The sequence below is a fragment of the Myotis nattereri genome, assembly GCF_964212035.1.
Source record: "Myotis nattereri genome assembly, chromosome: 7".
Taxonomy (NCBI): Eukaryota; Metazoa; Chordata; class Mammalia; order Chiroptera; family Vespertilionidae; genus Myotis; species Myotis nattereri.
This window is the reverse complement of record NC_138082.1, coordinates 57,099,962-57,244,140: the sequence shown is the minus strand read 5'-3', so window position 1 is coordinate 57,244,140 and position 144,179 is coordinate 57,099,962. Positions and strand designations below refer to the sequence as shown.

Genomic DNA, 144,179 nt, shown 5'->3' with positions numbered 1-144,179 from the left:
CAGCTCCACATAGGGAGAAACTGTGTCATAATCAACCTTGTTTTCCAGAGCCTCGCACACTTGGCATATAGTAGAAACTCAATATATATTTTATTGCTGAAGGAAGGAAAATATTTTAAGAGGTGCTTGGAAACTTTGTGCTATTTCATATATTAGAGGCCCAGTGCACAAACTTGTGCACCAGTGGAGTCCCTCGGCCTGGCCTGCAGGATCAGATTAAAATTGGCTCTCCAACATCCCCCGGATTATGAGAGGGCGCAGGCCAAGCCAAGGAACCCTACCAGTGCACGATCGGGGCCTGGGAGGGACATGGGAGGTTGGCCAGCTGGGGAAGGACCAAGGGAGGGCTCCAGGGTGTGTCCAGCCCATCTCACTCAGTCCAGATTGGCTGGACCCCAGCAGCAAGCTAAACTACCAGGAGCATCTGCGCCCTGGTGGTCAGTGCATGTCATAGCAAGCGGTTGAGCAGCCTTAGCATATACCTTTTGATTGGTTGACTGGATGACTGGACGACCAGACACTTAGCATATTAGGCTTTTATTATATAGAATAAAGTAGAATCCTTGAGTTGATTAAGTGGCAACTCAACTGAAACTGACAAATATATAAAAATTTGTGCACTCTGGGGGGGGGGGGGCATCCCTCAGCCTGGCCTGTGCCCTCTCCCAGTCTGGGACCCCTCGGGGGATGACCACCTGCTGGCTTAGGCCTGCTCCCAGGGGGATTGGGCCTAAGCTGGCAGTCAGACATCCCTCTGGCAGCCCTGCAGCCCTCAGGGGATGTCCACTTGCCAGTGGGGAGCAGGCCTAAACTGCAGTCGGACATCCTTAGCACTGCTGAGGAGGCAGGAGAGGCTCCCACCACCACCGCTGTACTGGCAGCCATCAGCCTGGCTTGTGGCTGAGCAGAGCTCCCCATGTGAGAGTGCACTGACCACCAGAGGGCAGCTCCTGCATTGAGCGTCTGCCCCCTGGTGGTCAGTGTGTGTCATAGTGACCAGTCATTCCCAGTCTTTCTGCTGTTAGGGTCAGCTTGCATATTATCCTTTTACTATATAGGATAGAGGCCTGGTGCATGGGTGGGGGCTGGCTAGTTTTCCCTGAAGGGTGTCCCGGATCAGGGTGGGGGTCCCGCTTGGGTACCTGGCCAGCCTGGATGAGGGGCTGATGGCTGTTTGCATCTGGTCACACCCCCTTCAGGGTGGGGGTTCCCACTGGGGTGTCTGGCCAGTCTGGGTGAGGGGCTGAGGGCCGTTTTCAGGCTGGTGGGTGACTGAAGCTCCCAACCTCTCCTTTTTTTTCTTTTTTTATTCTGGGATTTATTTACCTTCTATGGCTGTCACTGGAGCTGAGAGCCGGCTCCAGCTCTCAGGCCCGGCTCCAGCTTGAGGCCTCAGCTGCTGAAAGCAGGTATCTGGGGTTTGTTTGGCTTCTATGATTGAAACACTGTTGTAGCTCCAGCTCTGAGACCTCGGCTGGCTGAAAGCAGGTATCTGGGGTTTATTTAGCTTCTATAATTGAAACATAGTTGCTTTCGGAGCTGTTGCTTTCAGGCTCAGAGCCCGAACGCGACAGGCGGGGAACCTTGGCTTCCTCCGTCACTGGAGCAAGCAAGCCTCCTGTTCACTTCAACTGCGTGGTTGTCGGCCGTCATCTTGGTTGGCAGTTAATTTGCATATCACCCTGATTAGCCAATGGGAAGTGTATCAGAGGTACGGTTAATTACCCTATTTGTCTTTTATTAGATAGGATTAGGCAATGACTGATTGTTAAAGAACAATCTGCTTTAATAGTCCTTGTATTTGTTTGGTTACCAAGCACAAATTCTCTCCAAAAAACTCACAAGTGATTTTTGAACTTACTGACATAATCCTTTTAATGTATTTCTTCATGGCTTCCCCCAAGTCCCACCTCAACCAAAATATTTGAGGAATCTACTAATGTGCTTCTCATTTTATTTCCTACAGTACTTGACAGATTAGAGCATTTTATAATTCTGGTTTCCTGTTCCATGAAGCAATCGAAATATTTTTGTTTAGCTTTGAGTTCTGAATATTTCCTTAGACCATTCTATCAAACGCCCTTCGGGGAATCATTGGGCTGTACATCTGCTATGATGCTCAAGCTCCTGGATGATCTTCTGAGCTAATTACAGCATCCTTCTCCGAGACTTCTGAAACCTTCTCAACACATGTCTCACTACTAAATAGCCAGGGGAAGCCTAAGTAGTATTTCTAATGCTGGAGATTTACATCCATCTACCTACCAAGTCATGTTTTCCCAATCACTACTTCTCTCTCTCATTGTTTTACATATGCCTGAGCCACAAAAAACAAACAAACAAAAAACCTGAATCTTGTTATCAAGGTTTTACTTGTTCTGGGATCTTCACCTTTTCCCTGCCCTTTCATCTCTTGCAAGTTTCAATGCCTTGGGTTTTTTGTCTGGACTTTGAAACATTTGCATTCCTCTATCCATGAATATGCTTTTCCTCCTGACATGGGATTCAGAATATTTGATTCTTCAACTCAGGCTACCAAGGTCAGTATCATCATGAGTCCCGACTTGTTAATGGTCATGATTGGAGCTGGGTCCCCAAGGTGTAATATATTAAGAGACAATACAAATTCTATTATGCAACAAACACATTGAGGAAACCTAAATTTTCCAAGACACAAAGAATAATAGAATTACCCCTAGACTCAATTTGGTCAGCACCTCTATTTATTAGAGTTGGGGGAAGAACAGACTTTCAAGTGTACATTTATCTTCCTTGAGAAAGATATTTGGAAAAGAATACCACAAAGAGAACAGCAGAAAAGATTGCAATCAAAATGTTCCAGAAGCTTGAAAAAGATGGACGACATAGTAGGACCAAGAAGTAAAATCCTAAATTTTCAGTGAGGAGAGATGAGAAGGGATTCATTTCACTCTGCAGAACCCCCAATGACTCGGGAATTATTGGGGCTGTACATCTGCTATGATGGTGCTAGGTATTTCCAGAGATGGTGTGAAGGTGGGGTTAAAATCAGGATGGCTGGATCCAACTCTGTTTAAGAAACAGTCTCCAAGTTCCCCTCTTCAGATCGGGAGAAGACCAAATAACATTATATAACAAACTCATTTCAGAAATGCATAACATTTTAAATATCAATTGATACAGATCATTATTTTAACAGAATAAGAGAAAAAACATATGATCATATTAATGGATGTAAAAGCAAACATTTGACAAATTTTAATATTTATTCACAATAAAAATTCAGCAATAGAAAGGTACTTTTTCAGCCAAATAAAAGGCATTTCCAAACAACATACAGCTAACTTAACAGTAAGATACTAAATGCTTTTTCTCTAAGATTGGGAATAAGATAGTAGCACCATACCAGTTTTCTTTAATTGTTGTACTAGAGGTCATAGTCACTGCAATAGGCAAGAAAAACAAATAAAAGCATACATATTAGAAAATGAAAAGTAAAATTGCCTTTGTTTATAGATGAATCATTGTGTATGTACACATACTGAAAATTCCACATAAAAAAAATCTCCTGGGAGCAATAAATGAATTTAGCACGGTCTCAGGAAACAATAGTAATACACACAAAAACAATTGTATTTAAACATTCTAGCAATCAGCAATTAGGAGGCGAAATTCTAACAAAAATTAAACCATTTAAAGTAACATATAAAACATTTAGGAACAAATCTTTCATGAGTTTATGTCACTTATATATCTACACTAAAAACTGAATTATATCACTAAGGAAATTAATAAGGTCTAAATAAATGAAGAGATATGTCATGCTTGGATAGGAAAACACAATATTTTTAAGATGCCAATTTTTCCTAAATAGATTCAATGTAATCCCAATGAAAATCACAGCAGGCATTTTTGTAGAAATTGGCAAGCAGATTCTAAAATTTATATAGAAATACAATGGACTTAAGGTAGCCAAAAGATTATATTGGACGAAGAAAAAAGTCTGAGGTCTTACACACACCTGATTTTAAGAATTATTATACAGTCACAATAATTAAAAGAGTACGTTATTGGCATAACATACAGATAATGGAACAGACATAGAGCACATATATATGGTCATGCAATTTTTGACAAAGGTGCCAAAGTAATTCAATGGGGGAAAGAAAGACTTTCTAACAGATGGTACTAGAATTGGGTATCTATATGGGGGAAAATGAGACTTGTACCTTACATCATGTGAAAGAATTAACTTGACATGGACTACAATCCTAAATGTGAAACAAAATATATGAGAAAATCTTTGCAACCTTGGAGTTGCAAACGCATCGTAAATAATAATAACAATAATCATAATAGATTTGCCTTCATCAAAATTTAAAACTTCTCTTTGAAAAAATCATCTAAAGAAAACGTATGGCAAGACACAAATTGGGAGAAAATATTCATAATTCATATATCTAAGAAAAAAGCTTACATCCAAAATACACATGAAACTTTTAAAATTCAGTAACAGGAAAACAAGCAATGCAATTAAAAATGGCCAAAATAATGTTACACCTCTGCGTGATCTCTACTAATGAAACTTTGAATTGTTTTAGCTAAGTAATTTTAGACATAACATTTATTATCACTGCGGATCCAGTTGTCGGGTATTGAGTTATCAGTCTTTGAAGAAATCCATTTTGAGGAGGTGTGGGAGGAAGGAATACATTTTGTAAAATCTTACAATGAAGCTCACAGCTAACCTTTGAATAGCAGGAGTTTGGGGTATGATATTAAAAATCTGTAATGGACTGTTAAGGGAATTACCAGACAAAGAAACATGTGAGCTTGCCAAGCAAGGTTCTCAATGTAGATTTTGACTTTATTCAATGATCTTAAAGGAACAAGTTACAATCAAAGATCAAGTGGAAGATCCTGGCATTGTTGTTCCAAGATTGGTTGTTGCTGTTTAGATTGCTTTGTTGAGCTTTATCTTCATAAGCTTTTTAGCAGGTACATGTCATACACTTCTCTTTTATGGTCAAGACCATGGAAACTGACAACTGATTCGCCTGTTTTATTCTGTCTTTTTTCATGACCATGTCTACTGTCTCATCTTGATTTATAAGCAAAACCTAAAAAATGTACAAAAATGTGTTTTGTGGTTGTTTAGGAATAATACAGAAAATAGTGCTGTTATTTTTGGTGAAGAAAGTTAATTTTATATAGTTTATTTCAACATAAATAAAATGTAAATTTTGTTTTTAAAAATGGGCAAAATATTTTAAGAATTCTACAAAAAAAAATGCAAAAGGCCATTAAAGCATAAAACAATGCTTAACAAGTTAGTCATTGGGGAAATGAAAATTAAATCACAATGAGACTTTTTCTTCACACCTTCTAGGATAGCTAAAACAAAATACTGGCAATGCCCAGTGTTGCAGAAAATGTGGGACAACTGAAACTTGGTTTATTTAGGTGGAATACAACATGATATTGGCGTTATCTTATAAACCTAAATATACATTTAACATCTGACTCAGCGGTTCTTCTTCTAAATAAATGAAGGCATGTATCCATACACAGACTTGTACATAAATGTTCATAGCAGACTTATCACAATAGCTGACATTTAGAAACAACCAATGTCCGACACCTGGTAACTAGAGAAACAAATTGTAATACATTCATACATAGAATACTGCATAGCAATAAAAGTACTGCACACAACATAGATATCTCAGAAATATTACATTGAGAGAGAAAAAGCCAGATCCAGAAGAGTACATACTATAGGATTACATTCATATGAAATTCTAGAAAAAAACACACAATCCAATCTATGGTGATACGGAAAGCAGACCAATGGCTACCTATGCTAGGAGCACAGGGTGAGGATTCACTGGGAAGAAATACAAGGGCAAGGCTATCTTTTATGGTGATGAAAATGTCCTATATCTTGATTGTAGTGGTGGATCCACATGTGTATACATTTTTCAGAACCCATCTCCTGCACAGTTAAAGTGCATCCACTTAATTACGTATAAGTTATACTTTAACAACTTTGATTAAAGGACTAAATTAAAATTAAAAGGAGGTGACAAATGGAGAGACAGAAAAGGAAGAGGGAAAGGAACATGTGAAATGAAAGAAAAGACCATTAAACCCAACTTAGGAAGATGAAGAAGAAAAAGAAATGAAAGGAAACAAAAAGGTAACATAGAGAGAACCTCAAATGACCTCTTACAAGGATCATTGCTATGGGGTTTTAGCATTTTACTATTTCCCTTACTCCTCACAACAACCTCGCTCGTTAAAGATAATTGCCCTTTTTTTATTGTTATGGAAACTGAGACCCCTAGAGAGATCAAATGCTTTTCCAAGTGTTTATATTTGTCAATGGCTCCCAAACTCTTTCTACTACATGTTACTAACTTCCTTTGGAAGTCAGTTTTCATAGGGTGGGTTCTCTAGATGCTGAGGTGGAGTTTACCTGCGGAGTACTTATCATAGATCAACCTCTGCAGGAGGGAGAAGGAAGAAGCAGGAATAGGCAGAGGCAGAAGTCAAACTAAAGTTCAAGCCCAACAAAGTTTCTGCCAATACCAGAGGGGTCACGAAAGAGTGTATGACCCTCAGAGTGTTCCATGTGGCATCAGCTGCCATGCAGGTCCATGTGGGGGAAATGCTCTCCAGAGGTGACCCACCTTTCACTGAAATCATTCTGAAAGGAAAGGAGAAGGAATCCTATCGATAACTACAGTAACAAAAACAGTCACTGATATGTCTTATGTGCCAGGAATGGTCCAAAGCACAGTACATGTTTTAATTCATTTAAAACTCATAACAACCCTCTGAGGTAGACATTATTTATTATCTCCACTTGACATCATAGAAACCATGGCAGAGAGATATTTAGCTTCTAAACCAAGGCCACATAGCTGGAAACTAGAGATACTCGGACAGGATTCCATAGTCTGGCTCTAGACTATGCTTTCCCAGCATCAAAAAACACCTGGTCCTTTTATTGACATCCTCTAGATATGCCCGATCCAGTGCCACGTGGGCTCCCATAGCTCCTTCTCAAAGAAAAGCCACCCACCAAAGTCCTCAGGTTGTTCCTCCATTTGAAATAAGAACCTTCTAGTTAAACGTATCTTCCTCCTCAGGCAGTTGGTTCTGACACACTTGGCCTTGAAGACAACAGTAATGGTTTTGCACATAGTAGCCTCCTGCAGTAGTGAGGGAGAAGCTCTAGCTAAAGCAAAGAGCCACCTTGAGGGAAACTAGAGTGAATTTACTTTGAATTTGAAATGAAGGATTTGGGGTGCTGATGCCTTGCTTTCACCAAGCCCAGATTGGTCTGGAACGCAATCTGACTCTTGAAAACTTAAAAATAGAGATAATTGAACACCCCACGCTGTGATGTGGGGCCTTGAAATTCAGTGCTAAATTCAGTGGTGGGAGTGCTGATTTGCATTAATGTAGTCATGCCTACCTCATCAACTTAGGTAACTGATGAACATCCTAGGTACCTAAGTGTTCCTAGTAACACACTAGACTAGGACTCAAGTCAGGATCTTATTACTAGTTCTGCATTTAACTAGATTTATAACCATAGACAATTTACCCAGTTTCTCTGGGCTTCAGTTCTTCATCCATGGTCTTTGTGGCTTGGATTGAGTAACATCTCTTACAGTGATCCTGGAATTCTGAGAAATAAGTTAAGAAACTTAAAGAAGACTTGAATAGAAGCTAAGAGGCTTCCATTGGCAAACTGTTCTTCCCTAAAATGTTTTTCTGGGGCTTGATTTATAACTACAGGGACACAATTCACTCTTCCACTTCATAATAAGCTTCTTAAAGCAAACAGTATCCTCAACATTCCTATGTGGAGACAAATGACAAGCCCCAAAGAGTCAACATGTGGTAGAGAGGCAGCATGAATTTTAGGAAGAATCAGGGTTGGAAAAGAGCTCTAACATAATCCTGCCATAACTCAACTTAGTTCCCTCATTATTAAACAGGCTTGAAGGTAACTGTGTCCTCCAAGTAGAACGGATCACAGAACAAAAAGAAAGAAGAGATGAAGAACTCTTAGAAAATACATTTTGACTATGAAATGATTTGAGTTCCAGAACAAGCTTAGGGAAGTCCAATAAAGTCCAGAGAGAACCCTCCCTGCTCTGCCTTAATGGAGCAATTAAGAGAATGCCTTCAAAAACATACCTCCTGGAGGAGGAAGAAGGAGGGAAAGGAGTGCTAGGTACTTATTTCATTACTTAGAGCACAAACAGCAGGAAGGAACTCCAAAAATTGGCAATAGGGCTGAAAACAAACCCAAGATGATAGAAACCATCTCTTCAATGTTCAATAATAGAGATGTGGCAGAAGAAAAAAAAAAAGATATGAAGATGAAGAAGCAGGCAGCTTTGTTGGTGGTAACCCTTTCTTCAGGACTGGGTAATCCTGGAAAAGAGAAGATGTGTCAGGTGAGTAACCAGCCCCCAAAGGTCCACAGGCCCCTAAGCTAGGGCAGAACCAATGTCATACACCAACCAGCAAGGGCACTGGAAGAGGAAATGCCCCAATGGCCTCCAAAGATAGAAGATGGGAGGTGACACCGGTCTCCAAATGTGCCCTGAAGATGAAAATTGATGGGGCCAAGGGATACCAGAAAGGCTCTGGGGAACAAGATCATTGTCTTCCCTGAGGAGCCTCCAGTTACTTTAGAAATTGAGAGAATTGGTAGAATTTCTGCTGGACATTGGAGTCAGTTATTCTGTATTGACCACTAAAATAGGCACCCTGTCTGGCAGGTGTTGTGATCAGGAAAAGGAAGGGCAAAATGATTTCTGGAACCTTTTACTTGTGAAATAGGTTCCCAATCACTCACCCAGTCTCTCCTATAGGTCCCAGAATGTCCTGTCGCTTTACTAGGAAGATACTTATTAACTAAGTTAGGAGCATCAGTCAGTCTATTTGGACATATGGTTAAATATGGAAGTCCCTAGAAACAAGGGAGTAGATCTCCTGATGCTCCTTCAGACCCAAAAGCTACAGAAAAGTCAGCAGCTTGGGCAAGCCAACAGCCAGGAGGGGAGGCTCTGGTCCGGCCCGTCTCTGTTACTTCTACCTAATAGCACTGGCATTAAGAAACAGCCCCTCAGCCCCCCACCCTACCCGCTATGGGCAACAGATCTACAGTTTCTCTTGACATTTTCCTTTTTTTCAAACAACTTCTAAGGCTGGTGGAATCCTGTCTGTCACAATCTCATTTCCAAGAAAACTTTGAGAAAGTATGGGTCAGCAGGAGGTTGGTGCCAGCACAGGCCTCCATCCGACCTCTGGAAGTTGACTTTGGAGGAACACTACACCTTGTCTCCGCTCCACTGGGAAGTACCCAACAGCGCTTGACCCAGCCAGATGTGATGCCCTTCCTCTTTGACCTTTAACTCCAAGAAGTAAGAGTCAGCCCTTATTAAATTTACCTTCACGAACACAACAAAACAAAACACCCTCATAACTGATCGATTACTATTGTAGAGCAAATGCTACCATACCTGAGTATCCTATTAGGAATGAATGTGTTCCAATATGTCTTCAGTGCACCATATCTGGCTTGCCTTCCCTTTATCTAAACCTTTCCTGGCCTCATAGCAGCTCTGTGACCCTACCAGTGATGGCGAACCTTTTGAGCTCGGCGTGTCAGCATTTTGAAAAACCCTAACTTAACTCTGGTGCCATGTCACATATAGAAATTTTTTTATATTGGCAACCATAGTAAAACAAAGATTTTATACTTTTGATATTTATGTATATATTTAAATGCCATTTAGCAAAGAAAAATCTACCAAAAAATGAGTTCGTGTGTCACCTCTGACATGCATGTCATAGGTTCGCCATCACTGCGCCTAGGCCCTAGGGGAAGTCTTTTAAACATTATGAACCCCACTTCCTTCATCAGTAAATATGAAGATACTGCTACCATCTCCACTTGTAAATATGATAAGGAAGAATCCAATTAAATAATTTACATGAAATCACTTTGTGAACTGCCTAGTGCCAGAATAATTATTTAATAATTAGTACACAAATGTTAAGGCTTAACCAACTAATATTGGGCAAATTTTTCAAACTATCACCTTTGTTTTCTTTTCTTCTACCCCTCCACCCAATTAATCCCTATTCATAATCCCTCCTACACAGACACACAGACACACACACCCCCCCACACACACACACTGAAGCACCACATGTATAGCATAATTTTCTTATCTGCTTGGCCCTCTTTTCCCACTCACACCCACCAGGCTTGATCTTTGCATGCTCCCTCTCAGCTGTCCCTCTTCAGATTAGACCACTAATGACAGAATAAATATCATGACTGGCCCAACCTTCTTTCTTGAAGGAGTGATGTGTTGATAAATGGCTTGTTCAAAGATGTCCTTGGAGCATCTCACAGTCTAAAAATTCAAGTGAAGTATGTGATTCTTTGTAGGGTACGTTAAATTATTTCCGAGAAACTCATAGCCCAAAATAACAACTCAGATCTAGGAAACCAAGAGAAGTTTGTGTTCAGAGGATGCCATGTGAAGCTACTTGTACACACAGAGTTGCATTTACACAGTGGGAGCCATTGACAGTGTGCAAAGGCTGAGTCTGGGCCCAGAATACCACCTGTCAGTTGCTGAAGTGAACAAATTAAAAGAAACAGTGGGTTTGTGGCTGGCAAACTGGCTCCCTAGAGGAAAGCAAGAAAGCAAGCCAGCCCTGTTTGTAGCATTTAACAATCTCCACAGTATAAATACTCCAACCACAGATGATATCAAGCGCTTAATGATTTAATAACCAGCTCACAAAATTGGTGATAACTTTCTAATCACTTGTTCCTGCTAGGTTTGATACATCACTGGCTCCTTGGCAATGTGGATAAATTTACCTCTCATAGTCCCTAGAAGAATAAAGCCCCCCAATTTTCCAACGAAGACCAGAGAAGTTCACGGGCAGTCTTTCTTCCATTTCTGGATCCTTGGTTCCAAGAAAATACACAAATATTAAGCTCTTTCTTCTTCTGAATGAACTAGTTAATAAACTATTTCATCTACACACACACACACACACACACACACACACCTTACTACATTCTTCATGAGCTAATGACTTGATTCTCCCCTAAGTTACACACTTCATCTGTTCTTTTGTGCATGCCAGGAGGATTTTTGACAAAAATCTTGGTCATTGCTATTCAATGGGTAACCCTCAGCTAAGCACCACATCACCAGAGAGCAGATTAGAAATCAGAATTTCAGATTGTACCCATGATCTAATAAATCAGAATCTTTATTTTAACCAGATTTTGCATGCATATTAAAGTTTGCAAAGTGCTGCTCTACACTCTATCAATTTACACTTAGGAGAAAGACAAAAGCCCAGAAGAGATTTGCTATTTCCCATGCCACAAAAACAAATAACTATCTTGTCCCTTTGCAGTGATAATTTGAAAAATTCTACATAGATTTTTTTCACTTAAGACATAAAAATATTCCAGAATTAGTCTGACATAAAACATGAAAACAAACGGACCTTTGCAGAGTTGTGACAGTGTACTTACTCTTGGGTAACTACTGAAAATAAGGCAAGGTAGAGAGATGCTCTCATCTTGGTTCCAACCTTCCTCTTCAATCTTATGATCGTCATTTAATTACATGCTGTGATAGAAAGAATAATGACACTTCTCCATGACCACGTCCTAATTCCCCAAACCTGTGAATATGTAGCCTTATACAGAAAAAAAGAACTTTACAGATTAAGTTAATTAAGGATTTTGAGAGAGAGAGAGTACTCAGGTGTGCCCAGTAGAATCACAAGTTTCTTGAAAGAGAAAAAGGAAGGCAGGAGAGTCAGAGATGTGAACATGGGAGCAGGGGACAGAGCAATGCAGGAGCACAAACTTAGGAATGTGGCCTCTAAACACTGAAAGATGGAAAAACAGCAATTCTTCCTTACGATCCTGCCAGCACCTTGATTTTGGCCCAGTGAAACCTGTTTCAGACTTCTGACCTCCAGATCTGTAAGTTAACAGATTTGTGTTGTTTTAAACCCTAAACTTGTGGTCATTTGTTAGACAAACACACATACATGGCTTTCTCCTCAATTAGACTGTGAGCCTGTCAAGGGCGTGACTCTTTCCTCTATATTGTGGTTGACTGCAGTGCCTGGCCATTAGGTTCTTCATAAAGATTTGGAGAAGAAATAAGTGCATGAGGTAGCTAAACCTGATCTTGTTTTTCAGTATCTGAAACCTTTCAATAATGGAAGGCTATGACTTCCAGGACCATGTTGAATCGGAGTTGTCTTGTTTCTAGTCTTGGAAGAAAAGCTTTTAACCTTTCACCATTAAGCGGGGTGCTGACAGTGAGATTGTCATATATGACCATTATCAGGTTGAGATATGTTTCTTCTATACCTAATTTAGGAACTTTTATCATGAATAGATTTGAAATTTTGTCAAATGATATTTCTGCATCTCTTGAGATGATCAAGATGTTTTCTTTATTCTCTTAAGGTAATGTATTGTGTTAGTTTTTTGCATGTTGCACCATCCTTGCATCCCAAGGATAAGTCTCACTTCATTGTGGTAAATGATCCTATTAATGTACTGCTGCATTCTGTTTGCTAGTATTTTATTGATAATTTTTGCTTCTATAGTCATCAGAAATATTGCTTTGTAGTTTTCTTGCCTTGTGGTGTCCTTTTCTGGCTTCGGTATTGCAGGATTGTTGACCTTGTGAAATAAATATTGGAGTGTTTCCCCCTTTTATATTTTATTTGGAGAATTTGCAAAGGACTGGTGCTATTCTTTAAATGTTTGGTAAAATTTGCCAATGAAAACATCTAGTCCTGGGTTTTTTTTTTAATTGGAAAAGTTTTGATTGCTATTTCAGTTTTATTACTGGTAATTAGTCTGTACAGATTTTTTTATTTATTCCCGGTTGAATCTTGGTAGGTTGTATGTTTTAAGAATTTACCCATTTCTCAAAGGTTGCCCAGTTTGTTGGCATAGAGTTGTTCATAGCAGCCTCTTATATTTCTTTGCATATCTGTGGCATTGGCTGTAATGTCTCCTTTCACATTTACTAGTAAAATCTGGTGATTTGGGACCTCTCTCTTTTTTCCTTGATTAGTCTAGCTAAAGATTTGTCAATTTTAAAAAATATTTTCAAAGAACCAACTCAGGTTTATTGATTTTTTTTCAGTTTTCCTGTTCTCTGCTTCATTTATTTCTGTACTAATCTTTGTTTTCTCCCTTTTGCTAACATTACAGGGTATACTCTGTTTTTGTTCTTTATCTAGTTTCTTGAGGTGTACAGTTGAGATATTTTTGTTTTTAAAGTAGGCATTTATTCTTATAAACTTCCCTCTTAGAACCATAAGTTTTATGTTATGTGTCCATGCTCATTTGTTTTAAGATAATAGTACATTTTTATTTACCCTTTATTTTTTTCTTTGATCCATTGGTTGTTCATGAGGGTATTGTTTAATTTTCATGTGTTTGTGAATTTTCCAGTTTTCTTTCTGTTATTGACGTCTATTTTCATATCACTGTGGTCAGAGAAGATACTTGGAACAATTTCACTTTTTGAAATTGCTAAGACTTGTTCTGTGGTCTAATATATGGTCTATCCTAGAAAAAGTTCCATGTGCGCTTGAGAAAATGTATTCTGCTGTTGTGGGATAGGATGTTCTGCACATGTCTGTTAGGCCCATTTCATCTATAGTGTTGTTTAAATCATCTGCTTCTTATTGATTCTGTCTATCCATTGTTGAGAATAGAGTATTAAATTCCCCAGCTATTATTGTATTGTTGTTTAATTCTCCTTTTAACTCTGTTGGTTTTTGCTTTATATATTTATTTGCTTTAATATTGTGCATAAATATTTACAGTATATATATACTGAGTGGCCAGATTATTATGACCACCTGACGTTTGTAGGCAAATTAGCTATAATTTCGCGCTGAAGTTGCTAGAGGGCAGACCATTACAAGTAGGGAAGCAGGTTGTTTACCACGTCAGTAGAAGTGATTTTTTTCTGAAGATATGGGTAAACAATGGGATTTAACAGCCTTTGAACGTGGGATGATTGTTGGCACTCGGAGCCATGGAGCGAGTATCAGCAAAACAGCCGAAGGCCTGTTCAAATACCTTTGCTGTCTGCAGTTACCAAGATAAAAAGACTCCAATTCGCACAGGAACACAAGGATTGGACAGTTGAACACTGGAAAAAAGTCATGTGGTCCAATGAATCACGTTTCCAGTTGCATCATGCAGGTGGCAGAATGAGAATTTGGCGGAAACAGCATGAAAGCATGCACCCCACATGCATGAGTACAACCCTTCAAGCTGGTGGGGGCAGTGTTATGGTTTGGGGCATATTTTCCTGGCATGATTTGGGCCCTTTAATTCGTGTGGAACCACGTCTGAATAGCACAACATACCTAAGTATCGTTGCTGATCAGGTTCATTCTATCATGTTGATGGCATATCCCAATGGAGATGGCTTCTTCCAACAAGACAATGTGCCATGCCACTGTGTTTGTATTGTGTAGGAGTGTTTTCAAGAACATGAGGGAGACTTTACCTTGCTTACGTGGCCCCCCACAATCACCAGATCTCAATCCAATTGAGCATTTGTGGGATGAAATTAAAAGAGCCATCAGGCAGCTGGTTCCACAACCATCAAATCTCACAGAACTGGACAGTGCTATTCATCAGGCATGGTGTCAGATTCCCTGCATCACCTTTCAACATCTCGTGGAGTCAATGCCAAGAAGAATCGCCACAGTATTGAAGGCAAAATGTGGCCCAATGAAGTACTGATGGGGTGGTCATAATAATCTGGCCACTCAGTATATATATATATCCCACGTTCAAAGTCTGTTAAATCGTGTTGTTTACCCATATCTGCAGAAAAAAATCACTTCTACTGTCGTAGTAAACAACCTGCTTCCCTATTTATAATGGTCTGGCCCTCTAGCAACTTCAGCGTGAAATTATAGCTAATTTGCCTACAAACATCAGGTGGTCATAATAATCTGGCCACTCAGTGTGTGTGTGTGTGTGTGTGTGTGTGTGTGTGTGTGTGTGTATGCCTGCATATGCAAATTAACCGCCATCTTTGTTGGATTAATTTGCATAGTCACTCTGATTGGCTGGTGGGTGTAGCAGAGTGACACCAATTTGCATCTTTCTCTTTTTATTAGTGTAGAAGATATATATTTAATTTTCTTGAAATAATGTTTCTATCCCTTTGCTCCTGGTCTATGTGTGCTATTAAGGCTAATGTGAATATCTTGTAGGTATCATAATGTTGAATCTTGTTCTTTCATTACTCAGCCACTTATGTCTTTTGACTGGAGAATTTAGTCTATTTACATTTAAAATAATTATTTCTAGGTAAGGAATTACTATTGCCATTTTGTTAGTTGTTTCTGGCTGGTTTGTAGTTCTATTGTTTCTTGTTCCTTATCTACCTCTCTTTGTTGTGTTTTGATGTATTTTGCTATCAGGATGCTTTGACATCTCTATCATGCTCTTTTGTGTAATAAATACACGTTATCCCCTTTGCTTATCATGAGACTTACATAAAATATCTAAATTAAAACACACCATTTTAAACTGATAACACCTTAACTTTATTAGCATTCCTAAGTTTTACACTTTTACTTCTCCCCATCACACTTTAGGTTATTGATGTTACATATTTTTATATTGTATAAGTAATAACAGTTTATTGTTGTCATTGTTATTTTTACCACATTTTAAACTAAAGTGGTAAATGAATTATGCATCATTACCATACTACAAACTCAAACTTTGACTATATACTTATCATTACCAGTGAGCTTTATTCAACCTTCTTATTCTTTTATGATGTTTATAATTGTTCTTTTACTTCTACTCAAGGAATACCCTTTAGCATTCCTTGTAAGACATATCTAGTGATAATGAACTCCCTCGATTTTTGTTTGTTTGGGAAACTCTTTAGCTCTCCTTCATATCCAAAGGATAGCTTTGTCACATACAGAATTGTTGTTTGATGGTATATATATATATATATATATATATATATATATATATATATCCTATTGTTGTTTGGTGGGGTTTTTTTTAATATATATAATTATCCCATTCTCTCCTGGCCTGAAACATTTCTGTTGATAAATCCTCTGATATGTTTTTATTTAAATATATGATTTCAGAGAGGAAGGGAGAAATCGAAACATCAATGATGAGAGAGAATCATTGATCAACTGTTTCCTGCACACCCCCTACTGGAGATTGATCCCACAACCCTGGCATGTTCCCTGACCAGGAATCAAACCATGACCTCCTGGTTCTTAGGTCAGTGCTCAACCACTGAGCCACACTGGCTGGACTCCTCTGTTATTCTTTTTTTTTTTTTTTAAATTGCTTAAAGTATTACAAAGGGTATTACATATGTGTCTTTTTTTTCCCCCACCCTTGTCTCTGTTATTCTTATGTGAGTTCCCATCTGTGGAATTTCTCTCTCTTGCTGCTTTCAAAATTTGTCTTTGACTTTGGACAACTTAATTACAATGCATCTCAGTGTAGTCCTACTCAGGTTCAACCTATTTGGGTCTTTGGGTTTCATGGTTTGGGGTGTCCATTTTTCTCCCCAGGTTGGGAAGTTTTCAGTTATTATTGCTTTGATTATACCTTCTGTCCCTTTCTCTTTCTATTCTCTTTCTGGATTTCTCCATTGTGGATATTGTTTCTTTTGATTATCACTCATAACATTTTTATGTTTTCTTCATGGTTTTTCTTTTTTCCTTTCTATTTCTCTGACTGGGTAACTTCAAATGTCCTGTTTTCTGGGTCACTGATTCTTACTAATGCATGGTCAAGTTTTCTTTTGAAGCTCTCTATTGAGTTATTCAATTCAGTCATTGTATTTTTTAGCTCCAGAATTTGTTTCTTTTTCTTTGACTTTTTCATTTTGTTCATTCATTTTTTAGTATTTTTGTTTAGTTGTTTGTGTGTTCTTGTCATTCACTAAACTTCAAGATGATTATTCTAAATTCTTAGACATTTTATAGGCCATTTATTGGAGCTTTATTAGTTTTCTTTGCTGTCATGTTTACCAGATTTTTTTATGATCTTTGATTCCTTATGTTGTTTATCTGTGAATCTGAGTAATCAGTTACTCTTCTAAACTTTAAAGGTTCAATCTAGCAGAGACAATTCTGAACCAGCATGCTCAGTTTGATTCTGGACATGTCCACTAACAACATCCTTGGGAGCATATGGGGCTTTATCGGGGTCTGCTATTGGATAAAGCCACTGCCTGAGCTCTCAGGTTGGGTCAGGTGCTGCTGGGAAGTGTTGGATACAACTACTTTCTTGATTCTGTGCTCAAACCAGGCTGTAGAATGGAAACCTGGCTGCTTGGATTTTCTGGTTATAACCAGGTAATATGCTCAGTAGTAGGTGCGGCTATGAATTAGCTTCCTTGCCCTGGCATATGCCCCAGGGCCTGCATGATTTGTTGCTGAGGAACCACATCAGGCAAGAATATACACCGAACTCATTGGACAGATGGGGCCACTGGTTTTGCTCTGTTGATGGGGAAAGCAACAGGCTTTGCTATCTTTTCAAGTGCCACTGTGTAGGGCCATTTGATAGGCTAAACAGCTTTCTGTGTGCTGTGCTCAGGTCCCCTGTTTGGCGGTGGAAGGCTGTATTCCACAATGGATGTCTAAAAATTAGTTTGCCTATCCAGGCAGAGCAGGATAACCAACTCTAAGCCTGGAATGGCATTTTTTTAATGGGCTTGATTCAAGCTGACCCGTGCCCCAATGTCCCTGGCTAAACAAGTCCACTGGCTTTGCTCTGTGCATGATCAGCTGTTCCTGCCAGACTCTGTTCAAGTGCTGCCAGGCTTTGCAACTTTTAGATGTTCTGGCCAGTCTTTCTGGTCAGGACGGGCTAAGAGTAATACTCAGCGGTGGACCAGGCTACCACTCAGCTTTCCAGAGACATAGAAGCATCGAACAGACTGTACAACCTCAGAGGGAAAGGGGGGGAGGGGTAAGAGAGCAACCAAAGGATTTGTATGCATGCATGTAAGCATAACCCATGGACACAGACAGTAGAAGCGTGAGGGCATGTGCTGGGGGGTCGGAGGAGGGGGTGGGGTCGGGGGATAGCCAGGGAGAGGTGAATGAGGTAAAAAGGAGACATATGTAATACTTTAAACAATAAAGAATTTTTTAAAAAGAAAGCAGATTAAACCTAAAATAAATTAATTAATTAAAAGGGAAAGAAATCTGACTTTGTTTTGAAATATTGCAAGAGTATATAAAGTAAATAATAAGCCTTGGTGTGTGAGGAGAAATTGGCAGAGAGGCTCTCAAAAGTCAGAATATTTGTTTTCTTCTGATTCTCTCCCCTCCTTCTTCTCATTTTGCAACTCCCTTGAATGTACTCCCCTGTGGCTGGCTCCATTTTCTTTCCAAGCCAATTGTACTTTTCTGAAAAGATAGGCATCACAGCTTGTATTCCTTGTTATCCATTAGTTCTCAGCAAAAATTGCTTTACAACTACACCTGCTGCATAACAGACATTGAAGACACCTTCATAAAATCAGAAAATGCTTCTGACCCTACTAAAGATGGGGTCATCTTCCATGAAATACTTAACACATTCCATATGAACCTATGGTATTTTTTAAATCATGTGGGTTTTGTGTGAGAAAAATTATGTTCCCAGGCCTTGTGTTGTTATGGGGCTTGCTGATAACCTAAATTAATAATGATTATGGATATGACTGCAGGCAAAAGGAGTTTCTAGAAAACTCTTCCACAAAGCAACAGGTTCTCAAACAAGCAATGCAGCAAAGACATTCCCCAGAAATCCGAAACAGATTTAGTCACCACCCGGTCTCATCGATACCACAATGGCAAAGTATCACAGCGTTTTAGCTCTATCCTATGAACTGCAACTTTATTGAGAACAGATTTGCTAAAAACCCTATTGGGACCAGTGATTAGATTTTCTACATTTTGCCTTTATCCCAAAGCTGTTCCCATTGGTTTTCATTATTCCCCACCTTTCTTGTCCCTCCTTTTGCAATCTTTACCTTTACGTACTAGCTTCATGACTGCTTCACCTGGGTTGGTTCTATTTCTGGACATGTTCATAAACTACCATTTTCTGAGTGTTCATATGAGTGTCTGTGTCTTTGTATGCTAAGCAAGTCATTTGAAAAGCAATTATTTAGCTTCTTACAAAAGAAAAACATGTGGAACTCATGTAGACAATTTGGACCTCTGAGAGATTTTCTTGATTTGGCAGATTTTTTAAAAATTATCAAATCTTTATATAGCAATTCAGTATTCCGACTTAAATAACTGGAAAATGTCGCTACACAAGTCATCATTCTTGTGTGGCAGCAATTAGCTGGCAGTGAGTAATAGTCGCCTCCATTGATTGGACCCATGCTTCCTCATATGTCTCAGTCCCCCATTACTCTCTCTTGTGTTACCCTCAACCTACCTAATACATTTAAGTAAGAGCCCTGTACTATACAAAGCTGCCAAGCAAGGCAGGCACTATGCAAAGACCGAGCATCACTTATAGCACATCTACTGTAAAAGAAGGAGAAAAAATAACATTTATTACGTATCAAGTGTGTTCTAAGTGATCCCTGTCATCAAATAGCGCACATTTGAGAAGAGAGGAGACAAAGCGTTTGAGGCCCAGGAAACAAAGACCCCAAGTCCAACAAGATACACGCAGTCTTAGTAAAAATTGGCTTCTTGTTTGCAGTGAGCATTCCCATCGGCACGCAGTGACAGTGATTGCGGCAGCAAGTCTAAACGCAGACACCAGAATCTGTATTCAGGACTGAATTCCAGAAACAAGAGGAAACTGTCACTACAAGGCAGGGATGGAAACGACCTCATTTCCCCGCACCTCAATTTCCTCATCTTTAAATGGGGCTGCTAATAGCCTCCTAGATGGCTCAGCTGATATATTAGATGAGTAAATGTTAAGCCCTCAGAGAGTGTTGGTACATATTAAATGGCTTACAATACTAGTGATTATTGTGACTCTTGTAACTTTTATAACTTTTAAGACAAGGCTCTGAAGTAGGAACCGGATAATGGTGGTGATGGTGAGGTGAAGGACTGTGGGGACAGGAGACCAAGAAAGGTTTAATGACAGGAAACATACACAGGGCTCAGTGACTTCACCCAGACTGAAGAAATTATACAGACCTCGCAGCAATGAAAACCCCTGGCGCAGGACTCCTGATACACTGAGCGTGCCCACCGCACGTTTGCATGGCTGTCTTCATTGAACGCAGAATGGCACCTGTTGTTTGATGCTGCCTAGACTGGTTCCAGGTTGCCTCCTGGTAGATCATCAGTAAAAAATTACCAAAAGAAGTACATATTTTAAAAGTATATGAATAATTCAGGACACCTTGAACTGGACTGATCCCAGAACTTTGGGACTGGCAGGGCTGAGCCTAGAGGTAAGGAGAAAGCGGCCCAGCTGGAGGTCTGAATCGGTCTAGGGGCAAAGAAAATGTGGTACCAATCGAAAACAATTCCTTACTACTCACAATTTGGGGGCAATTGTGTCAACTGTGTATATTGTTCAGCCCTTAGCAATATCCACATCTTTTTCCTTAATAGATACGATCGCTTTTTCACACAACCCAAGGTGCTGCTCAGGCTAATGAACAATCTTTCCTCCTAAAATTATATCTGTGTAAGATCCTGAACATCTAAATACGAATGCACTTATTCTATGGCAAAGAAGAGACAAGCCACTTACAGAAACAAAGACAACAGCAAGTTTTGTCTCCTCTTCTTTGTCCTTGTCCCATTTTTGACGGGCAGAGAGGAGAGGCAGGGCCATCATGTGGCTGAGAGAGAGAGTGAGAGGCCAGCGCGAGTCTTCAGGACAAGCAACTGTGCCGGTCTGGGAACCTAGCCCACTGCTGTCAAAAGGCCATTTTTCTCCATATAAACGCTTTTGCTCAACATTGCTGCAACTCTTCTCCAATACACGCTGTCCTATGACATGAACTCCTCTCCCCTTTTTTGAGGCTGCCAACTTCCCCTCTGGAGCCTATTTACCAGACATGGCATCAGAGACCAAGAAATCCCAAAAGCTGGTGGTGGCATGGTCTCTGTGCACAGTCCCTTAGCACATTTCCCTTAAAAACTTTATGTACAATAGGATTACTTACTGCCAGAGCCCAATCTCTGCCAGTGCCCAACCCGCTCATCTTCCAAACTCCCTCTGCTATGAGGAAAGAGGGAATATGGAACAAATTTTCTTCAAGAACATTTCTAAGAGGAAATGTCAGATACAGGTATTGGCATAAAACCAGACACATAGAAGCACTGGGGCAAAATAGCCCAGATATAACCCTTGTATATATAGTCAATTAACTTATAACAAAAGAACCAAGAATATACAATGGGGAAAGGACAGTCTCTTTAATAAATGGTGTGGGGAAAAGTGGACAGGCACATACAAAAATATTACATACATAAAAATTAACTCAAAATGTGTTAAAGACTTGAATGTAAGACTTGAAACCATCAAAGAACTCATAGAGGGTAAACTCCTTGTTATTGGTCTTGGGTATGCTTTTTTGGATTCAACATCAAAAACAAAAGCAAAAATAAATGAGTGGGACTATATCAAACTAAAAAGCTTCTATATGGCAAAAGAAACCACCAACAAAATGAAAAGGCAACATTCTAAATGGGAGAAAATATTTGTATATTATATATCTGATAAGGGTTGAATATATAAAATACACAAAGTAGCAAAAAACAGTCCATTAAAAAATACGCAGAGGATCTGAATAGACATTTTTCCAAAGAAGACATATGGGTGACCAATAGGTACATGAAAAGGTGCTCAACATCACTATCTGGGGAATGCAAATCAATACCATTATGAGATATCACCTCCCACCTGTTAGAATGGCTATTTTCAAAAAGATAAGAAATGTGTCGGTGAGGATGTAGAGAAATAGAACCCTTGTGTACTGTTGATTAGGATATAAATTGGTACAGCCACTATGGGAAAGTGTGAAAGCACTTCAAAAATTTAAAGATTAAATTACCATATGTTCCCAAAATTTTATTCTGGGTATTTATCTAAAGAAAATGAAAACACTATCTTGAAATGTACCTCCATTTTCATTTTAGCACTATTCACAATAGTCAAGATATGGAAACAACCTAAGGAACATCCCATCCTATCCATGAATAAATGAATAAAGGAATTGTGAGATTATATATATCCTGCTGAGGATTTTTGCGTCTGTTTGCTAATTTTTTGTTGAGGATTTTTATAGTGTATATATCTAATTTAGCCATAAAAAAGAAGGAATTCCTATCATTTCAACAATATGAATGAACCTTGACTGATCATGCTAAGTGAAATAAGTCAGAGAAAGAGAAATATATGATCTCAATTATACGTAGAATCTGAAAAATCATAAAACAAAAACCATACAACTGAGCTAACAGATACTGAAAAGAGATTGTTGGTTGCCAGAGGTGGGGGATGAAGGGTGGGTGAAATGGATGAAGGAGTCAAAAGGTACAAATTTCCAATTATAAAGTAAATCATGGGGATATATTGTATAGCATGGTGGTATTGCATATTTGAAAATTACTGAGAGTAGACTATGTTGAATACAAACATATTTTTACCATTGAGTATGTTAGTTATGGGTTTGTCATATATGGTTTTTATTATGTTGAGGTATGTTCCCTCTATTCCCACTTCGCTGAGAGTTTTTATCATAAATGGGTGCTGGAGTTTGTCAAATGCTGTTTCCACATCTATTGATATGATCATATGATTTTTATCCTTCATTTTGTTTATGTGATGTATCATGGTAATTGATTTGTCTATATTGTACCAACTTTGCATCCCAGAAATAACTCTTACTTATTCACAGTGTATGATCTTTTTAATGTATTGCTAATTTTTTGTTGAGGATTTTTGCATCTGTGTTCATCAGGAGTATTGGCCTATAATTTTCTTCCTTCCTTCCTTCCTTCCTTCCTTCCTTCCTTCCTTCCTTCCTTCCTCCCTCCCTCCCTCCTTCCTTCCTTCCTTCCTTCCTTCCTTCCTTCCTTCCTTCCTTCCTTCCTTCCTTTCTCTCTCTCTCTCTCTCTCTCTCTCTCTCTCTCTCTCTCTCTCTCTCTCCTCTCTCTCTTTCTTTTTCTTTCTTTCTTTCTCTTTCTTTCTTTATTTCTTTCTTTCTTTCTTTCTTTCTTTCTTTCTTTCTTTCTTTCTTTCTCTTTCTTTCTTTCTTTCTTTCTTTCTTTCTTTCTTTCTTTCTTTCTTTCTTTCTTCTTTCATGTTTTTGTCTGATTTTGGTATCAGAGTAATGCTGGCCTCATCAAATGAGTTTGGGAGTCTTTTCTCCTCATCAGTTTTTTGGAAAGGTTTGAGAATAGGTATTAATTCTTCTTTGAATGTTTGGTAAAATTCACCTGTAAAGCCATCTGGTCCAGGACTTTTGTTTATTTATTTTGTATTACTGATTTAATTTTGTTAGTAGTCATCAGTCTGTTCAGATTGTGTTTCTTCTTGAGTTAGTCTTGGAAGATTGTATGTTTCTAGAAATTCATCCATTTCTTACAAATTATATTATTTCTCATAGCATTTTCTTATATTTCTGTTGTGTCTATTGTCATTTCCCCTTTTTCATTTCTGATTTTTTTATTTGAGCACTCCCTCTTTTTTCAATGAGTTGTCTGGTGATTTATCAGTTTTGTTTATATTTTCAAAGAAACAGCTTTGATATTTTTTTTAGACTCTTTCACTTATTTCTGCTCTGATCTTTATTATTTAATTTCTTTTACTCACTTTGGGCTTTAATTGTTCTTTTTCTAGTTTTTGTTTGTTTGCTTGTTTGTTTAGGTATAAGTATAGTTTGTTTGCAATTTTTGTTGTTTCCTAAGGCAGGCCTGCATTGCTATGAATTTCTCTCCTAGAAATGGTTTGGCCATGTCCCATAGATTTTATTTAAATGTGCTTTTATTTTCATTTGACTGAAGGCATCTTTTGATTTCTTCCTTGAGCTTGTTGTTCACCCATTTATTGTTTCTTAGCACACTATTTAGCCTCCAAGTGTTTGTTTTGTCATGTTCCTTACTGTAATTGACTTTAGTTTCATGCCATCGTGATTGGAGTAGATGCTTGATAGGATTTCAATCTTAAATTGAAAACTGTTTTTGTGGCCAAACATGTGATCTACCCTGGAAAATTTTTTAAATGCACTTGAAAAGAATGTATATTCTGCTGCTTTGGGGTAAAATGGTCTAAAAATATCTAAGACCATAGCTCTATGTGTCATTTAAGGCAATGTTTCCTTGTTGATTTTCAGTCTGGATGATCTATCCATTGATGTCAATATGGTATTTACGTCCTCTAATATGACTGTATTACAGTCTATCTCTCCCTTTATGTTCATCAGTATTTGCTTTGTATATTTAGGTGCTCCTTCATTGGGTGTGCAACTGTTTGTAAGAGTTACGTACTTTTGCCCTAACTGGTTTGGCTCAGTGGATAGAGCGTCAGCCTGCGGACTGAAAGGTCCCAGGTTCGATTCCAGTCAAGGGCATGTACCTTGGTTGCAGGCACATCCCCAGTTGGAGGTGTGCAGGAGGCAGCTGATCGATGTTTCTCTCTCATCGATGTTTCTAACTCTCTATCCCTCTCTCTTCCTCTCTGTAAAAATTCAATAAAATATTTTTTTTTTTTAAAAAAAAGTTATGTACTTTTGTTGGGTTGATTCCTTTAACATTATAAAATGCCCTTGTCTCCTGTTACAGCCTTTGTTCTTAAGTCTATTTTGTCTGATATAAGTTTTACTACCTCACCTTTTCCTTCATTTCCATTTGCATAAAATATATTTTCCATCCCTTTACTTTTAGTCTAGGTGTGTAATTACCTGAAGTGGGTCTCTTCTAAGCAGCATATGTAAAGCTTTTTTAAAAAAAACCATTCAGTCACTCTATGTGTTTTGATTGGAGCATTTAGTCCACCTATATTTACAATTATTTCTCTGTAAGTAGTTATTGCCATTTTACTGTTTTCTGATTGTGTAGTTTTTTGTTCCTTTCTTATTCTTTTGCTCTTTCCTCTTCTATGTTGATTACTTTCCATAGCGCTGTGTTACCATGTGCTTCATATATATACCAAGCTATGTTTATAAGTCTATTTAAGTTGATGGTCACTTAAGTTTGAGATATTCTAAAATCCCTACTATTTTTACTCACTCTCTCCATGCTTGCTTTTGACATTATTTTTTACTTCTTTTATGTGTGTTTGTGTGCATTCCTTATTGTTTTGATGGTACACATAATCATCCTACTTCTGCCTTTTAACTTTAGCACCAGCTTTACTGGTATAGTTGGTTGATCCACTATAAAGGGGAATTTTCAGTCATTATTTATCAAGGAGATTTTACTGTTTGTCTTTGTCAGTGAGATTTTTTTTCTTTCCTATATTTTCTTGTTCATATTTCTGATCTTTTCTACTTAAAGAAAACCTTTAACATTTCTTGTAACACTAGTTTAGTATTTATGAATTACTTAGCTTTTTCTTGTCTGGCAAATGTTTTCTTTCTCTCTCTTTCGATCCTAAATGATAGCCTTGCTGGGTAATCTTGGTTCTAGCTCTTTTTGTCACTTTGAATATTTTGTGCCAATCTCCTCTGGCCTGCAATGTTTCTGTTGAAGAATCAGCTGATAGTTTTATGGGAGCTCCCTTGTAACTACCGTTTTTCTCTTGCTAATTTTTGTCTTTAACTTTTGGCATTTTAATTATGATGTACCTTGGTGTGGGCCTCTTTGGGTTCACCTTGTTTGGGACTCTCTGCAATTCCAGGACTTGTATGTCTATTTCCTTCACCAAATTAGGGGAGTTTTCAGTCATTATTTCTTAAATAGGTTTTCAGTTCCTTTCTTTCTTCTCCTTCTAGTACCCCTATGATGCTAATGTTACACCTGGTGTTATCCCAGAGGTCCCTTAAACTACCATTATTATTATTATTATTATTATTATTATTTTCTTTTTTTGGCTTTCTGATAGTGTATTTTCCACTACTTTGTCTTTCACATTGCTAATTTGATCCTCTGCTTCATTTAATATGCTATTCATTCCCTCTAATGTATTCTTCATTCCAATTGTTCTTCATTTCTGAATAGTTTTTTTTTAAAATATATTTTATTGATTTTTTACAGAGAGGAAGGGAGAGGGATAGAGAGTTAGAAACATCGGTGAGAGAGAAACATCGATCAGCTGCCTCCTGCACGCTCCCTACTGGGGATGTGCCCTCAACCAAGGTACATGCCCTTGACCAGAATCGAACCTGGGACCCTTCAGTCCACAGGCCAACGCTCTATCCACTGAGCCAAACCGGTTAGGGCTGAATAGTTTTTTTTGTGTGTGTGTGTTTTTTAATGTTTTGTCTTTGTTGAAGTTCTCAGTGAGTTCCTCTCTTCTCCTAAGTTCATGTGTATCCTTAAAACCAAGGTTTTGAACTCTGTATCTGGTTGATTGCTTCTCTGCATTTCACTTACTTCTTTTCCTGGAGCTTTGTCATGTTATTTCATTTGGAACATGTTTATCTCCTCATTTTGGCTGAATCCCTGTGTGTGTTGTTTCTATGTACTAGGCAAATCTACTATATCTCCCAGTCTTATCTTTGTGATCTTAGGTAGTAGGTGTCCTGTGGGGCCTGGTGGTACAGTCTCCCATGTCACCTGAGCCAGGTGCTCCGGAGGTGTCCTTTGTGTGGGGGTAAGTGGACTGGCCCTCAGGCTGACTGGCTGTGAGGACTTGCTGTGACTATAGCAGAAGAGCTCTCTGGTGCCAACCTAGTCTGCCCTCAAGTGTGTCATTTGTGGTTTGTTGGGTGGTGCTCTTATTGTATAGGCTACCCACTAGGTGTGTTGGTTCTGGAGCCTCTTTGGAGGGGCTCCAGAGCAAGTCAAGATCAGACACAGCTTTTTACTAGTTTGGGGTTACCTGGCAGTAGATACAAGGTGATATGTAATTTATTGCTGCTTATGCTGGGCTTGAAGGCACTAAGGAGAGGCTATGCTGCAAACCAAGGCTGCTGCTACTAGTGCTAGGCTTGGGACCATTTGGTAGGCACCACAATGTGAGCTGAGGCCGGCTGCGACTTGTGCCAGGCTTTGGCCAATTATTTGAAGCTACGTTCCAAGTCAAGACTGGCTGCTGTTTATGCCAGCCTTGTGGCCAACTGATGGGAGTTACAATGTAAGTTAAGACAGGTCACCACTTGTGCCAGGGTTGGGGCCACTTAGAGAGAGGTACAGGGGATGCTGAGGCCAGCCACTATTTGTTGGGGGTTTGTGGCCTTTGAGACATTTTGAGACAGTCCACAGTATGAAGCAAGGCAAGCAGCTTTCGTGGAGCTGCTATCAGCAGAGGTTTGGGCCAGGTGCACAAGTTAGGTGGGACAGGATCTCAGAGAATCACCAAGTAAGAAAGCATTAGCCAGGTGAATGAGGAGCTCAGATTTGGCACCAGCTGAGCCTTCGGGGTGAGTGGAAGGAGCATTCAACAAGGGAACAATGGCGTCTGCCAGCACTTCCATCCCAGAGAGCTGCCTTGACCCCTGTCCCGCCAGCCCTTGTCTTGTAGCCCTTGTCAGTCCCCATATGTCCCTGGTACCTTCTGAGCTGTTGCTCTTGTGCTGGAGCCCAGAAGAAGTGAGTTCATGTGCAAGTCCATGAGTGGGCCCTCAAGAGAATCCCTAGGTCTCCAACAGCCCTCTGTCTCCCAGACGCAATGACCACTGGTTTTCACACCCAAGTTATGAGGACTCCTCTTCCTGGCACTGGTGTCCCAGCCTGGAGTGGGGACCCCTCAGTCCTCAGGGGAGACCTCTGTAGCCAAGATATCACTCCAGATTCTTAATTGCCACACAATGGGTGTGAGACCCGCCCATTCTGCATCTGCTCCCCTACCAATCTGGATGTGGCTTCTTTATATCCTTAGTTACAGGACTTCTGTTCAGCTAGTCTTCATGTGGTTCTCAGTGGTAGCTGTTCTATAATTTAGCTGTAATTTCGATGTGGTTGTGGGAAGAGGTGAGCACAATGTTTACCTACCCTGCCACCTAGACCGAAAGTCATGCTTTGATATTTTTCATAGTGTCATGTACTTCTGCTTTCACATTTCAAGTAGCATGCATTTTCCTTAGTGAAGGATTTGTTTACTTTGGCTGTTACAGCTCAACAGGTTGGTAATTAAAAACCGCTTTTTGTATTCCAGAAGGTGGTGCTATAACTCAAGGTTTTGGTTTCTCTTACCTAAGCAGGCTCTCCGGGCCGCCCTCCTCTGACAGGGCACAAAGACAGCTGGCAGCAGCATGTTGGGAGGTGTAGACTTTATTTCTGAGGCTTTGGGGGTACCCATGGCCCAACAGAACAACCCATGAGTTGGGTAGTCCCAGAGGTCTGTGGGTAGACCTCCTACTGAAGTCCCAAATTTCCTTCCACCCCCTCAACTCCCTCTCAGAGAGCCCTCCTCAGTAATTCTGGTATTGCTAGAGAGAAACAGGTCCCTCCAGCTGCAACCCATGCAGCCAAGCAGTCTGTCACTTGCTACTTTCACTCTCCACCTCCTATGGCAGAGAGGTGGATGCTGTGCTTTGCAATGTCTCCTTGGGGACGGGGGCACCTCAGTGAGCTCCCCCACCTCCAAGCTAATTTCCATCTCTCTCCTATGGCATGCCAGACTCTCCTGCCAGGTTGGTGGATCTCTACAAAATTTCTATCGTCCAAGAGTGTCTGCCCAGTTTGGCATTCTCCCTTTCCCAATCATGGCATGTGGGTGTTGGGTAGGCTCACTAAATCCTTTGTATCCACAGCAAATCTCCCTCCTCCGAGGTCTGATCCACCCACATTCAGGTGCATGGGTGGGTCAAAGTTGCCAGGAGTCCTGGGGTAATGTGCAGAGGCACTTCTGTTCTGTAATGGATGTCCAATTACTTATAAACCAAAAAGAAATGACTCATGCTGCCATGAGGCTGACACTCTAGAGAAGCCAATGTTCTGCTGCTTGATCTGGTGCAACCGATATATAAAATTGATAAAAATGCATCAAGCTGTACACTTCTATATATGTATAGTCTTACATATGTAATACTTCAATGAAAGTTAAATGCGACTTCGTCCTACTTTTGGGTATACAGCCAAAAGAATTGACAGCAAGAACTCAAAGAAATATTTATACACCCAATGTTCATGGCAGCATTTTCAGAATAGCTAAAAAAGTGGAAGAAACCCAACTGCCCATCAACAGATGAATGGATAAACAAAATGTTGTATATACATACAAATGGGATATTATCAGCCATAAAAAGAAGTAAATTTTAATATATGCTACAATAAGAATGAACCTTGAAGACATTATGCTAAATGAAAAAGCCAGTCTCCCATGAAAGGAAAAATACTGTGATTCCACTCATATGAAGTATTTAGAGTAAACTCATAGAGACAGAAAATAGGTTGAGAATTGCCAGAGACTAAGGAACAGGGACCTATTGTTTAATCAGTACAGTTTTAGTTTTGCAAGAAGAAGAGTTCTGGGGATGGATAGTGAGACGGCAGCACAACCCTTAAGCTGTGCATTTAAATGATTAAGATGATAAATTTTATATCTGTATTTTACCACAATTTTTTAAATACAAGAGAGGCCCGGTGCATGACATTCATGCATTCTTGCAGACCAGGACCTCTCGCTCCTTACCGCCTGTCTGCCTGCCACGGCAGGAGAGGTTCCTGCCAGCCGTGAGCCCAGCTTCTGGCTGAGCGGCGCTCCCCCTGTGGGAGCACACTGACCACCAAGGGGCAGCTCCTGCATTGAGCGTCTGCCCCCTGGTGGTCAGTGCAAGTCATAGCGACTGGTTGTTCCACCTTTGGGTCAATTTGCATATTAGGGTTTTATTATATAGGATAATAATACAGGTAAATGTATTGGTAACTTACCTCTGGTGAACTTTTCAGAATCTTCACACTTCTTCCCCTTTGGGGATACTCTAAACCCAATCTTTTCAATCTTGTTGAACAGAGTTAAGTGAAAAAAGCCAACAATGGACTCCCCTCAAACATATGGTGAGATGGGTAAGACTGCTTTCCACTCGCATATGGCCACATACTAAACAAAATGCTTTCACATACTCCCTCCCATTTCTACTCACAACCATCTTGTTAGGAAGGCGGGTCAGTTATTTTTTCAGCAATAAAAAAAGTCACAGCCAAAAAAAGAAACAAACAATGTTCAAATTATCTTGATACCAAATTCAAGCTGGAAACATCCTCATAGAAGAATCCCTCAAGTTCATTACTGGACTTGAAAAGCAAATTCGATTTATGATGTTTTTCTATTGTTCCCATAAGAAAATGCTCTACATTATTTAGATCTTTTTTATACACTCAATATAATTCACTTCTTGACTTGAAAACATTTTATTTAATTTATACAAATAACTACTAAATACAAAAAGTAGATTAAAACAAAATAGTTATTTTTTTTTCTGGCAGAGTTTAAATGCACATAATGGATAATTCCGAAGAAAATGCATTTTCCCCACAGCGTTCAGGACTAAAATTCTACTGAAATCTTTGCTTCTAAATCAGTAATATATTCAGTGGTGTCACATGGGTAATGGCTAAATACGTTCTGCATATGAACTGAAAAAAAGTTACAGTCTACACACATACAAATGTGAAGCACTTAAAATGTGAATTTAACTGAGGATAAAAGAAAATGTCCATTTCAGAGTATAGTGTTAAAAACATTTCGGTAATAAAATCATAAGACCACATAAAAATAAGCTTTAACATATGCACAGAACAGTTTTGTAAAAACTGCTCTGTGTACAAGTAATAAATAATTTGCAAAGTTGTGTATAAACAATTCCTAATGTTCAGCATCATTGTAAACATCAGCACATGTGTAAAATGCAGCAAAGTCTGACATTACATTTTGTTTTGCCAAATTGAATTCCTATTATCCAAAGACAGACCAATGGAGTATGCAGCCAATGTTTTGGCAAGTTGGATCTTTAAAATTAAGAGTAACAGTGCAAGTAAGGAATGCAAAGAATTCCTAGTGCAATACAGAAGAGAAGCACAGGCAATATTGCTGATTAAAAATTCACCACCTCCTTGAATTTCCCGTGGGGAGTGTCTAGGAGACTTGTGAAAGATAGGCAGAGCCACTGTCTTAATGCCCAGATCTCTCTTAGGATTTCTCTGTGTTCCTCCAGTTCCCTACCTTTGCAACAGTGTCCGTCCAACATCAGTCTCTGCGGTGTGAACAGTTGTGAAATGCCCAGTTCACAGTCATTGAGCGAGGTTAGGGTGGTTTTGGTGTCTCCCCAACACGTGGCTGGGTGAGATGTCTGCCTTGTCGAAGCAGCCACCTGGGGAGGGAGACAGATGGATTCGGTCTGACAACCAGTCAGGCCAGCATTAGGTCCCAGCTGGACAATGACGACAACGTCAAATCTTCCTTCTTGACACCATGAAAACGTCAACAGTCAGTTTTCAATTTGTCTAGGGAATTATCAATTTTGGTCAAAGTCTTTTTGATACGCAGAGCTGTGAGTCTTGCGGACGGATTTTGATACCAGCATTCTTTCATCAGCTTGGCCAGAGAAGTTAATGTCTGCGGAGAGAAGGAGCAAACAACACAATGAAAAAGTGGTCTTTCGGGGACCGAGAAGCTGGGCAGATGTATTAGTTATGTTGCAGAGCTCTAGGTCTTGTGAAGTGACAGTGGTGTCATTGCCATCTTTTTAAAACCAATAGTCGAGGCCTTGACCACTAATAAAAAAGCCACTCTTGAGTTTCATGGCATCTGTCCTTTGGATGGCCTAGAATGCCCAATGACTCTGTCAAGTCAATTACACAGGTCAGGCTAAATCCCTTGATGGTTTTATGGGTGCTACAAATGGCAATACCAACCCAGAGTTAAAACTGAAATGTGCAGAAAGGGTGACTTCTCAATGTCTTAGATTTGCTACTACAGAGTGGACATAAGGACTTCCAGCATTGAATAACTTATGTTTGCAATTTCAGATATGCAGAGATGGAAAAAACAAAAGTTAAAAGCATCACTCAGTGTCTTGGTTTACACATGAAACTACAGTCCTAGGGCCAGTGGTATAGTAATGAGACTCCCAATTTCTGAAGCTCATCAGTAATATAAATTTTTGTGAATACTGTCAGTCGTTAGCAAGATCTATCAGCTATGGCTCTTTAAAGAAAGAGACAATTTTCTGTACCTACTTAACTAGATCTAAGGCCTTCTGCATAAAATTGGGAGAGAAAGCAATAGGTAGTTGAGGCAGATCACTTAAGAACCATACCAGATGAAACACAAGAGCAAGCAAACAGCTGAGGACAGCTGTAAAACGAAGAAAGTGGTTCTTACCGGGTCTGAGAACCATCTGTTGGGTATGTTTGGCCTCTGTTGATCCACACAGACCACCTTCCTCATATCTTCAAAACTTGGGTCATTGGGAACCACATCATAGAATGGTGGCTTGTAATCTTCCACAATACCTGCACACATGGACAAGAATTATTGGCTTAGCAAGAGAGTAGAGGTTCCCTCAGGGTTTTTATTGATGGTATCACATTATAATGTGACAGGAAAAGTACTGCTCACCCTCCTCATCACCCTTCTCGCACTTCAAGGAGATTCTGAAACCTACAGGTAGGTCTTAAAATAAATGGAGAACAAGGCAATAAATAGATGCCCTGCAGAGAAACTGGAGGAAAAATAATTGTTACAAGAAATTGTGACTACTTCTCATGTAATTACAATTAACAGAATGCTCCGAGAGTGTATATAAACAGCTCTGTAAGATCCAAGACAAAAATTCCTTTGGTGATCAAAAAAAGACACGACATTTTTTGACATGAATCTAGTAGTTTCAGACCATAATAGAAATAAAAAGTTACCCACAAACTAGAGCTACAGGCAAATAATCCAAGAACATTGTCAAAACACATCTTTTTATTATGATTAGGAAAAAAGTCCTTGCTATAAAATAATTCCTCCTATTGAGAGGATGCAGATAATTAATACAAATTATAAATTTCCTTATTCATTCATTGTACGTGGACTGAGTACATGCTAATTGCCAGATATAGCTCACTGATGGCTCAATTATTTACTCTCATATTGGAGCACAAAATGTAGAGAAGGGTAGTCATTTGAGAAAAACAAGAATGATTGAGAAGGATAAACTCTTCCCTTTTTCCCAAGCAAATATGAAAGAGGTTAATTTCAGCAAAATTACACCAACTGCTTATTTTTCAGAAGAAAGAGTAATTCCACAAATAGAAATTTTTTTTTACTTTATCATGTGGGGATGGGGGATCCAAGACAGTAGCATAGGAAGACCCCAAATTCACCTCATCCGAGGGACATACCAAACATACACCTACATATAGAGCAATTCCTCCTGAAGAACAACCGAGGGCTGATTAAACAGCTCTACACAACAAACGAGAGAGGAACCACAAAAGGAAGAGGAGAGATGGAGACATGGTCCCCGTGGGAACCCTACCAGAGAGGGTGCTCTGCAGTAGGAAGAGATATCACTGAGGGGCCAACATGGGAGATTCACCTGGTCTGGGCACAGCAATAAAGCAGCGATTAAAAAGGTACCTTACCATTTGCAACAACATGGATGGACCTACCGGGTATTATGCTAAATAAATAAGCAGACAGAGAAAGACAAATACCATATGATTTCAATTATATGTGGACTCCAGAAGACAAAACTGAGAGACTCAAAGATACAGAGAACAATCTGATGGTTGCCAGAGAAAAGGTGGGTGGGTGGATGGGTGAAGGGGAGTAAGAGGTACAAACTTCCAGTTATAAAATAAAGGAGTCACATGGTTATAGCAATGTGCAGCACAGGGAATACAGTCAGTAACATCATCACTTTGTACGGTGACAGATGGTTACTAGGCAGATCGTGGTGGGCACGTTGTAAGGTATATAAATGTATCACTAAGTTCTTCACCTGATACTAATACAACATTGTATGTTAACTATTTGTTTAATTTTAAAAACTTCATTTGGAATTAGGAAATTGGCTCTTCCCCTTATACAAATAAAAGGAAAAAAATCCTTCTATCATCAAAGGTTTCAACCATGAGGACAGTGGATTGCTTGATTTTCTGCCCTTTTCCCTTCCTTTAAGTAGCTTTCTTCTATTCCTACATACTGAACAGGTTGTTGGGGGAGACAGGAGGAGGCTGTGAAGAAAGTTATGATTAAGTTTTGCTAGTTCCTACAAGCCACCTGAATAGCTTCAATTCCCTTTTCATTTATCAAAGAAATTAAACTACTTAAGAAAGAGTATCCATTCTTATAAATCCCATATGAATACAAATTGTTTACACAAAAGATTAGCTATGACAAAGAGCCTCTGTTAAAGAAATACTAGATTTTTTCCTTAAACTTCACAAATCCAACAGTTTATTTTTTTAAAAAAAATAGAATGTATTCTAGTTATGTAAAAATAAATTTCTAGTTGATACTATTTTCTAATTAACTTTTCCACACTACATAACCGCACTGTGATATTTCAGTCCACGGATTAAAAACCTTTCCTGGTAAATCATAAAGAGCTCATATTAGGCATAAACCCCTGCTCAGAGAAGACACCTGGAGCCAGCTCACCTCCAAGGCCCTACCTACTTCTCTTGTAAGGATCCCTAGAAGCATTCAAACAAAAATGGTTTAATTCTTTTCATTACTAACAGACACCCCTTAAAATACCCCTGGAGATGGGCCTGCAAGATAATTTATAACTGTTCAAGGACCACATTAATTTATAGGAAACATAAGAGATATACCCTTCCCCATCTCTCAATTTTTCTGAAAGAGAATATATTTAATAACCTGGTTTAATTCTTTTTAAAAATCTAGCATAACAGCTAGCTATTTGTGGTAATTTGCCTGGCTAGTTTGGAAAGGGTTATGTGATTGTGAACAATAACACCAGTTGTTGTTATTTTCCTACTATTTAAATGCAAAAGAAAAAAGCATGGCAGGATATTTAAAAGTGATACCCAACAATGAATTTCACCTTATAAAGCTGAGGTTTCCCCTTATGTTTATATGTACCATATTTTAACTTTATTAAATGCCCCCATGTTTTAACAAAAGGAATCAAGTTTAAAAACAAAGACCATCTAATTGATTATGCCTGGGACTTAGTCGCGCCTCTTTCTTCAAATATCGGTCAACTGTTGATTGTTTCCATCTGACACTGGCCATGCTTCTCCAGAATAAAATACACCTGGGATTAAACTCTGGCACCATGTGAAATTCCCTCTGGTGAAGGAAAGCAATTATTTCAAGCAATACAAAGTACATTCTGTACCTACTAAGTGTGGAACACCACGTTAAATAGTGAGGGTAATAAAAGTGTAAGACATGCTCTTGGTTTTCAGGGAACTCAATGTCTAGTGAGGAGGAGGAGGAGGACTCGCCCTGTTCTTTGTGGTGTTGTTTTTTAAAGTCTGAATTTTTTTCCCCTTCACTACTTACTTTATATCTTAAGAGGCAAAGATCGATTAGAAACCATCATTATATTTTTACCTGTTGGTTCCTAACTTTACTCATACCATTCTGATCCATTAAACTGTGTGTACCAGAGGTTTTGTATGGCCCTAGGGATACAAAAATGAAAAAGATGCAATGTGGGTGATGAGGAGCAGGAAGAGAGAAAAGGGAGATGAGAAAGTAAATAAATCAAACTAGCGTTAGAGGTAGGGGCAGGGAGAGGGGGCAGGGACATGGTACTCAGAGAAGAAAACACCTGTGTGGTTTATTAAGAACCTGATAATTGGATGCTACTGAAGCATAAGTAACCTTTCCAGAAGCTAGGGCTTGGGAAGACATAATAATGAGTTTTCAAGGCAGAGAAAAGGATGAGGAAGAGAAAACACCAAGGAAAGGGGGCATTCCAGGTGCGGGGGTCAGGGGGAGTGGGCAAAGATAAGGAGTTACAAAGGACACATCCTCATAGCTGGAGAGATGGAAGGAAGTCTCTGTGGCTGAAATCGGGTGCACATGGGTAGTGAAGAGAACAGGCCAAGCTCCACCGGTGTGATTCAGTGGTTGAGCATCCACCCACGAACCAGGAGGTCATGGTTCAATTCCTGGTGAGGGAACATGCCCAGGTTGCTGGCTGGATCCCTAGCATGCAGAAGGCAGCTGATCAATGATTCTCATCACTGATGTTTCTATCGCTCTCTACCTCTCCCTTCCTCTCTCTGAAATCAATAAAAACATTTTTTTTTAAATCTTTCTTATAAAATAAAAAGAGAATGAGAGAGAACAGGTCAAGGCCAGACTGTGAAATGATTTTGTTGTTAAGATAGGAAGTCAGGTACAACTGTTCCTTGCTTCTGCCAGAAAGTGACAAACAATCTGGTAGCCAGGCAAAGAAAAAAGTGAACTTGATGTCCTTTAAAGACAACACCCAATGAACAAACTGCCAAATCGTGAGCCAGCATGAATTCTGGAAAAGTGACTAAAAATACAAAGCACTTCAAGTGCCAAATGTGTGGTACAAACAACAAAAGGCACAAAAATGCAGGGAAGAGGAGCTCTTGCGTGGGGGTCAAGGAAAGGGGAGCTGAGCCAAGCCCTGCTTTCCCATGTCAAGTTGTTGGTGTGACTCTAAGGGCCACACGAAAGAAATCAGAGGCATTATTCATTACCCACTCCCCCACAACCTTTGGCTTGTGTATCTCAATTATACAATCATTTGTTCCTGGGCGTATGTCTAATGGAAAGTTTTCTCTTTTCTGGGACAAATATATCTTTACCAACCAATATCCCTACCATTAATTTGCTGCTTGGCTCTGGCTAAACCCCTTACTGCCATGACTCAGTTCCAACACTTCTAAAGTACAAATCTCGAAGCTGATGTTCAGATAAACAAGGAAGTCCACAGTACTTCAAAAAGCATGACATGCCACTGAGAGGTCTTCCCAGAATGCTCGTCTCCAGAAACAAGGCTTTCCTGGTGACGCTCCCCAAGGCCTGAGACCCTCCCCAGGGCCCCCATCTCCTACCTCCTTGAAAGTTGCATCTGGGACCTACAGGTCTCTCTGCTTCAGGTCCTCACCTCCACCATATGCCTCTGCCCCCAGCAATATATCTTTAGGAGAAAACTAAGGGAAAAGCTCATTGGGTCCCTCCTCTACGTGTAAGCCATCAGCGTTGCCCATGGGATGGTTGGTGCTCATTGCCCAGTAACAACCATTCCACACCACTGCCTTCCTTCATGTACCTGGGCATCAGCCTCAGGAATTACTTGCAGTTGCATCAATAGGACACCTTTACGACTCCCCACAGCTCTTCCTTTTGCCAGGGATACCAATCGTCATCATTGTCTGATGTTATTTCTCATTTCCACCTGCACATGCTCCCAAGCTGGTCCACCTGAGTAGGTCCTACTATCTCATTTATGACTCAGTTCATGCTTCTGTCTTCAGAGACCCTCCCACCTTGCTGCCAATACTCCAGGCCTTTGGCCAAGTTCACTGTCCACCCTGCACTCAGTCATCACCTTGTGTACTTACCCATAGTGGCTTATACTATTAATTTATAATAATGTGTTCGACCAAAATGTGCGTACCTTTAAATTGGATATTTCTGTTTTTTTGCTCAACTGTTTCCCAGAGTGTAACACACTACCAAGCGTATTATAGACACTAAATACATATTAGTTAAATGAATATTGATTATATGTCCACAATCCTCTATCCAAACCCTTGAGGTTAGATATGCTTTCAGAAATTGGAGCTTTTTACATTTTACAATGGTAGTAAGAGGCACACGCTATCTTTATGTGCTACCCTAGCAGAGTCAGAAGAATACCCCACTGCCAAACACATTCCTGCAGTGAAATATATGAACAGTCACATTACATAAAATAAAGGCTACAGACGGACACATGGCAATTCAGGTCAAGCCTAACTCCTAAATGAGTTCAGCCAAGTAAGTTATAAAAAAGTTTTGGGGTTTCAAAGTTTTGAGGATTTCTAAATTGCCAAACATAAGCTTATTAGTAAGTATTTTCTAGTCCCCACCCCATACAGTTTAGCCACGCAACATTTTTTTCTATGAGACACAAATATTTTTTGACTCATTTTAACACTGTATTCTGTCACAAAATAAAGCCAGTAACAGTGAAACAAGAGTGGGTCTACACAGCCCTGCTGTGGGCACTGAGAGAAACAAATGGAGTATCAGAAGGATTAGCTCAAGGAAAGGTGGGGAAAGGGCAACCGAGCTCTGCCAGCACACGTGTGCCCTCCGCCACTCACCCGTTCCCAGTGGAACAGTAATGATGCCAGTGGAGCACTTACTATATGCCAGACACACACCGGGTGCTTTACACATGTTATCTCATTTAACCATGAGAACTATCTCATTTAATCATGAGAACTCATTAAAGTGGATACTATTGTTATCAATATTTTTTGGATGATGAAACTTATGTTATCAAGTCAGAGAGTATAATTTCAGAGCCAGTTAATGACTGTATTTCTCTCCCTCTGGTGGGCCTGGGAGAATCTGCACAACTGTACAGAGGGTGCCACCTCAGAGGTGTCCATGTGCCAAGCTTTGGCCCTGAGGGGAAACACAGCAAGGAGAGACAGAAACACACCACAGTGTGTGTGGCAAACAAACACAATAAAGGAAAGGATAGGTCCTATTTTTAAAAGTGTGTGCCTGTACCATCTAGGGACACTGCCTTTTCAAAAATTCCACTGTACATTCTGATGGGAACCCTAGCACCGGATTTCCTCTGGGTCCTTTGAAGAATCACTGCGTTATTGATAACAGTGAGGTGCATCGGTCACAGAAATGACAAATTTATATGGCATGTAAATCACAATGAAACTTTGTGTTAAAACACACAGGAGACTGTGTGCTAAGGAGATGCTGTAGGGAAATATGTGCTGGACAGTAAAGATTATTGTGTTTAGATTTTAAATCCATGAGCAGACAACCACAGTATCAGAGCAACAGAAGTATGGAGTTTCTGTACACAAAGGCCCACCTAAGGCCGACGCTCCAGAGGAAGGACTTCTAAACTCAAGAGGGCACATGCTGAGGGGTGCCTGGAAGACCTTCTGATCACCACAGCTAAAAGGCACTAATCCCGTTACAACGTCCCCATGTATCTACTGAATCCCTACATAAGGTCCTCTCCTCACACTGCACTGAACTCGGGTAACCAGAAACAAATGTATCTGCAGGACTATAAACAGAGGAAAAGAAGAATACCGGCAGAGATATGCAAAAATCTAGAAAGAAAAGCTAAGACTCTTAAGGGAGAAATAAACCCCTTAGATAGAAGCTTGAAAGGAAACGCAAGTTTCACCTAAAGCAGTGGTTGGCAAACCGCGGCTCACGAGCCACATGCGGCTCTTTGGCCCCTTAAGTGTGGCTCTTCCACAAAATACCATGTGCGGGCGCGCACGTACAGTGCGATTGAAACTTCATGGCCCATGCGCAGAAGTCGGTTTTTGGCCTGGGCGAGTCTATTTTGAAGAAGTGGCGTTAGAAGAAGTGGGGGGTGTCGGTCGGGCGACTGGAGACGTGGCACAGGCGGGGCCGGGGAAACAGCTCGGGGAGGCGCGCGCGATTCAACACAAGTTGAGTGAGCCAGTCAGTCAGCAGACTCATTGTGCAATGGTTAGTGCTAGTTGCGTCCGCAAATCGAGCATGGGTGACAAAAGTACCTACTCGAAGCATAAAGTTACCTGTATTTTTCCAACCAGCTGCAAACCCTACAGGTATTTTTGTCATCAATTTAAGAATTGTAATTATTTTGTGTTGGTGGCTTTGTTATTATAAAATGAGGACGTTTATTAGCAAAGGCCAGCTTAGGAGTACCCTAATTAAGTTAATAACAATGTACCTACCTATATAGTTTAAGTTTAAAAAATTTGGCTCTCAAAAGAAATTTCAATCGTTGTACTGTTGATATTTGGGTCTGTTACTAATGAGTTTGCTGACCACTGACCTAAAGTATCAGGACAAGGCACGGACATCTGCTCGGACAGGATCCAACGGCATCCTGGGGCAACTGATCTACTGCATTCCATTTTAACACGAGATCTCAAGAGTACAGTCCCTAATCCAGCAGCATCGGCATACCCAGGGCCCTGTTAGAAAGGGAAATTCTCCATCCAAGCCTAGACCGACTAAGTCAGGAACTCTGGGGTGGGCCAGTCCTCTATGCTTCTAGGTGATTCTGATGTTCACTCCAGCTTAAGAACCACTGATCCGAGCAAACCCTGCCTTAAATTCATATAAAACATTCACACGGTCAAGGTGAGAAGACTGTTTTTTCCTGCCTACCAATTCCAAATTCAGTGTCAAACTAAACACAGAAAGTAAAATCCAAACAATACCACTGAGCAATTTGCAGATGTGAGATGGACTGAACTCTCATTTCCTGTACAGAAACAGCATGAGGCTTATTAGGTGTAGCAAATACATGTAAAATCCCAGTAAAATTACTAAATGCAATGCAGTTTTATATTCATGGTCCACTTGAGGGTCCCAGGGCTCCAGGAGCGCTATCTGGCCATCAGTTTTTACAACGGACTCAGGAGCTCAAAGGACACATAATTATAATGACCTTCTGAAGATAAGATATTCATATATTTAAATGAGGTATATTTTATAGGCTGTAATTTCAAAAATATATACTTTTAATGACAGTTCCTAAAGCTGGTAAGAAAGTGAAATACGTACATCACACCCTGGGGTGAGTGGGATATTGTGAATTAGTACAACTCTTATGGAAAGCAATTTGGCAATATATAAAAACATCCATAGTCTGACCTATTAAGGCTACTTCTTTCAGAATAAGAATTAATTCCCCAAATGAAAAGTTATATGAACAGAGAGTCTACTACAGGCCCCAAAGGGAGGAGACAGGATGTGTAACAATATGGAAATGGCTAAAAAAGAATCATGTGACCATTTAAAATAAAAACAGGCTATTTAACAACATTAAAACACACATATAAATGAAAGAGAAGATACAGTAAAAAAAATCATGTGACCATTTAAAATAAAAACAGGCTATTTAACAACATTAAAACACACATATAAATGAAAGAGAAGATACAGCATTGCATCTAGACTATGATTACAAAAATATATACATAAAGAAGTGAAAAGAAACATGAATTTTATAATACAAGGGCAATTTTTTTTCTTTTTTTGTTTATTATTTTCTACTCAGTTCTTTCTATTTTGGTAGTAATAACTAGATGTTAATATTAACAAAACAGGTTTGCAAGCAGCATGGAAGACTATCAAGTTTCAGTTTAAGCATTTCTCTGTATGTGCATGTATGTGTGGTGTGCATGTGAGCACATGAATATTTATGGAGAAGAGGGACTAGGGCAAAAGGAAGGAAAATATCAAATTAGTCATGGTCAAAGGACAGTAGCTAATTTCCAATGAGACACGACATACCCTTACCCGCCCCCTCCCCCCCTACTAAAAATCAAACCATACAACAGAACAGAAGCTTAAGCCCCAACATTTTAGGAACCAGAAAAAACACCTAAATAATGACATAAAGGGGAGATAAAAAAGCAACCAAAATATTCTCTTCTGTTCTTCATCTTTTTTCCCCAGAAGTAATGTTAAACATGGGACAGATCAAGCAAACCACTATTTGTTGAGATACACTTTAAACTGATGATGTTAATTTCACACCAAACATTAATCACAGCTGATCTTTAAAAGCCATTTGGGCCTATGCCTGTGACACAGGGACCTGGTTTGCAACATAAGTTCTGACATAGCCCTAATCCCACGTTTCTGCCGCACTAGGCTTCCAGCTCACAGGCTGGCCTGGCACCGCTCCAGCACCCCTCCCGCCCCCCAGCTGGACTGCCCCCATCCTGGCCCTGGAATATTAGCTCTCTCTTAGTCGGGGCAAGTTCCCCATCACCTGGTTTATTATGACACCGATCCTTCTCTAAAATGTCTGTTAAGAGAAACTAATTAGAATTCGATTTTCAGTTCGAAGGAGCTCAAGAGGGGGAGGGGTAAATAAAGTCGATGTGCAATTTCAGGCAAAGTTCAGAACATTATAAATCAGCAAAACAGTCTCTCTGTTGCAAACAATTCTCAAGGCGCTCGAATGGCACAAAATGCAAGTCAGAGCTCCCAAGGATTGAGAAATAATTACCAAAAAAATGTTCAAGATCCTATTTTCTTTAAAGCACTTTAAAAGAACTGTCAGGTTATAATGCATGTGTGTTTATGTTTGATCTGAAACATTAGCTTTGATATCCTTAGAGAGTTTGTTAAAAGCAAATACTCTGCTGCTGGGGCGGGGGACGGGGGGGAGGCAGGGAAGCTATCATGAAGACATGCCTATGTTAATTACTGCACACTAAAACTACATTAAGTTACCCAGATCCACTTCCCTCTCAGAACCTCCCATTCTCTGGCTGTGGGTTCATGAAAATTATGATTGCCACAGGAATCTCGATCCTTGCAAGAAAATATCAGTGGAAGGTGGGATGGAGCACAGATGTTACAGACTTCGTGTATTATTTCTTTCATACTTCAAATCCAAGATTCCAACAGGTCACAGGAGGGTGAAGTATCTTTTGGAAAGAAATATTAATCTAAATACATGGCACTGTCTTCTGTTTTCCTGGAACAATTTCAGACACATCCTCAGTGAAATAAGATTTCCAGTTGTGAAGGTATTTCAAGTTGTGAAGCGGTTGATTTAGTCGACATAAAAGATTCTGCTATAATAACCACTTTGTGGGTAGATGGGGCATGTGCAATTTGAAAGAGTATACTTAGGGCTTTCAGAATAAAATGTAGTTGAAGTTAAGTTCAACGCTATATTTGTGGTTGATCTGGATACATGAAAGACAAGAGTAAGAGTTTATTGTAGGGGACGCAGGTAAAAGTGATTGGCATATGCTTCCCTAACTGCCAAGGCGACACCATTTCATAAAACTTAACTTACAAGAGTACCAGCATAACCACCTACTCAGGGCTTCCTGAAGATGAGCTTCACTTATACAGCCTGCTTCTTACAAAGGAGTGGATTCCAAATGCATCACCTGAGCCTTTTCTCAATAATCTAAAACTTAAGTAAAAATACCTAAAATAGCAGAATTCATTTACCCTTAGATTTACTTGTGCATTCTCCTCACATTAAACTTCACTTGTGACGAGAGCAAAGAAGAAGGGAAAGTGGAAAGAAAGTCAGAATAGGAAGAAGGAAGGAAGGAAGGAAGGAAGGAAGGAAGGAAGGAAGGAAGGAAGGAAGGACTAATCAAAAGAAAAAAAACAAGGAATGACTAGTCTCTTCCAGAAAGCCATGATTTCCTCTTTAAAATACAATGCAGTTAAAATACAATGCCATTGCGTGCCACCTACCAGTTAAATATAAATGCCAGCCGCATGACAAGGAACCATGTGGACTTAAATATCCCTTTTGTCCTTTTAAGGGCAGCAGAATCAACAGGGCTTGAGAATGGACATTACATTAGATCAGATACCTACCGTTGCTCACCATCCGCCTGGCCACTTCCCACAAGACAAGTCCGAAAGCCCAAATATCGACTCTCTTGTAAGAATCAAAGCAGTCCACCTGGATGGTTTCATCCAGGACTTCAGGGGCCATGTAGCGCTTGGTGCCTACGCGTGGGTTGTTCCCCACGTCCAGCTGATTGGTGCTCTGGGAATGCATGACTGCCAGGCCTGAAAGGAAGAAGACAACAGTGTCCATCAGCTCACGTCCTTTCTCAGAGAGAGCTGCTGGCCAAGTTTCAACCCGTCCCAATCCTAGCAGAGAAAATGGTAAATTGGTTCAGGGATTTTCTTCCCTCATGCTTGATTGATAATTTTGCTGTGGTTATACAAGAACAACTTTAGAAACCATTTTTAAGACAAACTCACTTCATATGCTATGTATGTGTACCTATTTTGTGTAAAGAGCTGTGAAATCAGAATGGCCTCTGAGGGTGGGCTGGGGCAGGGTCTGACTGAACAAGCATGAAGTGATGGTCTGGGATAATGGGAAAGTCTGTCTCTCAATAGGGATTTGGGTTTTACAACATTTGTCAAAACCCTTGGATTGTATACTTAAGATTTGTGTATTTCCCATGAAATTTAAATTTTACCTATTAAGAAAATAAATAATGAACTCTAGTGAGTGATACACTGGTGTCCTTGGACAGAAGAGCTCTTCTGTCCGCAATTTACATTGAAATGTGTCAACGATTAAGAAGGACTGGTGAATAGGGGACAGACAGATATGTGATAAAGCTTCAGAATAGTAAAATATGAATGGGAGAATCTAGTGGTTGTGATACAGTTGTTTACTATCTTCAATTTGTCTGCATGCTTGAAACTTTTCACAACAAAAAGTAAAAAAAGTAATTTAAAAATATTTCTAAAAATTTACCCAAATCTGCTATGCAACACTGTCCATTCTTCTTCACCAGGATGTTTTTGCTTTTCAAATCTCGATGAGCAATGGCTGGTTTCCCTTGGGTCCCAAATATCTCTATGTGCAAATGTGCGAGACCACTCGCAATGGACAGCACTATTCGCAGGCAGCTAACTGTATCCAGAGTAGTAAGCTGGAGATAGTCATACAGTGACCCCATTTCATGGTAATGTGTGATCAACCACAGCTGGGTACTGGAGTGTCTTGATGTCATGTCTGAAGCAATGAAACCTGGAGCGAGCAAGAACAAAATTAACAGACATGTGAGAATTCCACGCTGTAATTTTTAGTATCCAGAAATAGTGACCCATGCAGTAGACATTGTCTGTAACAAGATATAATTAATCTAACCAACTTCCATGGAAGAAGGTTTTCAGAAGCATCAACAAAGAAACATCATAGTATTGATCGCTTAAAGGGTACTGTCAATGAATAGAAAAATTTCATATTAATTTCTATGGTAAAATAACCCTTTAAAAATATTTTACACTGCATGAGCATTTAAATAGAAATATTTTTTGTGCTTACACATAATAACAGTGCCAAACTCTTTATCACACTGATATTCCAAGCACAGATTATTCATCAACTACCCAAAAAGAACAGAAAACTGGAACCTAGACATCTGTGTTCTAGTCCTGACTCTGCCTGTGATTTGCTGTGTAATATTGACAACTCATTTAGGCTCTTTGGAGTCTCTCTGCTCAGTTATAAAATAAAAGGATCAGTTTATGTTAAATGACTGACAGATTCATCAAATAAAAAAAGGAGCCAATGAAATATAACAAGCAAATGATGCTCTCTGTCAGTCACACAGGAAAACCAAGATTATAATGTTTGTTAGCTACAAAAGAAGACAGATATGAAAAGGAAAAAATTACAACATAATGTGAAAAGTATTATAATATTATCTCCAAAGGGCACCAGGAGCCCAGAGTAGGGAATCATAATTCAGACCAGATGTTCCAATAGGCTTCCATCAAAGGTAACCACTGGTCTTGAAGAGAAATGAAATACTGACAGATGTAGATAAAGAGGTAGGAAGAAGTTTTTCTAGATATACTGTGGGGACTTTTTGGGCATAATGAAGGAACTATAGAAGTCTGAGGCACTTCCTAACCTAGGGAATAAATTGTGATATGTATGCTTGTTATTTTGCTAAAGAAGTGCTTTTCTAGCATTGCTTTTCGCTATATATTATATTATCTATCTATATCTATCTATCTATCTCTCTCTCTCTCTCTCTCTCTCTCTCTCTCTCTCTCTATATATATATATATATATATATATATATATATAAACTGTTAAGTGACCGATCGTCCGTCTGTCCTACCAACTGACCAGCAGGTACACATGACATGCACTGGCAATTTAAAAATAAATGTTGACTCGCGCATGCGCGATACATTTAAAGCTCTCACTGGCACCAATCGCATGCGTGTGCACGAATCCACGCATCAGGCCATCTACACATATAAAAGGCTAAATGACCGACCGTTTGTCCGTCCAACGACCGGTACATATGATGCACTGGCAATTTAAAAATAAATGTTGACTCGCTCATGCGTGATATTTGTCCCCGTCTGACACTGGCCTCCCATTTAAATTAATTTGAAGACAGTTTCACGTGATGCCAGCATTTGTGATGACTATTAACCAATCACAAGGACAAAGTCTAGACAGAGTAGGAATATTCCTACCTGAACCCGTTTTCAGACATGGTCAGTTATACGTTGCTATCTCTCGAATTTGACAAGCGTGTGACATTAAAGTTAAAGTTGTAAATATTTCATCACAAGGGAAAATAGTCAAGCACTCTGAAAGAGTTTTTACTCTTAATGTGGTATACAGGGAGATATTAGAATAAATTTAATCCATTTATCAGTCATTGTTTTTATCAATGTTGTTTTATATCATGTTTGTTTTTATATCATGTTTTTGTTTTTATATCATGCCTTTGTTATATCATGTTGTTATTTATTAATCAATTTATATATTATTTTCATATACATTTTACTAATTTTCTTTCATCTCTGACACTTCTATTATAGAGAAAGGGTGAATAGCAATATTAAAATATTTCTTCTAATTAACTTCCTTTTAATGTGCATGAATCCGTGTACTGGGCCACTAGTATAATAATATTCTTCTATATATTATATAAAGAAGAATGCTAGAAAAGCACTTCTGGGCTTTTAATATATATTTATATGTAACATATAATGTACATTACGTATCTGTATACTATAATATACAGGGTTGATTTACAGTTGCTCATATGCAAAAACTACAATAATTAATAATAATAATAATAATACAAGAATACACTGTGTCGCGTACTCACAACTGTAAGCCTACTTTTGCCCTGCCCTGTGTATTATAATATATTTTATAATATACTGGAGGTCCAGTGCATGAATTTGTGCATGGGTGTGGTCCCTCAGCCTGGTCAGCAATCAGGTGGATAGGGGCTGGCAGGCCCAGGAGAGGGACCATGGGAGGTTGGCTGGCCACAGGAGGTTGGCTGTGGGAGCATACTGACCACCAGGGGACAGCTCCTGCATTAAGTGTCTGCCCCCTGGTGGTCAGTGTGTGTCATAGCTACCGGCTGATCATCTGTCATCCCGTTACAATGGTCACTTAGGCTTTTATATAGAGAGTTGTATTTATTAGAATATATGTTACATATATCATATTAATGAACTTTATGGATAGTAAAGTTTGGGACATATAAATAGAAGATAAAAATTTTTTTAAAGACAGATATGGCTTGAGGAAGAATTAAATATCTTGCAAAAGTATAAAGTAAGAGAAATTGCATAAAACGCCTTACCATCACATAGTACATTGTGTAAAATTTACTCACTTTCACATATATTTTTTTCATGGGATTTTCCTCAATAGAACAGTGAGATAGATATATATCATTATACTCACTTTAGAAATAATGAAGTTGCTGCTGGGAGATGCCAAGAATCACAAAGCTATTAAATTGAAGCCAACCCCAGGTTTGGAGCTGGCTGCCCTGGTACACCCTACCTCGCATAGGAAGCTCTAGGAACAAAGAAAGGTCTTCTATTTGACCAGCAGCATCAACAATAGAAGCAGCTATTAATTATTGAGTGCTAACAACGCACCAAGCACTTGACACACAGTCCTCCAACAACCGCATGAAGTAGGCAGATTACATCCCTGACATGAGGTGTGCTGCAAAAATTTTTAAAACATTCAATTCCTGACTATTGAGTCAGAGGCACTGACCTCTTTCCCCTTAAATTGTCACATTTTTTTAAAAAAGTGACAATAGGCAACAGTATGCTGTGAATACCCTGTCTTGAACCATAAATACATAGGCCATATAATAGTGTTACATCTTATTGGTCACATCGCATAATAAGGTTGTGTTTGATTGGTTAATTTCTGGTACCAAAAATCCTTATATACAAGTGTATGAATCTGATTTTTTTTAGTTATTTTGGAGCAAAAAGGGTCGGTAATTACTATTATTGTTGTTATTATTTTGTAAATCAATAAAAATCCTACCTATTTTTTTGTCAGATTGGCAAAAAAATACATTTTTTGGTATGCCACAGAATTTTAGTAATTAGTTTTTGTGTGCCATGAGATGAAAAAGGTTGAAAATCGCTGCTCTAGACCTTCAGGAAAAGTAACTTTTAAATAAGCAAGATTTTAAAAAGCTGTATTTCAGGTGTGAATTACATACTCCACTTTCTTCAAAAGGCTAGAGAATTTTTATAAGATAACTAGAGGCCCGGTGCACGAATGCTTGCACTGGTGGGGTCCAGCCGGCCCACCCCAATGGGGGCCATCAGGGGTGGGCCGGCTGGGGCTAGGGGCCACAGGCGGTTTGCCAGCTGGCCCCACCCCCACTCGGGGTCCAGCTGCCTGCTCAAGGGGCGGGGCTGGCCAGGGCAAGTGGCCAGGTATATTCCGGTGGTTCTGCTGTTCAGTCAATTTGCATATTACCCTTTTATTATATAGGACTGCATTTTGAGTCAAAGTTCTTCTGTTTGTGGAGAATGAACAGGTGCCTGTAGGTTGGAACTCTGGCACAGCCCTGGATGTGTTCATAACAGGGACAGAAGGTAACCAGGGCAAAAGCCTCTTAAACAACGAAAGGCATCCTCCAGGTTTCTTGAGAGCTAAAATAAAACCCCAAATCTTGAGGGAAGTAATCAGTGCTCCTTGGGAGCCGCTCCCTGGTGATCTCCCAGGAACCAGGCATGGGCGGCTCTGACGGCTGCGGAGGGAGACAACCACACAGTAGAGTGAGGTGCTGAGTGTTGGGCCCCAGAAATGAACTCCTGGGTTCCCATACTGGTTCCATCATTCCCAAGCTGCGTGATCTAGCACAGCTCACATAAAATCTCTTCCTTCTAAGACATCGGTAACATCATCATCTACCTTAAAGGGCTACTGTGAGAATAAGAGTTATTAGAAACAAAATACTTCAAATGATGCCTAACATATAGTAAGTGTTCAAGAACAGTTGTTTATTATTATATGTTAAAATAGCCCAGGATTCAATGACAACCACAATGATTTTGTAATGTAGTATCTTTTGTGGACAGTTTCCTTTACTTCCCATTGATCTCCAGAAATGATGACTGATGAAAATCTTAGGCAGTACCTTTTAAGAGTATGAGAAGGTTCTGGAGATGGAGGATGGTGACTGTCACATGATGTGCACGTGCTCTGTTACACTGAGCTGTACACAATGGTAAATTTCGTGTTACGTATATTTAAAACAATTTTTTTTAAAAAAAACAGTGTAAGGTAATTCTCAACCTCTTTGGTTTTAGCAGTGAAGAAAAGAATGTGCAGAAATATAGAACTTTGGCCCCAACTCACAAAGTGGGCCTCCAATGGTGCTGAGAGTAGAAACCGGTTTTCCAAATTTCCACTACACACCAGGGCTTCCCATTACTCACTCAGCTGTTGACTTCTACACCAGCCACAGCAAAAGGAAGAGTTGAAGTCCAAACTAGTCCATTTGAAAGATACTGTTTTACAAGTTTAATTGGGAGGATAAACAATGAGGGCCCAGAGTTTTACATGTATGCATGTGTATACTGTATATATGTATGTATTTGTGTGTGTAATTTAATTATGTATTTGGGGAGCTAGAGTTCGTAATACTCAAGGATGGGAGGAAATCATGGTCTCATATTCAAAACACAATATGCTCTTTTAATGGAGGAGAAAATGATCACAAAAAGCCTTAAATCTCTACATCCAGAAAACTTGTAAAGCAGGAAAAGAAGTTTAACAAAAAAGTTTGTGCATTTCTACAAGCTTTCTCAATGAAAAGGCTACACAGTAAGATCAATCCATTGGCTGTAATTACGATGAGGGTGGCAAGAGCTCATGAATTCAGAATTTCCGTGAATCGTTGGTAATAATAAATGGACAATGTTTTTCCCTCTGTGATCACACTACGGAAACTTAAGTTCTCTCACAGGAAATCATATTGCAAATGTGACCTTCAAATTTTCCTTGTGATTAAACCCAACCTAATAAATATTTACTGAGCACCTTCCATGGGTAGTGTTGAATGTGAAAGCCAAAACAATGGAAATAATTCTTGTCCTCATTGCAATGAAATGGTATCATAGGTCGTTTAACTTAAGTGCATGGATAAAGTGAGTATTTGCATAGCACAGTGATATCCAGAGCACTCTGCTCAATGAGGCTGCGGGCCCCAGAGAATGAGAGGGGATGCCCAAATATGTCCTTCCTTCAATAAGTCTCAGACCAGCATGCTTCTTAGCAATGTGCATCTGCCCAGTAAGAGTAATTCTAGTGTTTAAAGCTAAGTACTTCTTGTACCTCACAGCTTCTAACACAACCAATGCTTTATCTGTTGCACAACTGCAATCTGTTCCAGTTTCAGAGGAAAAATTGGTACACTAGAGGGTAATTTTGACGGTTGATGAATTTTCACTTCATACCCTGACTAAGAAACAACTCTATTAGTCTATGACCATCTAGCCAACTACAGTGTAGAGTACACAACTGTGGTTAAGTGTTAGAGCTCCCAGTGTGATTTTCAGTTCTACTATTTCATCGTCTGCTGGGTGATGTTAATCTCTGTGCACCTCAGTCATCTCATCAGTTAAAAGTGAGAAACAAGAGTACCTAGCCTCTTATGGTTGTAATGAAGCTTAAATGAGAAAACACACATAACTGCTAGTAACTAGTCATCATTATTGCTATTGCCACCATTACTGTTGTTACACACATGCATCCAACCACAACACAAGACAATGTGTGATAAGGCTTACAGCAGAGGTTCAATGTGAGGAGTGCAGAAAAGCACAATTAAATCTACTGGGAGGTACTGGAAGGGCACTGAGATGTTCTGATGGAGGAAGGGGTGGTTGGAGGGTGGGACAGGGAGAGTGGGTGATCAAAAACAATGTGAACAAAAGCAGAGAGACTTGACTGTTCATGGCAATCCCAGGAAGGGCAAACATCAGAAGTGGCTGCATGTGGGTATATTTGTACGGGATGCTTCAGAGAATCCTTGGAGCCCAAAATAGGGAGTCTGTCATGCCAGGCCCAGAAGTCACGATTGCTGCACACAATGTGAGAGTCAGCAGACACATAGAGCAGAAGTATCTCAGCTCCCCAGGGGAAGATATCTCATTATAGAGAGAAGCATTGGAAAGGGAAGACCAAGAACCACAATACAAGGGAGGAGGATTAGGTGATGACGAGGGTCCCGGGGGGAAAGGGAAGGGCAAAAGTCAACAGCAGAAACTGAGATAATTCTGAGATGGAACATACCACTGTACTGATGAAGCAAAGCTTTGGACAACTGTCAAACCATTATTTGCAGACACCCTGGCTCAGGTTTAATACTAAATTGGCAGTACAGTCAAACACTGCTTAACGATGGGGATACATTCTGATAAATGTGTTGGGAGGCAATTCTGTCACTGTGAGAACATCATACCGTGTACTTAGACGGTATAGACTACCACACACCCAGGCTATAAACCTGTACAGCATGCCACTGTATTGAGTACTGTCGGCAATTATAACACAATAGTATCTGTGTGTCTAAACAGAGAACAGGTACAGTAAAAAATGTGTTGTCAAAGATAAAATATGGTCCACCTGTATAGGGTACTTACCATGAATGCAGTTTGCAGGAGAGGAAGCTGCTCTGGGTGAGTCAGTGAGTAAGTACATGATGAGTGAATGTGAAGGCCTAGGGCATGACTGCACACCACTGTAGACTTTATAAACACTACACACTTAAGCGACACTAAATTTATAAAATGAGATTAAATCAAGCGCAAGAAAAAAATGATGCAATCAAGAGACATGGTAAACACGGAAACTATGAGGCTGTTGCTTGCATACACGGCATACTGCTTTACAGTAAACTTTCTTTTTATAAGTAGAAAGAGTATACTCTAAAATAATGACAAAGTATAGCATAGTAAAACATAAACCAGTAACACAGCCATTCATTATCAAGTATTATGTACTGTGCATTACCGTTTGTGCTATACTTTTATACGACTGGCAGCACAGATTTGATTACACCAGCATCACCACAAAAATGTGAGTAATGTGTTGTACTACAACATTTCCATAGCTACAATGTCCTGGGCGACAGGAATTTTCCAGCCATTATCATCTTATGGGACCACTGTTGTGTAGGTTGTCCGTCACTGACTGAAATTTATACTGCGTATGACTGTACTGGAATAGAAATAAATTCTGCAAATAGCTTTGTGTATGCCAAACCTAATCCAATAGTCACAACGTGTCTAACACTACCTTCTACAGGTCAAATTCTATATGAACTTTATATCCATCAGTTAAAAAGCACACCATGCAGCATTCGTCAAGAATGTATTAGTATAAACACATTTACAGAAATTTTTCAAAAAACATATACGCCAGTGGACGCAAGGAATAGTCTCACCCTTTAGAATTCCATAGCAGTGTTTTCAATGAGCTCTCCACATATTTCACAAATGTTTTAAGCTTTAGTTTCCAAATTAAAATGTATGCTAAATCCCTCTATAAATCTGGGCTTCAAAAAACGACGCCTAGTTTGAGGGAATGTGCATTTAATTACGATGTCCCTGGGAGCTGTGAATCTCTAGGAAATCATCCAAAGAGCCTTCTTAGTTTGATTCATGTAATAAATATTCAACAAGGGTGTGGGATAAGTAGAACCACCGAGGAAGCCTTGAAGTGAACAATACGGGGCAAATTTCTGTTGTTTAAATGACAACCTGCAGAATGAGAGGGAGCAATAACTATTTCCTTTTCATCATTGAGAGAACCTTCCAATTTCACTTCTCTGCAGATATAAACAAGAAATTAGTTTTAAAAAATTAAATAGTATATAAATGCGCAAGATCCCTATATCGCTTTTCAGGAGAGACTGGAAAATTCACAGGCACCCCATCAGAGAGGGCAAAGGCAAGCAAATGATTTCTTTCTAGACAGAAATCATAAGGGGAATTACCCTGGTACTTACCTAAAATATTTTCTTGCCTCAGCATCACAGTGTTGTACAATTCTGTTTCCCTGAACCACGACTTCTCATCCCGGGAGGAGAAGATCTTCACAGCAACATTCTCCCCTTGCCAGCTGCCCCTCCACACCTCACCGTACCTGCCTTTCCCTGTGGAAAGCAGCACAGAGGTGACATTAGACAGGACAGAAGAGGTTGCCAATAAAGTGCATACCTGCAACTCTTAACCATGCCCACTGTTCACTGGGAAAACAATTTAGGGGATATAAATACCAGGACCTTTTGCCTGTAAAGGCAGAACCTGCCCCTCCCAGCCACTCCACTGTGATAACAAGTTAAACACTCTCAGTATCTGCACGGTACAATTAGCTGCACACGATAAAGTTTTACATTTGAATTCCTCTATTAAAGGGTCTGAAACACATAGTTTTTAAAAGCACATGAAAGTTAGCGAAACTTAGAAAATGGTACCGATCATTAGATTTCAGTGTGGTGTGGAAGGACAAAAACATGTACACGGCTTTACATAGACATTTATATGTTTCAAAAAGGAGACTGTTGAGTTTGAGATGTGTTGTTCTGAAGGGTTAAAAGGCAATCACACACAAGCACACAAAAAACAATGCTGAGAAGGGGATTCACAAGCAGTCACTGCCATCCCTAAAGGATTTCTTGGCGGAGGATATAGTTCAAAAGAGGATTTGCAAAGTCTTAAACACGTAATCCCAGAACAGTCCTGATTTCTGACATTGGTCATGGGTATTTGCTTGTGAGACAGCCCCTGCAATGCCGCCCTGGGCCACACGGAAAAGGCCAAATGGAGAAGACGTTTTGCAGAATGTGGTGACTAGCTGTGATGATTCTGCTGGGTGCCTGCCCTCTCCGGCAGCAGCAACACAACTATCGGCTTGTCAACTCCATGCGCCCTCTGCCACCCTTCTCCTTAATTATAGGAAGGGGTGAGCAGGGAGGTTGGGAGGAGGAGGTAATTACCACAAGACTCTGGGGATCAACACGGGGTATAATCAAGGGGTACGTGTGCGGCACCTAGATAATCATGCAGCAGGAGATACAAGTTGCAGCGCAGTGGGGCTTTCTACCCAGGCAAGTGCTGCTGGGAGTCGCAGCTGGTAATAAGCAGCTGTGGCACCACCTGCACAGACAGGAAGACAGCTCTCTGCTGAACAACTAAGCCGCCAAAAACCCAAACAAGGAGAGAGAAAGCATGTCTGTCCGGGTGACTCACCTGAAACATGATCAAAACCACCCAATTTAGATTTCCTTAGAACAAACAATGTCCCTACTAAACAGCAATTACTAATCCGAAAGGATGTTAAATGTGGTCAGTAAGTGGTCACTGGGAACCCTGTCAGGTCACACAAAATAGCACACGATTAATTTTAATAAAATCAGATAATAAAGTCAACTGCCCAGCATTTGTAGCTCAAGATGAAGGCTGGGGGGAAGATATCACAAATCAGCTGCTAGGAAATGATAGGCTAATCTTTTCCTGCCTTAGTTCCCTTCCTTATCTTTAGTTGCCCTTTGTCCTCAGAGTCTCATCAGGAAGGAGAGAAAATTTTCCCAGAGAATTGCGGCCATTACTAAAAAGTTCCCTTAAAGTCTTTTTTTTTTTTTTAAAGAAAACAGAGATGAATGTCAGGATAAGTAGAGAGAATTAAAATAGAAACCTATTTCAATGGTTCTCAAACTCTTTTATGTTGTCAAATGCTTTCTACAAATGCATCCTTATGAATATATCCCTGAAAACAGAAGCAGAGCTGCCTGCAAAGGGGATCCCTAAGGCCTCTGAAATTTAGGGGTTCACTGGTCATCGCCTGGAAAAGAACTGATCTAGTTCAGCTTCTTTGCTTTTGAACCAATCATGATAACATACTATCATTATTAATTAATTACATACATTTTTATTTAAACTATAGCATATGAAGACGATAAGCTACTAAAAAAGGTATTGCTTTTACTCAAGTCTTCAGCACTAAACCAACAAAATGCTATATCTGAATTTACATTATTTCAAAAATGGCTGAAGAATATCTCTATAACCAGAAACAGTATATATGTTTAAAGGTGCAACATTATTTTGCCCTTTGACCTCTGGGGTCGATCTCTGAGGACTGACCTTGAGACCTGCTGCCCTGTGAATGGTGAGGATGGGGGTGAGACAGGCACATGTCTCCCTTCACTGCCTTCTCACCACTAGCCAGAATCCCTGGCTCATAATCCAGTAAGATGTTAACTGGTCCAAAAGGACAATGCTGGCTGGATGCAATGAGCACATTTGGGACATGTTTATTTCCTCCACTGCGGAGAAGCAGAGTGAGGTGGTGTTCGGAAACAGTTGAGTAGCTGCAGACTTAGAGAAAAGGCAGCAGGCTCCAGCTGACCGCCTGTGTGCCTGAGTTGGGACTTGCTGCTCTTACTATCCCTGTCCGTCCCCCCTTCTACTACTGGGTTTGAGGGTGTCCTGGTTTCCCGGAAAACAGCGAGAAAAGCTAGAGCACAGCAGCCAAGTGGTGGAGGGAGCCACCTCCCCCAAAGCTGCCGAGTCCAGCCCAGAGGAACCAGGAGAATCAAGAGGAGAGGACAGAGATATTGCCAACCCACTAGCACTACTGTGGTCATCCCTGCATGGCGTCTAAAGGAGAAATTAATGAAAACTATCATGTGGCTGGCAAATATCCACCACAACTAATAAAAAATGAAACTTTGAAATAAAAACATTAGGGCCTTAGCCAATGTGGCTCAGTTCATTGGACATCATCCCCTGCACTGAAAGGTTGCCAGTTTAATTCCTGGTCAGGGCACATGCTCAATCCCCAGTAGGGGCAGGGGGGAGGTGTGTGCAAAGGCAGCTGATCAATGTTCTGCTCTCATATCGATGTTTCTCTCTCTCTCCCTCTCCCTTCCTCTCTCTCTAAAAATCAACTTAAAAATCTTTTAAATTTTAAAAAAAATAAATAAAAGCATTTGGTACCATCTTTATAGGGGGAAATCCAGTAATATATAAAACAAGCAATAAAAAAGTCATAAATTTTGACCCAGAAATCCTAATTCCTAGGAATTTATTCTGAGGACTCAAAAGAGTGAAGCAGTGTGTGCAAAATCTTTCTCAAGTAGTACTGTTACAGAAAAATGAACATTCAATAGATGATTATTACCCAGTCTTTAAAAATATTTACGATGTGTACAAAAAGGGGAAATGTGTGAGCTTAAAACTAAAAAAAAGGGACACAAATTGTACACACACTATGATTACATCTATGTGTAAATATGTTTCTATATGGAAAAACTGTGAGTGGCCATAGAGAAATACATATATCTTGTTTAAACAGATTACTTCACTATTTTTAAAGGCAGGGGAAGAGTGAGAGGGGTTAGAAACTTGCCATAAGCAAGTTTATGGTCCTAAAGCCTACTTACCTCGGATCATCCAATACCTACAATGAGGAGCAGCCCTATTCATTCCTGTTGCAAGCATTTCCGTCATCCCAAAGGGTGGACTTGCAACCGAAAGCTTCTGACTAAGCATGGTCTCTACTAACTAGTGACGGGCTCCTTGGACAAGGACCTGTGCATGTCTAGGTGCTCCCACACAAGTCACACAGAGAACAGAGACAAAGCCACACCACATAGCTACCCCCCATCTCCCGATGTTAGGAAACAAGAAAGAGATTTTTCCAAGTGCCATCCTACTTCCAGAACCACAACTAACACTGCACATAACCCGCAAAGGAAGAGAAAATGCATTACCAACACACTCCAACAGTGTGATCTGACGAGCCACTGTTCTCTGAACCAGGAAAGGAAGGCCAGAGCCGCTTCCCGACGTACACGAGTGATCCAGTAAATCCTGTGGTTCGAGACAAGGAGAAAAGACACTGATGAGAAAGAGCCCTCGAATTAGAGCACGAGCATGCATCGCGTTATCACTCACACAGTAGCAGCACCCTGGCCGCCATGAGTGTGCGTGAACAGCCGCCATCAGAAGCACTGGTTTTGTTAGAAAAAACAGAAGCCCATCCTCTCCCTAATACAGGACAGGTTTTCCTGAGGATTACGTGGTCCTTTCATGCACCCACAGTTTTAGAATTAAATATATAAAGAAGCTGAGTGGACAAAATCGAAGACGGGAAGTAGCAAGTCCAGGCTGAGCACAGGGAAAGTAGCAGAACAAACACCAAATGGAGCAAAGAGAAGAGAAAAGAGCTTCAAGTCCCAGGCTGGGCCCAACTGACCATATTCTACTCTGCTTGTCATTCATTATCTAGCAGAGGATCCCCTCTAGCTGACATGCCAACTAAGGGGCTCTCAAGAGAAACGTACGAATTAGGAATAAGGAACAGATGGCGCTCATGTAGTAGAAAGACACACCAGTGGCCACCTGGGTCATCCAACTGGCACACTCCAGCAGAGAGGATGGAGGTGTTACCCTTTTTACCTGGATGGAGGTGTTACCCTTTTTAAGTGAGCGAGGAGCAAAGGGGTAAAAAAATTAACACCTATGTGTCATCTCTTGATGGGAGTTAGCCACGACTCAGAAAAGCTAAAGCTTTCATTGGAAACATAAAACCATGCCCCAAAATCTACTTCTAACAAATAACATATTATGAAAAAGATTCCCCATGAGTTCATTCATAAATTTTTCCTTCTTAGGAAAAGAAGAAAGCAGTCAAGAAGCAGAGGTCTTTCTGTATGGATTGTCTGCAATATACATTATTGTGCCCCCGTGTGATGGTGGTAAGGGTGCAGTCACAGTGAGCTGACATTCCTCATCCTTTCCCAAACATTTTAGCTGGCCTGTTAATAAGATACACTGATTTGTTTGAATTTCACCTTTTTTTTTTCTTATTCTGAGTTCCACTGTGAAGTACTGTTGATCAGCAAAATGACCAAAAGCTGAATATCCAAAAGAAAAAAATTTAGAATCCTTAAAACCACAAAATGGATAATCAACAGGAATTAAGTAAGATGAAGGGAACTTCCACATCCCCCTAACCATCTATTTGATGTTCTTTTTTTCTCTTTATTTATTCAATATTTTGAGAGAATAATCCAGAAAATTAAACTAATATGTTATTTTTGCCATAATATATAACCCTGGTCCCCAGGATGGGGTGGGGAGGAAATCAACCAAAGATATCCAAACATCTACTTCAACTCTGGGACCCCAAGGCTGCTTTTCAACGTGGGGGAGCTGTTTAGTAAGATGTGCTTTGTTGAATCATACATGAGCATATTGCTTAAATGAACAAGTATGAAGACCAATAAGGACAAACTTTTTTAAAATAGTGTTGTTATATCGCACTATACTGTCATCTAACATGGTTGAGTTGAGAAGTATTTTAGCATATACTCCCATCCCTCTTTCAAAATTATAAAAACTATTTAAACAGTAATTTGCACAAGATATTCCTATTATTGTCCATGGTGATTAGTTATGTTAGCTGTTCTGAGGAATGAAGTTCTGACAAATCTATTTCTGAATCTTGCTTTGTTGAATCTTTGTCAGGATTTATCCTTCTATCTTCTTTTTTTAAAAAGATGTTTTATTGATTTTAACAGAGGGGGGAAGAGAAGGAGAGGGAGAGAGAAACTTCAATGTGAGAGCATAACATGGGTCAGTTTCCACACACTCCCTACTAGAGATCAAGCCAGTAACCCAGGCATGTGCCCTGACTGGGAATCGAACCAGCAACCTTTTGGTACACGGGACAATGCCCAATCAACCAAGCCACACCAGCCTGGGCAGCCTTGTATGTTCTTGCTGCTAATTCAATAAACTTATTTAATGTTCCTCAAAATGTGAAATTAACCTGTAAGTACTTTTTAACAAAAAACTGCAATCCTCTACTTTTTGAAATAAAATGTCCTCTCTTTTTTCCCAGTTTTGCTGTACTACAATTTAAATAGGTAGGTAACAGGAAGCTCAACAAGGGTTTTCCCCCTTTTTCATACCAAAAAGTACATCTGACGGGTGGCCCCGTACTGGGGAAGGCAGCAGGACGGAGTATTTTCCAGCCTGGCTCTGCTCGTACCCAATGTTTGAACAGCTCACCAAAAACGGTCCAGGTGCAGGACCTGCGCTGCAAAGATTGTCAAGGGCACGTCTTCTCCAGTAAAAAGGAAGTGGCAGGTCAGGCTTAACTACAGAAATGTCAGACACTTTTAAGCATATTGTCTAGAAGATTTAACACAGAGGATCTTAAGTGACACATGATCATGGCATTAAATAACATCGACTCCCATTACAAAATGATTACCTTGATTGTCTTTCAATTCATCAGATTATGAAAAGGAATCTTGATTTGGCACGAGTAGGTTTTTAACACCTCTCTAACACTCACCAGTGTGATGCCTTTTTCAGAGTAGGCACCAGTCTCACTCAGCATAGGATCCTTTTAGAACATTCATGCTTTTCTTTTTTGCACTTTACGATAACCCTTTTATAGCAAATAATTCCCGTTTCCACTTTTTAAAGTCTCTTTAAAATTAACACTTGAGCCCAGCTGGCATGGCTCAGTGGTTGAGCATCGACCCATAGGAGGTCATGGTTCGATTCCCCATCAGGGCATATGCCCAGGTTGTGGGCTCGATCCCCAGTGAGGGGTGTGGGTCAATAATTCTCTCTCATCATTGATGTTTCTATCTCTCTTTCCCTCTCCCTTCCTCTCTGAAATCAATAAAAATATATATTTTTAAAAACAATAACACTTGAAAAACAAATTTAAATTGTAAAAAAAAAAAAAAAGGAAGACAGTCACTTTTTACTGTGATTTCCTCATTTAAAAATTCACAAGAGTACTTTTAATGCATATAAATACAATAGTTTCAACCCTGTGCCATTCATTAGGGTAGCTGCTAGTCACATGCTGACACTGAGCAAGTGAACTGTGCTAGTCTGAACTATTGTAGGCTGTATGTGTAAAATACATACCAGATTTTGAAATCTTAGTTTAAAAAAGGAGTAAAATATCTTATTAGTAATTCTTTATGATTATATGTTGAAATTATAACTATATATATTAGGTTAAATATATTGTTGAAATTAATATCATCTGGGGTGTTGTTTTGTTTTTACTTTTTTTTAAGGTAGCTACTAGAAAATTTAAAATTACATACACAGTATGATGCACATATTTCTCCTGGACATCACTGGGTTTAGCCACATGACTGCACTCCACAAGGGGGCAGCACAGGAGCGTGAAAAATTTAATAGCTTCTTTTTTGAATGTCAAATTTTAAAGTCTTAAATTACAGGGTGTTAAAATAATCTAGAAGGAAGAGTGATTTTTAATACTAAGCAAAAGGTGCTTGTTATAAAAGCACTTTTATTGCTAAAAGAAAAAAGTAACTGAGTACCCTAAATTCCAAGGCTCTCCTCTCACCCCCACCGCCTACAGGGCACTTTTCCCTTACTCCCCCAAAATCTGCTAAAGTAAACCCCATCTCTCATTTACTATAAACACTGTCTAAAATGAATGTTCTCCAATAGGGGAGACCAGACAGGTGCCAGCACATGCTTGCTTAGGATGTGCATGGCCAGTGTATGTGTGCACACTGTCCAGTCACCAGTCACTATTAGCTCAAAACAAGAAGGCATCCTCAGCCATCTTCCTTATGCTTGGGATGGTAGGGTGACAACTCACTGCTAAAGTGCTGTCTCCAACATTGGTGGTGATAAGCCCTTCGATGGTGCCGTACTCCACATCTCTGGGATTGAGGCGTTCTTGGTTGCGCCTTTTAAATTTTCGGAGAGCGACTCCCAGTAGGCAAGCTAGAAGGCATACTGCGAACACTACAGACAGAATGATGAGGCCGACCTCCAAGTGAAAATTCTGTGTTCCAGAAAAGGATTTCCCTGGAAATGGGGGTGAAAATGGTTGTAAGGATCAATGTTTACTTATTATTTAAAATTGATGACCAATACCCTAACAGGTAGCTCCAGATCCTGACCACAAAGTCTCACAAGTCACAAAGTGTTAAAACTAGCATACTTCCTAACACCTGGCCAATAGCCCAGTCATTTCAGCTAGTATTCATTTAGACACAACTGGAAAAATTCCATTGAGAACCAACTGTATTAATGCACATATATGAGAGTGCTTTTAAAATATAGAGTACTATACAAATCTCTGGTGCTACTCTTATTAACTTGGATTTGATTTGTAAGGATATTTTATCATCAGCCCTTTGCAGACAGACATTATGCTTTACTATCCCTAGGAGATAGTGCTGAGTTAAGACCAAATTGCCCAATCTCTCCAATGTATCCTAGATGTTGGTTGCTGAATTCTCATTGATCTTTTTATATCATGTTTTCACCTAGGAACCTATTCCTTCATCTGTTCTTTTACTCAATGTCTTCAACATCCATTCACTCATTCAAAACATCCATTCACTGACTCTTCAGGCGTTCTTACACTATCCATCCAAATGTTCATGACTCAACACTTACACACCACTAAAGCAAACATTCTCAAAGACTTTCTACCTGCCTAGTGAGTTCAATCAAATTTTCTTACTTGGATAGTGAAGGTCCATAATTAAAATATCACAAAACAATAATTCTCTCTGAATTTCAGATGCCTTCATGACATTGTCACCAAGCCCCATTCTTCCCAACATATGACTTACTGTTTTCCACGTCCCTGGCCCCTTTGGTGATCCAATCTCAAGCCTAGTTTCCTTTATACATTTCTTTTAACTTTCCGAATCCAACTAATTTAATCAACCAGTTGGCAATATACCCCATGGCACGTATCACTTGTACTATAAAGTGTAAAACCAATTATATACAACATTAAATTATAAATATTACACCTCTCTAATTAAATTAGAAATTCCTTAAGTAAAGAAAATAACTTTCCTATTACAACTCAGAGGCTAGGAACTTTTCAAACTAGAGATATAATTTTTGTGTGAATGCAGACATTTCTTCATGTCTCCCCACTCTATTAATAGCATGTAAACTCACAAAGTTTAAGAGTACAATTGTATTCCATCAGGTAAGCGTTTTAGCTGTAACCATTTAAGTACCTAATCTCTCTTTTAAAAACTGTCTTTTATTATTCAAACCTATTTGCTTATCAGAATTTAACCTTTTCTGTATGCCTGAAGGTCATCACCATGTTTTCAACAATTACTGTAACGTGAGCATGCATCAGTCTTTTTCATTTTTTGAGTCTCCTCCCTTGCTGGCTGACATTTCCAGCAGTGGATGCTCCCACTAGCTTCTCCTACTCCATTTTTTGGGTTGATTCTCCTTTTGTGAGAGCAAAATTAAATAACCATGCCTATTAAAAATGTACGATATTATTAAAAGTAAATTTGCCTTAGAGTGAATCTACACAGACGAAGATACTTTAATATTTGTAGGAACTCTGAGCTAGCAAGTTCAGGCTCATTCAATGGGGAAACAATTTCAGAGGAGGACTGACTTTCATTGGCTTCGGAATCCACATTGAATATGACACAGAGAAGATTCCACATCAACTCCAAGGTTCATGGGAAGTCTCACACAGCTTCATGATTCAGTGGTCATAGGACATGAGCTTTTAGTGAGCCTTTCTTTGTCTCCTTCCTTATAAAGAAGAGGTTTTCCACTCAGGCACCTACGTCTTAGGTTCCATTTTCCTCCCTACACACTCAACTCTTTACTAAGCAGAATGTTTTCTGAAATGTCGAATGGCATCCTGGCTCATTAACTGAAAAGGCATCAGGAACTGTTGTCCACCTGCGTGTGACTGCTGAGAGAGACCTGGCCAGCCAAGATGTCCCTGAGGTGGACATCGCCTTGTTGACTTTCCCCCGACATGTCCATCCTTCCATCCTCCTCCTTTTAGATTCTACAGGTTGTGCCTTTCTCTTCTTCACCCAGAACCACCTTCCCTGTCACCCACTGCCTCTGGTTCAAAGAGTTGGAGGAAAGCCTTGGAGCCACTCCCATCTTTAACCCACAGAGAATCAGCCCGACACTAACAAAAACCCTTGATCTAAAAGCAGACAAGTGCGTGAGAACCTTTAGTGGGCAGCTGGGCCGTGATGTTCCTGTTGCACCAGTCCCCCTGGCAGCACTCCACGGCCTGGCCAGGCGATGGCGGGGTCTTACAGGTCATCTTCCCCTGCTCGTAGACCTGGAAGCAGCCTTTCTGGTAGACGTGGAAACCATCGTTTATGCTCAGTGAGGAGAAGCACTGCTGGCCTTCACAGTGGTCCTCGTTCCCACAGGAGCGGCCTTCACACACACACATGTACAGTTTGGGGTTCACCTTGGGCTTCTCATCTGTAGAAGGATAGAGAGGAAGAGAGGGAGTCACTGAATGGATTATACACCCATGGGGGGAATAAGACAGTTTCTCCAAGACCGTTTTCCACATTCTGTGGTCTTGTATCTCTCACTTGACCAAGTACCAAATGATAATCACTACTCAGTATATAAACTCATTTATATAAGCTGTGTACTCTTTTAGATTCTACTATGCCAAAGAGTGGTTATCATTTGTCCACAGGCTCCAGAAAATGAGTTTCTCCCACTGTGGTTTACGTGTTATCTTCAGCCCAATGGGCTCGCATCTCCTAATTCCTTCATCAAAATAAAATGTTTTACCAGAATATAATGCTCATCTCTTTTATTTTGTGTAAGAAAAAGGATGGTTCCTAAATATCGTGTGTGCCAAAAAATGAATACACACTTTGAATAATTATAAAGGCAGTGTTTATTAAATTACATCTCATTTTGAACCTGGAGAATATTATGCTAGGCAAGGTAAGCCAGTCAGAGAAAGACAAGTATCCCATGATCTCTCTCATACATGGAATCTAGTGAACAAAATAACCTGATGAACAAAACAGATCCAGAGACATGGAAGCATGGAACAAACTTCTGAACCTCAGAGGGAAGGCAGGAGGGGAGGGTGGGTGGGAAGAGATCAGCCAATAAACTTGTATGCATATATGCATAACCCATGGACACAGACAATAGGATGGTGAAAGTCTGGGGTGGGGGGTCAGGGGTGGGCTAGGAGAGATCAAGGGGGGAAAAGGGGGCATTTGTAATACTTTCAATAATAAAGCTTTAAAAAAGTACATTTCGTTTTCAAAATTGAGCTATTAGCTGTTAAAGTGTGTATACGTTTTTTGGGGACAACCTATTTATGGCAGCTGTTAATGCCCATTCCTGCTAGCTCCATACAAATCTTCATCAACCAGTAATACAAGAAATGGTCACAGTCCTGCTGTTACCGGTCTGCTTCAGCAATATACCACATGGTAAGAGTTTACAAGTCTAAAATTACAAACCCATATTATCAATACTTTAAGCTAGATGCCTAGACTAATTTTTTAACAGTAATAATACTGAATTTTTACATTAATTACAACGGAAATTCATAGCTGCTTACATATTTTCAAGTGGCAGAAAAAAAGTTTGGCAGCACTTATTGAGGAAGAGGGCACAAGAAGACAAAGGGAGCAGAACAATGTTTGAACAATAAGGTCACAGATGGGATCCAAGGCACAGCCCGCACCTGGTGGGTCTACGACGCAATGGAAAGAGGCAGAAATGTATCATCAGGGAAGCAGACCTCAGCAGACTCCTGTCTCTTTCTGAAATCCTCATTTGCAGTTTCATTTTTCATATGCTCTTTCGCCCCTGGGCCCTCTTGTTTGAACGATTAGTTCAGACTTGCTGGTCACAACAGTTTCCACTAGTTACTAGCGGGGAAGGAAAGTGAAGATATAATATAAACAGCCACGTCCTAGAAGCCACTGATTAGTTAGCTGTGGCCACATTCACCCTAGCTCTGTTCATATAAGGACATTCCGAGCTCCCTGGGATGGTCGAAGGCACAGACCGTCTGCCTTCTCATCCTGAACCCTCTGCCACAGGTCTGCGAGATAACTGCTTCTTTCTTAAAATAACCAGTCGGGTGGCTGTGCTTTTAAGAGACCTTAAGGTAAGGTCTTTGAAAATGTCAAGTTCATTTACACAGATTTGTGTGGGTGCGCGCAGAGATGTGGGTTATCTCAAAAAGAGGGAAAAATGGCATTCTTAATCTTTCTTCTTCCCTCTTCAAAGTGAAAATAGTTCACTGCCCACTGAAATGTGGGTGCCTCGTCCCACAGAGTAAGTGCATGCAGACACAGACACAAGGCCTTCTATTTATAATTGACTTGCTAGTTCTTTTGAAAACCACAAGGGGCTTATCCAAGAGCAAAGACATGCCTGGAAGCAGAAAATCCAAAATAGCCGCTGACAGTATATGTATGTCACCAACTCACCCCCGAGACTCAAAAGCCCTCAGACATTTTTAATGAGCAAAAACTGTAATGAGCCAAGAGATGGTCTTTATTTTCCCTGCCTAGAGAAATCCAAGAGAAATTCCAACACCAATTTATTTCGATGAGGATGAGAAACATATATATATATCTGTTGACATAATCCAGCAAAAAGTTTACACTTGCCAAAAGCGAGTTGAAAGATAATATTTCTAGGGAGTCTAGACATGCTTGCCACTCTCGAACGGCACAAAGCTGGCTGAGGGCTGCCAACAATGTTGCCCGACAGGTGATGATTCTTTGGAGGGAAACGGATGGGCAGAGGGAGGAGGGTGCTAGTAGGTCGTATTGACTTGTTTGTCATCTACAGCAGGGAATTAGAAAGGCTATATTTAAAAACGGTGCAATAACGCAATTTCTGTAAATTCAAACATAAGCATCTATTTTAAAACCCTAAGTATTTTTTAAAGACTACATATATCCAAGAATACATACCTAACACATTGAAGAGGTTGTGTCTGTTGACAGTAAGTTGGGGTTGAGGGGTTAGAGTTGGGATGAAGAGGTAAAATAAAATAGGAGAGTGATTAGCTGTTCATAGACGGATAATGGATTAAAGAGTACAAATTACTTAACTCGCTGTACCTACGGTGCACTAGGAACGGCTATAAACAAGCACCGCTGGCCCTCCATACCGCGGGTTCCACATGTACAGATTCAATTAACCTCAGAGAGAGATATTTGGAAAAAAAATGTTATGTTGTTGCTGATGTGTCTATACCAGTGATGGCGAACCTATGACACGCGTGTAGAGGTGACACGCAAACTCATTTTTTTGGTTGATTTTTCTTTCTTAAATGGCATTTAAATATATAAAATAAATATCAAAAATATAAATCTTTGTTTTACTATGGCTGCAAATATCAAAACGTGTTAGGTCAGGATTTTTCAAAATGCTGACATGCCGAGCTCAAAGGGTTCACCATCACTGGTCTATGCTATGTAGTTAAGCATACAATGATTGTACAGACTTTTTTCTTGTCATTATTCCCTAAACCCGTGGTCGGCAAACTGTGGCTCATGAGCCACATGCGGCTTTTTGGCCCCTTGAGTGTGGCTCTTCCACAAAATACCACGTGCGGGCGCACGTACAGTGCGATCGAAACTTCGTGGCCCACGCGCAGAAGTCGGTTTTCGGCCTGAGCGAGTCTATTTTGAAGAAGTACTGTTGATATTTGGCTCTGTTGACTAATGAGTTTGCCGACCACTGCCCTAAACAATACAACTATTTACATAGCATTTACATTGTATTACGTATTGTAATCGAGAGAAGACTTAAAGTGTATAGTGGGATGCACATAGGTTGATAGGTTGTATGCAAATACTTTGCCATTTTATATAACAGACCTGGGCATACACAGACTTGGGGGGTGGTCCTGGAACCAATCTCCAGAGGGTACCGAGGGGCAGCTGTAACTCTAGACAACAGAGGGCTCGCTGATCATTGATCCTATGGAAACGGATGGTCCAGAGGACCAAGGAATTAATGACACTTTGTGGTTCTAGTAAAAACTGTCAAATTTTTAAACACACAATAATAATAATTCTTCTAATGTGCTCTCAGAGCGAAGTCTACTTTTAAAGTTCCAGCCCAGACTGAACTCTGCATCCACAGATGCAAGACCTTTCCAAGGTCGGTGGTTTCTAACAGGACGAGGGGACTATCAGAGGTTTGGACTGTAACCTAAAGAATTTTGCCAGAATTGAACAGCCTCGAGTAAATACGGTCTTTAGTGAAATTCAACCCACTGTACTCACTATGGGGCCATAAACTAAGTCAAAGGGGTTCATTCATTTCTCAAACAGTCTCCGTGGGTCTTTATATTCCTGTGGTGGCTGAGTAAAGATGATCAGGGTTAACTACTTCTAAGTTAGTGATTCTTTTCAGTAAGATGTCAAAAAAACAGAGTTTTCATATCCTCCCCTCCACAATCAAGGGAAAAAAAGGGAAGAAAGACAGCTATTAATGATATGTAATAATGAATTCAAACTCGGATATAGAGGAGCCATGAGCTCAGTCCAGCAGTTAGCTCATGGGAAAATATAAAACTTGCACCAACTTTGTCCTATTTTGTTTCTCATCCACATTTCACCCTCTGAATTTGTACATTCCCACATAACTAATGAGCAGAGTCCTTCATGTATCTCTTTTTCATATACAGACAAATATAAAGACCCTAGATTCTTAGGAACAGAAAAATGACCACATGCGCACGCCTGCGCACACGCATACACGTTGGTTAAATGCCACTTTGGCAACTTGATCCGGCAAAGTGGATTAGTCAAAGAGATGCCAAAAGGATTTTCCGAGCTAGGATTACTAATTCAACAAAGTTAAAAGCAAGGTAGCAGCACTTTCAGATCTTAATATTCACAGTTCTAAGGAACACAGCTGGCCCTAGAATGCCCATGACTCACTGTTTTATAAAGTCCTGTCAAATTTTGGGAATAACCATAACATGTGTGGGCCTGTGATATTTCACTTGGGGCAGGATTGTGGTGGGAGGGGAGTAAGGGTCCGAGAATGATCACAAAACCCCTCTTAGGGCCAAAGGCAAGTGTCTGCAGACCTCTCACCTCCCAGATTGTGATATCAATACCGTGCACAGCAAAGATAATCGCCTTCTCTGACTGATCTCCCACCGTACTGACAGGAGGCGCCACATCTGATAGGAAGTATTTCACACTTGCCTATTAAATAACCAGGAAGTGTCCTGGCAGAAGGCAAGCCTACTCCACCTAACCGACAATCATTTCAATAATTTAGTCATTTAAAAGTCAAGCCAGAGGTATTCCCTCTCTGAGGAGCTCGCCCACATTGTCTGTTCTAGAAGGCACCTCCCGGCATTACTCAGTGTTATGGCTGGCACCGCGCGCCCTTTGTATCCTGAGCAAGGCCCCGGAGCACACTTGCAGCCCGCTGGCTGGGAGCAGCAGAGTTCAATGCCCCTTGGGAGGATCCAGGGCTGGCTCCCCAACCAGACGTGCAGGCTCGGGATCCAGGGGTTCTCCACAGCCAAATCTTTGAAAAGATCTGCTTTGTTCTGGGTAATACCTCGCCATCTGGGCACACCTAGTCGCATGGCCCAATCCTAGCCTGGCAGAGGAAGAGGCAGAGCAAAGAGCGCTATGAACTTTTCAAACTTGTCCACAGTCTGGGATAATCTTGTACCTCATAGTAAAAGCGTTCACCTGTGCGTTTTGAGTGGGACTTGAGCAATCCAGGCACAACAGGATGAACTTGGACTTCTTCTCCCCAGTGTCCTCCCTCTCTCCCTCACACCTGTCTAGTCATGCACTCCCTGATGCTTTAAGGCATTTAAACTGATCATCATTCTAAATGGTGCACAAAACCCCACATTTCCCACTAACATCTGTGACACAACAAACAAATGAGGAAATGCTCAAGGAAACCAGCCTCTAACTGTGATCCCAGGAACAGCCTCAATTTCTTAATGGCTCACCTCAAAGTAGCACAAAAAAAAAACCACAACACACGTGGTTATTGGAGGATGGTTATAAAAGTCCAACAGCTCAGAACTTTATAGGCTAAAAAAGGAACGCCAAACATCCCTGGACTCCTTCCAACAGTATCAATGATTCATTCATTCAAAATGACGGCTTATATGAGGGCTTATAGATATGGGAGTCCTTCCATGGTCTCCTAATCCGAGAGTACAGTTTGGCACCTCTCCAGAATCTGAAAGCATTTGAGGTCTCTGGCATTAAACAAAGGCTCAAGGAAGGATTTTGCAATGCCAGGTAGCACTGCCAGCAAGCCAGCTCGCACGACAGAAACACAGAGGTCCGTCCGGAACGCCTCGTGACGGGCATCTGGCGGCCTGGCAGCCGGCAGGCAGGCGATGTGCTCAGGGCTCAAATACACCAAGTGCCCAAGTGCTCTGATGAGAAAACACTCATGATAAATCACTCTGTTTTGTTTTTTTTTCCTGATCAGAGAAGTTGATACTTGGTGAAGTTGGAAAGCCAAGAAGAAAATGCGTTCTAGGAGTTAAGAGAGAGAAGAGAAAAATTTGAATGAGATCATATTATATTCAAAGAACAACAAAATAATGGTGTTAGGATTTCCAAGATTTTGAACTCATGATGCCTCCACTCCGGGTGTGTTCTTCCTCAAGGTTCCCTAAGTCAGCCAATACCACCCTTATTCGGATGTACAAGCCTGATGCTCTCTGGCTTCCACTGCTCTCAAAATTGGCAAAATCATTCATCTGGCCTACAAAAGTCCTGGTGGACATGACCTCTGCCTCTTCAGCCTTCCCCCAGATCCCCTCAGTTCTTGGAAGGCCTCTTCCTGCCTCGGGGTCTCAGCCCTTTAGGTACGGAATTCCCTCCACCTGGATGCTTAGTTCCCTTCCTGCCGACACCCCCAGCCCCCTAGTTAGTTCTTATGCTCCCCTCAGCTCTTCCCTACACATCATTTCCTCAAAGAGCCTTTGCTCACACAGCCAAATGGAAAGTAGAAACCACCTGTCCACACTCACAAACGTGTGTGCGCCTGTCCAATGTCTAAGTCTTTCCTCACGGTGAGCCTCCTGTGCTCACCATTCCAGACCCCTCAACGGCCTCAGTACTTGGCAGGAGCACCACCAGCCTGAGGACTATCGGCTTCAGAATGAATTTTCTCTCCACAGAAAGGATTCAGAGGTGGGAAGAGACATGATGCTGGTTTTCAGAGCAGACTGAGCCCATAAAGTCTTTAAATGTCAGCAGAGATCTTAAGGCAAGGCTTAGTCACCTAGCCAGCATGTCTGTGCAAACCGCTCCCTCCGAGAGCAGCTTGCCACGGCCTCACATCTGCTCTCCTACCCGGGCTCACAAGTGTGGAAAATCCATCCTTCCTGGGGTGTGCTGGGTTTTTTGTTTGCTTGTTTGTTTGCTCGGAGAAAGAGGTAAAACACAGGAGTTCCTAAAACGGGGAATTAATACATTATAGAGCAGCAGGGCTGTTACAAGTGGTCCTTCCTTGGACGGTTGATTTGAGGACTTTTAGCTGCTACGGTCAAAACACAGTAAGTGCCTGACTCCAGTGGGCTGAGAGGGGTCATGCAGGGCTCGCTGCTCGGCAGTGAAAACCATGCCCCTGGTCTTTGCTGCCATTTCTCTCCTATTGGGAAAAGAACGGCGTGCTCAGCAGGCAGTGGGGAAGAGCGAATTACATCATTTTCCCCCTCTTGCTTTGCTGAAGGTGATAAGGATTCCGAAGTCATACTGCACTTGAACTGCTAGAGCTGAGAGAGGGAAAAAGTGCCATCTGTTTATTTTGTGTCTGGCTGACTCCCTGTCTGTGAAATAATCCCTGTAAATGAAGCCTATTGCAGCAGCCACACCTTCCATTTCAAAGCCAAAAACGCAGTCTGTGTTTAAGTGACTAACATTATGGGGCACTGACCTAAGACAATATGGGTCTGTCTTTTCCATGTTTTTTATGATCCCCTGAATGGATCAAAGACTTGCCTTTCACCCAGATGCCGTGTCTGTGAAGCAACTCCTGAAGAGCTATGAACATGGAGAAAAGAATGACCCCTTTCTTCATTTGTGTTTTCAAACTTCTCGAATCTGCTTCAGAAAAGCAAACAATGGCAAGGCCTAATGGAAATGACCTACTGAGGAATTCTTGTGGCGAGAACATACCCCCACCCCATCCCGCATACTGACAATGCCTGTGTCTGAGGGACGCTCCAGCCAAGGGAAGTAATTGTACCGAAGTCTGAAGGAGGAGGGGAAATGGGTTATACACATTTCATAAAGTCACTCCCTGTTCAGATTTAGGAGAGAGCCAGGGATATGGCACCATCTACAGAATGCTCCTGGCTAGGTCTGTTCTCAGTGTGGAGAGGTGTTCCTGATCCTCTGGATGTTCCTGCTCCAGAGAAGACTGCCTACCCAGGGTCTACATGGAAAGTTTTGGTTTTAAAGGAAGCCTTAAACAAGGGCTAGATGGGACAGGACAGTGGAGAAGGAACTCGGGGGCAGCCTCAGCACCCAGCGCCCACCTCTACTTCCCCTCGGGTGCCCTCCTCTAGACTTTTTTCTCGGGGACTCAGGGAACAGGCCTCCAAGGTAGCCAGTCTTTGCTCTGCTTAGCATCTGTAAGCCGCCACCCCACTGCCACACCCTTTCCGGAAGCTTTCAAACCACAGAGATAAACCCTTCAAAAGATGGGCACTGCGCCAATTTGTTGAACAACTGTCTTACAGAACCAGCCTCCAGGCATTATGGAACCCAAAAGCTAAAGGTGAAAACTGCAGAATTCCTTCAATTTCTCCTTCCTGGCTCCCTACCCTACCTGACTCCAGAGAAAAGCACAGAGGGAACAAGGTAATTTCTAGACTGTTTTCTCTCCTGCCCAGATGAGGCCACAGACAGTAAGATACTCAAGGATGAGAAACTGGGCAGAGCCCAAGCATCTCTCATAGTGCTATTCCCTATCTCCCGATTTCCCAATTCATGTCCCAGGGCCCTAGCAGAACTCCATGAAAGGTTAATGCAGAAATGAACCCCATGCCTTCCATCCTATGAATATAAGCCTTGTGCATCTGCATTCATTGTATATCTTCTCTCCCCTATCGGTCTAATTAATAGGATTCACAAGAATTCGTTAACTCCTAAATTTAAGACCCTTAAGAAGGCTTATTTGCCATAAACTTAAGATCCAACAGTCACCATGAGCGGGTAGAGTTTGGGTCATTCTCCCTGAGCCCACAGAAAGGCTCCAGGTGTTGACCCTGAAGGTAGAAACCGAAATATTTCTTTGTGGTTCTGTGAACCAGAACTGGCTTTTCAAACACACACTCCCTCCCCCGCCCTCTCTGTGGCAGAGCACACCATTCCCAGCTTCCACAGTCATCGTGGGCCTGGGCAGAAGAAAGGCAGCTGAAGCCGAGACGTGTCACGAGGCCACTGGCAGGAGAGCAAGAATATCTAAACACAAACCACGGCGACAGCCACAGGCCAGCGTTTCCGCAGATTCTCTTGGGCTCCTGGAGCTGCAGAGCACTGACGGCCTAAAGATAACCCAAGTATCTACAAAGGGTCACTTTTAAATAGTAGCTTTAATACCACCAGTCATTTCAGAAGTATTTCCTTCCAGAGTCTGCTTCCATCCACACTGGCGTGCCAAGCATGCCCAACAATGGCAACCCGCTGAAGAGATGAAAGCCCAGAAGTAAATGGAAGGAGTCCCAAAGGGGAACAGACAGCTCCCAACACGCTGCGACTCTATTCTGCGCCCAAATTTGGACTGCTGAGAAAGAATAATTTAGCTCAGAGACACCTTGTAGAAGTGATCGGCTGACAATCATTGGGGATTAAAGAGCAAGTCAGAAATTAGTTTATCTCAACTTGTTTCTAAGCGGAGGCAGCATAAACCATGGATGGCTACTATCCAGGAGTGCTTGTAGGAAAGCCTTTCCCTCCAAGAGAAAACTCTACTTCTCAGTCTATTGGACCACAGTTTGGCTGCGCAAAGAGAACTGTGTGGATTCTTCACCACATACTGTACATACACAGCCACTGTGGCCACCCACTAACCACAGAACCGCCAAATAGAACAGCTCCGAAGAGCCTACTGATTTTTTTTTTCTTCCTTTTAAGCCATAGCCAAGGTTCCCAAGATCTTCCTAAACACCCTTAAAATCTACCCAGCCCCTCACCTATCCACCAAGTGAGTCCACACTGTCCTCAATGGCAGTCGGCCAGGGGCTGGTGTACAAGGGACAGGTGCTCAGTGAGCTATTTTCAGTTGCTATCAGATCAATCTGGAGCTGCACATGCTCAGTAGGCAGGCAAGTTTTGGTTGCATTTCAAACTCTGGGCAGCCAAGAGACATACACCTTTCACAGCTGCCAGGGCAACCAGCTGCCCGGTGCTCCTCCCAAGACGGGAGCAATGAAAACAGTGTAACCTGGCCAGCCAACATGCCAGTGAGCAAGCTGTACTCCCGTCTCACTGCCCGGGTTATTCTGAGCTGGGCTTATTGACACTCCATGGCAACACAGGAACAAAGGGCCAGCGAGAGGGATTTAAATGTCTCCCAAAAGTTGCTTGAAAAGTCAGCAGCTCAGACATCTGCTTTCATAATAAAAGTAGCCGTGGAGTTATTACTAGATGAGCGTTGTTTGCCGCCACTGTTATTGTTTGTGAACCGCCTGGATCAAAGGTCTACTCTTTGAACTAAGGTTTGGTTTGTTTTCTTGCTTCTTTTTGTTGTTTGCCATCATTGAATTGGAGGCCTTTGAAAATGCAGCGTGTGGGCTTCCCTGACGCACACTGCAGGGGGACCACATTTTCTCATCCCTTTACCTCTCATCTTGCCATGGCCTGTGATCCACTTTCACCCACAACTCTTCCAGAACACACCAACTGCCCCTACTTAATCTTTCACGAGCTCTCACTGCCCCCACGCACAAGACCCTGCCAAGCTAGTAAGGCCTCAGCTCTCAACCGGAATCCCTTATCCAGGTGGCTCAGCCGGTGGGACTTCCCAGGCAATATCCAACATCGCCTCACTTCTCTGGGCTCGATCCCTGCCCTGCCTAACAAGTCCTTCTCAGTCATTCCTTCACTAGTCTCATGCCTGTTCATCCTTCCGGACCTCATCTCCCTGGGCTGGTGTCCCCAGCCCAGCCCAGTGTGATATGGAGGCCCTTTCTGCCGATATTCCTTGTGCCGTCCTATGACCTTTGCCTTATCCAACAAGACTGTGACTCCTTGTCATCAGGAACCACTTCTAGTTATGCTGACATCACCAGTGCCTGCCAGTGTACTCATGCTGATTTATCAATTAAAACAAACTGTCTTAAGAAATAACAAGTGTGGAAGGGGTAGTGAAGAAAAAGGAACCTCATGCACTGTTGGTGGGAATAGAAATTAATACAACCACTGCGGAAAATTAGCATGGAGGTTCCTCCAAAAAACTAAGAGAGCTACCATATGGCCCAGCAATGCCTCTTCTGGGTACCTACCTGAAAATCTTGAAAAACATGGTAGAAGAGGGTAAAGAGGGTCAAATATATGGTGATTAAAAGAGACTTGACTTTGGGTGGTGGGCACACAGTGCAGTAGACAGATGACATATTATAGAATTGTATACTTAAAACCTATATGATCCTATGTCACCCCAATAAGTTTAATAAAATTTTTTTAAAAAATGTAAGATTGTCTTTTAACTGAGTCTCTGCCCCCAAATTCAGAATAAATGCTTTGAAAGGATGTACTCTCTTAACTCCTCAGCCCAGATCAGATCCTGTCTCATAATATTATCTTTTTTTATGTTACAATAATAATTATCATAGCCAACATCATTTACTCATTTGTCTGTCAGATATTCACTGCACACCAACTACATGCCAGGCACTGTCTTAGATATTGGGAATAAAGCAATGGACACCACAAAGTCTCAGCCTCTCATATTCCAGGGCTCACTTGGCATGTATTCCCCATGTCTCCTCACAACCACCCTGCTCCTGTCTCCGAGGGCCACAGCGGTAACAGACCCTGAGGGGTGGAGTAACACATACACAGAGAGACACAGTAAAGAAGACAATAGCTCATGTGTTTGACTTTGTCTCTCCTGAAAAGGGCCTGATTCTTATGCATGACCAAGAGCCCTCCCTTCAGAAGATACTCTTTGAGTAGCAACACCATTTAACTATCAAAAATTTACCCTAATCCTCTGCAAATCTGACATTATGAAGCACATGAACGAGGACATGATAGGAAAAATAAAGAGAAGCCACGGCCGTGTAACTCTATATGGCATCTGTGGCGGTCTTCATCAATAAGTCACTTCTACACTGGATTGTGGGCATTTTTCCCTGTTTTTTAATTTATAACTTTCCTGAATAAATTGGATTTTTTTTTTTCCATTCAAACAGACTTAGTGTAGGTACCAGAATTCAGGAAGTAAAACAAGGTCAGCAAAAAAATAAATAAAAGAGCCCATTTCACACTCCAAATCACCATTTGAATAAAAAATATGGAGTTGTGTTGTGTGTGTGGTTTTTTTAAGGCGAATTTCACCACCCCATTCCCAAGAGGACTTCCGTGTTCTTCCTTCTATTCCTTCTCTCCTTCCCACATCCCCCACATACACAGATCCTAGGAAAGTCCATGCTCTGCTCTAACCCATAACAAAGAATTAGAAGCAGCATTACCATGGATCTGCGAAACACCGCTCTGCAGAGCTCAGATTCAGCCGATTAGAACAGGCAGCAGCTGCTGCGGTGTTATGACCAAGGCTGAGAAGGCACAAAGGTAAACTTCCCTCTTCCCGTCAAATCCCCAGCTTCAAGAGAGAGGATTGTCAGGCCACAGGAAGTTATGAAAAAATAAAAGGTCCTAGGCCAGCTGTCTCAGAAAATATACCGGTGAGCTGTCAGAACCCTCACCTGCAGGGAGTGGGGACTTCTGGGCAGTGAGCTCTTGGGAGGAGACTGGAGTAATCTTTTTAAAACTATGGGTAAGGACCCATTTGTGGGTAGTGAAATCCGATCTAGTGGTTCAAGACAAGGTTTCTTCCTTCTTTTTAAATGAAATAAAATGGAATAGAACAAAAAAGAGAAGTAATAGGAGAGGACCTTAAACTTAGCAAGTGATTACTTGTTTCATGAAATTTTTGTTTCATGCGTGTGCGGGTCCTACTCTAAGATGTTTCTAAATGTAGATGCACTGGATCTAACTCTAAAATGCTTCCTACTGTGAGTCACTGTGAAGAGTTTGAAAGCCACCCTGCCCTGTGTCTCACACTATTTTGGAACTGACATGCGATCTGAGTAATTATGACTATTTCACATAATCATTATCTGTGGAAGCTTGCCTGAGGTCATGCAGGCAGCAGAGGCAAGTTTCGGAGGACAGTTAGCAGTGTTTTGAAAGCTAGAAATTAATTTTCAATATCTTTTATTTTCCTTGCTGTTTATTCCTTTTGCTGTTTATTTCTTTTTAAAAGTTACAGTTGCTTAAAAGTTCCTGGACCCAATGTGTGTGTGTGTGTGTGTGTGTGTGTGTGTGTGTGTGTGTGTGTGAGAGAGAGAGAGAGAGAGAGAGAGAGAGAAAGAGAGAGAGAGAGAGGAAGAGGAGGAGAGGGGAGGGGAGGGGAGGGGAGGGGAGGGAAGGGAAGGGAAGGGAAGGGAAGGGAAGGGAAGGGAAGGGAAGGGAAGGGAAGGGAAGGGAAGAGAGAATTGCCTCACATCAACAAGCAATTCTCAAACACCAGCAAAGTATCTAAGAATTCAATCCTGGCACTATCTATCCGGAGACAGAATCAGATTCCACAGGTGAAGAGCTCTGTCCCACAAGACCACTTTCCACTTCAGAAGCCAGTCTCAATCAGAGATTCCCACCACCCCCTCCCTGGGTTCAATTAATTTGCTAGAATAGCTCACAGAACTCAGGAAAACCCATATACTCACTAGATTACTGATTTACTACAAAGAATATTAAAAGATATGAGTCAATAGCCAGATGAAAATATACATAGGGCAAGGTCCCAAACCAAGGAGCTTCTACCTGCCTAAAGTTGAGGGCCCACCAGGGTGACACACAGAAACAATCTAGTTCCCCAACATAGAAAGTTGCCAAAAAGGAACTGACAAACTGTCCTTTTTAGGTTTTTATGGAGGCTGCATTACATAATTATGACTGACTAAGTCACTGACCATTGGCAATTGATTCAACCTCAATTTCCCTCTTCCTTCCCCAGAAATCAGGGAGTGAGACCAAAAGTTCCAATAGTCTAACCACATGGTTGGCATCTACCCCTTAGGTGGGTGGGATCCAAAAGTTATCTCATTAACATAACAAGAAATGCCATTCTTGCTCTCATCACTTAGGAAATTCCAAGGAGTTTCGGTTCTGAATATGAAGACCAAATATATCTGAGAAATATATTCTGGTCATCTGAATGATTATAAATAACAGTATCACAGTTGAACGTATGACTACAAATCTCCTGCTGTGCTAGATTTTCCATAGAGAGAAAATGGCATCCATCCTTTCGCTCTTGAGGCCAAACTTTATCAAAGAAAAAGCTTAGAAGCTATTCCACTGCCCACTCACTGTTGACTATAAAGAAATCATTTAATGAGCTAGGGTCCTGGATTTGTCTTCCCTTCTGTTCAATACTTGACTTGATTAAATTTTTAGAGTCCTACCCACACCCCACTGCTACTTCCTCTTACATAAATCTACATTGAATATGAACATTTTCTAAGATCCACTGGGGGGAGAAAACTGGATGTGGCTTTAGTTAACTACCCACAGAAGAAACAAACATTTCCCAGGAAGGAAAGCTAAAAGGAAGCTTTGTCACAACTCACCTTGCATCAAATAATACACCATCATTCTAATAGGTAAGAAAATGTGACAATAAAGAAGTATCTTTAAAGAGTACAGCTTCATTAGATATTTACAGTTTAGGTCCTAGTAGTGGCAAATAATAGCTCAGTACATCTCAATTATCTCCCCCCAAAAAGTCTCATTTGATGATGAGTCAATGAAAAAGATTTTGTTCTGAATAAAAGGGATAAATTATAGCAATGAGAAATGAGAGCAACAAATTTAATACTGACACATTTTTCTTACATTCACTCACCCCTTCAAGAACTTTCAGAATCCTCAATCATGAGAAATTCAAAGAAAGGCTTATTTTATTCTTCCTCGACCAGTGGCAAAGAGGGGTACCTTTATGGTCCCTAACAAAAAGTCCATTGAAGTTATCCCCGTCCTCCCCTCATTGGGTAATTGGGCTGGGAAGTCTGAGTGCTGATAGCTTTGGAAATACTAAAATCTGTAAAAATTAACCAATTTTCAAGTCAGCACTGAAAATTATTTAGGCCAAAATCTCTTGCTCAAAACTCCGCAAAGTCCAGGCTCCTTTAGTGTAATAAAATCTAACGACGGCTCACAAATTTAATAAAATGTGGGTCATCTTAGCTCTGAAATATTTCTGACGAAGCAATATTGCATTTGAAGCACTTGTGTCGTGGTCACCACCTGCAAATGCTCACAGGGACAACGGGAACGCCAAACGTGGAGGTGCTGGAACAAAGATGGACTTCTCGCTGGCGGCATAATAGCGGTGTTAGAGCATGATTAGTCTTATTAATGGGAAGGGAAAGGAAGGCTATATGGGTAATTAGGCCTCAAGTGCTCTTCTCTGTGAGAGCAAATAAAACTCTTCCTGCAGCTAGAGTTGTATATATAATGAGCATGAAAAATGAATAGTGGTATGAGAGACAAGACGAAAAACACAAACTCAGGTGAAGCAGCCTCACCGTTTGCTATTACAAGATTTCATCTCAACCTTTCCAGCAGACTGGATTACGCTGGATTCTAGCATGCACCAGATACAACGTGAATGTGGGTGTAGCTAATTTAAGGTACCTGAAAAATGCAAAATTCTGAAGAAGGCTGATAATGGTTGAAACTCCTACACACTATTCCTCAAAGTATATCAGACCTTTCATTGGCTCTAGCCTTAAGCAAGAGTTTTAACCAATTCAAAAGCACATCGCTCAAAACCTACCTCATTAGGGTCATCATGAGGATTATGGGAAATAATGCATACAAAGAAGTTAGTCCAACATTTAACACATATTAACCACTCCCTAAATATTACTTCTAGTCATCAGAGGGGCAGTTATAGTAAAGAGTATTTTCCAAACTTATTTGGTCTTTATGGCCCCAGAGCATTTAGGATTGCATAGAATGTGAGAAATGTTCTAAAGTACACTGATACTAGCCAAATTCTACCAAAATCACTGTTTGGGGCCTATTATTTGAAGAGATAAAACTATTTCTAGCCAGTATTTAAGAGACATTTGGGAGTCACTGGGAGACAAAGGAGAAAAAGCTTGTTGTTGTTTTAATAGGCAATGAAGAGTAACTACCACACAAAGTATATTAGAACAAAATCTCTATGAGTTTCTTACTTATTCCCCAAGAATGCCATCAGCTTCAATGAAGCGCAGTTAATAAGGGCCATCATAGCTGCTCTGTAAATATCAAACATAGTTCTGCTTCCTTTTAAACTTGGTAGTCTAAAACTCTTCACTAGACAATGGGGCTTGTATAAAGATTTTCTGTATCTGCCCTATTATTTACCTCTTTTGGTTAAGTATTTTGTACTTAAGATTTGCTTTATGACTAATGTTGAGTATATTAGAGTGTATTACAATTAGGGGTTCTCAGTGGCTTTAAAAAAATTCCTAGTAAATATACAAAAACAAAGAGTCTTTTCATAGAATATGTGTTTGACAGTTAACAAGTTGAGTTATGGAGAGAAGACAGGACTAAGGCAACTGCAATTATGATCAGAGCCCTCTCGGTTGTAGCACTCACTGGATATTCTGTTTTAAAAGAAATAAAATAAAAAGCTACTGCAACTAAAGAATGTGTGTTCTTTTCCTTGTTTGTAAACATCCTAGAGGTGGTGGTAGATAAAATGGCAAAACCTTAGTGGTAATCTGTTTCCATTTCAGCCAGACTAACTCGTGTCATTGTATACGAGAGTCCTGGTGCATGGACTGGTGCACATGGAAAGGAAATTAATTAGAAGAAATATGTTAGAGGCCAGGGAGGGACAGCAGGAAAGATTGGCCGGTCAGGGAGGGACCACAGGAGGTCTCCAGGGCATGTCCACCCCGTCTCGCTCAGTCCCCATCGGCCAGACCCCAGCAGCAAGCTAACCTACCGATCAGAGCATCTGCCCCATGGTGGACAGTGCGCGTCATAGTGACTGGTCAAATGGTTGAACGAATGGTCAGACACTTAGCATATTAGGCTTTTATTATATAGGACTGTTACTGTGGCATTAAAAAGACATTTGCTAGATTCTTTGGGCAACATAAGAGCTAAAAGCAAGAAAAAGAAACCAATGTTGTGGTTGATAATATTGATCCATAAATGCCCTTTCCCCTTCTCTTTTCCTCATTCCTTCACTACTTCTTCTCTATTCATACTACATTCCCACCTCAATTTCTCTTCCACATTCTTTTTCTTTTGACCATGCCACATCCATGAAATCAAATGAAATCCAAAGGAACTTCTTGATATGACACAGAACTAAAGGCATAGAATTTGGAGGAACTTCATTCCACGACATTCTTTAGTTTTTCTTGTAGTGATCAGTGTTTAGCAATTAAAAAGAGAAGGAAAATTTCTAGATACTTGGCTGTTATATCTCCAGACATTGTCAAATGTCCCTGGGAAGGTCATATAATTGAGCTGAGAACTACTGTTAACCCATCAAATCTTTCCATCCCATTTCTTCTTATTAATCCCTTCAACCTAGGACCCAACCTCTCTTCTGGTTAAAACACCTCTAATTCCTTTAAACTTGCCATGCAGGATCTTTATTTCATACCCTCTTGGCACTAATTAAAATCACTGCAATATTAGTAAGATGTTTTTAACAGCATTGCTTAGCACCGGAACCTACACTATACTAGTAGACACCCAAATTATTTACAACACAATGTCCAACAGAAATTTAATGTAACCCACATTATGTAATCTTGCATAATGTAATATTATTGGGTAACAAGAGAAAACCTAGATGACCTGGGGCATGGCAATAACTTTTTAGAGGCACGATCCATGAAAAAATAATTAAGGTAGACATTTCATTACAATTAAAAACTTTGTTCTGTGAAAGACAATATCAAGAGAATGAGAAGAGAAGCAAAAGACTGAGAGAAAATATATGCAAAAGGCACATCTCATAAAGGACTGTTTTCCAAAATATATAAAAACTCAAAAATAAAAAAACAACCAACCTGATTTAAAAAATGAGCCAAAGACCTCAACAGATACATCATCAAAAAAGATACACAGATGACAAATAAGCACATGAAAAGATGCTCCACACCATATGTCATCAGGGAAATGAAAATTAAACCAACTCCTATTTGAATGGCCAAAATCCAGAACGCTGACCATGCCAAATAGTGGCCGGAAGTGGAGCAGCAAGAACTCTCATTCATTGCTGGTAGGGATGCATAATGGCACTGCTACTTTGGAAGACAGGTTGTAATTTCTTACAAAACTAAACCTACTCTACCATACAATGTCGCAATCATAATCCTTGGTGTTTACCCAAAGGAGCTGAAAACTAATCCCACACAAAAATCCACCTACCAATATTCATAGCAACTTTATTCATAACTGCCCAAACCTGGAAGTAACCGAGATGTTTCTTTAATAGGTCAATGAATAAACTGGTACATCCGGACAATGGAATATTATTCAGTGCTTAAAAAAAAAAAAAAGAAGCCATGAAAATATGTGGAGGAACATTAAATGCCTATCAGTAAGTTAAAGAAGTCAATCTGAAAAGACGATACACGTATGATTCCAACAATACGTCATTCTAGAAAAGGCAAAACTATGGAGGCTGAAAAGATCAGTGGTGGCTAGTGCTTAAGGGTAGCAGGGGAAAGGGATGAACAGGTGGAGCACAGAAAATTTTTAGAGCAGTGAAATAGTGTGTATGATACTATAATGATGGATACATGTCGTTATACATCTGTCCAAACCCATAGAATGTGCACCATCAAGAGTGAATCCTAATGTAGACTATGGACTTTGGGTGATTATAATGTATCAATATAGGTTCATCAATTATAACAAATGTACCACTTTAATGGAGGATATTAATAATGGGAGAGACTATGCATGTGGAGGTGTAGGGGTATGAGAAATCTCTGTTCATTCCTTTCAATTTTGCTCTGAACCTAAAAAACAGCTTTAAAAAGAAATAATAAAGGGAGGGAGGAGAGGAGTGCTAAATCTGATAGGATTAAGAACAAACAACTTGTTTGGAGTAAGCCAAACCATACACAGAACATTCATGCACCACTTACAGATGGGGGTTTGTTCTGAGAAACGCATCCTTAAGTGATTTCATCATTGTGCCAATATCATCGAGTGCATGCACACACACACGTAGATGGCATAGCCTACTACACAACTCGGCTACGTGGTATAGCCGATTGCTCCCAGGCTACCAGCCTGTACAGCGTGTTACTGTATAAAACAATACGAGGTTAAGTCAAGTGAAAGAGAAAATGATGCAATGAAAAGATGTGGTAAAGACAAGGTATATGGTTTTACAGCAAACTGTTTTTAATAAGTAGAAAGAGTACACTCTACAATAATGATAAAAAGTATAGTAAATTCATAAACCAGTAACAGAGTGTCATTTATTATCATTATCAAGTACCATGTACCATACATAATTGTATGTGCTAACTTTTTTATGACTGAGAGTGCAGGATTGTTTACACCAGCATCTCCACAAACATGTGAGTAATGTGTTGTACTATGACCTTTCAGTGGCTATGATGTCACCAGGTGATACGAATCTTTCATCTCCATTATAATCTTATAGAACCACCATTGCATATGTTTATCTGTCCTTGACCAAAACGTCACCATGTGGCACACGACTGTACACTTTGAGCTACCCAAACAGCTGTGAGCCTCTTACCTTCCATACTTGGGGAAGGGAAAGCCATCATCATTAGCACAGGAAGAATCATCACTCCATCTACCATTGTACAACTGTGGAGAAAAAAGAGAGATATAAGTAAGACAAAAAATTTAACTGCAGGATGACAAGTTAAATTAAGCATACCATTTTCAAACTGCCATTCAAGGCCTTTCTTACAAATCCCCCTCACATATGTTGCCTTATTTCTTAGTATATTTAAACACATACCCTTTACATAGATCTAAACAAATCATCTTAAGAAGTTAATCAGATGTACCTCCTGCTGGTGGCCACTCTAAGGTGATTTTCTCTGAGTCTACCCTCTTACAAAGAACTCAACAGGGGCAGGAAAAGTTCTCAGCTATATAAAGCTAGGCATTCCCAAAGGATCTTAGATTTGAATTTTATCTTACCCTATTGAATGCAGAATTGGCATTAAATTAAAACCTCTCAGAAGCATGAATAGACTGCTCGTACAATATGATAAAGATTAAGTGACTGAATCATTCAAGCCAAATTACTGTGTTTGAGCCTTACTTCTCCTTGCTCTTCATACTGCCCCAAGGGGAAAAAAGCAAACCTACAACATATCCCTCATCTATGGCAAAACAATGCTTTCCTTTATCAACCTCAAATTTAACAGAGGACAGACATAACCAAGACAGGAAGAAATCATGTAAATGTGCAATATGTAAAACTATAACTGAGAGAAAATAAGATACCTGATAAAAATTTCAAGTTGATACTGCTCTGAAACTACATTGGCAAAAGATCAATGTTATGGGGTAAAAGACTACAAAAGAGAACTTTTCCATTTGAATAAACTTGAAAAGTTTCAGGAATAGGATGACCGTTTGGTTATATGAGTTCTTTATTACAAGAAATAATTTTTAAAAATTAAACCTTTGTCTAGTTGTGATTTTCTGGATGGTAAAAAAAAGAAGAAGAAGAAGAAAATGGGTAAAGTTCTTTAATAAATAGGTTAGTGTGCTATCTCACTCTTACAGCTTCCAAGCAAAGAGCAAAAGCCTGTTGCTATGTAAGCAGTTTAGAGTGGATTCCTGACTCATCTTCTTAAGATCACATTCTGAGGTTGATAGTCTGATTGTTCATTCCCCACACCTCCATCCTCTGTTACCAGCCTTCATTCCAATTTGTTCATAATTGTATTTCAACCTATCCCTTCTCTATTAACAACATGAGGAAGGGGAGAAAAGGAGATGTGTTTGTGTACCTTCCTTTTATACTAAAAGAACATGAAATTTGAGTGAGCCCCTTTTACTGCTGTTATTATTCCCATGCTCACGTAGATCTTGTCTATAGTGAGCCCTTATTTGTGACATACAAACTACCTCATCTTGGCCCTCACAACCAGATTCCTCCAACACCACATCATGAACATGAACACTGTGTTGGTTCCATCTGCCTCAAATGCCCTGAGTCTCCTCCTCCACCCCTCTCCTACCCAACTGCCTCCTCCTGCATTCATAATCTAGCTCAAAAGGCAAACACTTGGTGGAACAGCTCTCTGTCAGAAGATTTTAACCCCCCAGTGGTCTAACACCACTTGGAATGAATTCATTGTTTATGTCTGTCTCCAGCACAAGACCACTTGTCTCCAAAAGGGTACATGTATCCAATGGTCAAGTAAGACAACTCACTGACTTGTGGAATTAACATTCAAAAATTTTTACCTTACAGCCCTGGCCAGGTAGATCAGTTTGTTAGAGTGTTGTCCCAATACACCAAGGTTGCGGGTTCGATGCCCAGTCAGGACACATACAAGAATCAACCAATGAATATATAAATAAGTGGAACAACAAATCAGTGTCTCTCTCTCTACAATCAGTCAATAAATTTTTAAAAATATTATCTTATATTAAATTTGTTTATCTAATAGAGCCATAAATAACTTGGGCCTTTATTTGGTCTCTGTCACAATTCCTGTTGACAGTCTAGTATAAGAAGTATCTTTCAGAAAGAGTGGGAGATATAATGTGAAAGTGTGGAGACTACACCCCCGTACTATCCTTTTAAGGTTCCATTTAAGTAGAATTACAGGTTGAATTGGCTAGTTATAATGAAATGAGCCCTCCTCCAATGGGAAGGGTTCTAAGAACATTAAAGAAACTACAGATTAAATATGGTATTAATCTGTAGAGAAGAGTAAGAAAATGTGAAGCTGATTTCTCTCATCCAAGTAGTTTTTCCATTAATCACATTACTAGAACAAAGCAGTTAACATTCAGTTGAATCTGACATAAAGTTGTCTCCCCTCCTGGCTAGTGTGGCTCAATGATTGAGCATTGACCCATGAATCAGCAGGTCGTGGTTAGCTTCCGGGTCAGGGCACATGCCCAGGTTGTGGGCTCGATCTCCGGTGGGGAGCATGCAGGAGGCAGCTGATCAATGATTCTCTCTCATCATTGATGTTTCTATCCTCTGTCCCTCTCCCTTCCCCTCTCTAAAATCAATAAAAACATATTTTTTAAGAAAAAGAGAATGCCCAACTTCAAAATAAAAAAATACTTAAAAATTGATTTACATCCAGTATCATAAACAATAAACATTATCCTGAGAAATCTGAGATTTTCATTAATAAGATGTCATCACCATTAGCAGTCCCTTAAATATTTCATCTTTAATCTTTTGAAAATTTCTATTTTATGTATGTTTTATAATAGTTTTTATTTTACATAAAACTTATAACCAACATACATATTGAGGGTGCCTGCTCAAAAAACTTTTTAACCAATGGGACATGTTATCAAAACCTTTTTAAAACGACTGGACTATCTTAGTTTTATCTATGAATTCCAGCCCTCCCTTCCTTCCTTCCTTCCTTCCTTCTTTCCTTCCTTCCTTCCTTCCTTCCACAACTAATGAGAGACTACTGTTTACTAGACTTTAGAAACTTAGAGTAATCTATATATATAAAAGCCTAAGCAACCAAACGACCGTTTCACTTGTCGCTATGATATGCACTGACCACCAGGGAGCAGATGCTCAATGCAGGAGCTGCCCCCTGGTGGTCAGTGCACTCCCACAGCGGGAGCGCCACTCAGCTGACTGAGGGGCGCCAAACACCAGGCTCACAGCTGGCAAGCGCAACTGCAGCCTCACAAGCCTTTCCAGCCTCCATGGCAGCGTGCTACCGAGTGGTGGTGGCGGCAGCAGGAGCAGAGGGGCCAGCATGAGTGAGAGCGGAGCGTAACCCAGCAGAACGACATCCCCCCAGGGGTCCTGGATTGCAAGAGGACGCAGGCCAGGCTGAGGGACCCCACTGGTGCACAGATGCACCAGGCCTTCTAGTAAAGATATAAGCATGGTCCTTACTATCGCTAAGCTTACTGTCTATGTTGGTAATCAAATAATCATCCAAAAGATTGTATAATTAAATACTGGATTAAATGTAAAAACAAAACAAAACAAAACCATGGTTAAACATGAGCGCTAACAAAACAACTTGAGACTTCCTGAAGGATGGAGGAACTTCCCTGGGGAGGTTATATCCAAATAAAAACCAGACTAGAAAAAGGATAAGCCTGGGTGTGTGTGTGAGAGAGAGAGAGAGGTTAAAGAGAGAGAGAATTGGGGTGGGTAGCACCCTGTGTTGGAGACAGGCAGCATTTAAGGAAATAGACACAGCTTGTCAGTTTCCATAGAGACCCTATGACCAGGGCAAGCAAGGTGTGTCCTCAGGACGTAAGACATATTGAAAGTACACACATACACACACACACACCAGGCTAGGACGCAGAGAGCCTAGAGAGAAGAGTTTTAAAGAAAGAGGAGAAAACCCAAGAAGACTGGAGGTAGGCCAGGGTCAGACCTCGGTAATGTCCGGGTAAGCCCTAGCAAGCCTTCTCCTCACCTCTCTATGTTCATGCCTTCAAGGCCCCTTACCCTTAGTTCTCACAACTGGCCCCTCACCACCCCATTTCCCAGGCACTGCAGCCAGCTTCCTGCCGATCTCGGGACCCTTGTGTACAAGACACTCCTGTGCTTGGGCCCTTCTTTCAGGATCCAACCTGGCAAATTCCTACTCATCCCTCAAGTCTCACCTTAAATTCGCTTCCTTCCAGAAGCTTGCCTACACTCAGATGCCCTCTTTATACTCTCATATACCATGTTAACTTTCACCCACTGCATTTATCATAATTAATAATTACTTATTCATACCTGTGTGCTTTTGGATATCTGCTTGCCTCACTAGACTGTAATCTTGATGGTAGCAAAATCTATAGTCTATTTTGTTCATTGCTAACAGAGCCAAGGAGGTGCACATTTAATACTTGTTGAATCTGAATTTCCTCTAAATTAATGAGTTCAATTTAAATTTAAATTCTAAAGACACACATCATACTCAATGGACAAAAACTAACACCATTTCCCCTAAGAACAGGAACAAGAAAGGGATGCCCACTCTCACCACTCCTGTTCAACATATTACTGGAAGTGTTAGCCATTGCAATTCGGCAAGAAGAAGAAATAAAAGGCATCCAAATTGGAAAAGAGGAAGTAAAACTGTCCTTATTTGCAGAAGACATGATATTATACATACAAAACCCTAGCGACTCCATCAAAAAGCTACTAGACTTAATACATGAATTTGGCAATGTAGCAGGATACAAAATTAACCCCAAGAAATCTGAGGCATTTCTATACACCAATAGTGAACTTTCAGAAAGAGAGATTATAAAAACAATCCCGTTTACCATCGCACCAAAAAAATTAAGCTACCTAGGAATAAACTTAACTAAAGAGGTAAAAGACCTCTACTCAGAAAACCACAGGACGTTGAAAAAAGATATAGAGGAAGACATAAACAGATGGAAGAACATACCGTGTTCATGGATTGGTAGAATCAACATCATTTAAATGTCCATACTACCCAAAGCAATCTATAAATTCAACGCACTTCCCATTAAAATACCAACGGCATACTTCAAAGATCTAGAACGAACTCTCCAAAAATTCATCTGGAATAAAAAAAGACCCCGAATAGCTACAGCCATCCTGAAAAAGACCAAAGTAGGTGGGATCTCAATACCAGATATCAAGTTGTATTACAAAGCCACTGTTCTCAAAACTGCCTGGTACTGGCACAAGAATAGGCATATAGATCAATGGAATAGAATAGAGAGCCCAGAAATCGGCCCGAACCAATATGCTCAATTAATATTTGACAAAGGAGGCAAGAACATACAATGGAGCCAAGATAGTCTCTTCAATAAATGGTGTTGGGAAAATTGGACAGATATATGCAAGAAAATGAAACTAGACCACCAACTTACACCCTACACAAAAATAAACTCAAAATGGATAAAGGACTTAAATGTACGACAGGAAACCATAAAAATTCTAGAAGAATTCAAAGGCAACAAAATCTCAGACATATGCCGAAGCAATTTCTTCACTGATATAGCTCCTAGGGCACTTGAAACTAAAGAGAAAATGAACAAATGGGACTACATCAAAATAAAAAGCTTCTGCACAGCAAAAGAAACCATCAACAAAACAACGAGAAAACCCACTGTGTGGGAAAACATATTTGCCAATGTCATATCTGATAAGGGCCTAATCTCCAAAATTTATAGGGAACTCATACAACTCAACAAAAGGAAGATAAACAATCCAATCAAAAAATGGGCAAAGGACCTAAATAGACACCTTTCAAAAGAGGACATTCAGAAAGCCAAGAGACATATGAAAACATGCTCAAAGTCACTAATCATCCGAGAGATGCAAATCAAAACAACAATGAGGTACCATCTCACACCTGTCAGACTGGCTATCATCAACAAATCAACAAACGACAAGTGCTGGAGAGGATGTGGAGAAAAAGGAACACTTGTGCACTGCTGGTGGGAATGCAGACTGGTGCAGCCACTATGGAAGACAGTATGGAGTTTCCTCAAAAAACTGAAAATGGAACTCCCATTTGACCCTGTGATCCCACTTCTAGGAATATATCCCAAGAAACCAGAAACACCAGTCAGAAAGGATATATGCACCCTTATGTTCATAGCAGCACAATTCACCATAGCTAAGATCTGGAAACAGCCTAAGTGCCCATCAGTAGATGAATGGATTAGAAAACTGTGGTACATCTACACGATGGAATACTATGCTGCTCTAAAAAGGAAGGAACTCTTACCATTTGCAACGTCATGGATGGAACTGGAGAGCATTATGCTAAGTGAAATAAGCCAGTCAATGAAGGAAAAATACCACATGATCTCACTCATTCATGGATAATAGAGACCATTATAAACTTTTGAACAATAATAGATACAGAGGCAGAGCTGCCTCAAACAGATTGTCAAACTGCAGCGGGAAGGCCGGGGAGGGTTGGGGGGCAGGAGGTAGGGGGGTAAGAGATCAACTAAAGGACTTGTATGCATGCATATAAGCATAACCAGTGGAATAAGACATTGGGGGATAGGGGAGGCTAGGGGACTGTCTAGGGCGGGGGGATAAAATGGACACATATGTAATACCCTTTGTAATACTTTAAGCAATAAATTAAAAAAAAAATAAAAAAAAAAATTCTAAAGACACAGCAATCTCTTCCAGCCCTTTCCTACACATAGGCACATATACACTTGCAAAGAAATGGTGGGATTAAGACATTTACCATCTCTCTAACATTAATCTGTAAAATATGTTCAGTTAATAGTAAAAGTTAGAAGTTAACAAGCTTCAAATTTCAAAATCAAGAATCCTTTCACTATTAAAAAAATCTAAAAGACAATCACTATTGGCATTTTTTCCTGTGACAAAGCCAAGAAAAGCCCATGCCTCAAAATATCCCTTAACAGATCATAATTGTACAAGCAAAACTAAAATATTAATTTAGGCTCATAAGTATAAAACAGAAAAAAAAAGAGTTAGAAATTCATTCCCCAAGCTAATCTATTGTTTATAGACAGAAAACTCAAAATCTGCCAGAAATCTCTGGGGAAGAATCATCATCATCATTGCCTGGTTGCCATTTTGCTATGTTTGGAGTGTCTGTGCTGCTCAGTTCATTCCGCTATTAAATACAGACGGGAAAAGAGGGAAAGAATGTAGAAAGCAGAATATTCTGGAATAAATGTCCTCATCATATTTTAATTATTAAGAAATATCAATATGCTACCATCCCAACTTTAAGCCCCAAGGATCTATTTCTAATTTTAAAATATACTAAAACGAGAAAACTGTCTTTAAAAGTAAAAAAAAAAAAAAAAGGAAAGAAAGAAAACGTTAAAGTAAAAAATGTGGGTTGGCAAAAAAAGAAGTACTGGTAGTGGGAAAAGAGAGTGGTAATAATTCCACAGTTCAGAGATGCCCTATTCCAGTGGTTTACAAATGTTTTGGTCTCAGAATCGTTTTATACTTTTGAAAAATATTGAGGCCCCTAAGGAGCTTAGCTCTGTGGGCTATGTCTATCAACATTTACTCTATTAGAAAGCAAAAGAGAATTTTTAAAATATTGTATTTCTCTTAAAATAATAAGCATACTAGCTTATTTTTTTTAAAATATATTTTATTGATTTTTTTACAGAGAGGAAGGGAGAGAGATAGAGAGTTAGAAACATCGATGAGAGAGAAACATCGATCAGCTGCCTCCTGCACATCTCCTACTGGGTATGTGCCCGCAACCCTGGTACATGCCCTTGACCGGAATCGAACCTAGGACCTTTCAGTCCGCAGGCCGACGCTCTATCCGAGCCAAACCGGTTTCGGCCTAGCTTATTTTTTATAAATTGAAAAAACAACTATTACCCCCCCCCCCAAACAATAAAGAAATAAATATACTGAAAAAAGTAGCACTGTTTTGCATTTTTTGCAAATCTCAATAATGTTTGGCTTAATAGAAAACAACTGGACTCTCATATATGAGTCTACATTCAGTCTGCTAGAACACGTATCGGTTGAAGTACATATAGCGAATCCAGCCTTGAACATGTCCCTGGAAGAAGGAGGATCTCACGGAACCCCTGAGGAAGTCATGGGAGCTCCACTTGGACCACACTTTGAGAACCATCATCTTATTCTTTATTTGATCAGTTCTTCTACCATACAGATAACCACACGGTACATTTTAGGCTGAGCATTTACCCACTACCTAAGAAAAATGCTACTGTTCCACAGGTTTAAAAATCTCATTAGCCTCCCAATTAACATCAAGGAAGTCAACAAAATCTATGGTCAAGAAATAAGACATTAGATTTTTTTAAAATATAGGAATAATATTTTATGTACACATCTAAATATTTTTTTAAATGAGACATAAACCTGTCATAAGAAAATACTCAACTGCTCATCTTGTTTAGGTTCAACCAAATCCTTATGTAATGTTCTAAGGCCAAAATCCCTAACTGAAAAATCATAGGCTACTTACTGGGGACTACAGAACATTACCTGAAAGGTTCGGAGCATGGATTTTTGCCTGCAGTGTATACAATCTCCTTTCTGCTCTTGGATAAGGCCCTGTATCCCTCGTAACTGATCTTGATACTTCACACATAAGGACCTCCTGACTCAGCTAAGTTTCCCCCTTTAGGTCAGTACCCTCTCTTTCAATGTTCAGGACTACAATCTAGGGCAGTGATGGCGAACCTTTTGAGCTCGGCATGTCAGCATTTTGAAAAACCCTAACTTAACTCTGGTGCCGTGTCACATATAGAAATTTTTTGATATTTGCAACCATAGTAAAACAATGACTTATATTTTTTATACTTATTTTATATATTTAAATGCCATTTAAAAAAGAAAAATCAACCAAAAAAATGAGTTCGCGTGTCACCTCTGACACGAGTGTCATAGGTTCGCCATCACTGATCTAGGGAGATAGTGTATTCCCATGATAATTCTACTAAAAACAGGCATATCACCAGGGCAGAACAGAACTGCTTTCCAAATCCCATGGTACTTTTCAAACTCCATTTATAGATCAGACTGATATCCAGTTAAGGAGCTAGTGTTTAGCTCAATTTTTAACATGTGTGGGCTTGAGACCAAGTTTGGCACTTCTTTTGCTCATCACAATTTTACAGCTGGATAAAACCACAGATACACTCCAATACATTACCCCCACAAAAAAATCACAAAGCATTTTGATATTGGTCACAAAGTAATCCAGAGTGTAAATGTACTTTTATTGTCAACTTTTAGTACTCATATTAAGCAATCTAATTAATAATCTATGGCAAAAAATAAAGGCTATTTCTAAAACCTATACTTATGAACAGCACACAATTTGTTATCCATAATATTGTAGATGAAGAGAAAGTTGTAAGATGAACCCTATGATTTTTTCCCCTTCATAAAATTCTACCAAATATTCATTTGTCAGGGCTGGTAACCTAAACTCATTTGGTTTGTCCATTGGTTCAAGATATAATTTACTTACTTGTACCTACTCGTACGATAAGGACTTTCTTGATACTCTTAATTCAACATCTAACATTCTCTGAATTAGAAAGAATCTTGAAAGACAGGTTGTACATGCACCCATCCATGCTTTGAATGACGCTATCCAGCTGAAGTCCCTCACCAAGGGTGGGGGTTGTCACTACTCTGCCAGGACAGTTCTTCCTTTATATCTCTTTATACAGTCTATGCTAAACCTTCAGTAAGGGACGGGGGGGAGGGACGGGGGGGGGGGGGAGAACCTCATAACCTCATTCTTTTTAAATGTCAATGATAGAGGCAAAGCAGAAGTGAGAGTAATTCTGCTTTCTCCTAGTTATCTGTCAAAAATACGTCCTTATCACCCTAAAGGTAGCAGCACTAACTAACCAGCCAGGCACTATGCTTAGGGATCATGTGTATCATATTCAATCTCTCCCCAAAATGCTGTGAAATAAATATTCACATTCACCCCTTTTTACACATAAGAACATCTATAAAATTTTCAGGGGGTAGAATTTTCAGTGGGTGGGTAGAAGTAATCAGAGTTCAGCTCTTAACCAACCACCACTCTCACACCTTCACGACACTAGTTAAGCTGCTTTCGTCTGCTTTTGTCATCCTTAACATATTATCCATGCCTCAACACATTCACTTTAACCACCTTGATTTTCGTCTTAGAAAACAATCTTTATTCATGGTTATTTGGGTCACTTTTCAATCATGACCTCTTTCCATCTCTCTAAATTCAAAATTAATTTCATATACTCTGAAAAGATCTTGGTGTGGAGAAAAAAAAAAACCACCTTGACAATACAGCATTTCTATATCACACTCCCCACCCCCACATTTCAGTTCTCTTATAACTCACATCTCAAAATAAAAACAGAAATTAGTGTATGTCAGGCACATTTTAGAACAAAGTTAGATCTAGTAAGACAAATTCTAGACAGGAAACTTTGAGGGAAGGTATACTTACAATAACCACCTCCAAGTGGGACAAAAATCAGCCATTATGTGAGAACAGTTATGCCTCTTCTATGCTCAAAGGCAGAGAGAGAGAGAGAGAGAGAGAGAGAGAGAGAGAGAGAGAGAGAGAGAGACCAAGGGCAGCTTGCTCCACACTACCTGGGCCTTAACAGGGGTGAAAATGACATGGGCTGTCAGTTATAGCTGCAAAGAAAGGCTAAACCGAAGCCATCATACCATATAAGTTAAGTCAGGGTCTTTTCTCCAGTTCACAAATGACCTGTGAAATATTTTTAACACCACACTCTGTCTGAACTGGTGATGTGCAAGTTGCCAGGGCTCGGTTTTATATAGACTTCACTGCTGCTGGAGGGTTCCGGTGGGTGTTACTTTCAGAATATTAGCATGTAATTTGATCTTTGGTGATAGATGAATACAAATAGCTTCTTGGACAAGTCCTATAGAACTGAAATCCAGCCCCTGGATCGGTTCATCCCGTAGTTAGAGGAACTAATTACAGATTATTTCAGGGGGAAAAAAAGGTTTTGACTGAAAGAGTTACACTGCAAACATTCCAGCTGTGACAAGAAGACATGGTTTGGAAAGGAGAGGGAAAGACTGATTTTATCTGTGAAGGGCTCGGGGGAGATCAGGCTTAACTGAATGAAAGCAAGTGAACGATTTAAGTTAGGCTACCATGTAAGAAACCTTGAATCCCCAGTAAATTTACTTTAATTGTCTACAGAATGAAAGTGACTTTATACACTACCAGATACATAGATATTAATATTAACTACGCTAAGCTTCTGAGAGTCCAATGTTTTGGTCACCCACTCCATGCCTTACTGGTATCTCAAGGCGGGTTTTATTTCTACACGCTTGACTACATGGAAACTGTCCCTCGTTTTCCACTTCATTCCCTCTGTATCAAATAGCCGTGGCTCTCCTGCTTTGTTTCAACTGATAGGACCCCATCATCTCCCAGCTGTTTGGTGATATTCTCCTCGGCAGGCAGCTCAGGGCTCACTCCTTGCCCCCCAGTTTTCAAACTGTGGCTGGAACAATTTTTTTAACCTACTGGTAGGAAGGAGCCTGCTATCCTCTCCCACCCCCATGCCCCCCCCCCACACACACACACACACACAAAACTCTTAGACATGTAACTGTACGGTCCATTTAAAATCCCACTTCCTCCCAAAGTCCTCAGAATCGGTCTCAGCCCACCAGCTCCTTTCTAACTATGCCTCAACTTTCCCCTTTTATCAAATAGTGCAGACTTCTCTAGTCCTCCCGTTACCAGGCAAATGGTGTTTCAGGCACCTACCATCTGACACAACTGTCCCACTTCTAAGGCTACTAGGATTAACCTATCATAATTTGAAGGGCAATAAATGTGAAAGGGACATCAGCACCAGGGAGGTATATTTCTTTTCTCTCCTTTTCTCTTTCTCTCTTCCCCCCAAACCCACTCTCTCTTTTATTTATTTATTTTTAAATGGGAGACACTAGAGCATATTTCTGTGGAGGTGAGAAAAGCACCCTTTCTGCACCAGCCTCGCCAGGGCCGTCCTTCCCATCCACACTCCACCTCCCCTGCATTCTTCACAGCACTTACCTTGGTGTGAAATGGGTTGTTTGTCGGTTGATTTTGATGGTGTTTCCCCACCACCTTCCTCCATGTACCAACATATAAGCAGCATGGAAGTAAGAGCTCAGCCTTGCTCATGGCTCCACACCCAGGCCTGGCACATACTAGGCACTCGATGTAAATTAAAACGCATGTGTCTTAACTTCTTAGTCTATGCTACACTTTGGTTTGGGTAGAAAGAGGAAGGTGAGGTTTAAGGAATTTTGTACAGCTTGGCAAGGAAATTACCTTGGGGGGGGGGGGGGGGAAGAGGGGCTTGCTCCATCTCCTCAATTTAATATAGTAGCAACCAGGTATTTGAGATAAATTAAAACATATCATCTGTAACTTGGATTTCGGTTTTCAAGGGTGTCATCCAAGAGAAGCAGCCAAACAAAAAGACGGCTGGCAGACTCCGGGCAGAGCAGACAACTCCCTGGTGGACAGTATCCCATTTGGAAAGAACTCCTTGGATCTCTAGTTGCAGACACCAGCTGATCCGCCCAGAGCCACCCCCAGTGACCTCTGAGACAGCTTCTGTAGCTTGAAAATATATCTCCTACAAGTCAGAAATTGACACATTATCTCCCCACCCCCTGTCTTCTAACAGTTATTGACGTTATTTGGAAAGCCATACTTCCATGCCTATTAATAACCCTCAGAAAGAACCCCGAGGAAGTGTCAAGAGAAAAATAGACTGGCTGATGGGAGCCAAAGACTCAATCAAGGCTACCACTAGCAATTAATACATTTGAAGAAAAAGAAAGTTGTAATGTCTTCTGTATCACATGTTATGTATTCAGGAGACTTCAAACAAAATACTTAGCCGATGAATTCAAAGAATGCTGAGTCAAGAACATTAGACTTTACAGAAAGGAACTCTTTTACAGACCCTTTATCTACTTAAATAGAGCAGCACTAGCAACAATGCCAGGGATTTATGCCTACCAAGCTACCATTAAATCTTTATGGTTATTTACACCTTTATAAAGCTTCTCCAGGTGACACCTTTTTTAAAAAAAGTTTAATATATTTTATTGATTTCAGAGAGGGAGGGAGGGAAGGAGAGGGAAAGAGAGAGAGAGAGAGAGAGAGAGAGAGAGAGGAGAGAGAGAGAAATATCAATGATGAAAGAGAATCATTGATTGGCTGCCTCCTGCATGCCCCACAATGGGGATCGAGCCCGAAACCCAGGCATGTGCCCTTGACCAGAATCGAACCCGGGACTCTTCAGTCCATAGGCCAATGCTCTATCCACTGAGCCAAATCAGCCAGGGCTCCACGTGACATCTTAAATAGCATCCAAATCAATCTACTCTAACATCATGGAATAACGAATTAACATTAATCTTTAAAAAGACTTTCCTTTTTTTTAATTTATCTTTATTGTCGAAAGTATTACAGATGTCTGCTTTATTTTTTTGTTGTTGTTTTTTCCCCACTGACCCTCTCCTCCCCTCTTCCCGCTCCCTGCCCCACCTTCCCTCTGAGATTCCATAGTCTGTTCATGGTTCTATGTCTCTGGATCTATTTTGTTCATCAGTTTATTTTGTTCATTAGATTCCACATATGAGTGAGATCATGTGATACTTATCTTTCTCTGACTGGCTTATTTCACTTAGCATAATGCTCTCCAGGTCCATCCATCTGTAGCAAATGGTAAGAGTTCCTTTTAGAGAAGGAACTCTTAAACTGACTTCTCACAGTGGTCTTTCTCCTCTCCCCTCCCCCATCTAGAATGTGATTAATGGAATTCTCTCACAACTTAGCCTAAAATATGTTTTTGCCAGTTGAGCAGCTAAAGCAGAATCAGATAATTGTGGTATGACTCAACAAATGCACAGCTGTTCATTTAAATATATCCATCGAAAGTATAAATACAATCGTGAGAAAGAAAATGAGCCATGTCCACAGGGCCAGTGCAAAGTTGAACAAGCTAGCATCGAAGTGACCACCCACCTACAACCACCCACCCCAACCCAAACACTAAATAACAATGACAAGATAAAAGTGAAAAGAAATGCACTCTACTAAGTGGGGAGAAAGAAACAAAATTTAGGAAATAGATGATGCTCCCAAGAGGCAGACATATTAGAGGGTAGAACTGATGAATTCGATCTGTTATTAAAAACACAAGTAGCGCCGAAACCGGTTTGGCTCAGTGGATAGAGCGTCGGCCTTCGGACTGAAAGGTCCCAGGTTCGATTCCGGTCAAGGGCATGTACCTGGGTTGCGGGTGTATCCCCAGTGGGAGATGTGCAGGAGGCGGCTGATGATGTTTCTCTCTCATCGATGTTTCTAACTCTCTATCTCTCTCCCTTCCTCTCTGTGAAAAATCAATAAAATATATTTTTAAAAAAAACAACAACAAACAAACACAAGTAGCCTTGGCTTGTTTGGCTCAGTAGTTAAGAGCACAGGCCCATGAACTGAAGTGTCGTGGGTTCAATTCCCCATCAAGGGCACATACCTCAGTTGCAGGTTCAACCCCAGTCAGTGAGCATGCAGGAGGCAACCAATCGATGTGTCTCTCTCACATTCTCACATTGATGTCTGCTTCTCTCTCTCTCTCTCTCTCTCTCTCTCTCTCTCTCTCTCTCTCTGTTCCTCTCTCCTCTTCCCTTCCTCCCTAAAAAAAAAAAAAAAAATCCTCAGGTGAGGATTAATTAAAAAACTAAAACTAAACAAAGACCCCGAGGCAGAGGACAACAGAAGGAGCAGTATTCTCACCTCAGTCCTCTCTCCACCACCTTCCAACTCGGGGCTTATGAAATCCTGAAAACATGAGAATCCCTCCAATAGTCCCAAAGCTAATAACTGAAACACACCACCCCGTACCAGGCAACCCTTTCAGAGCTGTGAGAGTAACAGAAAGAAGAGGAAACGCAAAGAGAAGACAGAGAATGTGAGGAGGAGCAGGGGAGCAGTGATCAAGGAGAGTGGCTAGGTCAGCACTCCAGACCCCACCTGCCTTCTCTGCAGGGAGCGCGGAGGCCCTGTCAGGACAGGAGAAGCAGAGGCATTGAAAAGACTCGGTGCCTTTCTTCTTTTAATATGGAATTCAAAATAATAACAAATAAAAAGAACATCTAATTCATGGTGACAGTTTCCAAGCTCCCTGAACCATCAAGTCCTTCCCCCAAAACAATCTCTCTGGTAGGGGTTGGGAGGAGGTGGGCTGAAGCTCATGCTTAGCCTGACTACTCGGTCTTCCTACATGGAGACCATTCACATTCCCCACATTTACAGGCAAACCTGTCTTATATTATTATGAGCAACAACTATTTCAACAACCACCACCTCCTCAGCCCCACGTCCTCCATCTCTCTCTCCATCCTTTCACAGAAAACTTGCTAGAAAGAGCAATCTACACAGCTCCCTTCACGGCCTCCCTCTACTCCTCCTCTCCATCACGGAAACGCCTCTTGCTAAGGTATCTGACTCACTGCAGACGTTACCTTATCCTTCACATTTACACGGGAGCTTCCTCAGAACTGATTCCCAAGCCTCAAGCCCAGAGATTTTGATGCGATTGACCTGAGATGAGGCCTAGAAATGCCCCAGTATGACAGCCCCTCAGTAATTCAGGCGATGCTGGGGATGCCGAGGGTGGTCTCACTGGCCCGCTCTGCAGGACGGCGGTGCCGATAACCCCTGCGTCCCCCGCGTGCTTCCCTGGCTGGGATTCAGAGGCCCCACTCTCTCTGGTGTCTGCTTCTCAGTGTCCTTGGATGGCAGTTTCCTCTCCGGCCAATCACCCCTTAAACCTTATTCTCACTCAACATGTTACCTGGTTTTTAGCTTCAGGGTCACCAAGGTAAGACCAAACAAGCAGGTTAAGAATGGAATCACCCACCCATTCAGGATAATTTTCCTGCCTCCCTGTCTACTCCTTCCTTATTGCCATCTTTCCCTACTGTTTATAAAATTGATTTTTTAAATTTTGTATTCCAGATATTTCATTACATAGAAACAGAGAGAAAAGTATAATAAGCCCTATTTTTGACCTCCTAGTTTCAAAAATAAACAACATCCTACCACCCAATTTCAAAAATGAGTAATCTTATTTCCTCTATTCTGCCCATTTTCTCCTGGGGTATTTTAACAAGAATCCCAAATGTCACGTCATCTCACCCACAAAGTCTCTAACAAATAAGGATTTTTTTCTAAACATAAATATAAAATCAACATGTCACCTAACAAAATTAAAAGCATTCCTCTTCCAAATATCATCTAAAAGCTGATCAGCATTTTAATTTGCCCAATTTTCAACAATCATACACACACACACCCCCCAAAAAAAATAAATAAATGTGGGGACAATGGGATAGCCTACCAGAGCGAAATTGTTTTTATTGCTTTTCAGGTATCATAACTAGCACTGTGTGGTAGCCCTGTGGCAGTGTTGAGAATACTGTGTGTATCCCATGGAAGAAAGCAAATGAGTAACTAAGACATACTCGAAGTCTATCATCCCCTGCTGTTCCGGAGAAGCAGAACTCTGTGTGAATTAAGGAGATACAGATGTAATACAGAAAAGGGTAAGTGAGAGCCTTATCAACTGAACTGGAATTGGAAGTGTTTAAATCCTCTCTCATTAAAAAGGCCTAGAAACAATGGTCTACCCAGCAGCAAACACACCCAGCCCAAACTGTAATGTAAAAATACTATTTCCTACTAAAAGAAAAGGTATTGGCCCAGCCGGTGTGGCTCGGTGGTTGACCTATGAACCAGGAGGTCACAGTTTGATTCTCAGGGCACATGCTGGGTTATGAATTTGATCGCCAGTGTAGGGTGTGCAGGAGGCAGCGAGTCAATGATTCTCTCATCATTGCTGTTTCTATCTCTGTCTACCTCTCCCTTCCTCTCTGAAATCAATAAAATAAAAACTTAAAAAATGTATTGGACTATGAGGTTGCAATCATTGAATCCAGCCAGTGGGAACACAGAGATGAAATGATTAGGTTCTTCAACAAACTGTAAGGAAAGTAAAGGAGTGGAAGAGGAACCTGAGGTTTAAGAGACTTAAAGACATAAAAAGATGGGCAAGACTAAACTACAGTAGCTAGATATGTGCACATGGGAAATAAAACCATAAAGAAAGGCCAGGAGGCAGTTACTATGGAAATCAGGAAAGTGGTTACTAACCGGGGGAGAGGGGTATGAGTGGCGTGGAATATGCCAATGGACTAAGGAGGCTGCTAGCATTCTGTTTATTGACCTGCCTGGTGGTCACAAAAATGTTCACCCTTTTATAATTTCACTAAGTTATGTATGCTTTGTGTGGATATCTGTATGTGCGTTTTATTTTACAAGAAAAATAGAAAAGGAGAACAAAGCTGTTGTCTTAAAAAGGTACAGATTAACACACATACACACACACACACAATGAGGAAATAACAGTATTCCGTATCATAAACAAATGCAAAAATTTGACAGATCTGTGTTACAAAGAAGTTTATGTAAAAAACTCCTGGAATATCAATTTTTTTACTTTCAAACAGAAAAGCTGTTTTTTCAAGTTCCAAGTTTATTAAATTTTAAGAAAGAAATAGGCATCAGTCATAATCAGAAGTCAAAATAAACTTAACACATCATCATATGATACAATGGTCCTCCCTCTCGCCAACTTCAATTATATAAGTTTCCTGGCTCAAAGATATAGAAAGACTGGAAAGTCCAGATAATTTTTCCCAAACACTGTGCACCATTATCATCAAATAAGAAAAATTAGCACCATAAAGATGTGAGCCCTTTTTCACAAAGTACATCTACACATTTTACACCCAATCCCAATAATAATATTAACAGGTTTTAAGGAGGAGGAAGTGATGACTAGATATGTTTATTTAAATGAATATGATTTTTTTAAACACACATACACAAATAAATATTAAAATTCTATAAAATGGAACTACCCCATCAAAAATAAAAAAAAATCATATTGAGCGCCAATAATTAAAAAAAACAAACAAAAAAAGTGTGATCTTGGTACACACATAGGCATAGAGATCAATGAAAGTAAATGGAGATTCCCAGAAATAGACCAAAATGTGTTTGGGAATTTATAATTCAAAAAGAAACCAAAGGAGAAAATTGTTGGGACTATTCAGTAAAATCAGTTTGACTAGCCAATGACAGACTGCTAATTTTCTACTAAAATTCCCTCTTTGTTTTTTTTCTTGGGCCCACGCTGACCAGCAGAGCCTGCAGGCCCCACCCTCCCTGGCAGCCAGAAGTGCCCACATGACTTAGTTCCCACCAACAGCGATAGAAGTGATGTGCGCAACTTCTGATCACTTGACCCGGACTTTCTCCTCTGTCCTTCTCAATGAGGGAACCCAGATATGGTAGCAAGCCAGCTATGACCATGCAGATAACTACAGTGACAATTAAAGGGGCCTGGGAATATTGGCTATTTTGCTGACCTGCTCTGCTCCCACTGGGACTGTTAAATGAGGAAAAACTCAACATCCATGTTCTTTGAACCATAGCATATTTTAGTCCCTTGGTTACAGCAGCTCAGCCTTCCCTTAATGATTAGAGCACCTGGAGAAAAATTAAGTTGCATTCATACCTAACATTCCAGATGGATCAAAGAATTAAAACTAAAAAATAAACACACACCAAAAACACATGACACTATAAGGAACCATGAGGTAGGTTTTTAACTGTAGGAATGGAAAAGGTCTTTTACCTGTGATTCAAAATCCTGAAGCCACAAAAAGTTTGATTATATATTTATCTCTATAATCCTTGTTGAACATCTTTTTTTTTTTTTTTAATCTTTAAATTTTTTACTCGTTAAGGAATTACAAGGAGCAAGATTTGGGATCTGTTTTCTTTACTACTGTATAGCCTGCTGCCTAGAACAAGTGCCATGACAGTATCCAATAAATACTTGTTAAATTAATAAATTGGTAAACTTAAGGATACAAAATTTTAAATAATCTGCACAGCAAAATAATGTTTATACAAAATGCCACATGAACGTCATATATCACAAGGAGAACAAAAGGCCTGGCACTAAGTTTGTTAATACGTAGGAGCCCCCATGAACGGAAAATAAAAAGCTTAAAAACCCAATAGGAAAATAGACAAAGGACACAAGCATAAAGGGAACAGAACAGGAAATAAAAATTGCATTCAACTTATGAAAAGATATTCTATGTCAACCGAAATAAGAAAAATGCAAATCGAAGCTACCTTAAACTGTCATTTTTCACCTCTCCATTTGGCAAAGAAAAAAACAAAAACCTATCAGTTTGACAACTGTACTGTGACCGGCACGGGTGTGAGGAGGCAGTGTTCTCATCCACTGCTGGTGAAATCTGAAACTTTGCAAGCTCAATGGCTAGAGCATCTTGGCAATAAATTTCTACCAAAATTAAAATGTCCGTACCCTTTAACCTATCAATTCCACCACTAGAAATGGATCCTACAGATATGCCCATGAACATGTTTGAAATGATATATGTACAAGGTTATTCCCTACAGGCTTGTTAATGAAAATAAAACTGAAAATGACCTACATGGCCATCAATATAGTACTGGTTAAGTAAATCACAGTGCAGCTCTAGCCAGTTTGCCTCAGTGGACAGAGCATCAGCCCTCAGACTAAAGGGTCCCGGGTTCGATTCCGGTCAAGGGCGCGTACCTCGGTTGCAAGCTCTACCACTGGCCCGCGTCAGGTGTATGTAGGAGGTAACCAATCCATGTGTCTCTCTCACATTGATGTTTCTCTCTCTCTGTCTCTCCCACTCTCTTCCACTCTCTGTAAAACTCAATGGAAAAATATCCTTAGAGGAGGATTAACATAAATCACGGTGCATCCACACAGTGGAATACTAGACATCCATACAAAAAGAATGCAGTATTAATGAGGAATAACTTCCAAGAAATAGTATTTCGAAATCGGGGAAGATGGCGGCGATATAGGCAGACGCGTCCCAGGTCGTGTCCCGGAGCAAATGGAGTCAGCAGCTGAAACTAGTAACACCCACACCGAATTGGCGAAATTGCTCAGCTGGTGAGACGGTTTGCAGCCGAGAAGAGCAGAACTCCCCAGGAAAGGTAAAAAAAAACCAGGGATTTGGGCAGGAAAGTTTGCCAGACCTCTGAACCCAGAGAGTCGGAGGGAGACCGCGCGGCAGCCGCGTCCCTTGGGACAGGCACAGCCCCTGACGGGGGAAAGGAGAACCGCGGGATTCCTGGCGCCGCCGGGGGAATTGAGAGCTCAGTGCTGTGATCACAGAGGACTGAGCCTAAAGGGGGCAGCCTGAAGAGCTGACCAGACCATGCAGTGCCGGTAAGAGAAGAAGCTTACAGAAACCAAGCCTTCCCCGTTTCCGCGGCCGGCGTTTGTTTGATTGTTTTCACTGAATCCTGTTCATGGGACATTTCGGATACAGACACTCACCTGTGCTGAAGAGAGGGAGAGTGTGCGGAGGAGTGGAATCTGGGGAGAGACTGAGGAGAGAGGGGGAGCCGGGAGAGGTGGCAGCGAATTGAGTGCTGAGACACCCCTGAGCACAGGACTGGGGCAGCCATTCTCTCCGGAGAGTGAGACTCCTCCCCCCAGCCCCCAGGCAAGGAGCACAGCCACACCCAGATTCCACCCTGTACAAGATCAAGGATTAAAATAACCTGATCAATCCCTGGGAGTTAACAGGGTCTGGCCTATAGAGGGATTTTCAATCCCAGCAACAACACAGCGCTGGTAACTAACTATTACGCAGCCAGCTCTGGGCAGTGAACTTCCACTGGACAGAAAGGCCCTATAGCCTCAGAGGCCAACCCCAAAACACTGCCACCCAGAGGCTGACCCACAAACTGACTCTTTGCTAAACACAAAATAAGGCAGTCTGGGAAACAAAAGCGGTCTGCTTTAAAATAAGGACTGTGGTTTACAACACAGAGGAACAGTGTATCGCAGGGAAACTCAACACTCTCCTGAATACCTGGCAGGTCTAAGGCGAGCCACACTGAAGAATAGAAGAACCAAGGGACCTTCACTACTGCAATTTTTTTTTTCCACCTTTTAACTAAGAAACCAATTTTTTTTCTTTTTTTTTTTTTTCTTTTTTTTTTCTTTTCTTTTTTTTTTTTTTCTTCTTTTTCCATCACCTGATTTTACCCTTTTAATCACTACCTTCTTATTTTTAACCAGTATTACTACTGCTACCATTTTACCATTTTTTAAAGTGCCATTTTATTTTCTCTTTATTTTATTTTGGGATTAGTGTTCTCCATTCTATTTTCATCGTTATATTATTGGTTGTTTCTAGTTTGCATTCATCTCCAGGGAGCTGTTGCTGGAATTTGTTGGGATTAATGGCTGTTCTATAGGAGTATTCTCCTCATATAAAAAGTCTCTTCCCCTCTTCCACTTCATTCTCTTTTTCGCTCTTTTTTTTTTTTTTCTTTTCTTTTCTCGCTTTTATTTTCCCCCCTTCTTTTTCCAAATTTCATTTTTGCACTCCTTTTTTTTTTGGTCCCTACTTTTCTTTTCATTTCTCTTTTATCTTTTTCTCTTTCTTCTTCCTTGTTCCCTAATTCTCTTAATTGGGGTGATCACCTTTATTTGGGGTTATTAATATCGTGAATATATTTGTGTATAGTGCCTGGTACGTGGTGCCTTGTTGTGTTGTATTTTTGCCTTTAAATCAACGCAGCAGGTCCAAGCAACAGCAACCTCCTGAGCAACACATCCTCTGCCGAGGAACAGCAGCTGTACGTGAAACCTCGCCCCACCAGCCAGAAGAGCCACCACAGCTGTGAACAGAATCCACCAGAGGAGCTGCTGCCAACTGAAGAGCAGCTGCTACCGCAACCGCCCGAAGAGCAACCACAGATCAAGGAGTCACTGCCACCAAGGGAGCAACCACTGAACGACTCAACGTCTAGATATGTCAGTGAGATCAAACATGGGTAGACAAAGAAACCCCCAAAGGAAAGAGAAGGAGGACTCTCCAGAAAAGCAGCTAAGTAATACAGAGGCATGCAACATGACAGAAAAAGAATTCAGAATAAGGGTCCTAGAGTGCATAAACCGGATGGAGGAAAAAATCGACAACCTCTGCAAGAAGCAAGACGAAACAGATGAAAAAATCGATAACATATGGAAGAAGCTAGAAGAAACAGATGAAAAAATCAACAACTTAAGTAAGACCCAAGAAGAAATGAAGAGTGATATAGCTGCAATGAAAAACTCCATTGAAAGTATCAACAGTAGACTAGGAGAAGCGGAGGACCGAATTAGTGAATTAGAAGACAAGGAAGCAAAACACACCCAAAATGTACTGCAATTGGAGAAAAAAATTAAAAGACAGGAGGAGAGCCTAAGGGAGCTTTGGGACAACATGAAACGAAACAACATACGAATAATAGGAGTACCAGAACAACAAAAGGATGAACAAGGATTAGAAAACCTATTAGAAGAAATAATATCAGAAAACTTCCCTGAGGTGGGGAAGAAAAAAGTCACACATGCCCAGAGAGTCCCAAACAAGGTGAACCCGAAAAGACCCACACCAAGACACATCATAATTACCATGGCAAATGTTCAGGACAAAGAGAGAATCTTACAGGCTGCAAGAGAGAGACGGAAAGTTACATACAAGGGCTCTCCCATTAGATTGTCAAATGATTTCTCAACAGAAACACATCAGGCCAGAAAAGAATGGACTGAAATTTACAAAGTGATGCAAAGCAAAGGACTGAATCCAAGAATACTCTATCCAGCAAGGCTATCATTCAAACTTGAAGGGGAAATAAGAAGCTTCACAGACAAAAAAAGGCTAAGGGAGTTTATCACCACCAAGCCAGCAATGCAAGGAATGCTAAAGGGACTGGTATAAAAATAAGAAATAAAAAGCTCAGAAAGAAAACAGCCACACAAAAACAGAAATGGCTACAAACAAGTACCTTTCAATAATAACTTTAAACGTAAACGGACTAAATGCTCCAAACAAAAGACATCGAGTGGCTGAATGGATAAAAAAACATGACCCATACATCTGCTGTCTACAAGAAACCCACCTCATTAGAAGGGACTCACACAGACTGAAAGTGAAAGGATGGAAAAATATCTTTCAGGCAAATGGAAAGGAAAAGAAAGCTGGGGTAGCAATACTTATATCGGACAAAATAGACCTCAAAGTGAAGGCCATAACAAGAGATAAGGAAGGCCACTTCATAATACTAAAGGGATCAATACAACAAGAAGATATAACTCTGGTAAACATATATGCACCCAATGCAGGAGCACCCAAATTCATAAAAAAACTCCTGGAAGATATCAAAGGAGAGATCGACAACAATACAATCATAGTAGGGGACTTTAATACACCACTGACAGCACTGGATAAGCCCTCTAGACAAACAATCAGCAAAGATACAGCAATCCTAAATGACTCACTAGATCAGATGGACTTAATAGACATCTTCAGAACACTCCACCCCAAAGCCAGGGAATATACATTCTACTCAAATGCTCATAAGACATATTCAAAAATAGACCATATATTGGGTCACAAGCAAAGTATCCCCAAATTCAAGAAGATTGAAATCATAAAAAGCATCTTCACAGACCACGATGGCATAATATTAGAAATAAACTACAATAAAAACAACCCAAAATACTCAAACACCTGGAAGCTGAATAGCATGCTATTAAATATTGATTGGGTTACCAATGAGATCAAAGAAGAAATTAAAAACATCCTGGAAACTAATGACAATGAAAACACAACAATCCAAAACCTATGGGACACAATGAAAGCAGTCTTGAGAGGGAAGTTTATAGCTCTACAGGCCTATCTCAAAAAACAAGAAAACATGGTAGTAAATCATCTAACTCTACAACTCAAAGAATTAGAAAGAGAGCAACAAGAAAACCCCAGAGTGAGCAGAAGGAAGGAAATAATAAAGATTAGAGCAGAAATAAATGACATAGAGACCAAAAAAACAATACAGAAAATCAATGAAACCAAGAGCTGGTTCTTTGAAAGGATAAACAAGATTGACAAACCTCTAGCCAGACTCACCAAGAAGCAAAGAGAGAGGACCCAAATAAACAAAATCAGAAACGATAGAGGCGAAATAACAACAGACCCCACAGAAATACAAATGATCATTAAAAAATACTATGGACAGCTCTACTCCAACAAACTAGACAACCTGGAGGAAATGGACAAATTCCTAGAAAAATACAACATTCCAAAACTCAATCAGGAAGAATCTAAAAATCTCAACAGGCCAATAACTATGGAAGAAATTGAAGCAGTCATCAAAAAGCTTCCATCAAACAAAAGCCCAGGACCAGACGGCTTCACAGGGGAGTTTTACCAAACATTCAAGGAAGAACTAAAACCTATCCTCCTCAGACTACTAAAAAAAATTCAAGAGGAAGGAACACTTCCAAGCTCATTCTATGAAGCCAGCATCACCCTAATACCAAAACCAGGTAAAGACAACACAATGAAAGAGAACTACAGGCCAATATCCCTCATGAACATAGATGCCAAAATCCTCAACAAAATCTTAGCAAATCGGATCCAGCAGTACATCAGAAAGATCATACACCATGACCAAGTAGGATTTATCCCAGGGATGCAAGGATGGTACAATATCCGCAAATCAATAAACGTGATACATCACATAAACAAACTGAAAGAAAAAAACCACATGGTCATATCAATTGATGCAGAAAAAGCATTTGACAAAATTCAACACCCATTTTTGATAAAAACTCTCAGCAAGGTGGGAGTAGAAGGATCATACCTCAACATAATAAAAGCCATATATGACAGGCCCACAGCCAACATCATACTCAATGGGCAAAAACTAACACCATTTCCCCTAAGAACAGGAACAAGACAGGGATGCCCCCTCTCACCACTCCTGTTCAACATAGTACTGGAAGTGTTAGCCATTGCAATTCGGCAAGAAGAAGAAATAAAAGGCATCCAAATTGGAAAAGAGGAAGTAAAACTGTCCTTATTTGCAGACGACATGATATTATACATACAAAACCCCAGAGACTCCATCCAAAAGCTACTAGACTTAATACATGAATTTGGCAATGTAGCAGGATACAAAATTAACCCCAAGAAATCTGAGGCATTTCTATACACCAGTAGTGAACTTTCAGAAAGAGAGATTATAAAAGCAATCCCATTTACCATTGCACCAAAAAAATTAAGCTACCTAGGAATCAACTTAACTAAAGAGGTAAAAGACCTCTACTCAGAAAACTACAGGACGTTGAAAAAAGATATAGAGGAAGACATAAACAGATGGAAGAACATACCGTGTTCCTGGATTGGTAGAATCAACATCATTAAAATGTCCATACTACCCAAAGCAATCTATAAATTCAACGCACTTCCCATTAAAATACCAACGGCATACTTCACAGATCTAGAACGAACTCTCCAAAAATTCATCTGGAATAAAAAAAGACCCCGAATAGCTGCAGCAATCCTGAAAAAGAACAAAGTAGGTGGGATCTCAATACCAGATATCAAGTTGTATTACAAAGCCACTGTTCTCAAAACTGCCTGGTACTGGCACAAGAATAGGCATATAGATCAATGGAATAGAATAGAGAGCCCAGAAATCGGCCCGAACCAATATGCTCAATTAATATTTGACAAAGGAGGCAAGAACATACAATGGAGCCAAGATAGTCTCTTCAATAAATGGTGTTGGGAAAATTGGACAGATATATGCAAGAAAATGAAACTAGACCACCAACTTACACCATACACAAAGATAAACTCAAAATGGATAAAGGACTTAAATGTACGACAGGAAACCATAAAAATTCTAGAAGAATCCAAAGGCAACAAAATCTCAGACATATGCCGAAGCAATTTCTTCACTGACACAGCTCCTAGGGCACTTGAAACTAAAGAGAAAATAAACAAATGGGACTTCATCAAAATAAAAAGCTTCTGCACAGCAAAAGAAACCATCAACAAAACAACAAGAAAACCCACTGTGTGGGAAAACATATTTGCCAATGTCATATCTGATAAGGGCCTAATCTCCAAAATTTATAGGGAACTCATACAACTCAACAAAAGGAAGATAAACAATCCAATCAAAAAGTGGGCAAAGGACCTAAATAGACACCTTTCAAAAGAGGACATTCAGAAAGCCAAGAGACATATGAAAACATGCTCAAAGTCACTAATCATCCGAGAGATGCAAATCAAAACAACAATGAGGTATCATCTCACACCTGTCAGACTGGCTATCATCAACAAATCAACAAACGACAAGTGCTGGAGAGGATGTGGAGAAAAAGGAACACTTGTGCACTGCTGGTGGGAATGCAGACTGGTGCAGCCACTATGGAAGACAGTATGGAGTTTCCTTAAAAAACTACAAATGGAACTCCCGTTTGACCCTGTGATCCCACTTCTAGGATTATATCCCAAGAAACCAGAAACACCAATCAGAAAGGATATATGCACCCCTATGTTCATAGCAGCACAATTCACCATAGCTAAGATCTGGAAACAGCCTAAGTGCCCATCAGTAGATGAATGGATTAGAAAACTGTGGTACATCTACACGATGGAATACTATTCTGCTCTAAAAAGGAAGGAACTCTTACCATTTGCAACAGCATGGATGGAACTGGAGAGCATTATGCTAAGTGAAATAAGCCAATCAATGAAGGAAAAATACCACATGATCTCACTCATTCATGGATAATAGAGACCATTATAAACTTTTGAACAATAATAGATACAGAGGCAGAGCTGCCTCAAACAGATTGTCAAACTGCAGCGGGAAGGCCGGGGAGGGTTGGGGGGCAGGAGGTAGGGGGGTAAGAGATCAACTAAAGGACTTGTATGCATGCATATAAGCATAACCAATGGACATAAGACACTGGGGATAGGGGAGGCTAGGGGACTGTCTAGGGCGGGGTGATAAAATGGACACATATGTAATACCCTTTGTAATACTTTAAGCAATAAAATAAAAAAAAAAAAAAAAAGAAATAGTATTTCAATGAAAAAAGGGGTACAAAACAGTGTATATCATTACTATTTGCGTTTAGAAAGATTGCAATAATCTATAGGTTACATGCTGGTATATGATGTATGACCTGAAATCTCTGAAAGAATACACAAGAAACTGGTAACAGTGGTTGCCTCTAGGAAGGGGAACTGGGCACTTGGGAGACTTATATTTCACTCCTGTCCCTTTCTAATCTTTTTTTTTAAATATATTTTTTATTGAGTTTTTACAGAGAGGGAGAGGGAGAGGGATAGAGAGTTAGAAACATCAATGAGAGAGAAACATTGATCAGCTGGCTTCCTGCACACCTCCTACTGGGGATGTGCCCGCAACCAAGGTACATGCCCTTGACCGGAATCGAACCTGGGACCTTTCAGTCCACAGGCCGACCCTCTATCCACTAAGCCAAACTGGTTAGGGCTCCCTTTCTAATCTTATAAATATTGATTATATTACTTTCCTAAAAATAAATATTTTATAAAATAACAACACCACAAACATTCATTTCCAGCCCCAGATATCTGAAAACTTCTCTGGTAAGTCCAACCATCAATTACCTCATAAAACTACTGAGCTGGACAATTTTAACCCTGTTTCATAATTAAGAATCAAAGGGTTAATTGCAATTAACTACCAACATCATCTCCTCCTCCTCCCGCAAATAAGCATATATGCAAAATATAAGTCAGTTTCTTAATTCTATCCCTATTATTCATTACTTCCTCTTAAAACTAATTCAACCTCATGCCACCTTAAATGGGCATGAAAATATCTCAAAACGCTCCAAGGATGGTAGCCAAAACTAACAACTATGGTAATATATTAATGCAGCCCAGTGCCAAAAAACTTCCTTCCAAACTCCCGAGATGAAAATTTGACATAAGTGACACCTCAGCAACAGCCCCAAAGCTGTGTAACATCTGCCTTTGAAAATAAAAGCTCACATCCTTAACGACTAAAAGGCCAATGTCAACAGTCATGACTTTTGTTTTTTCCTTAACGTGAGGTCTCCCCCCACCCATATCCCCCTTTAAATTACAGGCTAACGTCTCACTTGAGGACTGGTTATTATTATGTTACAGCCATATAAAGAGCATTAAGCAGTCATTACTTAGACTGAGACTCCACTAAAAGGAAAAATTCTCCTTAAAAGGGAAAATATCCACAACGTATGAAATAGAAGGAAAAACCAAATCATAAAATAAAATGTACAGTCACCATCGATTTTTAAACATAATTAATATGCCCAGTTTGTTTGTAGAGGAAAAGATCTGTATGTGAAAAAATGTGTCTTCAAAATTATTAGCTACAGGTAAAAGAGAGAAGGAATGGAGAAAATTATATATATGTAAATACAGGCACTTATATATAGTTTATGCCTTACTTTACACTGTTTTGTGATATTTGAAATTAAATAATCAAAAATAAACTTTTATATAAAGAACAAGGTTTTTTAAAACAATGAATTAGACTTCCCTTAAAAAGAAAGCACTTGACAGCTAGCTACTACAGTCTTTCTCCAAACAATGACAAACTAGGGAGGCTGCATAGAGCAAGCCTGAGTTCCTTGCTTCTGTCTACACAAGTTTCAAATCTTATCTGAGCAATCTCAACATTTAACTCAGAGAGGCACACACGTTTAGCACTTAAGGCCTCCCCTCAGAAACATTTTAGACTCTAGTCTAAAGCATGTATTTGTATTACCTCCATAGCTTAACACAACCTAAATGGCATTTCATCCTGATGGCAAGACTTCTGTCCATAGATTTCAAAAGACTCCACAGGGAGCATAATATTAAAATGTAGTTCAGGAAAGGTAAAAGTATGGAGATAACACAAAGATCAGTGGTTGCCAGGGGCTGGGGTGCAGACTGAGAAAAAGGTGGAGCACAGAGGATTTTCAAGGCAGTGAAACTATTCTGTATGATACAACAATGGTGGATACATGTCATTATACACTTGCCCAAACCCATCGAATGCACACCACCAAGAGCAAACCCTAATATAAACTATGGCTTTGGCTGATGATGTGTCAATGTAGGTTCATTTGTTGTAATTAATGCACCATTCTGATGTGGTCATTAATAGTGGGAGAGGTTGTGCATGTATGGGGACAGGGTATATGAGAACTCTCTATACTCTTTGCTCAATTTTGCTATGAACCTAAAATTACTGTAAAACATAAAGTTTCTTTAAAAGGGCAGGGGAGGGAAGAAGAGTGGACCTATAAGGTGAAAAGAATGGCAGAAGCATTTTACATGTAGGGAAATGGTAGTAGTTGAACAACTTGGCCAAAGTTGAAGAATAACTGTGCAGCTCCATTAAAAAAAAAAAAAAAAAAAAGCCTACCTTCAAGGCCATGCAAGAATTAAGGCTGATTCTAAACTTTTTTATATTACATTCATATAAACCGAAGAAATGATCATTGTGGCTAAGAAATTACCGTGTAGATTTGATCTCTGCCGAAGAGCATTAAAAGAGGTGATTTGTTGAAATGGCTCTGCTGCTGGTTCCAGCAATGCTGCTCTGAGCTCCTGGGGAAGCTGACGCAGCTACCTTAGAGCTGGTTCCAGGTCATATCTTCCTGCCGCCCTTCAAGCGCTGTGCTCTTGTGCAGAGCTTCGCTCATTAGTTCACCAGGGATGTGGGGAGGGAGGCGTGCGCCTGGAATCTCCTGGAACAATGAGGAATCCCCAGGAGCTCCAAGGCGATGCTCACAAGTGACTCGGCGCTGCAGAGGGGAAGAAGAAAGAAAAACCGTCTAAGCAAAATAAAATTCTGCAGTTGGGAATGTACTGGCTAAAGGAAGTGCATACTTGACAAGCCTTTCAATTGGGACCACAAAACTAAAGCTGATTTATAGTTAAAGCAAGTATGGGGAGGGTTGAAAAACACCGGCATGCAGTATGTTGAGGTCATAGATCAGTGATGGCGAACCTATGACACGTTTTTTGGTTGATTTTTCTTTGTTAAATGGCATTTAAATATAGAAAATAAATATCAAAAATATAAATCTTTGTTTTACTATGGTTTCAAAGATCAAAAAATTTCTGTATGTGACACGGCACCAGAGTTAAGTTAGGGTTTTTCAAAATGCTGACACGCCGAGCTCAAAAGGTTCACCATCACTGTCATAGATCCATACTGCTCTCAAATAATTTTCCACATGACACAAAACCAAGTAAGGCCTGCCATTGGTGAATTTCAAGATCATGTTCTTTTAAATCCCATATATCATTACAAAACAAACAAACAAATAAAACCAAGGGCTTTGCATATATTAATTGTTATATGTAGTTGGTTTGAAAATATAAAGTTCAAGCGGTGCAGAGAATGGAGTGAAAGTCTCTTTTGGACGCCCGGCCACTTGAGAGGCACCCCATGTACCAGAGCAACTAGTTTCTTGTTGTCCACCCACAAACAATCTGGTTTTGGTCCATTTTCAAGCACCATTCTCAGCTGCTGGTAGATCTAGTTCAAAGGCTCATAAAACAATGAAGGAAAAGGAGCACAGAGCGGAAGGGAAGGGGCTCTAGATAACTGACAAAAAACAAAAAGCCTCCCGAGATCCCTTTTCCTTTAGGAGGACTTTCAAAACATCAACATTGGCCAAAGGAAGAGGAAATTTTTATTAGAACCAAACTTTCCCATTCGAATAGTTAAGTGACACAAAACACTGAGAAAACTTACTCCTTTCGGAAAACAGTGTGTTTTTTTTTAACCTCAAGGAACATGTTGCCAAGAAAAATTTCACGTAAATACATCTAAGCAGAAAACAAGCCCAAAACGCAGCATTCCTCAATAATTATTTGGAAGGAAAATCACATCAACCTTGAAATTCAAGGAAATGCTTTTACAAATAATGTCAAACCTGTCCTCGCTTTGGTTCAAATTGAAGCTCATGATCAATTTGATTTTAAAATTGTAAGGTGCAATAAAAATAAGGCATACAAACAACTCCCCCCCCCCCCCAACACACCTCTATAGAAAGGTCAACCAGAAATATGACATTTTCAACAATCATTTAGTGAAGTTAAAGAGTAGAAATTCATTTACAGAATGGACATCCTTAAAAACAAATTCATCAGCTAAGCAGCATTCACAAACCTTGAGTTTCAGAACAAACTGTTGAAATCCTGGTATTTTCCAAGATGCTGGGCCAGGGAAATTTGGCAGATTCACACTGAAGTTGCTTTTCCCGCTGCCAAAGACCAACTGCATTTTAGGAGAGGGCCAGTGCTAAGCTGCCCTGCCCAGGGCCCTCCGTGTCTAATTTATAGGTACGTACTGTTTAGGAGCAGGTTGAGATAAGCAAGAAAATAAGAAAATGCTGGTGCATATTTTTCTGATTCTGTTTTTAAAACCCAGATATGGACTTTTAAAAAAATTACAAAGGTGCGTATACTTCCCTAGCCCTACCACCTTCTCATTCTTCAAAACTATGTCCAGGTTCTCCTGCCTCTGTTCAGCTTTCTCTAGTGATTCTTCTACTTTCCAGATCTTTCCACTCTAATTCTGCTGGTACTTATAGTGTATATGACTTAACCTGGCATTTAATCCTCTGCCTTGACCTGAGTTTAACTCAATTTATCTACTTTATACTAGATGAGGGTCACATATTCTTCTGCTGCTGCTATATCCTTTCTCCACAGAACCTAGCATCTAGCATATAGTTGATATTCAAGAGCTACCGAATAAATATCATGTCTCCAAATTAAACATAATTTCATATCTTTTTTAAAATTCATCAGCTCTCACCCCATGAATGGAAGTCAAAACCATGGTGTCCTGCAAGGAAGAACTCAGGTTGGTAACGTGGGAGCTCAAGTTGAGAGGAAATTCTGGACACTTAACTCTTCAAACGTCCTAGTGAGAACCAGTCTCCCCACAAACACCCTTGATGCCAGTAAGCAAGCTTGGCAGAGCCTGAAAGGTAGTGTAGAGCAGTCATGTTCAAACCCCCAAGTGTGATTTTTAAAATAATTTTTTAAAGACATCAATGTACCAATTAAAATCAGTGCTGTAAAATAAGTATCTATATAGCAAACTCCAGCAACATGTCACAAAACTTTCACTGAGCTGAGTTTTTTCCAAAACCTTAGCCAACTCATGTGTTTGGCTATGGAGGTTTAATTATTGGCAGCTAATCATGCCTCGTGCCCTGTGAAAATGTGACCCATAAAGGTCAGAGGCACATTCCTGGGAAGTGGTGGAGGCTGAGTGTGAGGAGGGGGAAAAGGAGAAATCCAACTCCAATTGCAGGCTTACCACAGCACTACGTTTTTGTGTAATACAATTTAAAAGAACATACCTTGAGTCATTGTCAAATGATGGGAGCTGACTAACAGGCAAGCATAAAAGGCACTTAAAATCAAACGAGTTTTTGGCAGTCAACATAGCAGCTAAGCAACAGGAAAAAAAAAAAAAATCCAGGGCAAGTTCTTTCAACTTTTTAGCCACAACTGTATCCTTGGCCTCTAGAAATCATGGCTTCCAAATATTGCAAATCCTTGGCCTTTCAAGACATCACCCCTCGTATGGTGACAGATGTTAACTAGACGTATGGTGGTGATCATTTTACAATATATACAAGTATCAAATCATAATGTACACCTGACACCATACTTTCTCTTCTAGCCACTCAGACCCCACAACCCAAATCAATCCTGGTGTATCTTGCTGTAGGATTACTACTAACGGACACTACTATCTATGGGCAGCAGCACATGCTAGCAAGCGCAGGGACTGAGGAAACAGCCACACCCAGTTTTCCAACCTCCTAAATATGAGCTTCCACAAATCATTTCACCTCTGTGTTTCATTTTCCTTTCCCAGGGACACACAAAATACCTCCTATCTTCCAGTGCTACTCATAATGCCAGCTATCATTTAGTGAGCCTTTGGTTCTAGAACTGTGCTTAACCTCATTTGTTTTATCCGATTTAATCCTAACAACACAAAAATTGAGAGGAAAATAGTATATTCCCATTTGAAAGATAAACCCAGCCGTTGTGATTCAGTGGTTGAGTGCCAATCCATGAACCAAGAGGTCATTGGTTCGATTCCCAGCCAGGGCACATGCCCTACTTGCGGGCTTGATCCCCATTAGCGGGTGTGCAGGAGGCAGCCTATGGATGATGTTTCTATCTCTCTAACTCTCTCCCTCCCTTTCTCTCTAAAAATCAATAAAAACACATTTTTTTAAAAAAGATAAGAGCCCTGGTGAGGTCGGGACGGCCCCAGTGAGGTCGGGACGGCCCCAGTGAGGTCGTGACGGCCCCGGTGAGGTTGAAACGGCCCTGGTGAGGTTGAAACGGCCCCGGTGAGGTAGGGATGGCTCCAGTGAGGTTGGGACAGATAATGGGGACCAGTATAGACTGATGAACAGGGGTAGATGCAGAGGCAGAGCAACATTGAACAGACTGTCAAACTACAGTGGGAAGCCTGGGGAGGGTTTGGGTGGGCGATTAAGAGATCAACTGAAGGACTTATATGCATGCATATAAGATTAACCAATGGACACAAGACACCGGGGGGGGGGGGGATGTCAAGGGGGAAAAAAAAGGAGACATATGTAATACTCTTTGTAATACTTTAAGAAATAAAAATTATAAAAAAAAGAGTTAGATATTGGATAAGCTACTTAAAAAATAAATAAATAAATAAAAAAGATAAGAAAGCAATGTTAGATGGGTTAGGTAAAACTGTCCAAGATCACACTTTTTAAGTAAGTGGCAAATCCAAGAATCCAAGTTTTACTGACTCTCAAATCTGTGTTATTAATTACCAGTAAGTTAACTTCCACCTTGACTGTTTGCAAGAACTGAACTGAATGCTCATAGCAGACATTCTTTTTTAAAAAATATATTTTTTATTGATTTCAGAGAGGAAGGGAGAGGAAGAGAGACATAGAAATATCAATGATGAGAGAGAATCATTGATCAGCTGCCTCCTGCACAGCCCCTTCTGGGGATCAAGCCTGCAACCCAGGCATGTGCCCTTGACTGAAATTGAACCCGGGACCCTTCAGTGCACAGGCCGACGCTCTATCCACTGAGCCAAACCATCCAGAGCCATAGCAGACATTCTTAGTTCCTGTTCCTGTTTTCTACCCCTGAGAGAATAAGAGAAGTGTTAAAACCGTGGCAGAAAAACATAAATCCCAAACAATAACACAAATCACCTGCACGATACTACAAATATCCTCTTGTTCTGGCTCTAATATAATATCGTCACAACAAAGAGTATAAAATGTTGTGTATCCTTGAAGAATAATCTACTCCAGGCACTTGAATTTGGGGGGGAAAACAGGTTTGATCTATTAGTAATTCTGGAGAATTCAGCTGGTTTCCAAGCTGCCCAATCTCCCAGTGGGAAAGAAAGTAGGTCATATGCCGAAGACAACTGATAAACTCAGGGGACACCACACGGCACAAAGAACAGGGAGCGCCACTTAACGTTGGGAAAAGATAACTGCTGATTGAACCAGGAAGTACGGAGGAGCAGGGAGATACCGCAGATCCTGTTCTCTGGGTGCTTCCAAATCAGAAATATAAATACAACAGGCATTAACCTTTGGGACTTGGGAATGAGAAGTGAGAATTCCCAGGAATTTCTCTGGAATCCCTCCAATTATAAGTTATTCTTAAAATACTTCCCAATATTTCTTACTCATTATTATGGATATCTAAACATAATTGTTAAATAAGTAAGAAAAAACTTAATAGAATTTACAAAGAATTGTAGCCTATAACAAATATTCGAATGCCAGAAAATGCCAGTGAACAGCCCTGGGTAGTAGTCCAACAGCAGGCCCTATCCAGCCCTCAGTCTGTTTGGTAAATAAAACTTTTATGGGAACACAGCCCACTTGTGTATTTTATGTATAGTCTATAGCTGCTTTCACACTGAAACGGCAGAGCGGATAGTTGTGACAAAGTCCATATGGCTTGCAAAGCCTAAAATATTTACTCTCTGACCCTTTAGAGAAAAAGTGTGTTGACCCCTGCAATAACCTGCATTTAGATGTGCAAGCAAAGTTAATAGCACTACCCAGAATCACATGTTGAAAAGGCCATTTTAAAGACTTATTTTGTTTCGGAAACGTATTTCTTGGAATACTACTCATAGGATTTGTGTACTCTATGCTGTACATATAAACATATTATTTTATTTGCATGGATGACTCACCAGAAGCAGCAGACGGGGCCACGTAATCTACAACATAGCAACATCCACATCTACCAGTAATCATGACCGATTCTCTCCTCTGGGCTCCCATCCTGTCCTGGGTCTGGGAAATGTCAGTCTTATCCTTCAACTCCATAGGTTAGCTTTCAACTTGACCTCAGTGGATTCCTCAGCTCTACAAATGACTCTGTTGATTGTTTAATTCTCACGGGAGAATTACAACACTTTTCCCTATTTACCTGATTAACTGTTTTGTGTGTGTGTTTTTTTTAGAATTTAGAAACGCTCAAAGGAACCCTGGGAAGGAGTTCTGCATTGGAAACACTATTTTTCTCAGGTACACACACACACACACACACACACACACACACACATGCCTAAGCGACCATTTGACCAATAGCTATGACATGCACTGACCACCAGGGGGCAGACACTCAATGCACAGGCATGGAAACATGGAACAGACTGATGAATCTCAGAGGGAAGGGGGAAGGGGGGGGGGGGTGGGAAGAGATTAACCAAAGATCTTATATGCATACTAAAGGCCCAGTGCATGGATTCGTGCACCAGTGGGGTCCCTCAGCCTGGCCTGCAGGATCGGGCCGAAACCAGCAGTCAGACATCCCCTGAGGGGTCCCAGATTGTGAGAGGGCACAGGCCAGGCCGAGGGATCCCACTGGTGCATGAATCCATGCACCGGGCCTCTAATATGTATAATCTCAAACATCCTCATCTGAATCCATTCATCTGTCCAGCCAAAGACTCATTTATTTATTTGCTAGAAAGATGAAGCACAAGGATCCAGGAGAAAACCTAAGGGAACAACGGCTGTGGGATTCTATAGCACTAAGAGGGTTCTAGGCTTGAACCAAAAAGTCCTGGATTGTTCCCAGCACTGCCAATCACTACACATGTAATCTTGGGCCAACTGTGGGAGCCACGACTCTCACAGGCCAGATGGGCACCATGACTTTCTTGTAGAGTTGCCACATGTGACATACATCACATACAGCGGGTGCTAATAAGTGGGAACTATTACTATAAACGCAATAGTTAAGGAGCAATGATGAAAACTGAAAATCACGAGAATTGAATTATTAGGTTGAGTCATAGAAAGGTCAAAATTTGACCACTTTGTCTCATAAAAAATAGCAGTTTTTAAATAAATATAAAGGTCTGTGCAAGAGAAGAACATGAAGAAATAATGCCCCATACTCACCACCCCACTAGTGGCAACTTAGAAGAAATCCAGACACCAGATGGGAAGGCTCGAGTCTAAAATAGAATTCCCTTTTGTCAACTCCCACTAGACAGGAGGTGTGACTTCAGGGAAAAGATTCAACAAAAGACAGACAGGGAGACAAAGAAACACACACCTCACTCCTAGGTATCCCACATAATTCACGCGTTCTCTCCCTTCTCCCTTCCTGCCTTCTCCTTTTCTTTTCTTATTTCTTTCCCTACACAATGCCCAATGGTGTCTTCTGTTAACCAGTTTGGAAAGGAAGGAGCATTTCTGGTCAGCTAACGTCACCAATTGCATAGTAGACCTTGTAGAGCAGTTAGTAGCTCAATAAAGAAATTCAATGGATCTGTCACATTTCCCCCCTTATTTTCCTATCTTCCCTCATCCCGTAGGTGTTAATTTTTCAAATCCTGTGAGTCCTCACCCAGTTCATGAGTCTGTGGCTGCTCCATGGAGTCATGTCAACTCCTGGATGAGTTCTGAGTTTCAAGACACCCCACCAGCCCAAACCCAAGTGGCTCTACCCCAGCTGTATCTAAGCCTCAAAAAGGTTCTGAATGAGTAATTAGCACACCTTACGTAGAGAGGGGATGGAGAATAGGCAGAGGTAACAGAGGAGGAACAAGCCATTTCTTCCATCCTCCCAACCCACTCCTCCCAAAACAGATCCAGATTTCCCTGGTAACTGGCTGGTCTTTCTCAGTGTACCGGGTGCAGCTTGTGTGTGTGTGGATCCCACTCCCACTCCGCAGCACTCCCGCGCTCTCATCACCGGGAGACACCGCGTTTTATCTGTGGTCTCTCAGTAGCGTGTAATCCTTGATGATTACCCTCACACAGAATGCTGTAAAGACTTTCATCATCTAATGATCTCAAAGCACTTTGTAAGCATTCACAGGGATGCCACCCACAGGGCCAGACCAGATGTTCTGGTTTTCTAAAGGGGTGTCTGCATTGTTACTCCTAACCTTTGCGCTGGGGTTCCTGCGTATACATACCTTCACTAGACCACTAGACCGACAGATATTAGCAAAGCTTCTATGGGGAGCTTCTTCACAGTAGGGACCCTGCATCCAACATCCTCCTGTATGCCCAAAGCCGGCTCTGGCGTCACACCAAACTTATTTAGGTATCTGTGGTGTGAACGAAGCTTAAAATTACAGAAGAAAACAAAAGCATTAACAAATTCAAGCTCATAAATTTGGTCAAGAAAACTTCTTTATCAGTAAATGGCTAAGTTTCTACCCTGGACTTAAATTCAAAACAGTACACAAAGTTCCAAATACTCTTATTTGAGTGAAACAGGTTAACACAAGAAACATAAAAAAATATATCAAGCCTTATAGAAAAAGTACTACTTCATAAAGGCAGTCTTTACTTTAGAATGGCAATACGTTTTCTTAATACATTTGTCCACTAAACAACTACTCCAAATTAAAGTTAAGTTTTTCAAAACTGTATCTACAGAAATTTCCAGAAATATTGAAGAGGGATGCTACAAAAGAGGGGGTACCAAAACAAATGAACAGAAAACTAAAGCTTTTAAAAACCATTCCTCCAATGCCCTCTTGCAAATATTTATGCCACTTAGCAATCTAAATAAAATTTTCACCAGAGCACTTTCCCTAATTAGGTTCAATGAGAAGAAACTGAATAAAAGGCATCAGCATTCTTTTTCTAATTGTTTGGTCCAATATATTTAATCTGTCCACAGGCATAAAGACATTTCCAGACTAGAAATGAAACTGCTTGCCTCCCATGCAGAGAAAACAAGGTAACAAACAAACAAAAACGACTAAGTAAAGTAAGAATAAATAAATAAATAAATAGTAAACAATATATTGTATGGCTTTATTTTCTTGTTGTTATTGTGTGTCTGTGTTCAGACTACACCTCCATAATCATGTCAGACAAGCTACACATTTTATATAACATAATTGCCAGTCCTGTAGTGAGTGATCTGAAAAGTTAACCTGCAAGTTTGTTGAAGAGAAAAACAGTCTCTTATTTATCTTTTTGGTTTTATAATAACATCTCTCTCATACTAGATAGTCAACAAGTATTTGCTGACTGATGAACAGTGATGTTGATTTAAAATAAGATTAAAGTCAAGAAGTCAGGAGATTCTGGGTCCACACGGAGGGAGCAGCCTTGAGTTCTTCATACTCTGACCTATAATCTTGATGGTATTCTCGCAGGGATTCGTCAAGGTACGATGGAGAGAACACTGAGCTAATGAGTTAGACATACCCTGTTACTACAGTTCTGTGACTGGGAAGTCGCTTATCCTCTCTGGCATTCATTTTTTCTGAACTATAAACTGAGAATGGTGGCCCAACTTGCTAAGCTTCCCTCCAGCTCAAAGATCCTCTGTTTAGATATTTCTTTTACAATTTCTAGCAGGATTCCTTAAAAATTACACTAACAAGAAAGGCTACCTCTTTAATTAGACATGGTTTTTCCACCTACTCTTCAACTAAGATGGCATCCAACCCATTCATTAAGAAAAAAAGTAAGAGTAACATTTCTCATTTTATTTAGCAATTTAGTTAGTAACTCACAGTAGGTTGCTTTCAATCTGATTTGTGTATCAATAATTTATTTGCCAACTGAAAGATAATTGAATAAGAAAACACACAAAAAGGAATAGAATAACTGTGGGGTCTATTGATACAGCCTCTCAAGGGGCATGAGAATACATCCAGTTCCCAAAGCAGGGAAACTTGATGAACAAAACTAAAGTGAGCATGTCCACCTCACCCACCATCTCAAACCTGCTCATCTTCCTTTATGTTCTATCTCAGGCAATGGAACCACCGATGACCAATCCTACGACGAAGACATTTACCTTCCAAAGCCCACCCCTGCCTTTGTCCCAGCCCTACCTTTTGCCACCAGCAGCACTCCAACTGTCTCTCCCATGATCTCCTCCATGTGCCTGCCACAGTGCAGTCAATGTCCCTTAAGCTGCCTGTCCTCAGCTCAGCTGTCAATGGCTCTCCTTAGTATGTGCAAATTCCCTGATTTCCATGACCCGGCCCAAGACCTCTCCAACTTCATCTAGCTATCACCCCACAGGTACCCTGACCTTAATCACACCTTACAGCTCCCTGAGGACACCACAATCTTGTTCACCTCCTGCCTCTGCACTTGCTTGCCTGAAATGCTTGCTTACATCTGACAAACTGCTGTTTCAGGATCAACTCAAGAATCACCTCCTGATGGAAGCCTTCCCTGAAATCCCCAGGCTCACACCCTGTCTGAGTTACATGTACCCTCATCTATAATCCCAAAACTGAATGATCACAGAATCTAAATGGTACATTTCATTTTTTTTATTTATTTCACTGCCTAGTGAATCTGCGGATTCCTCAAAGTAGTATTTTTTCATCTCTGAAACATCAGGTATAGTCTTGTAAGCATAAGGTCCTTCATAAATGTTGATGGATGGGTGGGTGAACCATGATAATGAATTCAAAGCATAAGAGAAACCCTCCTCGGGAAATGAACAATAAAAATTATGCTAATGGGGGGAAAGGAGGCAGGCTTACCAGAATCCACTCTCAGTGTTGTCATAGCTTTTAATTCAAAGCAAAACACACACACACACACACAAACTCTCTCAAATCCTAAATTATAAAGACTAAGAGAGAAGTAAAGTGTTTCTTACAAAAAACAATGTGTAAACAAAACATGTACTCTAAACCCTAGCTTCCTAATGATTTACATATGGAAACTAGGAAGTATTCCCACTCTGATACTATAGGCACAATCTTTTTCTAAATTACATATACAGAGAAGTAACTTGAGAACAACACTCAATGCCATGCTAACACTGTAATATTACTGGAAATTTCAATGTTGTCAATAAAATGTAAGAAAGAAGATGCCTCATCTTATAAGAAAAATGTTAATTTTTTTCCCAGAAAATTATCCCTGAGATTGTCACTTGGCACCAGGCCCTGATACAATTCCCGTGGCTGGGCTCTAACTCACTGGCTTCCTTCCAGATGTCATCAGTCAAGGTGCCAGGGACCAGAGTGGGGAAAAGATGAGTTCTTCTCATGACAATGCTATCTTCTTAATGGTCTTCCCCACCCCACCAGCCCTTCTCCCAACCCCAACCTTTTTATACCACACAGTGAAAAGAACAAACGTATAAATTGCTATATAATGTAATTCAACTTAATTTAATAAGAAGGTAACAGAAAGGAGGCAATGGACCAAGTTAAATATTAAGTAGGAAGATCCGCGGAATAAACTTGCCTGTTATTAGCACTCACTGGCTGGGATCACTAAGCTTACACATGGAATTGCTCAATGCATGAGTCATTTCAAATCATGACTGTACTGATTCATTTAATATGTCCAAGCAAACCTGCAATAAAATGACCTAGAAGTCTTGAGATGCAGCTGATTCTCCAATCAAAATAATGGGGGTGGCAGATATATTTTAGAAAAATCCAAAACATAAATGTGTTTAGAAAAAAAAGTCAAAATCCTATTGTTTTCACAGTAGAAATGGGCAGAAGAATGTGAGATTTTTGAGTTTATCAAAATGGGGCATGTTTTTAAGAAAATGGTTGAGAATTTACTGCTCTGGAGGATTCCTTTATGGGCAATCAACACTGGTATCCACTGTGGGGCTGGTCCAGGAACTCAGCTTCTGTCCCATTCACATCACAGGATGATTGGGAGCCCAACCTTTGACTTCAACTTGAGTGATTTTAGCTTTAAAAATCAGTCTTACATGCTGATAGATTCTTTTGGGGGTGATGAAAACGTTCTAACTGATAGTGATGACAGTGGCACAACTCTGGATTTACTAAAAGCCACTGAACTGCACACCATACAAGGGGAGTTTTGGTAAATGAACTAACTCAATAAAACTATTATTTTAAAAACTAGTCAGAAAGCTCTTCTACCTTTTTTCTGTACAACTTTAGCCCTTGAGTCTATGCTGTGCTGTGCCTGTTAATGACAGGGACATACTGTATCCAGATTCATTTTTGTGGGAAGAGCCGGAGGCTTGGAATCACAGTTTGGAAGCTGGACCTATGTCTGTCACTTCCCAGGCTCTGGAATCTTGAGCGCGTTACTGTCTGAACTCCAGTCCCCAACTATAAAACAGGCAACCACCACCCACCTAGCAGATGAGGAGACGGAGAATCTGCAAATCACCACCCAGATCCGACAGAGGGTAACATGGCAGAAAATTAAAATGGAGCAGGCTCTAAGATGGGAAATGTTAGGTGTTGGGAGAAAATAAAAGGGAAGGTGCAAAAGCAGGAAGGATGTAGCAAGTGAAGATCACGGCAGAAGCCAGCCTACCTAGAATCAGGGCAAACCCCTGTAGAATCCTCCTTTAGGTCCCAGGATCCTTTGGGGTGGGAGTGATGAGGAGTGGGAAGGTGGGGATGAGTCCACTCCCAGGAGCATGTACTAGTATCAAGACTACATTATCTATCATACTTAAATCTCTGGATTCCTTACGTCAGTAATTTACGCGAGTAACCACAAAGTAGAGACATTTTCTATATTTTTAATCTCAAGTATCATTAAGCACTCAGTCCACTAATGGAATTACAGCTTCTTGATTTGAGTTGCTATTAATTAGAGCACATAGTTTTGCACCAAGATTCATTTTTATAGATTAATTCTATACAATAAAACATGCCTGAAGTTGATCCTTAGCAGTCTTTTCATCACAAGCCTCAAGATTCCACACCTGTGATTAATTTACAACAGCACAAGTTGAAACATCAGCTTTTCGATCATTTTGTGATATTGCAACTCTTAAGAAGCCACTTCCCTGACAATTAATACAATCTATATTTACCATCAAAACCCAAATTCCCAACTGACCCAGAATTTAATGTGAAATTAAATCTTCATCATGGTTTTAATAACACTACTCTCACTTAAAATGTGCTCTATTTGTCCAAGCAACAATTAAAGGGGGGGGGGGGGGACACAAACCTTAAAAAAATATATATAATGTGTGTCTATGAACATGTGTATGTACACACACACACACACACACACACACACACACTGATCGGGCAGGGCCAGCCCCACCCCCTGGTCGAACTCCTGGTTGAGGGAACAATTTGCATATTACTCTTTTATTATATAGGATATAAAGATATAAACTTTATGCCACACATTGCTTGCCTTGAAAAGCAATTCAAGACACGCTAAGAAGACGAGCAAGTTACCAGCCCTGTCCTCCCCCAGGTGGAACACGACAGCCCAGCAGAATCCTGTCACTCCAAGTTCTTCCAGAGACAGATGGGTTAACTAACTAGTCTTCCTCAACTGCATGATAAAGCGCCTGGAAACTGCTCTCCATTGGAGCTGGGAAGTGAGCTGAATATCGCTGAGATGGGATTCTTTCAGTCAGAATACAGGACGCTGAAAGTGCGACATGAGTATAAAAAGGAAATAAAAACATTCGCAAGTGCCTGTGTTTACCCTTCACGCTGTCAACAACTCTGAGAAAAATTCCACTGAGTTTCAGGTCACTAAACTCTCATCCATTTCATAAGCACTTGTCTCCCTGATTCTGCTTTTTAATTTCATAAATCCCAGAGGGAAATGATACTGTTCTGGAAGTTTAAGAATGGCTTATTTTCTAAAATTGGCAGGAAGGAAAAAGCTAGCTTCTGTTAGTTCTAATTTTGAACGCATTAAGTATCGGAGAAGGGAACTCTTCGATAATAACCTTTTTTTTTTTTTAACATTTTAGTTGTTTCATGTGCAGCATTTTTGTTGGTTCTACCAGCATTGCTGTGCAGTCAAGTTTATTTTAAGACAACACATCCTGGCATAAATTCAACTGTGTCTCCTAGACTCCTAGAACTTTTAACCAAATTTAGACTGGTTTAACACAACCGTGAGGTGTCCTTTCCGAGTTTTTCCACTTTGGACATATGAAGAGTGGGTCAGATACATGTCTATAAGTTATTTTATTTTAAATATCATTTTACATAAGCTTTTAGAGCGCGTGCGTGCGCACGTGCGCACACACACACACACACACACACTTCAACTCCTCCTTCAGAGTCACAGTCAATACCTAATGCCTTCGGTTAAGGCAAGATCCAATATGGAAGATAATTTTGGGGGGGGAAAGCAAACAAATATGAATATTCCAAGGAAGTAGGGGCATGCCAGGGTTGGAAAAAGCTTGCATAGCTTCCATATGTGAATATGTTCTCTCTCTAGCAGGAGATGAGAGGTTCCCAAATGTAAGGTTTATTATACATCCAACAGCAAGAATAGTAAAGAAACTATCTTACACACATGTTTACTGCCATTTCTCACATACAGTATGAATTCATGGATACCGTACATACACACACATATGTAACACATATTTATGAATATATATTCAATCCACATACTATACTAAAAAATGCAGCTACAACCTTCAGTGAAGGCCCTAATTTTCTTTATTTTTTAAAGAAATTATCAGCACTCCATGCCCTACCCCATGCCAAGGTGTCCTCAATCAGTATCATCTTACTGCCCTATGCTGTAGTTAAACCCAGAATTGGGCCCTGGCTAGTGTGGCTCACTTCGCTGAGCGTTGTCCAGTGCACCCAAAGGTTGCCAGTTCGATTCCCAGTCAAGGTACGTGAGGGAGTACAACTGATCAATGTTTCTATCTCACACAGAGTTAGGATTCAGGCCCTGCCATTTGCTACCCTTAGAGCCTTAGGTGCATAACTTAATGTGCCCCCATTGATTTTATCTGCAAAATCAAGATTTTAAAAAGTGTGCTTGTCTCCCAGACTAATTATAAGAATTGAATGAGTGAATATATGTAAAGCGCTTAGACTAGAACATGATATATAACCACCTTTAAAGGGTAAGCCCTAACTATTATTGATGTTGCTCTTAATATCAGAAACATAATCTTGACTTTTGTGATACTCATTTCCTTCCTTTTCTTAATAGCTCTTACATTGTAACAACTACAAAATACAGTCACTTTGTCATGCCTTTGAATTCAATTCTTTTCTCACTCTGGAAGGCATAATAAAAGGCAAAGGAGAGTGTATTGCGGAATTGGATTTGAAGTGAGTCAAACTTCTTTACTTCCATAACGAATAATAAATCACTTGTAATAGTCACAATGGACTGCAATCCAGCTCTGCCCCACAGCAGGACTGAAACCAATGGTGAAAGCAAGGATCCTTCAACCAGTAAAGTTTATGGATAGACTAAAGGGAAAATTTCACATTGATGACAAGTATATGGACTCCATCCCCCCAAGGGTTATCTATAATGAAGAGAAAACTGAACACAAGTCACCACCAACCAATCAGCCAATAACACCTTTAATTTAATATAATGTATCTATTCTTTATCAATATGGGTGTATATGTGAATATCTATCAAGAATACTATGGAGTCCTGGCTGGTTTGGCTCAGTGGATGGAGCGTCGGCCTGCGGACTGAGGGGTCCCAGGTTCGATTTCAGTCAAAGGCACATGCCCGCGTTGTGGGCTCAATCTCCAGTGGGGGGTATGCAGGAGGCAGCCAATCAGTGATTCTCTCTCATCATTGATGTTTCTATCTCTGTCTCCCTCTCCTTTCCTCTCTGAAATCAATAAAAATGTATTTTTTTAAAAAAAAGAATACTATGGAATAATTTATACTATAAAACCCAAGTGTCACATCTAGAACTCACTCAAGTCCTTTAAACACATGAAATTAACACAGTGATGCCCTGACATTTAGAAAAAGACAAGCTGGCACCGTAGTGCAAGCAGGACATGTCAAAGGCCATTCGGTATCTAATATGAATCGCCGAGGAATTGTATTTCCACAGAACAGGCTCTCAATTTGGCCATCTAAAGAAAAACTACACCACATACTTTTTTAAAAAAAAATGACTAAGATAAAGGCTCTATCTAAAAACACAGTTTTTGCCTGGATCTCACTTTGCCATCTTTATTTTTTTTTAACATATTTTATTGATTTATTTTTACAGAGAAGAAGGGAGAGGGATAGAGAGTTAGAAACATCGATGAGAGAGAAACATCGATCAGCTGCCTCCTGCACACCCCCTACTGGGGATGTGCCTGCAACCCAGGTACATGCCCTTGACTGGAATCGAACCTGGGACCTTTCAGTCTGCAGGCTGACGCTCTATCCACTGAGCCAAACCAGTTAGGGCTCACTTTGCCATCTTTAGTCACACAAGAGAAGAAGCCACACTTGAGGTACTGTGGCCACTGGCCACGTGGTGCGGCCGGAAGTGGCCTGCGAGAGAGAGGTCTGCAGCTAGGATCCTTGAGATGCTCACAATCCACAGGTAGTTTCTAAAGGGAAGCACGGGTTACACTAAAATCATGACTCGTTGCTCTACCCTGCTCTCGTATCCAGCGTTTTCACTTTGAGCTCCAAGCCCTCCATTTCTGGATGGTAACCTGGACAAGCCTCCCTCCCAGCCAGGCCAGCACCAGGGACTCTTCTCAAGATTCACACCCATCCTTCTTACCTCTGCCCCCGGCTTTGCCCACCAGGAAATGCTGAGACCCTCTGACAGCAAGACTTTGTCCTCTTCAGCTCTGAGTCCCCATCCCCAGTCGTGTGCATGACGAAGGGCACGCACTCGAGGGCGTGTGCTGAAAAATAAAGGACTGTCTCTCCCCCTCCGCAGAGACCTTCCAGGATTTAAAAGCAATGTGTGGCCAGGCCAGCATGGCTCAGTGGTTGAGCATCAACCCATGAACCAAAAGGTCATTGGTTCAATGCCTGCTCAGGGCTCAGTCCCCAATGGGATGCATGCAGGAGGCAGCCTATCCATGATGATGCTTCTCTCTCATTGATGTTTCTATCTCTCTAACCCTCTGCTTTCCTCTCTCTCTACAAATTAATAAAAACATATTTAAATACATAAATAAAATAAAAGCAATGTGTGTCCCTACCCCAACCACCAGCATTCTGATGGGTCTAGATCAGTGGTCGGCAAACTGCAGCTCAGCAAACTGCGGCTCGCGCGCCACATGCAGCTCTTTGGCCCCTTGAGTGTGGCTCTTCCACAAAATACCGACTTCTGCTCATGGGCCACGGAGTTTCAATCGCACTGTACATGCGTGCCCGCACATGGTATTTTGTGGAAGAGCCACACTCAAGGGGCCAAAGAGCCGCATGTGGCTCACGAGCCGCGGTTTGCCAACCACTGGATAAAGCCCCACAGCTCCTCTTTGGATGTCTACTGCAATTATGGGCAATAAATAACATACTGTTGGTTCATATCATTCTAGCTGCACCCAAGCATGGGAGGAACAGACTCTACAGCCTTGAGAAACTTAATTCCTCAAGATTTCTGTCCCTTTTACCTGAAAAAGGAAGGCTGCAGATACCAAATTTCTCATACAGTGGGGCATTGACTTACGAGTGTCCCGACTAACAAGTTTTTCGAGATACGAGCCGTCTCTCCGCCGATTTTTTGCTTTGAGTTGCGAGCTAAAATTCAGGTTACGAGCCAGCTTCAGATACCCCACCGCTAGTTGGCACAGCGAACGTCACAGTGAACGCCACAACATCAGCCCAGCATCACGTGTCTCACTTGTTCACTTTTTGATTTGACATACGAGTAATTTGAGTTACGAGCTCCATCACGGAACGAATTAAACTCGTAAGTCAAGGCCCCACTGTATATGGAAAGTCTATGGCACAGGACGTGGCAGGAAAGTAAACACTCAAATATGTATCTACTCTCTCCCCCTCATACACCAAAAAGTAAAAAGTCAGAGTGATAGATTTTAACTCACAGGAAATGAGTACAGGACTTAGGTCGACAGGTCACCTCTCTTGAATTTTCAGAGCTGCCTTTCTATTCCTCTCAACTAGTGCCTCTTTCCTTCCCTCTTCTGGCGACCTGAGGCTCACCTGGCCAGGAGAGAGAGTAAGTTCCCCAAGTTAGAGTGGCTTTGCTGGCCCAGGGTCTGAGCAGAAGGCTTTACTCAGAAGTACACGCAGAATAAACATGACTTAACCCAGCCTTTGCCACTCTCCAAAATGAGATATGACCAAAAATAAAAAAATAAAAATTTTGTGACTAATTTTAAGCATAGAAATTCAAAGATATTTGGAGGGAACTACAGTGTTACATCTTTGACAAGTGACTATTCTCCTGGTTCTTAACTAGAACTATCAAACTTTGACAGTAACTCTTGGATACATTTTATATAAATTAACAATTTCTGCTGTCATAAAATCAAACTAACCCAGAAAGATAGGCTTGGAAACCACCAGCCAGCCAACTTCATTCTGCAAGTAACCATTAAGCTTTAATCAGATGTGGTTCAGTTTCTGGAACCTCAAGCATGAAGAAGGGCTCATCAGGAAAAAGGGGCAAAAGTAGGAAGAGGAGGAGGAGGACGAAGGAGGAAGAGGAGGAGAACAAAAGAACCGCCCCCAAGCCGGTCACTTAACACAGACTCTTGACTGAATACTTCTGCCCCTCTTTGCAGCTGTTGTCTCCTGCAGTTGGCACGGGCGCTGCCAGTCTGGAACCGGTTTCCAGTGAGGACAGCATTGTTTTATTGGCTACTTAGGCAGTGCACACACCATTAATGGAGTTTTTATCTCTCCATTTTCCTGTCAGTACAGAACCAGCCAGTCTGACTCTGTTATTATCATTAAGAAAGCTTTTTTTTTCCCCTCCCCACATACACACTCGTTAATCCAAACAACATCTGGGAACTTCAGCCTCTATCATATAAAAGGGAAACAGATTTAGAGGGAACAGGGGAAATACAGCTCCAGCCACACTGAACAACAACTAAATTCCAATAGCCAAACTTATCTTGCGCCACCAATATCTCTGAAATGCTGTTCACTTCAAAAAGGCAAAATCCTTCCCACCACATTTCTTTAGACTGCCTCTAGACATTTGCTGTGTGTGTGTGTGTGGGGGGGGGGGGGGGGGGGCGGGGCGGAGGGAGCCCATTTTGACATGTCGCTTAAAAAAAAAAGGAAAAAATATTACTGCATCCTAGATGGGAAGTTCAGTTGTGAAATAAGTCAAGTATATTTAGATGATTATAAAAAGAATGCTTTTTTTTTTTTTCAAAAAGGAAAATAAAAAAGACCCTTTATGGGACAATACCAGTGAGTGAGTACATCTCTAGTTTACAAACTAATAGGAAAAAAATTGGCGCCACCGAACCCAGAAAACATGTCCTCCTGTAACAGACAGCTGTCTCCTCTGTAGTTTAAGTGTGCTTTCTGCTGAGATCATGCTCCGTGAGTCATGGAATCAATACAGGAAAATGCACTGAGCCAGCCACACTGCAGATTCACAAGGCAGAGCTGTGTGGCTCAAGCCACCCAGCAACCCTGTCCCTTTCCTGCCCCCAGCACATACAGTGGGGACAGTATATATGGGCTTTCTACTTCATGCTTGAACATGGCTCCATGGGCCCTCAATGTGGGTCCTTCCAGCATTGCTTCTATATCAGTAGAACCTAAAGGATGCAGACCTCAAATGTGCTGATATCAGGCAACGCTTTAGGCACTTTATCCCCACTCCTTTTTCCAGGTTTCTAAAATGCACCAATAGCTGCTATACCTAAGTTAGAAGGGACTGACTTTCCCACAAAAGCTCCTGACCAAGTAGAAGGCACAATCAGAACATTTAGGGAACGCCAAAATGGGAGAGTCCGTGAAGGTTAATAGTTTATTTTTAATTTATCTTTTTGTTCCATTCAGCAAAAAAATAAATAAATAAAAAGGGAAAATCACTAACTGTCTGAGCCACAGGCTCCTGCTCCCTGGAAGTTCGCCTTGCAGCCCCTGGCAGTCTGTTGTTAATGACAGTCTCCGAAACCTGATCCTCTCACAGTGGGAGATTTGAGTAAGCACTGGCCTCTCTCTGGTCTCGCCTTTCCATTGTCCCACCCTGCAGGGCCAGCTGTTTCTGACAGCCAAATTGCTGCGTGCTAAGCAATGAAGGCTGTCAGAGAAGGAATTTTCATTTCTATAATGCATAGGCCTCTGTGGACAAATTATACAGCTTATGGTGCTGGCTGCAGGATGCTGCTCCAGGCTTGAAGCGCTGCCAAAATGCAGCCTTCCCTCCCCTCTCCTCAGCCCCAAGCCGACAGGACAGTCACCCAAAATGAATCTGAATGGCCAGAGAGAAACAGAACACGTGTTTTCCGCGACATACAAGACATATGTCCAGAATGGCTGTCCAGCCACAATCTTTGATGTAATGGCAAATAGTGGAAGCTAACAGCTAATGTCACACCATGGAGCTACCTAGCAGGGCAGCCATTAAGACCTCCTGCAATTTGATATCCTGCAGTGAACATCCCTGGGGCATCAGCAACATCACTGGCCCTCAGCTTCTAGGGGACACCAGGCTTACCTAGAAAACACACCCAGAAGGTATCCCTTCCTGAAAGCCCAGGTGATAACCATTATGCAACAATGCAGGAGGTCCAAGAGCAAGAGACTCCATCAGGGGGACAAAGCCTCCAATATGTACTTCATAGAATCGTTTGTAGGCACTGCTTGCCTCCCCGGCTTGGGTACTCACCACTCCCACCACCACCCATTCCTATCACCACTGACTTTGGACTGGGGATATGCCCCCTTCTAGTCTGCCTGAACACTGGGGCTACACCAATCAGCACACTGCATTCGACTGTGGGGTAGGATGTAGCCTCGGCTGGGCAAATCAGATTGGACCTCTCTGGATTTTACAGGAACTGCTAAAAAAAAAAAAGTTTAATTTTTCTCATTATACTTGAACCTGAGAGAATATGCCATAGCCACTTCGCTACCAAAGGGAGAGGCTGCATGAGAAAAGAGCTGACAGAGAAAGAATAATAAGGAAGGAAGAACAGGGTCCCAGGGACACTGCTTGAGTCCTGGGTCAACCCAGATCAGAAACCTACCCTGCCCAGGCCTCCCCAGAATGGCAGCCATTAGTGTCTTCGTCTTATTAAGACTAGTCTAGGCTGCATTTTCTGTCACTTGCACATGCGAACTAACAGATGAACCATCACGCCACCCACAAAACACCCACCGGTTCATACAAATGCACATGTTCTACTTTATCACATAAACAACAACAAAACGTTGCATTCTGGGTTCTTCCCTGTTAGAACTTTCTCTTTCACTTTTCTCCTCTAATCCTTCTATGCTAATGGGAGCTAAAATATGCAAACCGTCACCTGATTTTGGCCCCTTTTGCAAGGCAAGTCTAAATATCTGACCTGAATTCAAGGAGAAATGAGCTAAATTCATGACCCACGTTTTCTTTCGGTGTCATAAATCTCAACCCCACCTGGACCTTGTGGCACAGGGAAAGTGGACTCTGGGCAGTGAGTGGTCCGTCAGCACCATGTCAATGGAGCCAACTCAGGGAAAGGCCAGGCCACCACTGCAGCCCTGCACAGAGGTGGGGGAGGGGGGGACACCTGCTCTTCCGCTGGAGGTTCAGGTCAGACAAAGCACAAGCACCTGCAGGCCGACAGCCGCCAAGGCGATCACGCGGGCCACATCCTGCAGTCCTCCCGGCTTCATCATTAACTACTGTCTGGCCAACAAGGGCAGGGTTTGGTTGAAGAACACCGGGGACTTTAAGGCGGGCGGCATATCCAGAACCAGGGTGGGCTCTCAGCCACTCACTACAACTATAAATATCCGCCTGGCTGCTGGCCTGACAGCAACCACAATTCCTGCTCCCCCGTGGGGAGTAGAACTGCAGGCCGTTTCCCCCAAGAGAGTCAGCACAAGCACGTATGGCTAAAATGACGGAATGTGCCTACGAGCTCACTCCATGCTCTGGCAAGCCATGCTTCTCACCCTCCTCTTGTCCATACTTGGCTTCCAATCCTCAAAGATCAAAGGGAGACTTCAAAGATGCAAACCACAAGAATGAGATCCCAGTTCGGTCCTTAGGAAAAACTGCAGAGCACAAAGGCTCAAGATTGTGATAGAAGGGAGGGAGGGAAAGAATAAGGGAGGGCATGAGATCAACTCACTCTCAACTCCCTTCAAGCATGACAATTAGGAGGAATATCAAACTTCATATTAATTCTTTAATACCAGGAACTTAGGACATAGGATGGGGGTGGAGGGAGCTGCCCTGTCTCCTCATGTGGGGAAAACAGAAAGAAGGACAAGAAGAGCACTGAGACTGCTTAGACAAGGAAGTCATGTAAATAAATAAATGACCATATTTAGCTGGATGCTTCTGAGAGACACTGAAGTACACCGAAATTCTCAGGACTGGCTTAGGCTTAATGTCTGAAGATCCACCCTATCCTCTGAACCCAGAGGTCACCCCACCACTCTGGGAAAAGTCATTCTAAAATAGCCCTTGTTCCAGCCACTGTTGAAACTACCACGATCCAAATACTGAAGAGGGCCCTGGATTAAGGTCTGGTGTACCATTCATCTCTGGGCAGTGAGTGGTCCGTCAGGGCTAGCATACAGTTGGTGTCCCAACATATAAACTGCCCCACCTGCATAGAGCACAGAGGGTATTCTGAACCGAGTTCACTGCCTTTTCTTCCTATCATCATCCATGTACTTAACCATTAAGTACTGAGCACCCACAACTAGCCAGGCACTGTTTCGGCCATAGAGGTACAACAGCACATGCAGCCAGAAAACTCCACCTGGAAGTTATTTCTTTCATTCATCTAACCACGTCTTCCTGCTATAAGGCCCCAAATCTGAGAAGATTCCCTCCATTGTAAGAACATATGCCCTTAAGTAAGGAATTCAACTCATAAACCAATTAACTCTAGAAAGTCTTCAACAGCCACTCACACCACCAATACGCCAGGTCACATGATGACCCTTTCTCCTCAATTTCTAGCACTTTGTACCCTGACTTTTATTTTCCCCCTGAAAATCCCAGAAATGATCTCATATACAGAGCGGCTTAGGAGAAGTCATTTTAATTCAAAATATTGATTCTGGGCAGGGGACTGTTCTAAGGTTCATCTACTATGATTTTTTTTTCCTTTACCTGAAAACTAGCAAGGCAGTGTATGAATTCAAGGTTTCTTAATACAAAGAATAATATATCTAATCACATCTCTATTATAAAAGCCAAGTGATATTGAATAAACCTCTCAGATTTTAACAGTCATGAAATTATTCCTATAAATACAAATTTAACACTAATTAAACCATAGTCTAAATTATATCCTTTCTTTGAGTTTGGAGGTACAGACCTTGAACTAATGGGAAGTGTAGCTTTAAGGAGCTGAAAAATGATGAATGCTCAGGCTCAGTAATATAGTCAATAAGTGTGTTTTTATTCATGTCATTTTCCTATCTTTCTACAAACTAATCCAATAAATACCATACAGCCAGATTGTAATGACCGGTGTAGTCAGCACTGCCTAACACAACACACTCATGTTCTGCTGACTAAATCCTGCAAGTTAGATACTTACTGTGGCAGACTTGGAAACATTCCTAAATATTGCTAGTGCCCTGGTTTTTCCTGCAAAATAAATAGTAATAGCAGCCACAATTTTTTGAACACTTCCCAGGTACCAGATACTGCTACGCTAGAGATCTGCATAAATATTACCACACTCAATCCTCCCCACATGGATAGTAATACAATAGGAATTATTATCTACATTTTGGAAGCTCAGAGAGGCTAAGTAACTTTCCTAGTGTCACAAAGCTGGAAAGTGGCAGAATGAAACTGAAACCCACACTTGCCTGACACCATCATCCATTATGATACAGTCTCTGCATTCCTTTCCAGCCACAATATTATGGGAGAGGATTAACGCGCCTTGTGGAGCAACCTTGCTATAGAATGCTGCCCCTGTAAGTGATGCTCACATTTCACAGGCTTATGCAGTGATATTAGGACTCGGGGATGTAAAAAAGAAACTCCAAAGGAAGGTATCATCAGCTTGAAAACACCACAAAGGCTGAACTCAATCACCTTCAAAATGCTTAGTACAAAACACATCAGAGCACAACTTAAACTATTATAGGGTTAGACGTGCCAGCATCCATTCAAAGGCTGAAACTAAAAGAAAAAGATATTATCTGATAACCTTGAAATTCAGCCAAATGAAGAAGAGAAAATGGTTGGGGAAGCAGCCTCAGACCTGTGCTGACTGCTGAGCTTTAAAGAGCACCTGTGCCCAGGGCAGGCCAAGCAGCACCAGCCGGCAGGGCCGGTGAAGCTGAGGCATCTCCGCAGGGACAACGAGGTCGGGGCTGCCCTTGGCACGGCCCGCCATTGTGCTGAGGGGGATCCAGTTCAGGCGCCTACAAGGACTGTCTTCTAGGTTTGTAAAACCCACTGGAAAGGATCCCAGTGAAGCTAAAGGCTCCCGGGAGACCGGGCACGACCAATTTCCAACTAACAGTGACGGATCTGCCCATCAGCCTGGGCCTCTCGGCTTCACCTGGCAGCCCTCCAAGCCCATGGTCCCTGCCGGGCCGGCCCTTCCCTGCAGAGGCTTCCTGCTGCTGTTTCAGCTCCGCAGTGCCCATCAGCTCTGCCCCCTCCCAACCACTCACTTATCTTCCTGAGGAAGAAACAGCTCCCAAAAGAAAATGGCCAGAAATTAATAAACAAAAGCCTTGCAGGGAGAAAGACCACTTCCTGTCTTTCAAAATAGCACCCTCACAATCACCATGCCAGCACTTTTACATCCCATCTTTTGTTTCATTTTTCAGCTTCTTAAGCACCCTGTGGCTAGCCAGGAGCTGGGGGCTACAGAGCAAAAGAAACCTCTGGCCCTCAAGGGCTTATCGTCTAGAACAGTGGTCGGCAAACTCATTAGTTAACGGAGCCAAATATCAACAGTACAAAGATTGAAATTTCTTTTTGAGAGCCAAATTTTTAAAACTTAAACTATATAGGTAGGTACATTGTTATTAACTTAGTTAGGGTGCTCCTAAGCTGGCCTTTGCTAAAAACGTCCTCAATCTGATTGAGGTACGTTCGCTGAGGTCGACCCCTTCCAACTCTCCCATCCACACTCGTCTTGTATACTTGTTTCGTCTATCTCCTTTCCGAAAACCGACTTCTGCACATGGGCCACGAAGTTTCAATCGCACTGTATGTGTATGCCCGCACGTGGTATTTTGTGGAAGAGCCACACTCCAGGGGCCAAAGAGCCGCATGTGGCTCTCGAGCCAAGGTTTGCTGACCACTGGTCTAGAAGACGAGGCAGGAGTTATCCATTAAAAGGGCAGAAGAATGGGACAGAGATGAGGGGTGTCAAATCATGTAGTGATGCCAGTCATGTCAAAAGGTCAAAGAAAGACTCTATGGCTGCGGGCTGAGGTGGTGTAGTTTGTTGAATGGTGCCCCACCACCCCCCGCCAAAAAAAAAAAAAAAGATATATCCACGCCTAACTGCTAGAACCTGTGAATGGGGTTTTATTTGGCAAAAAGGTCTTTGCAGATGTAATTAAATATGGATCTCAAGATGAGATTGTCCTGGATTATCCGGGTGGGTCCCAAAACCAATGACAAGTGAACTTATAAAGGACACACAAAGGAAAACAGGAGAAGGCCATGTGACAATGGAAGCAGGGAAGGGTTGGTCATGCAGCCACAAACCAAGGAACGCCAGGAGCCACCCAAAGCTGGGAGAGGCTGGGAAGGACGAGAAGGACTGTCCCCTGGAGCCCTCCGAGAAGCGCAGAGCCCTACAGCTTGACTGGAGACTTCTGTTCTCCCAACTGTGAAAGAAAACGGCTCTGTCGTTCCCAGCCACCAAGTATGTGTTCATTTGCTATCCAAGCCCAAGGAAACTCGTAGAGATGGTGAGAAAAACGCTGCTGGGAGGAAGGTCTACAAAGGTGGGCCCAGGCAGGAGGAAGACACCACACCAGGAGAGAGACAAGCTGGTGGTGGAAGAACAGTGAGGAAATGCAAGCTGCTACATTAGAGATGAAAGAAAGAAAAGCTTGGAATGTAACTTGGGGTGAAATAGCGACTTGAATGTGTATCTAGGTCATATTAATTTTATAAGCTAATAGAGGAGTCACCAAAGACATTCGAGCAAGGGAATAAAATGTACAATGTGGCATTTAAGAAAAATTAACCTAATATTTAAAAGGAAAGGGAATCCGAAGCAAATATTCAGCAGACCTTCCTTTTGTAAGGGAAGATTGGTGAAGAACAGAAACCAAGTATCCAGAGTCTAACGCCCAGAATCTGTGACTGTTACCTTAGGTGACAAAGGCATTTTGCAGAGGTGATTAAACTAAGGGTCTTGAGACGGGGATGATCCGGGTGGGTGGGCCATAAACTAAAGTGTCCTTTTAAAAGGAAGGTGGGGGGGGCGGTTAACTACAGAGAGAAGGCCATGTGACTAATGCAAACAGAGAGAAGGGCTGGGCTTTGAAGATGGAGGAGGGGGCCACAAGCCAAAGGAAGTGGTCTTTGCTCTCAAGAGTCTCCAGAACTACAAGAGAATTAATCTGTGTTGTTTCCAGATACTAAGTTTTTCATAGCGTGTCACAGTGGGAATAGCAAACCACATTTAATGTTTTCTCCTCTGAAATTCAGATAAACCTTTCATCCCCTAAATTCTTTCAGGAAGGATTCTTGGTTGGTTTTCCCCTTGGCTCACCCTAGCTGCTCCTGTTGTATTCTTCCAAAGTTCACGTTCAACATCCTCTGTTTCAACAATTCCTAACTCAGTTGCTTTAAACCTTTGTGCTTCTTAAAACTCAACATGATCACCTACATATGCCCATACAAGGAAGGTGGAGAGAATCTTCTAACTTACCCACCCACCTCACTCCAGAAAGGGTTTAAGAATAAGCTGTTTCCTTCTGGGGTGATGAAATGTTTTAGATTGTCATCTGTGTGATCCTTACATAGATGAATACAGATGTAAAAATGCATTCAGCTGTGTGCTTAGGATTTCTGTATTTTGTTGTATCTGTGCTCTACCCCAATAAAAGCACAAAAGAGGAAAAGGGAATAAGCTGATTCCATCTCTTCTCCTCTTGAGAACAGGAAATTAGGCTTAAAGTCTACAAAGGAGAAGAAGGAAAACAACATGTGTCACACTGGGGCACTGAGGTTTGTTATAAAAAGAGGTTAGATGGGCGAAGAGAAGACTGAGTATAAAGGATTTATATATATGGTCCCCAGGAGGATTTGCAGTTAAGCCCTGAGAAAGGCCACCAAAGGAATAAACTAAAAATACAGACACATAACAAACGAACTAGCATACTAAGACTTTAGAGGGGGTTCCATAGGAGAGTGCCTTTCAAAATTTCTTACCTCCAACTATAATTTAAAAAAATCTTACATTTCAACTTATTACATGCATACATGTATAAAATTAAAAACTTTCATAAAGCAATTCTTACTCTTACAACATGGTGAGGGGTTTTTAATCCTCACTCAAGGATATGTTTTTATTGACTTTTTTTTTTCCCCAAGGGAGAGGGAGAGGGAGAGAGGAGTGGGCAGAGGGGAGAGAGGGGGAGGGGGAGGGAGAAACCACCCCCCCTGATTGATGTGAGAAACATCAATTAGTTGCCTCCTGTACCAGGGATGGAACCCACAACCAGGGTATGTGCCCTGACTGGTAATTGAACCCCAGACCCTTTAGTGCACAGAACGACACTCAACCAACTCAGCCACAGTGGCTAAGGCATAACAAGTGAGTTTTCATTCCCAGCTTTTACTTCCTTTTATTTCCTTTTACTTCTAATGGTGATGGTGACTCACTAAATTGACCCAGTAAATCATGGATAGAGATTAAACTGAACAGGAAGAAGATGCTGATAATATTAAAAGGGCTAATCTCCCCTGATTTTATGACTACAGGGGAGAAAAATACAGAAATTTTACTTTACAACAGAGAGTTTGGAAACCATCTGTATTAAAAGGAAAGTTTTTAATTTTCTCATTAAAAATTTCTACTTAACCACTGCCAAGTCCCAACCCATCTGGGTCTCAAATTTGAGACTCAGTTAGATACTGAATGTTCAATTCACGGAACCTATCTGCTATGAGCTATGCAAAGGAAAACAAGATATGGTCCTTACTTTCAAAGAGTTTATAATCTATTCATATAAAAAGAAAGAAAAATAACTTCAGAAGAATATAAATAGTGATGAGTGCTATGGAAACACGGAGGAAGGAGAAATTGGTTTGGGCCAGTGGAGGAGCTATGAGAAAGGCTGTGTGGAAGAGAAATGGCATTTGAACTGGGAGGGGATCACGGAAAGAGGAACTCAAACACAGTTGAGTACAGAGGAAGTCTGGCGAACAGGAGGTGGTGGCAGACTTAAAACATGGCCCCAAAATTAGTCTCTCTTCCCCCTTGAGATGGATGTAGATCCTCTCTTCTTGAGTCTGGGCTCTGTAACAACATGACCAAAAGATTATGGTAGAAGTGACACCGTAACAGTTTCTAGGATCAAGCCTTAAGAAATGAGCCGCTTCTGTTTCCGGTCTCCTGAGACACTTACCCTTGGAACTCAGCGGCCATGCTCTGAGGAAGCTCAAAATAGCCTACGCAGAGACCACATGTTGGTGTTCCGGCTGACAGCCCCAGCTGAGCTCCCAGCCGACTGCCAGCATCACCTGCCAGCCATGTGAGTGAATCAACCTTCAGATGGTTCTAGCCCCCAACCTTCAAGCACTCCCAGCTGAGGCCCCAGGCATTGCGGAACACAGACCAGCTGTCCTTACTGTGCACTTTCCAAATCCCTGACTCACTAAACTGTGAGCATAATAAAATGGTTGTCGTTTTATGCCACTGCATTTGGGATGGTGTACTGTGCAGTTGGAGATTGACTAGAACTGTGTAGTTAGTAGAAGAGGACATGGGAGAAGCTAACCCTGAAGAAAAGTCAGAAGGAAGATGCCACATGTCTTAAAAGCCAACCTAAGTGGTCTTCTCTATACAAGGGTGAGAACTGATGGGTTGCAGGTCAAGTCAATTATATGATTAGGTTGGAAGGTTATATTAGCAGCAGCATTCAAGGAAATTTCCAGCAAGCTCAGAGAAGCACTTGAGGTAGATACAAGACTCTTGAGTGCAGATCTCGTAACTGTCCAAACAAAATGCTTAAGAGGGAAAGATAATCTAAAATAATCTGACATTTAATCTAGTAGCAAATCCCACTGGCTCTATCTTCAAAGTACATCCTGATTCCAACCAACCTCTTCTCATACCTCCAAGCCTGGTCTAAGCCATCAACATCTCTCACCTAGGCCAGTGCTTATCCAACTAAATTTACCTTCCAAAACCAACCAGAGCTTTTGTAAAACACTGTCCTGTGAGTTGGGTCCACTGATCACATGTTCAGTCATGGCAACGTCAAAGTGCCGTAACAGTGTCTAAACACTTCATCTCAATGTCTGTACCTATCACATTACAGATCAGGAACAAACTGTACTTGGGACAAGCACTATGGACCATTGTTTCCAAATTCCCTATACACATCAAACATTGAGATTTGGGAACAAGAAATTGAATTCCTAGAAATTTTGAAAACCAAACATTATTTTTAAATACTTCCAACGTTCTTCATTCTTTACTATTATGAATATCTTTTAAAGGTTGCTTAGTAAATAAGAAACATTTAGAAGTGCTTACAAAAACTGAAGCACATAAAAATTACTCCAACACTGGAAAATGACAATAAAAGTTAATGTGTAGTAGTCAAATAACCTAGCACTATTCAAATAACATCACTTTGCAGAATCACAAGTCAAAACTTAAGGACTTGTTTTGCTTCCAAAGCTTATTTATTATCTCTTGGCACACGAAACATAGGATTTTTATTTTTAAAATACTCTACACACAAATTTATTAATACTTATTTGTAAAGTGACTCCCTGTTAACAGTAGACAGGGCCACAAATAATCATGTATAACCTGGCAACAGCCACAAGCAAGTTAAATCGTGACCACTTACTTCTCCGTGTTCCTCTCTTGATTCCCAGAATAGTCAACCTTAACCTTCTACTCCATGTGTCAGCGATTCCTGCTCTGGCTTTCAATTTGAAGTCAGTAGATTCCTTAGAGGCAATTACATCTCTATGTAAATTGTGACTAGTGGCTACCATAATGGACAATTCAGGTATGAAGAATCTTAGAGTAGGAAGACTAAAAAGAGAGGAACAAGCTATCTCGGAAAAGCCCAGAACTGGGGGGTGGGGGGAGGGAACGGTCCCCAGGGAAAGGAACAAGGAAGTCGAAGTCGGCAGAGAACCAAGTCTGAAAGGACTAAGCGATCAATAGATGCTTTGAAAAATAAAAATGAGGAAATAATGAAAACAGATGAGCGACACAGGGCAAAGTCCCAGACAAATTTTGAGACTAGATTTTAAACATTTAAAAAGTAATAATCCCTGGGGACCCGAATACTAAGAGCAGGTCATATAAGATTAACCTAATTTCCTTTTTCAATAAGCTTCGGAAACTAGAAGTTCAAGGAAACACACCCTTCTAGATTTTAGTGAGGCATTTGATGAAGTCTCTTATGAAAGATGCAGATGGACAAAAAAGATAAGCAGATGTATCTGTAAGTTACTGCTCTCGGAGGGCGCTGTCTGTAAAGAACTTGTGTCTTCCCAAAGTTATGGAAATGGAACCCAGCGTGTGCAACAGGCTATTGGTGTAGGTGAGACCTGACAAACTGAAAACCAGTCAAGTTAAATTTAAGGTCCTACATGTTGTAAAGGGAATAAAAGACAAGGGCACAAGTAGACAAGAAGAATGCAAGGAAATCGAGACCTAGCAGCAGCGTCTGTAATAAAGACTTTGAGATTGTTGTTGGTAGTCAACTCAGCAAGTATCACAATGTAGCTATCTGAAATGCAGCACTTTGGCAAGCCTGTATGTCAAAAAATTAGAGGAGAGAAAAATCCAGTCAGGAATATGGCAATAGGTCTAGATACCAATTTTAAAAGACTTTCAATGAAACAGAAGCACGAGGGACTGTGGGCAGGATGGTGAGGACCACTTACTTGGAAGCTCTGGAGAGATTTTTGCTTGGGTAACAGAAAATTGGGGTGTATATTATTACAGCTCAAATCAGATAAATATAGCATTATACTCTAGTCTGTATAGCTTAAAAAGAACTATAACCAAAAAGGATAAGCTCAGGTGGTTGAGCTTATTCCATGCACTGAGAGGTCACAGGTTTGATTCCCAGTCAGGGAACATGCCCGGGCTGTGGGGGATCAATTCCTAGTGGGGGGCATGCAGGAGGCAGCTGATCTATATTTCTCTCACATCTATGTTTTTCTTTCTTTCTTTCTTTCTTTTTTTCTTTCTGTCTGTCTTTCTGTCTTTCTGTCTTTCTTTCTCCCTCTCACTCTCCCCCCTCCCTCCCTCTCCTTCCTCTCTCTAAAATCAATAAAAACATATTTTTAAAAAGGATAAATAGAAGTTGCATGTATTGCAGACAAAATAAATTTTAAATAATAAAATAATAACCACCTTATAACAGTCAGAGTTGTCCAAAGGCTGAGTGAGGTCTTAGTAGATAGATACTGCATCTCCTAACTTTGCAGAATTTCAACGAAGCCTAGGGGTTCACTCAGAGGGTACATATAATGCAGGGCAACTGCAGGCCCTGGATGGTGGGACTAAATAACTCCTCCCAGCCCTATGAGTCTACCTCTAAGAAGAGACCCCCACGGAAATCAA

General features: G+C 40.8%; 1 protein-coding gene across 1 annotated transcript; it reads right to left on the bottom strand.

Annotated features, from left to right (window-relative positions):
- Positions 1 to 30,350: 30,350 nt before the first annotated feature.
- Positions 30,351 to 112,782, bottom strand: ACVR1 (activin A receptor type 1). Its single transcript, XM_081095589.1, has 10 exons — positions 112,522 to 112,782; positions 83,042 to 83,115; positions 63,212 to 63,475; positions 60,840 to 61,051; positions 56,944 to 57,043; positions 53,176 to 53,322; positions 44,604 to 44,879; positions 43,700 to 43,897; positions 32,519 to 32,649; positions 30,351 to 31,750 (listed from the first exon to the last, which is right to left on the bottom strand). Exons 2-10 carry the CDS (start codon positions 83,106 to 83,108, stop codon positions 31,616 to 31,618), a joined length of 1,530 nt encoding a protein of 509 aa, XP_080951715.1. The 5' UTR covers positions 83,109 to 83,115; positions 112,522 to 112,782; the 3' UTR covers positions 30,351 to 31,615.
- Between the last annotated feature and the right edge of the window lie 31,397 nt (positions 112,783 to 144,179).

What these genes read in the sequence shown, in the direction of transcription:
- ACVR1 (XM_081095589.1), bottom strand. Translation starts at nt 83,108, where the DNA reads ATGGTAGATGGAGTGATGATTCTTCCTGTGCTAATGATGATGGCTTTC. An exon ending in TTGGAGACAGCACTTTAGCA is followed by an intron (nt 57,044 to 60,839) that starts GTGAGTTGTCAC and finishes CTCGAACCACAG; the next exon opens with GATTTACTGGATCACTCGTG. An exon ending in CACACTGTTGGAGTGTGTTG is followed by an intron (nt 53,323 to 56,943) that starts GTAATGCATTTT and finishes TGCTTTCCACAG; the next exon opens with GGAAAGGCAGGTACGGTGAG.